Genomic DNA, 138656 nt, shown 5'->3' on the forward strand with positions numbered 1-138656 from the left:
ACAGGTGAAAATTTTCAACCAAAGCGTTGGCCTGGTAAATGCAGGTTTGGAGATGCCAAAATATTTTGCAAATTTGTGTCCTCTTGTTTCAGATGCTCCACCTGTAGTGGGGCAACAGCACCACTCCTGCAGGGAATTAGTTAAACACAGTCCCAGCCCTGGGCAGGAGGTGAGGCAATTAGCTGCCAGTTTGGGCCCAGATGGGGCTGCATAATTGAGGGCTCCTTGTGCGGGGAGGAGAGAAGACTCTGGCTCCAGCAGGGGAGCAGCAGGGACCTAGCTGCTAGGGAAGCTGCAGGGGCTTCCTGGCACAAAGCAGGGCTGGGGGAAAGGCAGGCAGACCTTTGATGTGATGAAGAAGAGGCCCTTCGCTCTCCAGTAATCCCTCTTCCAGATGTGCTCCTCACAGCCCTTTGCTGGAAGAGAGGTGGTAGCTACTGTTGCCGGGTGGACACAGGATTGACCCAACCCCGGGCCCAGAGGAGCCAGGAAGAGAGCACAGATAGTCCCAGGAACACCTCCTTGCCCCTCTCCCCTCCCAGCTGCCAACTGCTTCCTCAACGAACAATGGAAATTCATTGCCCAAAAGCTTGGTTAATGCAGAGTTAAGTGCAAATGGCAGAGCCTTGTGCGCTTCCAGAATGGCGAGTGCACCTTAACGTCTTGGTTTAATACGTAGCTGGGGCAAGTTTAATGGCCTGTGATGTGCAGCAGCTCAGACTAGATCAGTGGTTCCCAAACTTTTTGGCATCAGGCCCCCCCCTTTTGATTCCTGAGAAACCCTCATACCTCCCCCCACCTCTTCTCTACTGTCACCCATCCCCCTTTCAACAAAAAGTTCAATTTGTAATTTACAATAAACACAAAAACTTGATATAAAAATTTTATTTGACATTAAAAATAAGTACAAATAGTTTTTCTTGGCTCCTGGTGCAGCCCAAACCAGCCGCCTGCCTGAGCCCTGTGCCAGCTGCCAGAGCTGGCTGTGCCAGCAGCCCACTTGCCTGAGCCCTGTGCTGCCAGAGCAGCTCGTCCAAGCTGACTGAGCCTCACGCTGCCAGGGCCAGCCACCCGCTCAAGCTCCAGGAGCCCTGCAAGCCATCCGCCCGAGTCCCAGGAGCCCCCCTGCTAAAGCCCCTCCCCTCTCCCAAAGCCAGGTACCCCCATCCACTCCATCCCCCTCCCCCAAGCTAGGCACCCACCAGCCCCCATCTAACCCCATCCTTCTCCTCCTCCCCCTCCCCTCCCCAACCCACACTCACTCCCCTTTGCAAGAGGCCGATAGCTCCATGTGGGTCTTTGCCGACTGCCTGCTTTTTGTAGTGGCTGCACCGGGTCGCCCATGTAAAATGTCAGGGCTAAGAGCTGGATGCAAAGGCTGTTTTTTTCTTCAGGTGGGAGGAATGATGGGGAGGGGCTGGGTCACCTTGTGTCGCCCTCCCCCAGAACTTCTCTGCTCCCCCCAGTTTGGGAAACCATGGACTAGACGATCACAGTTGGTTTCTTCTGGCCTTAAATCCCATGCTCCAGATCCTCAGAAGCTGAAATCAATGACGCACCTAAATACCTTTCAGGATCTGGGCCTGTGAGGTCATGGAGCCCAGGACAGGAAGAGCCACCATACCACGCGCTGAAGCCCAGGAAGTGCCCAGCAAAGAGGTCAGCTGCCCTGGCCCACAGCCTGGACACTGCCCTCTTTGATACCCCAGCCTGCCCCCAGTAGACACCCTCTACCTTTCCAAGTGACACAGGGAGCAGAGGGAGACACACAGGACATGGGGTGAACACTAGGTGGTCCCCTGAGAGGCCCTTCCATCCTCAGTAGCTGATCACACCCACTCCATTTCCTGCTTTAGCAGACCTATATTTATAATCCATAGCCAGCTTCCCAGACCTGCCGCAGCCTCCCCCCAGCACTTCCTTCCTTTCTGCTTAGACATTCCTAGCTGCTGGGATTATCCCTCCCGTGTATCTCCTCAGTCAGCTGACTGTCAGCCGATGGCCGGGTAATGAGTGGTCTGTGAGCCTATTTTACATCCGAGTCTTTAGTTGCTAGGACAGCCCATCCCTTCGCAGCGGGCAGCCAAGATGGCGGACGGATGCCCCCGCGCTTCACCCGAGACTTTGACTGCTAGGACAGACTGTCCCTTCGCAGTGGGCAGCCAGAGGGGCTGACGGGTGCCCCAAGAGTCTGCTCCGTGGAGGCAGCATGACTCAGTGCCCAGCTTTTACTGCACTTTACCACTGACCAGGCTGAATATAGCCAGACCGGCTAAGGTTCTTTGTTTGTGTTTGGCCGAGTTACAGCAACTACAAGGAGTCAGGCTGAAGCTTAAACATGGTTACTATTTATTACAAAGCAGAAATGAAAATCTTAATGGTTACATAATTATATAAAGCCTTAATGGTTACAGTTGCAGGAAAAGTTAGATAAAATCTTAATGGTTACACTGTTATTGCTCTATTTGCTTAGCTACTATAGTAGGATGATACAAATGACATGTCAATTAGAGAAAGTTACCCATTTGAGGACCAGACGCCTCAGACTAAAGAGCTCTTACTATTAAATGTGCCCAAAAAAAAAAACATTGCAGGTATAATTCTCACCCCGCATCCTTTGACTCCGGCGTAGCCAACGTCATTCACTGAATCCCCCGGGAAGAACAAACAAGGAGAGCGTCCCCTGGATCATTGGGATGCAATAGCCCTACCTGACCAGCAGGTGTAAGTAATTGGAGCTCGGTTAGAGTAGGCTGCTGGGCCCTCTTTATACCCCCTTGGGGCACGTATAGTCTTCCTTATCTATAAGGTACCAATTGTACTGGTTCGTCTTTGTGATGCCAGCGCTTACAAGGCAGTCACACTTGTAAAACAGAGATAACTAGATTTATAGAAACGGGGCAAACTTTCACACGAGCAGTAAAATTCCCCTTCCTGGGACAAAAGTGTGGGCGGATCAATTATCAATACCAGCCAAGGGCAGCTTGAAGCCCCGAGGCCATCGGCTAGACCGTTAGCCCTCTTATCTGTATTCTTCAGTCCAGGGTCATGCTGACATAGCACATCTGTGTTCATGAGGCACCGGACAGTGTTTGAGATTAGTGCATCTGTGCTCTCAAAACATTCCAAGACTGTGCTGTTTCTTTGTGCTGTCTGCTCTGAGGCACCGAAGTGGGGCAAGATGGAGCGAAGCAGGGGGAGTCTGTCTGGCTACACTGACCTCCTTTGTAAACAGTTGGACCAATTCGGTCTCGGTGAATAGATACTGGTGGAGAGGGCGCTGAGTTAGCCCGACTCAGCCCTGCTGTTGCTGGCTACCGCTACGCTACTACATAAAGCCCATTTTAAGGCACTTAGCTCGATTTTACAACGTGACTGGCTTCACTGCAAAAAATATTAGGTCAATTTTAAGGGGTGCTACAGGTGACTTTCGTGCCCTGCCCCTCTGATGCAGTGTAATGCCAGGTTCGAATTTAAAAGGTAGAGTTAAGGTTAGCGTGGAAAAAGCGTTACTTTAAATCAATTTTATTAGCCTCCAGAGGTATCCCACAATGCCCCACGATGTCTGTTCTGGCTGCTTTCACCTCTGCTGCTCTCCGGGTGCACAGGAAATAGGTAATAGGAATGTCAGGTATTTGAATTAATTTTCTTTCTAACCAGTGTGAATAGCAGTGTGAATAGCACACCTCAGGCGCCTTCCATCGCTTTAGTGCAGGGGACAACAAATCACAAAGTTCCATGAAAGTGGCCTTGTGCACACACAAGTTCCGCAGCCATTACTGGTTGTCCCAGACCTTCAGAATGATGCAGTCCCACCAGTGCGTGCTGGTTTCACGTCTCCAGAACCGGTGCTCCACAGGCCAGCTGGCAGCTCTGCATTCCTGTTTTGTGGTTCTTCAGTATCATCATCAGACTCAGACTCATCCATCTCATCCTCCCACCAGCTTTATCTCATAAAATGCTGCAGGACACTTCAGGAAGTGGCCATAACACACACTGCAACAGCTATAAGCTGTTCAGGATCCATGCTAGTGCCATGCAACAGGATGAGCCAGGGCTGGCTTTGAGAAAATGGCACAAAACACCTCCAGCCGGCTATTTGTTTTCCAACAGCAGGGGTGGATGAGTGCATTGTGTTCTGTGATGATGATAGCAGGCGCCCACAAGCACTTGCAACGCATTTTTTCCCATAATTTTTGCATTTTTTCCACTGGCACAAAACCCCAGAATGCAAGAGGAGAACAGGACTATGCAATAGGTACCCCTAATGCATTGCTGATGCAGCTGAACATGGGTAAGGCCATGGAGACACACTATGTCGACTTTCTGGGACATTTGCAGATGCTCATCTTCGACTTTATAAAATCTAACGGTAAAAAGTTGACTTCAATAAATTCAACTTTATTTGATAGTGTAGACATAGCCATAGATTAGGGAACCTCAGTTGGCTACAATTGGCCCACTCTTGACTCGCTGCATCAACAAGTTGACTGATGTTCCACCCTTATCTTAACGTTTCCCATCATGCATCCTGATGCTCTGGCATGGCTGCCACCCGAGGGCTGCAAATCCATACAGTGAGACTGGAGCACTGAGGAGAACTGTGCTGCCTAGTGGACAGAGGACCTGACTCAAGAAGCTGAGGTTGTCATTCTAGGTCTGCTGCTTTGTCACTTTGGGCAAATCCCATGCCTTTTCCATGCCTCAGTTTCTCCAGATGTGCAGTGGAGATCATAGACTGAGCATCCTTGAGAAGTGCTTTGAAACCTATAGATGATGAAAGCTCTGAATTATTATTCATGGTGTGGTTCTATAGTCATGTCAGTCCCAAGGCATTAGAGAGGCAGGCAGGTGACATAATATCTTTCATTGGATGTGCTTTTGTGGGCGGGAGAGACAAGCTTTTCAGCCTATACGGCACTTGTCTTCAGGTCCATCGTTTCTTACACCTGCAGAAACTGGTCCAACAGAAGGGATTATTGCACTGATTTAATTTCACTTTCAGGTTATGCTGAAAAAAATCTTTCCCATGTGGGTCAGGCCTGAAGGAGAGCTGAGCTGAGTGATATTCTCTCTAATCTTTCCCCGCCAAGTGCAGAATGATTTTATGCGCACCAAGGCATGTGTGAATGTGCACCACCAATAGAAACAAAACAAAACAAAACAAAACAAAAAACTAACTGTGGGTGCTCTGCTAATCAGCTGGGTGGCATTTGAATCTCTCCTGAGTGGCCACACAAAAGCACAGTTTATAGAGAGCTGAGCCATTTGGAAAATGAGACCCACGGCTACTTATGCGAGTGTAACCGCAGCACCTTTGAGACCACATATGAGGAAGAGTGAAGTCTCTGCTCTACGGCCTTAGCTTAAAGCCAGCTGGCCTTTAGCTCATGTGGTAGAAAACAGGGGTTTAGCCCCTCTGGTTGTAGGTTCAATCCCTCCTGCTGGCAACCTGGGTCTGCTGTCAAAAGGTTTCTGATTGTTCTCCCATCCTTGGTGCTCCAGAGTAGATAAGTTTCCACAGGGAAGGGAAGAAAGCCAAACAGGGAGGAGTGCAGAGAGCTGCTTGTCTGGCCTGGGGCCGTAGCAAGATGGAGAGGGAAGTGGGTTGGGGTGGAGAGAAATGAGTGCCTTTGTCTGGAATTGCTCCACTTAACTGTTATCATCATCCAAAACAGGTTGTGTCCTTAGTGCTGGATGGGGCCTATTGTTCTCCACAGGGCTGGGATGGCCCAACCCCACCCTAGTAGCCCATTGGAGTCTGGGAATCAATGGGAAAACTCCTATTGACTTTAATGAGCTTTGGGTGTGCTGCACCTTGGCAAGGCCAATGGCTAGAAAGCCAGGGCAGCTGGAACCCTACATCCAGGGTCTGTTGCTTTCACATATACCAGGAGTCGCATGCCTCATAGCTTATGTAAGTGGAGCTCTTTGCATATCTCTATCCCCCCCATTAGCTTCAGGGGTGCCACCCCTCCATTTCAGGGAGTCTGCATACTGTGTGCTCCTTGCCAGAAGCTCTGTGTGCCTCCTTTCCCATCTCTCACACCCAGACCCCCCATTCTTCCCCCACAGCAGGGGCTGCATGTGCATCTCATTCCCTGACTACCAGGGTCCCCTATTTCCACCCTACATGCCAGAACATTACAAACAAAGCACAAGAGAAACTTCCTGGAGAAATGTGTTTAATTTTATGACTTTTGGTGGATATGTGAGAGAAAGATGAAGTTAAGCATGTGTATAAATGGCCAACTGTCGCGCCCCTGGATGTTTTTCTGAAAGCTCCAGTTCCCAGAGACTCAGGATTAAGTCAGATGCTCAAACTGAATTGTTTATAAAGCAATTTCTTTACCTTTCTGCCTCAGAGTTCCTGAGAAAAGCTTAGAACCCAAAAGAGGTGGTGATAGCCGGGATACTGGGGCTAAAAAACCTGCTGCACTAACCAGAACAATGTGCGGTGGGCAGATGGGGGTCAGTTCTCATGGCTATGCAAGTGCAATGTACAGGTTCAGAGTGAGGAACCTGAGCCCCAGCCAAACCCTCAATGTCTATATTGTAATTTTATAGCCCCACAGACCAAGTCAGTTGACCGGAGGCTGCCCCAAGTCTTTAATTACAGCATAGAAATACACTGGGAGTTTAAACAGAGCTTATACTGACTGTTTTTTAGCATTGTATGGAAATGGAAAGGGCAAAAATTAGGTGGGGTGGGGGGATATCACTGGGGCTTTAAAAAGCCCCATTAGCTATAATAATTGGAGGGGCTGTTGGGAACCCAGGGCCAGAGTTTCGTTTTGAACAACATGCTTGTTTCTGGATTGCAAGGCCACAGGGTATGGTTTTGATCACCTAGTTCGGGGCCAGCCACCCCCAGCATGGGTGCAAAGAGTGGCATGTGAGCTGATTTTCATTGGCACGCAAGGTGGGAGCTCAGCTCTGCTTCCCCTCTTCCATGCAGCTGAGAGCTTGCTCAAAGCTGGTGGATGAGCAAAAGACCACCTAACCAGCCACCATCTAAATGGTAATGCTCTGCATCTTAATTTATTTATTAATGATGCTGTTATAAATAGGACCATTAGTGGCTTTAAAATGTATTGCCAGCACTCCGGCCATGCATAGAGGTCAAAAGGTCAAATTTCAGCACTCTGCCTCGGAAAGTTTGCTCATCCCAATCGAGTCTGATCTCCAGTACAGCCCAGGTGTGTGACATCTGCATCCACCACATTTGCTGACTGAGCTAGGGCAGATCTTTTACAAAGAGACACCTCCTTTGGGTTTATACACACAATGTGAAATAGACTTTTTCTCTCAAGTAATATGGGACACTCATCCCCAATGAGACATTTCTGTGGTTAATGTTTGCTGTTAGAAACCCTAACCTTATTTCTTGTCTGTTTATCTAGCTTCCTCTTCCAGCCGTTGGAACTTTGTGGACAAGACTGAACAGCTAGAAGTACTCCAAGGGTAGGGAGTGTTGTGAACTCCCAATGTTAAAAAATCATGCAGTGGACTGTAAAAATAATGAGATTATGTCAAAATAACAAATATTGGTGTTCTTCTTATTTGCCTCTTGCTTTCGAGTCTTGCTGGGGTCACATTTTCAAGCTCTCAAGACACCCATGAGGGCTAGAAATGTCATTCTTCTTTAAGAGCAGAGGCTGAAATCAGCACATACCCACTTGGCGTGGGCTTAAAGGAAAGCAACCGCTATCCTGAGACTCATGACAAAATCAGGAGAGTTGGCCACACTGACTAGGTCTGCAACCTCCATCTCCAGAGCCACATGCAGGTCTTTAAGGACTTCTTTGTGTCTCCTGACACTATAACTGCAAAGAAAAAAACAACAAAAAACCACCTGATTATTTTTGATAATTGGTGAACGTCTAAAAGCCCAACAGTGAACAACTCATATCTATATAGCAAATGATCTGCGGTCTTGAAAAGATGGATAACTTCCCCCAGCGTTCTCCAGTGAGAGAGAAGGTCTGGGAGTGAAAAGTCAGGGAGAGTGGTACAACAAGTCCTCTGGCACTTTAGAGACTAACATATTTTGGAGCATCAGCTTTTGTGGGACACTGGCAGGGAAGCTGATGCTCCAAAATATGTTAGTCTATAAGGTGCCCCAGGACTTCTTGTTTTTGCAAATACAGGCTAACACTGATAGTTGGGTGTGGGTGAATCTGGAGCGACTCTGCTCTGGATCAGACCAGAGGGTATCTGGAGTGAGTCCACTGAGGTGGGCGGGGCTAGAGCCTGGGCTGAGTCACACCAGAGTGAATCTGGAGTGAGTCCCCTAACTCAGTGGGGTGGGACCCTGCATGGGTCAGCCTGGAGTGACTCCAGAGCGACTCCAAATGAGCCCACTGGGGCTGACCCCCACCCCGGCCAGTCCAGAGTGAATCCAGAGTCACTCCACATTGGCTCATTATTGGACCCCACCTCACCATGAGGGAAGTGGGTTTTGGTTTCTGCCACTGGAGACCTCAGGGTTTTAATTGGGTGGGGGAAGGGAGATGCCCGTGCCCGTGCCCCTGCCCCTGCCCCGAGGTCTCAGCCCTACCCCATACCCTCCCCCGCACCCAGTAGGAGCCGGGTAGCGGGAATTTAGAAGAAGGTAATTGGCTTCATCTCCTGTCAGTCATTGGGTAGCTCATGCAGTAAGGAATGAACTGATTGGTTCTCGTGTTGTCCATCACAGCCTTTCTCCCGCCTCTCCCTCGGACTTCGGAAATTTACAGGGCCCGCACGATGCTAATCATATAAATTCCCGCCCTCCTGCACTGCTAGGGTGGGTGATTGGCCTTGAGACCCATCAATCACTGTTAGAGTTGACCGGCGGGAGGGTGGAGCCTTATTAACTGATCATTCTCAAGAGCCTTCCACGCTCTTCCCAGACGGGCCGTCCTCGCCGAAAGCGGATTCGCTCGCACTCCTGTCAGTCTCTACCTATCCAGCCTCAATCCGACAAAAGAGGGAACAGATAGGTCCGTTATTCTGTCAGTCTCCACTCCTCCCTTATCCCGTCCACCGGCGGTCCGACACTCGCGATTGGCGCATCCCTCCATTGATCTTTCTTTCTCCCGCCCTACGCCGTGACGTCTTTGCGGCGGATTGGGCTGCTGGAGTGACCCTCAGCGTCCCGAGCCCGCCCCGGGGGATTATGTGAGCGCTGATTGGTCGCTAATTCCCGCCAGTAGGAGGGCGCGACGACGAAGCTGAGGGGTGGGCTTCCTCCTTCTCCCTCCCTCTCTCTGTCCGTAGAAGCGTGCGTGTGCGCGCGCAGCTCCCCTTGTCTCGCAGGCTTTGTGCAGCGGGGCCTTGAACGTTCCATCGCCGTTAGCGGCCCTCGCGGCGAACGTTCCGTCCCCTCAGCGGCGCGTGCGCGCCGGTAACCTCCCCCCCCCCACCGAGGCGACCGTTGCACCAGGGGCGCGCGGGCCTCCGCGTGCAGCCGCCGCCGGCAGAAGCGGGAGGAGGAGGAGGAGGCGGCCGCCATGTCGGGCTCGGCAGCCTCGGCCGAGGCGGGCGGCCCCGGCGGGGAGAAGCGGCCGGAGGCGCTGGAGCTGCTGGAGAAATGCGGCGTGTGCCGCGAGCGGCTGCGGGCCGAGCGGGAGCCGCGCCTGCTGCCCTGCCTGCACTCCATCTGCCGGGAGTGCCTGCGCGTCGAGCCGCCCGCCGACGGGGAGGCCGCCAACAACAAAGAGGGACAAGGTGAGCGCGCGGGAGGCCGGGGGCGGTGTGCAGGGAGGGGGGCGGGGGTGCCGAGGTCTGTGTGCGCTGGGGGGGGGGCGGGATTTGTGTCGGGCAAGGAGGGCGGCCGAAGGTGCTCGTGTGCGTGTGCAAGGAGGTGGTAGTGTGTGCGCGCGTGTGTGCAAGGAGCCAGGGTGGGGCTTGGGGTATCTGTGCGAGGAGGGGGGTGCTGAGGTACGGGGGGAGTAGGATGCCCAGCAGGGCATGTTGTGTGCGCGAGCGGGGAGTGCAAGGCCGGGGGGAGGTCTGTGCGCCAGGAGCGGGGCTGGGTGCCCAGCAGGGTGTGCGGGGGGTGTGTGGAAGGAGGGAAGGCGGAGGCAGGGTGTTCTCCAGAGCAGGGGGGTGTGCAAGGAAGGGGGTGCCGAGGTACGTATGTGCCGGGAAGAGGGGAGCTGGATGCACGACGTGTGCACAAGGAGGGCTGCCCGGCCATGGAAGCAGACACGGGAGTGTAGCGTAAAGCAAAACCTTTGTGTACGGGGGAGCCTAGGTGCCTGTGCGGGGGTGGTGGGGAGGGCGCTGCTCATTCAATGGGAGGCCCTTTGTGGGCATTTTGTAGGGAAAGCGGTGACTGCTGCAAGTGGGGAGGGAGCTGTGTGTGGGGAGAAGTCCTAGGGGGTGTGGGGTCCGGGCTGGCAGTGGGGCAACAGAAGAGAGTGGGGGAGGGGGAAGGAGATGTGCAGTGAGGGTGTGGCACTCCTCTCTAGCCTAGGAAGGCCCCTGGAGTGAGATAAGGGGAGGAAAGGGCCTTTTAGAGTGCCCTTCCCATGGCAGCACTGTCCAGTCACCCTCTCGCTTCCCTCCCTAGAATAGGTCCTGCACGAACCCTCAACCACTGCGTGACCAGACACCCAGCAAGGCCCTCACTCTTTAGGGTGTCTCGCTCAGACTGCCCCCATAGGGCTCTGGAGCAGTGTGGCAGAGGCGTGCTTCCAAGCTCTTTCCTCAGTGACTGTCGCTGGATGTCAGCCTGCACTTCATGCCCCAGATAGGCCCTGAGTTCTGCCTCTCTTGCCTGATATTTGGGCTGATTACACCAGTCTTCTTAGTCCTACCACCCACCACTTGCCCACTCATACGTGTCCCTTGGCCCGTACCCCCATACTTAACAGGATTTGGACTAAGTAGGCAGAGTGTGTGGCAAGGATATGGGGGAGGTGCCTAGGGGTCAATGACTGCCATGGCATTTGAGTATAGGGAACCTCAGGTAAGTGTTGTGTGAAGAGAAGATCTTCAGAGGGGTTCATGCTTTCCCCTGCAGGTGGTGGTGGGATGGGGGTGGGGAGAGACGCAGGATTTCCATGAAGAAGGAAGATGTTTTGTAAAATGCCTAAACAACTTAAAAGCTCAAATGCTGTAGGTTTTTTAGGCCTAGTCTACACTAGTAAGAGTTGGCAGTACTACCTATACGGTAGAGCCTCAGTTATGAATGCCTGGAAAATAGAGAATGTTCCTAATTCTGAACATTATGGTGGTTTTTTTTTCAAAAGCTTGTGAGATGAACATTAACTTAAATACAGCTTTGAAGCTTGAGTTTGCAGAAGATGCCTCTTTTTTAACAAAGTTTGTTTAAATGAAATGAGAACAGTTTTCATTCATGTATCCCAAGACAGTAGGTTGTTTTGTTTTTGTCTCCAATACTTGAGTGTACATTCCAGTTCCAAAATATCTTGAATACTGCATGCAGAATGTGATCGCCTCTCAAAAAAAAAATAAAAAGAGATCCTGATATTGGAAACAGTTCAGAAAACGATTGGGGTTATGGAATGACTTCCATCTGAGGAGAGAGTAATAAAACTGGGGTTTTTCAGTTTAGAAGACTAATGGGGCGGGGGGGAGAATATGTTAGACTGGGGTGTGGCTCCTGGGGGGGCAGCATGATCAGTTGCTGGGTCTCAGGCTCATCCATCTCATTACAAATCCGTCTCATTGAAATGTTTTATAAATGTGTGTTCGCATTTATATACCAATTTAAAAAGTTTTTACACTGTACATACTACTACTCTTGCACGTGCCGGAAGGGTTTTTTCATAATGAAAATTTCCTTTGGTTTGGCTTGCATTAGCCAGATTGATGGAGCCCGGCTAACTGCAGGGCTGAAAGGTGGAGCTGGATGTAAAAGGTTTGTTCACCTCTGTGATAGAGGTCTATGAAGTCCATTTACTTGTTCTCACAGCACAAGCACTAGGGGGTCACCAAATGAAATTAATAGGTAGCAAGATTAAAACAAAAGGAAATTAAAATTATTCCTGGTTAGGGTCTCTGTGCAAAAAACCATAATGGTTTTTCTGTGGCAAAAGTGGGGGAATATAGAAAGCTGTGTCTCTCCTTTTTCTTTCTGCTCCACTCCACTGTTCCTTTCTGTGCTGCCTCTGTCCTTCCCTGCATATTGTCTCTGTCTTTAATATGATGTCTTGAATTCATCCTGTGCTGTGTGTGGTTAAGGTCCACCATCACGTTTACAAAACAAAAACAATCCTGTCTAGCTTGTTTTTCTTTGCACGTGTTACTTTTCAGTCTGCTGAAAACCAGAAATTGAAAGTCCAGAACTTTGAATAAATACTAATAACTAGTACTTAGGCTGGGTAGACTAGAGCTATTATTTTTTATGAGACTGTGTACCTGTAGCCAATTTGATTTATTTGTAACTGTTACTTTTAAATGATAAATTTAATATTTTATTGATTTTTACCAAATCAAATCCATTTTATTTTTAATCTTTTTATCCACTTTGCTTATTTCTGTTTTATAACATTTCATCCAGCCTACCCAAGGTTACAGTTCTTACCAGTTTTTTTTATGTAACATGGTAACCAGGAGTCAGCAAAGCTGAGAGAGTGGATCTTTTCAATGCCAGTTTTGTAGGATAGCTGGAGGCAAAATCCTCAAAGCTAATGGTTCTGGTATTGTGCTTTAAACAACTCTTAATTCACCTCTCAGCAAATGCTTCTCTTGAGCATTTTCCCCCCCCCTCCCCCCCCCCCCGCCGCTTTCACAACAAAAAGCAGTCAAGTAGCACTTTAAAAACTTTACAAAATAATTTATTAGGTGAGCTTTCCTGGGACAGACTCACTATGTAAGGTATAGTAACAGAGAGTAAGCCGTGCTAGTCTATACACTATCAAAACAAAAAGCAGTCAAGTAGCACTTTAAAGACTAGCAAAATAGTTTGTTAGGTGAGCTTTTGTGGGACAGACCCACTTCTTCAGACCATAGGCAGACCAGAGCAGACTCAATATTTAAGACATAGAGAACCAAAAACAGTAAGCAAGGAGGACAAATCAGAAAAAGATAATCAAGGTGAGCAAATCAGAGAGTGGAGGGGTGGGGGGGAAGATCAAGAATTAGATTGAGCCAAGTATGCAGACGAGCCCCTATAGCGACTCAGAAAGTTCCCATCATGTTTTAAACCATGTGTTAATGTGCCGAATTTGAATATAAATGTCAGCTCGTCCACTTCTCTTTCTAAAACAGAGCGATAATCTCTCTCCAGTAACACACATACCTTGAGGTCGTCGACAGAATGCCCCATCCCATTAAAATGTTGACTAACTGGTTTGTGGATCTGGAGTGTTTTGATGTCTGTTTTGTGCCCGTTGACCCTTTGAGGGAGTTAGAAGTCTGTCCAATATACAAAGCATCTGGGCGTTGTTGGCACATGATGGCATATATGATGTTAGTAGAGGAGTATGAGAAAGTGCCCCTGATTCTGTGAGTAACCTGGTTAGGTCCAGTGATGGTATTTCCAGAGAAGATATGTGGACAAAGCTGGCAGTGGGCTTTGTTGCAGGGAAAGGTTCCAGGACTGGTGTTCCTGGGGTACAGACTGTGGCTGTTAGTGAAGATCCTCATGAGGTTGGGAGGTTGTCTGTAGGAGAGAACAGGCATGTCACCCAGGGCCTTCTGGAGTGTAGCATCCTGATTAAGAATAGGTTGTAGGTCTTTAATAATTCGTTGCAGTGGTCTGAGTTGCGGGCTGTAGGTGATGACCAGTGGTGTTCTGTTCTTCTTCACGGGCACTTTCTCATGCTCCTCTACTAACATCATATATGCCATCATGTGCCAACAATGCCCAGATGCTTTGTATATTGGACAGACTTCTAACTCCCTCAGACAAAGGGTCAACGGGCACAAAACAGACATCAAAACACTCCAGATCCACAAACAAGTTAGTCAACATTTTAATGGAATGGGGCATTCTGTCAATGACCGCAAGGTATGTGTGTTACTGAAGAGAAATTATCGCTCCATTTTAGAAAGAGAAGTGGAGGAGCTGACATTTATATTCAAATTCAACACATTATTTAAATCGTGATGGGAACTTTCTGAGTTGCTATAGGGGCTTCTCTGCATACTTGGCTCAATTTAATTCTTGATCTTCCCCCCACCCCCACCCCTCCACTCTCTGATTTGCTCACCTTGATTATTTTTTTCTGATTTGTCCTCCTTGCTTTCTCTTTTTGGTTCTCTGTGTCTTAAATATTGAGTCTGTTCTGGTCTGGCTATGGTCTGAAGAAGTGGGTCTGTCCCACGAAAACTCACCTAATAAACTATTTTGCTAGTCTTTAAAGTGCTACTTGACTGCTTTATGTAAGGCATAGAAAGCCAAAAACAGTAATCAAAGTTCACAAATCAGAAAAAAATTATCAAGGTGAGCAAATCGGGGGGAGTCAAGAGTTAGATTAAGCAAGTATGCCAGAGAGCCCCTATAATGTCCCAGAAAATTTGCATCCCAGTTGAAACCATGTGTTCATGTGTCGAATTTGAATATGAAAGAGTTCCGCTGTTTCTCTTTCCAAAGCAGACTGAAAATTCTTCTTCAATAAGACTCAAACTCTTAAGTCATTAACAGAATGGCCCACTCCATTAAAATGCAGACTAACTGGTTTGTGGATCAGGAATGTTTTGATGTCTGTTTTGTGCCCATTAACTCTTTGTCTGAGAGAGTTTGAAGTCTGTCCAAGTTCTTCAGAACTTCTGAAGAAGTGGGTCTGTCCCATGAAAGCTCATCACCTAATAAATTATTTTTAGTCTTTAAAGTGCTACTGGACTGCTTCTATGTGTTGATGGTATATAGACTAGCACGGCTATCTCTCTTATTAGGTAATTCAAAGTGTTCCGGTAACCCCAGTAAAGCATACATGTTATATAAATAATTACAGAGCAGCTCCATGTCAACCATTTAGTTATAGTACCACTCCTGTATATAGGTGAAGCCTGGATCTTAGATATTCAATATTTTTGATTTTTAGATGAGCGTCCAAAATCTGTATTAGAGTGCCTATGCCCTAGGCTGTCTGAAGCTGAATAGTGATTTGGATGTTTTAAAATCTTGGCCACCTAACTTGATCACAGATTTCTGAAGGGTGCCTAGTTTCTAGAGGGAAGGATAATGTGGCTGAGTGAGCTCTTTCTGAAAAGTAGTCCTTTAAGGGTCAAAAGGAGTCTTACAAGTATCATGAAACAGGTTTGAAAATGTAGTAACTGGCATTGCTGAAGTGCATGGTGCTCTGCTTCTGTAAGTTAGATTTTTCTGCAGAATCATTTTGGGGTCACTTGTGCATCTTATCCATTTCCTCCCTAGATTTAACTTAAGTGAGCAAGGCAGGTCCACATTCCAGTACTCTGGTATGTCTGAGTGCTGTAAGTGAAGTACTTGAAAATAGTCTATAAAAACAACAAGAAGTCCTGTGGCACTTTACAGACTAACAGATATTTTGGAGGATAACTTTCATGGGCAAAGACCCACTTTGTCTCATGCATCTGACTAAGTGGGTCTTTGCCCGCGAAAGCTTATGATCACAACTGTCTGTAAGGTGCCACAGGACTTCATTTTGTTTTTGCAGATACAGACTAACACTGCTACCCCCTGAGGCTCTTCTGTGGCTCTCTGGCTGGGGTGTTCTTTTGTGAGCTTCAAATCTTAAAGGTTTGCAGGAATTGGTATTTATTTATTTTATGTAACAGATTCTAGGTGGAGTCCTATGAAAGTGAATTGGTTTGTGGGCCTTGTTGCAAACCCCTCGAACTGTTAGGTCAAAACTAACAATATTAGTGCTTCTTTCTTAGTGGTATTCTTTATACACTAAACCCTCAAAGTACCCATCTTCAGCTCGCTTTAACGCAAGTTAAACACAACTTGAAGCTGCTCTGTGGCTGTCGGCCTGCGTACCTGCCCAGGGCTGTGGGTGGCTAGGCAGGCTAAGAGCCCCTTCTCCCTGCCTTACTCTCAGCTACACAGCTGCAGGGCTGGGGGGAAGGCAGGGAGAAGCAGCCAGGAGACTGACTAGCCCTGGTGGGCTGTTAAGTTTCCCTAGTCCGCAAGTGATGGGAGCTGGGAACCATGTGGCAGCCTGATTCCCGGCTCCCTGCAACTCTGGTGGGCTGGTCATTTTCCTTGCTCCTGGAAGCCCAGGGGAGCAGGGAACCAGGCTGCAGCATGATTACTGGCTCTCCACCTGACTTGTGCAAAAATTTGAGTTATGTGGGGGTTGCAGAAATGCATCCCCTTAACTTGAGGGTTTAATGCATAATTCAATCTTAAGTCTTCCTTAGATCCGATGGTATGCACAATTCCTGATAGGCACTTGAGTAGTGAATGGGTGTTGTCAGAGGATATATGCCAAATAGCAAGTGGAACTTCCAGCTGTGCAGTCATTCAACTTGAGGTCCTCCTAGGCATTTGTGCAAAATGCAGTGTGCTTATTGAGGTGTGAGCGGTTCTGAAAAATATCTGGTGTGCCTCCTGACTAATATTGACTGATTTGTACCTAAATGTCCCATTCACTTGTGCAGCTTTTTTGTGTAGAGGAAATTTCATTACTATAAATCTCTCATTTTGCTTGTATTACTCGTGCTGCTGTACAGACCAAGTCAGTCACTGGTAAGTAACATCCCACTATAAGGTTTGAAGCACTGTTTGTATACTGGCCTGGCAAGATCCACGCACATTAAATGTTGACTGAGGCAAATGCCAAATGGTGACATGGTACTTGTGCTTTATATACAAGTTACAAGGCTTCATAATGGGATCTTCTGCACAAATGCAAACTCTACCTTAAAGCACCTGTAACAAAATGAGTGGCATGAAGAAGGAGCTGTGCAAGGGGGAACAATGAGTCTTCTGTTCTCTATTGAGAGGCCAGTGGTGGTGATGGGTCATTCTTTTACACTGCACAGCAGTTGTATTTAACCCTGGGACTTTTCCCCCTTGTAACAGTGGGAGAGGTGGTAAATGGCTGGAGGTGATAGTTGCCTCTGGCCTTGTCAGTGTTGCACCAGTTCAGCTTTAAATTAGCTTAAAAATAGCCCTCGTATAAGTTGTACTGCTTTAACTGTGTGTCCAGGCTGATCCCTGCTCTGACTCTCAGTGTAGAAGATGGGGGCCTGCAAGAGACCATAAAATACCTTGCCTCTATAGGCTTCTGATTAAATGCTTCCCAAAGTCATAAATTCGTTGAATCTGGGAGGTAGCTGCCACCACCCAAGTGAGAACCTCCCCTAAACCCAGGAATACTAGATGTCTCCAGTTGGGGTAACCCCAACTCTTAACCCTCCTTTTGGAGAGAGCTTGAAAACAGAGGAAGTAATTAAACTGCAATTTGATAGCTAACCTTTGAGTCTTAAGCATGCATATACACAGACCCTTCTCTAGGACACAGGAATCGAAAAGGTGATTTATTAACAAAAAAGCCAAAGTATACAAATAAAGTGATAAAACATTCTTGGTCACTTCCCTGGGAGTCAGTTTAGAAGTTAGTGTACCTGTGTGTGTGTACACTTCAGCCAGCTGAAGAAGCCCTGCACCAACCCCCCCCCACCCCAATAATTTGACCACATCTGACTAAACATTTCCTTCCTGCCTACATATCTGTACATATATGCCCAGATCTCCTTGTGGCCTGGATATTTACTGGATTCCTTAAGCCTGAGAAGGGATTAAAATATCTTTCAAATATTTTTCTTGCCTCTGGGCCACACAAGAAAGACCTGCCCCCCCAGCAGATAACTACTTCAGTTCAAGAGATTGCTCTCTTCCCATTGGCTGTTTGCCGACAGAGACCCCACTCTCTCTGGGTTTAATCCTTTACAGGCATTCATTCGTGTGTGTGCATACAGCTCAAGCACACTGTCACAGTTCAGGGCTTCTGTTTCTGTATTCTCCCATTGTGGTCCAGCCAGGTTGCCTGTTCTCGGGCAGCCACTTAATGTTGGCCAGAAAATTGTCTACCTTCTGACCTGTGTAGTGGTGCAACCTGCATACGCTGAATTCCTAGAAAAGTCAGACTGCTTAAGCAAGTCTGTTCTATTTTTCTACTCCCTCATTGAGTTGTATCAAAGCTTTGAATCAAGTATATTAAGACATTTCTGCTGATGCTTTTGCATTAAAACAATACAAGAATCAACATGCATGCTTATAAATTTACCTGAGATCACTTGATGACTTGAGCAAGGACTCTGACTGGTGAGCTGTCCCTTCCAGTAGTTTTACGAGTCCTTAAAGTAAACTCTTTTTTGCTTACCACAAATCCCTTCCAGGAATCTGAAAGTTCATCTTTATGCTGTTTGTGCCTTTTGCTCTTGAAGCTTCAGAAGACCATACCTGGCAGTGGTCATAAGGATTGCCATCCAGATATTTCTTGGGAAACCTACTCCAGTCGTTTCAAGGAGTGCTATGAAGGTCATCACATTCTTGTCATTTACATGAGTTACATCTCCTAGATGAGTTATTTACAGTCCCAGATACATGAACATTTGTTTTTAATACAAGGTCCTATATTTCTTAGCCCTAGTGTACAGACTGACTTCAGCAAACTTACCTTTGAATGGTGTAGTTATACTGACTGAAGTGTTTCCCCCACAAATAGAGGTGCTGGCTTTGGTGAAGATGTATCAATGAATCTGACAGCAGAATCCTCTCCTATTGTCTTGAGTATGACTCCTTCAAGCCTGTGTCTTGAAAGCTGCAAGGACCTCTTTAATGCGTCTCCTGCAGGTTTTTGCGACACATTAAAGTGCCACTGGACTGCTTTTTTGTTTTGACAGTATTTTAAAGACTAACAGTGTATTAGGTGATCAGCTTTCATGGGACAGACCCACTTCTTCAGATCATAGCCGTACCAGAGCAGACTCATTATTATTATTTTATTATTGTCTGTTCTGGTATCGCTATGATCTGAAGAAGTAGGTCTGTCCCATGAAAGCTCATCACCTAATAAATTATTTTGTTAGTCTTTAAAGTGCTACTGGACTGCTTTTTGTTTTGATAGTATATAGACTATCACACCTATCTCTGTTACTATTAAAATACTGATTTAATTGACCTATCTGTTAATCAGTTGTTACTTGCTTATTTGCTCTGAAAATATATGTAAAAACTAAGCATTTCCCCATCATACTAATTAAATAATGAATAATACTATAGTAAATGAAACTGAATTGGTGCTGTTTGAGCTCTTTTGGGTAATGTCACTAATTTGGCTCCTGTACCATTGATGTTCGAATATCCCTGGCACCTTCGTTAATTGTTTGAACATTGTAATTTTGCTCTTAAATTTAATTTATTAAAGCATATTCAGAAAATGTTTTGTACCTGTCACTGACCATCCCAATGTGGATTGAATTATATCTGCTTAAAGGCACAGTATTCTGTTACAGCATTCTGTTACAGCTGCACCTATAAGGAGAGGGACTGATCTCTCCAGGGTGTAAGGCACCTTTATACATATGCCTTTGGGTCCAGATTAAGAGCTATACAGATTCAATTGTTAGGATAATTACACCTAAACAGTTAAATTGAGGTGGAAATTGTGTAGATGAGGCCGTACTTAAACAAATGCAAATCATAATTTGATTTAAACCTTACAGGAGTTGAGAGAAAACAATGAAAACAAGGTTTAAATTGATTTAGGAGGTATTCTGGTCCTTAACTTGGTTTAAAAATCACATGTCTGATAAGGTTGGTTTAACTTTGAATATTAAATAGCCCTCAGATGACTTTTTGAGGCTTTGGAATCACACGCTTTCTTGTTAATGTTTCTTGTTCCCTTTGCTGTAGTTTGGAAGTCCGACAAACGGAAAACTGGAAGTTGCTATACACACTGATGTCAAATGTACAAAGTCTACACACTGGGGAAAATGGGGAAGCATTGCATTTTCCAACTATCCAATCCCGGTAAATAGAAACAATTCTTGTAACAACAGTAGATGAAAACTGTTCACAATGTCACTAGTGATCCAGGTGCTGAGGAAATCACCTTGTTTTTTTCTTTTTATGGTGGGTAAAGGAGGAGGGAAGGGCAAAGGCTTCCCAAGTAGGAAGTGGAGCATGGAAAGGACTATGCATTTATAAAAATCTTGATGGAAGTTTTCTGACATGTTATTCTCTACCTTAATTCTGTAGTAGTTGTGGAATAAGTTCTGCACATCTCATATGTTGGCATTTAATTGCTTCTCTGCCTGTAAGCATAAATGCACATTTTTGTCATTAACAGATCCAGAATTAGGTTTGACTCATCTTGTAACTGTAGATTAGTTAGCTGTTCCACAGCTACCATGGAGCAATGCTTCTCAGCCTTCCGGCTCGTAAGGGTACACTGGCAGTTATATGCCATAGTTGTAGGGTAAGAAAATGCAGATGCAGAGACAAACTGCTCCTTTCCCAGCTGAGCAAGTCCCAGATGCCTGCAGCGCTTAGGGGGACTGTGTCCTCACGCACTTCTGCCACATAGCCAACATTGATATGTGACTAAAGGGTAGGTTTTCAGAATAGAGTTAACTGTTGGTGTCCAGCGCGGATCTGTACATGAGCTGTAGAATGGGCTAAACAGTGAGATCACAATTTGCAGATGATCGTTAAGTCCAAAGTAGTGCAGTAGCAGTCAAAACAATGTTCAGAATAATATAAAAAGGGATTGAGAATAAGATTTACTGATACTCTGATATTTTGAATACTGGATGAAGATGTGGTTGTCAAATCTCAAAAAAGATACCTGGGCATTGGAAAAACTTCAGAAAAAGGCAGAAGAAATTTAAGGTTTGGAATGGCTGACTTATCAGGAGAGATTAAAAAGACTGGGACTTCTCTTAGAAAAGAGACTGGGATAGGGCGGCGGCGGGGGGGAGCATGATTGAGGTCTGTAAAATTGACGGGTGTGGAGAAAGTAAATAAAGAAAAGTTACTTGTTCCCATAACACCAGAACTAGGGGTCACCAAATAAAATTAATAAGCAGCAGGTTCAAAACCATCAAAATATTCAACAGACAATTAACATGTGGAACTTCTTCCCAGAGGATGTTGTGAAGACAGGACTTTACCGGGGTTCAAAAAAACTAGATGAATACATGGAGGCTAGGTCCATCAATGGCTATTAGCCAGGTTGGGCTGGGATAGCCTCTGGCTGTCAGAAGCTGGGAAGAGACAGCAGGGGATCACCCGATAATTATTTGTTGTCTTCATTCCCTCTGTGGCTGCTGGAATTGGCCAGTGTCGGAAAGACCAGTCTTTGGTGTGGGCCAGTGGGGCAGTTATGAGCTACCTCCTGTACAGGCAGAGTTGAATTTAGAAGACAGACATCTTGCATAGTCAAAATCGCCTGGAATGCCCTCCTTTGACAACAGACCTTCATGCCTTGGAAGTATTGTGAGGTTAGGGGGAATTGCCATGAGAAAACAAGAGTATTTGTAGTTCCTGGCTGGGGAAAATTTTAGGCACTGATCTAAATTTTTTTTTCTTAAACTCATATTCTCTACATGATGTCATCTTGTGTGTAAAGCCATCCTGTGTGCTCAAATGTCTCATTTGAGGCATGGGGAGCACATGTAGATCAGACTGACCTGCTCTTAAATTGTCAGAGCATGAAAAGGCAAAGGATTTTGTGTTTTTAAAAAATTTCCAGTATCTCTCCACAGTTCCTTCCACTCACCTTGACAGGCCTTTATAAATTTCATAGAGAAAAAAATTGTGGGATATGTATCACCTTTAATGAAGAATGTGTACTTTGTTGAGTTCGGAAGAAAAATCTAGGCAGGTCCAGGAGAACACTTGGCTGCTTGTGTCTCTGCAGAGTCAGCTGGCTGGCCATTCGTGTCCTTCCCAAGGACAGTTGCCCTGGAAGGAAGCTTCTGCATTGGGCACGTGGGTGGTGGTTTTGTAAATCCCTGGGACAGAGAAGAAGGATGGTACCCCTTGGGTTCAAAGACAAATGTCAGCTTGCTTTGTAAGAAGTGAAAGGTGCAAGTCTCTATCTCAGCCATGGTTTGATCCTGTTAACTGTTGTGCTCTGCCTTCCAAGTTATATGTCCACATATACGTCTCAAAGAACTGGGAGGGACCTTGAGAGGTCAGAGTCCAGTCCCCTTCACCCACAGCAGGAGCTATCACCATCCCTCACAGAATTTTTTAATATAACCTGCCCAAGAACCTTGAAAGGCCCCCTCAAGGCCTTTAAACTGTCCCCCTTGCAGTACCCTTTCCGATCATCACTCCACCTCTGCTGCTTTCCGGGTGAGCCACAAGTAGGTGACAGGAAACGGTGGTCATCAGCCTGCGAATCCCCTGACTGCAAAACAATGCAATCCCACCAGTTTCTACCTTTTTTTTTTTTTTGGTGGCTCTAGAACCTCTGCTCTATGCTATGCTGTGCAGTGAGTGACTCCAGAGCTGCCAGAAACTTTATGGTGGTTCTCTCAAGAGATTCATGTCAGTCAGTGCCTGCGGAAACAATAAGCTGCATGGGCATTACGTTCAGAGTATACTGCATCACACTGTGGGAACTGAGCACAAAATACTTCAGCAAACTTTGAAGCATATTGGGATCCATGTTAGTGTCTGTAATGGTGGCTGGAAGTCAAGGTGAAAAGTACATTAAAATGCCATTTTTTCCAAATGGAAAGGGAAGGTGAGGAAAATGCATTCTGGGATTATATATAAGCAAAATTGAGCTCACATCTTAGAAAAGTGAGGATGTAACAGCTGCAAGACTGTTTTCCAGGCTGATAATAGTCACTTTCTGTGCATTGCTGATTAACCTTGTGTAAACTGAACTTGGTTGTCTGACACCAACTTGATACCAGAGCTACTTATTTCATAGAGAAGCACCTTGATGGTTCACCATTAGCCCAAACTCCAGGCTGAACCAAAAACTTCTTCTGGTTTCTCACAAGTACCCTATAACCCTCCATGTTGATGAGAACTTCTCCTTGTGGAAATGGAGACTCATGTGGAGCCTCTGCTTCCTGGGGAGCAAATTCTGCAGAGTTCTGAGCACTTAAAAGATGGTGGCCTGCTCCTGCCCATTGTCTGGTGCTCCCCATATCATTTTCTGCTAAGGTGCTGTGACATGACATTGGGGGGGTGAGGTGCTGATTTTGCCAGAGGAAAATGGCTCCATCTCCGCATACTTTTGGTGTAAGATGGAATAGAGTCCCTATGGCTGCTGTTGGAGTATGGGGACCCTTAATGTTAAAGTACTTTTATGCTGGAGTAACTAAATGATGGGGGAAGGAGGAGAGAGTCTGACCATGTTCTGATCATGCAGTATGCAAGTGCAGATTTTTAGTGCCTGATGCATAGATCCTACAGGACACTTCTTACATCCCACACCCATGCCTTCAGCAGCCTGCAGACAGACACAAATACTAGGGGTCATCAAATAAAGTTAGTAAGCAGCAGTTTAAAGCAAAGTAGTTCTTCATAACACGTCAACCAGTGGAGCTCGTTGCCAGAGGATGTTGTCAAGGCTAAGACTATAACAGGTTTCAAAAAAAGAACTGGCTAAGTTTACGGTCTATCAGTTATTAGCCAGGATGATGTCCCTTATCTGTTTCTTAGTGGGTGGTACAGGGTGAGAGGGGATGGATCATTTAATTACCTGTTCTGTTCATTCCTTCTGGGGCACCTGGCTCTGGCCACTTTGGGAAGACAGAATACTAGGCTAGCTAGATATATGTGTGTATGATTCTTTGAACCCGTTTTGGGTGTTCTTATTTGCTAAGTTTCTATACCTTCACTCTGGTATACCATATAAATGTATGTTGGAATAACTAGGTCAATTGGGGGTAGATTTTAAGGGGTGTTTGATGCAGTTACACCAACCAAACTCCCAGTGTAGACATTGCGATGTCGGTAGGAGGGCTTCTCTCCCATCAATATAGCCATTGCCTCTTTGGAGAGAGGATTAACATCTTCTACCCTATCCTCTCCCTCCCCCCTCCCCCCCAGCATTAGCTACAGTCAGCTGCAGCTGTGTGTGACATTCTTTTCTGCTCCCCTTCTAGTGGTGGACTGCCCTGTGTGCAAACACCAGTGTTACCTCAAGGACATTGTGGAGAACTACTTCCTGAGAGACAGTGGGGCAGAGTCAGCGACAGATAGCAAGGATGCCAACCAGGTAGGCATGCAACCTTCTTGCCATTTTTTTCCACTGCTTTGACCCCTTCCACAGTACACTTCTGCTTCCCCCTCTGCCATTCCCAGCTTGCCATGCAACCCATCTGGTGGTGGGGAGTGGCTGGCAATCCCTCTGGCCATAGGTCAGTTTGGCTTTCCTGGTAAAGGGAAGCTGTGCAGAGCACTTGGCCATTTGTCTCCTGGCACCATACTGCTCCTGGGTCACTCAGGTCACCCTCAGTGACTAGTTATAAAGAGACTGGAAAAGGATGTGTTTGGGCAGCACTGTAGCATTGGGAGGACTGATGAGTAACAGCTATCAGCAGAGCCCTTAGTCCAGGTCTCTGTTTCTTTGACACTGCTTCTGAGATGACCTGTGTGTCATATTAATCACCGTTACATAGCTAGTTGCTGTGGATTCCCTCTCTGAGTGCACCCCCTCAGGCGTCCGGGCTGGAGACTTTACCTCTCTGACTTCCCTACTTCTAGATTCATGTCCCTATGTACCAGACAGGATTATACAGCAGGTTGAAACACACAGGTACCTGCAGTTCTACGACAAATAGTGAACTGCAGCTAATAGCTGCCTCAGTGCACGGTGCAGTAGTTTGAACGTGGCAAAGAGTAAAAGACAGCTGTGAGTGCATGACTCTTAAATAAAGGTTTGGTCCAGGCCTGGCTTACCTTGACCTGTGGGCTGGAAGGCCTGCGTGTCCTACCGTTGAAGGCCCCCTTTTTACCCAGTCAAAGGCTGTTCTTTCATTTTGGTCAATCCCTCGGGTGGCCAGAATCAGAACTTCAAAGTATATAGGTTAGGCCTCGTCTTCATGATCTGTGGGGCTTTGTCTGAAATGGTTGTCAGTGTTTTTAGAGCTTAAAATTGTGGTAACTGAAACCTGTTTTGTCTAGGCAGCATCAGGAATAAATGAGTGGGGACACAACTCCTCCATCTGCTCAATGAGTGTTGCAAACAAGTTCTTCCTTCCAAGACTCTTGTTTTGTGTCTCAAGCACTTATGTATGCCATGGCAATAGTTTCCTAGCATCCGAGGTAGTTGAACCAAAGTCTGAGATGACTTTAGGTGATTGGAAGCTGAGGTTTTTTTGGGGTGGGGTGGAGGGGCCTGGGCTTCCATCCAGCTGGTGAGGAGAAGATACTCAGGAACATGTCCAGAGTGTTTTACTTAATCTTCACATTTCGAACTGAACACACAACCCACAGACTGCTGGGTCAGTCACCGTAGCAACTCCTAGTGGGTCATCAGTTCTAGGTTCAGTAAATTGTCCATTATCCTTTATTAGCAAAGCATTTCTAGCCATAACAATAACTCTTGTATGTCAGAGGCGCTCAGAACCAAGGTCAGCCAGTCACACATGTCCTTTGATTCTCATGGTCCATTAATTCTGCCATATCCTCCCCTTCACTGGCAACATTGCAAATATGCACTGTTGGCTCTCGCCCTTCAGAATCCTATTAGTTATGTGGTATTTGGTTTGCCACTAAAGGTGGGTGGGCATACAGTAGTTGCACTAAGGTTCATTTCTGTCATAACCAGGACCTGCCTGCTTTTGAATGAAGCCCTTGGGTTCATACACTCACTCTATTCAGCTATGTCTGTGCTACAGATGCCTGCATCCCTGAGTGATGTAAGTTATACAGACCTAAACGGAGGTGTAAACCAGTGGTTTTCAGTCAATGGCACACTGGTGTGCTACGACAACTGTCAGTGTGCCCTGAAATTTTGTCAGTTTCCACTTGCTGTAGCTCTTTCCAGAGCCACCCTGGGGGGCAAAATTGACAACCCCATGCCAACTGGGTATTGAACAGCAAGGCTGCCTGAGTCCCAGCTGGCATGGGGTTTGTCACCCCTACCCCCACAGTGGCTCTTTGAAGAGCCACTATGCAGGGAAATGCAGACCCCACAGGACTCCATTTGGGCTGGGAGGCAGTTGAAACTCTGCTACCCAGCCTGAACGAGCTGATGGGGAGCCAGCTCCCACTCCGTGCTGTGGGAAGAGGGTGAGCAAGAGCCTGTTGGAGCTGGGAAGTGGTTTAAGTGTCACATTCTGGTTCCAGCAGGCTGGTGGGGAGGGGGAACCTGCTTTTAGTGGTTGCTCATTTACTACTAACATCCCTAGCATGGTGTTGAGCGGATTTTGAAAATGTCTGCTTGCTGTCTTAAGACTGGTGAATTTGAAATATGAATGCATTTGATCCTTGTATGTATGACTATTGCAAATCTCTGTAGTCAGACTATAATTTATATTAAATGTAAGTAAATATGATGTTCATGAGCAATCAATTCAACTAAAAAGGGGTTTGCTGTGGAACTGTTTGCCTCATTGAAGTGTGCCATATTACTGAAAAGCTTGGAAATCACTGGTGTAGACAACACCATCTCAGCCTCTTGCATAAGGGAGAGGGCTCTCATGTCAGCTTATAGCAGCTTCACCTCTATAAATAATGTAGCATAGTTATAGGTTTGGAGCTAACTGATACTAACTTGTCTGCTCTGAAGCTGTGTCTATGCTTTTAAGTCACTAAGCTCAATTTAACAACGTGACTGCCTTCACTGCAAATACAAAGGCTGTTTTAAGGGGCGCTAAGGTCAACTTTTTCACACTGCCCCTCTTATGTGGTGTGATGCTACATTGGAATTTAAAAGGTTGAATTAGTGTTCATATAGAAATAGTGTTACTTTAAATGGATTTTACTGACTTCCAGAGGTAACCCACAGTCTGCATTCACCTCTGCTGCTCTCCAGGTGTGCAGGAGGTAGGTAGCAGGAAGCCTAGGAATTTGAATTGGTTTTCTTTCTGACCAGCATGGATAGTGCACATCAGGAGCTATTCATCGTATCTAGCCAGCATGACTTCTCAGGGCTCTTCTGATCTGAGTTCTCAGGGTGGCAAAAGAGCTCCATCACGAAGCCACAAGGAGATCTCATTTCTGTCTGAGGTGAACAATGTGTGCTGAGCAGCCTGTGAACCGGCAAAAAGAATGCAGACATTTATGTGAAGGTTTGACAAGACATGATTGAGAGAGGGCGTGTCAGGGATGCTTAGCAATGCTGGGTCAACATAAAGAAGCTTAGGCAGAGTTATCACAAAGTGAGAGAAGCCAATGGGCAATTTGGGACAATCTCTCAAGATGTTGCTACTAAAAGCAGTTCCATGCCATTCTTGGGAGGGACCCAACCATGCTCCCTGAGGGTAGCATGGACTCTTCAGGAGACTGTCCTCAGGTCTCCAGTGAGAGCCAGATGAGGAGCAGGAGGCAGAGTCTGATGAATCATAGAACACTAGGACTGGAAGGGACCTCAAGAGGCCATCGAGTCCAGCCCCCTGCCCCAATGGCAGGACCAAGTACTATCTAAACCATCCCTGATAGACGTCTGTCTAACCTGTTCTTAAATATCTCCAGCGATGGAGATTCCACAACCTCCCTTGGCAATTTATTCCACTGAAGAGGAGGACATCTCCAGTCAGGAAGCATCGAGGAAGCTGATCATGCCGACCTTAGTCACCCTGGACTGCTACAAGTGGGTTGCGGCTGGGTTGGGGTTATAAGTTTACTTCTGTTGAGCATACTTTTTTAAACTGCCACAAGCAGGTTGCCGGTCAGGTGCAGTGGATCTATGCCCCTTAGAAAAGCTTGTTAATGTTTCTGAGGGTGGAACGCTTATCTTTTTTGGCAGTCTCCATAAAGGTCTCGGTCAGGTGCTTCTAGTTTGTGCATGAGGTTTTTGGGGAGGCCTGATTTATTCCAGCTTCCACAATGGTATACCTTGCCATGCCAGGCAACCAGCAAGTAGTCTGGTGGTATGACACTACACAGCATTCCGGCAAATTTTCCAGCTCTGCTCATACAGTGTGGCTATGTCTACACTAGAGTTTTTTAGCCAAAACTTGCACAGCATCTACGTGCAACAGGTCTCTTGTGGGTCAAAAGATAATCCGCTTTTATGTGTGGATGTGATCGCCAACAAAAATTGTCGGAACATCTCTTCTGACAGTAACTTCTGTAGACAGATGCTTCTAGTGTAGACATAGCCTATAAGCATATTTTCTTGCTCTGAGGCTGATGTCTTAGCAATTTAGAAGTGCGGGAACTTTCATTAAAGTTTATACCCTTAATGTTATTGCACTGCTCTCTGACCATTTAAATTTCTCAGGACTGCCCTGCCGCACCACATGGCTGGCAGGATCTCCTGGTCTCTTCCCCTCCCACCAAACTGCTGGCGGGCTTCTAGCTCCTTTTGACCGTCCCACCTGTGCACTCTCCCGCCCCATGGATGTGAAGGATTTGAAGCAGAGCTGAGAGGTTTTTTCCTGCACTTCAAGGGTTACAGGGCTGTCACCCACTGCCCTGCCCATCACGCGACTGCCGGGCTGTGTGGACCCTGCTCCCAAGCATTGGCCTGTCCAGTACTGGCTTCCCTGCTTTAAATGGCTTTTTGCCTGCCCAGGATTAATGAGGAGCTGCTGAGAAGGGTTTTTTCCTCACTTCACAATTTACAGTGCTTTGTTTCAACTCCCCTCGAACAACCCATCCCAAAAATTCTTAAGCCACCAAGATTTTACCATGTCTGCAATGAAATGGTCTAGATAATTAATAGCTTCTGTTCTGCAGTTTGATTCATTGTCATCTTTAAGAAGCCAAAAGTGGCCTTGGAAAACAAAACTTGCAGTGATTGACAAGCAGAGACCCATTCTTTCTATGGGTAAGCACTTTGTGTCACATTTAAAAATTGTATCTAAATTTTGACAACTCAACTGTCTTCAAGCGGGTGAGTGGGGGAGACAAAGCTGTTACGATATGGCGAAGGAAAAGATCCAAACAGGACCTCATCCTGCAGCAGCTTGAAAAGACAGACTGAGCAAGCCAAAGCCACTGCTGACTGAAAGTGGACATGACAGTAGTGACACAGCATGCTCCAGCGCAGGAACAAGGATTCAGCAGAACTGATGGCTGTCAGAGAGGAAACAGACATCCTGCATTTCATGCTGGAGCTGCAGAGGGACACCACCAGAGGACTCATAACACGGTCTCTTTACCCTGTTGTATGGCCTCCCCTCTATGTCTTAATCCCCCTCTTGCCAGGGAGTAGAGGCAGCCTCATGCTCCACCACTAGGATGTCTCCACACTGCAAAAGGCTCGAATTCCGCCACACGTGACATCAGGATTCCCTTTTTTCTTGCCCCTTAACTCTCCCCCTCTAAATAATAAAAATTGTGTTGTGAAAACCATGTCATTTATTGATTCACATATGGTGGAGTGCACCTGAAGGTGCTTTCATAAAGGTCAGGCACATGGCGGGGGGGTGGTATCACAGTTAAATACAGCAGGTTCATGTGGCTGTCAGCTCATTCATACAGCTATTTTTCAAAGTCTCCCTGATTGCAGTTGCTTCTGCATGTGCATTGTTGAATGCCCTTGTGCCCGGCAGTACATAAGCACTGCCCAGGGCATCTACCTCTCCAGCCCAGCCCGGCATGAAGTTTCCCCCCTTTCATTTGCAGATGTTACAGAGAATACAGTGTGCTGCAAGCACCGGGGGTGAGGTGTGGATGTTGGTTTGGCAAAGATACAAAAGAGTCAAAAGGCACTTGAATCTGGCACATTCTGCTGCTATTCTGCACTTGTTCAGCCTATAGTTGAAGCACTCCTTGCTGCAGTCCAGGGTGCGTGTGTATGGCTTCATGAGCTTGAGGAGCCAGAGGGTAAGCAGGGTCACCTGTTATCACTACGAGTATTTCCACATCACCAATCTTGGATTTTCTGGTCTGGGAAGAGTCCCACTTCGGAGTTTTCTGTGTAGACCTGGATTTCTAAAGATGTGCATGTTGTGCACTTTTCCTGAACATCCCACACAGATGCAGTGGAACAACCTTTGTGATCCACCAATGCCTGCAACACTGTGGAGAAATACCCCTTGTGGTTTATGTACTCTGAGGCCAGGTGGTCCAGCGCAAGGATGGGGCTGTGTGTTCCATTTATCAGTCCAGTGCAGTTAGGAATCTCCATGGCAGCAAAGCTGTCCACTATATTCTGCATGTTTCCCGGAGTCAGTCTTCCACATCAGATGAGCACAGATTGCCTTGACTACCTTGATCACTGCGGCCCCCACTGTAGATCTGTCCACCCCCCCAAATTGGTTTCCCACTGACTGGTAGCTGTCATGCATTGCATGCTTCCATAGAGCAATTGCCACGTGCTTGTGAATTGTCAAATCAGGTCTCCTGGTATTGCTGCACTTCACAGTGGGGGGGATAGCAAATCACTAAGTTCCACGAAAGTGGCATGTGGCATGCGGAAGTTTTGCAGCCACTGCTGTTTGTCCCAGACCTTCAAAATGAGGTGGTTCCACCAGTGTGTACTAATTTCACAGCTGCAGAACTGGTGCTTCACTGCTAGTGCTTCCTGTTCTCCAGTTCTTCAATATCATTCTCATCCTTCCACTGGCTTTACCTGATGATAAACTACACGACACTTCAGGAGGTGGCCATAATGCACGGCAGCAGCTATAAGCTGTTCAGGATCCATGCTAATATTGAGCTAGTGATGTGAGGCAAGGGCAGGCTTTGGGAAAGTGTGTTGTGTGGCACTGCACTGTGGGATGATATCGGATACCCACAGCCATCTGTGGTGCTTTTTTCCCCAAGCTACTAGCACCAAAACCCAGAAGGCAATGGGGTACAGGCAGTATGGGATAGGTACCCACAATGCACTGCTGGCAATCAAACGTAGGTAAGGCAGTGGTGACGCTATGTCAACTTTTTGGATATTTGTGGACACCCATCTTCGACTTTATCAAATCTAATGGTAAAACGTTGGCATCAATAAACTCAGCTGTATTTCATAGTGTAGACGTAGCTTAAGACTATTGCATGTCTGCAGTCCATCTCCTTCCAGGTTTAGTCTACCAGTGTGGGCTGCCCATCTGATTTTTACAACTTTGTGAATAATATAGCTGAAGTCAATGTATTTAGATCTTATCAGTATCTTTGTGGGGTAAGTCAACTGTTGACTTCTGACTTCCTCTACACTTGTTCTGATGGAGTGAGAACTGGAATTGACAGATTCTACCCCGGATCGCTTAGTGGTTGATGTATCATGATAAATTTATCCTGCTTGATCAATAGCTGCTTGTCAGTCTGGCAGGTGATGAAGACATGCCCTGTCTGAGTTGGTGAACCCCATAGTTTTGCTTCCATGGTCATCTGTTCCATGCAGTATCATAGATGCCCGTAACTGCAGTGGGAGCCATGGGCACAGAACATCCTTGAAAATAAGCCCTTGTGTATGTTCTTGTTCTGCGCCCCAGGCTTGCCCAGGCCTTGGTAAAACATCATTGGAGGCACTGGGCTGGGGCTGCTGTGGAGCTGATGTGTTCTAGCACTCGCCCTTTCCTCTCCCTCAGTGCTGCACCAGCTGTGATGACAATGCCCCAGCTACCAGCTATTGTGTGGAATGCTCAGAGCCACTATGTGAGACGTGCGTGGAGGCCCATCAGAGGGTGAAATACACCAAGGACCACACGGTCAGATCTACAGGTAAGTGCCACGCTTCGGGCAGGGAAAGTCTGAGCTAGCTTGATACTGTTGCCTGCCCCTTAGAGAGGTATGGGATTGGGGGTGGGTTACACTGTGGTACCACCTTGCCCATCCAGAGTGCCATGCTCTGGCATCTGCACGAGAATGAATTTAAACCAGTTTGAAACTGATCTGGTTAAATCAGTGGTGTGTTCATACTATCTTATGTTCTGTTCCACTTGACCTGCTCTCTGGCAATGCTGTCCTGTCGTTAGATGCAATGAGAGTATCCACCTGAAGTTGTACTGCTTTAATTGAATTAGTTTGATTGTCCCCTGTGGACAGCATGCAACCTTCTCATGCAGACAAGGATCCAATGACAGAAAGTTTGGTCTCCTTTTGTTCCCATTGTGCCACCAACAAGGGTGTGGGCATTGCATAGATCCTGGTAGCATGGGCTCTGCCCTCCATGGCCACGACTGGAGCCCTTGAAGAGAGAATCTGGGACATCTGGATATAGGCTGTATTTGGGCATGTTGCCCGGCTTGCCTTTAGCTCTGCCGGTGCCACCTTTATTTCCCCCTGCCAATGTACAACTGACAAGCTTCCCCTTCAGCTCTGCAGCCCTCCCCTTTAGCCTCCCCAGTGCACAGCTCTGTCATTATCCCTCACCTTCCCCACAGCTTTGCTGGTGCCCCTCATTCTGACCTGTAGGCCACTCTAGGCTGGTGACCTGTTTGATGTTTAGCCCGAGCTAAGGGTGGAGGGTCATAGTTGCACTCTGTTCTAGGTCCAGCAACGTCAAAGGAGGGTGAGCGCACCGTCTACTGCTCTGTGCACAAGCATGAACCCTTGGTGCTCTTCTGTGATACCTGTGACACTCTGACCTGCCGGGACTGCCAGCTCAATGCCCACAAGGATCACCAGTAAGCATGCACCCCTGCTGGCTGTACTTTGCCATGGTGACTAGGCTGCTTTGTAGCAGGGCTGTGTTGTCCTATCTTCTGTCTGGGCTCCTAAAGGCATGGCTTCCCTCAAGGCCAGGCCCTCTGCCTGGGCTTGAGACATGGAAGAAAGATAGGCACAGGCGGTCCAAGTAGTGAGGTCAAAGTAGACTGCTTTGAGACTGTGCATCCTTTCTCCTGCGTGGTGTGGCTGGGATGTCTGTGGCAGACATCTCTGCTGGGCACTGCTGTCCTCTGTCGTGTTTCCCAGCTGCTGGTGAGCTTGACCTATTCTTGCTTCAGTGACTGTTCTCAGGACAGCCAGGACTGAGTCATCTCACACACTTGCTTTCATCTCTCTTACCAGCAGCCTGTCAGTCACCCAAGCAATCTGCTCTGGCCTGTAATAGCCTTCACTAGCCTGCACTTAACATGTTGAATAGTGACAGAGAGGAAGCCGTGCTAGTCTATACACTATCAAAACAAAAAGCAGTCAACTTTTTGCACTTAACAGTGAGACTCACCTCAGGATCTGCACTTCTATGTAATTCTGTCACCCTGAGATGTTTCTAAGGAAAACAAACTTACTATCAGTCAGAGTAGTGAGTGAGGAAATGGAGCAAAAAGTTGCACACCCAAGGAGGCTAACTTGCTGTCTGAAGTTTATCCTGCCCTGGGCATTGGTCTGCCATCTTCCAGCAGAGATGGTCTGGGCACCTGTTCTGTGGAAGTGCTTGTTTATTTCCTGGTTGTGGGACGATGGAGTGTTGGAATTTGGGGAACAGAAGACAGTCAAGCAAACCTTTGATGTTTAACTCAAAATAAAGTTCTCTTCCTCTCTTCTTCCATTATTCCCTTTTTAACTGCCTAGGTAGGCATGCCGCTTTTTACAGTGCTTAATTTACTTAGCTGGCCAAGAGACAGGCTAACAAAGGTCCCTTGTCTGGCAGGAAACCTGCTTTTCTACCTCTCCTGCTGTGATACAGAATGTAAGAATGTATTTTACGCATCCCCATGCATTTTGTAACATTAATATCCAGTGTGACCCTAGCTTTCACTTTTGATCTCCTGTGACACGAGGGGTTCGTGGGTCGCAGCCCTACACCTGTTTCTCTGGCTGGCCGATTCCAAGTGCACGCTCACTTCCATCATTGCAGGTACCAGTTCTTGGAGGATGCTGTGCGGAACCAGCGCAAGATGTTGGCTGCCTTGGTGAAACGCCTGGGGGACAAGCATGCCAACCTGCAGAAATCCACCAAGGAAGTGCGCACCTCGTATGTAGCACTGTATAGCATCCTCACCATGTGGAGGATCCCTGCCCATGCTGCTTCTGAGCCCTAAAGATGCCTGGGGAGGCCCATCCTAGTGCTATGGGGAGGAAGGGATTGAGAGACTTCAAGTGCAGGTCCCTATGTGCATTCCACTAGGTGGCCACATGTGACTTAAGACTAGAGTCATGACATCCACCACTCTAACGACATGTGCTTAGTTGGTTTGAACAGTGAATATCTCTTCAGAGTAATGTGGCTAGGTCACTCCAACAGTAGCACCATGGTGTCCAACCAATAGAGGCTAAAGTATGTTTGCAAGCATGATCCATGCTTGTGCTCCAGCTAGCCTCATGCTTTGTGCCAAGGGCATGAAGGCTCAGGGCAAGACTGCCTCTCCTGGTCATTTGTGATGCTGTATGGCCTGCATTAGAAACTTTGGCATTGCCAAACAAATTCCTATTAGCTTCTTGCATTCCTCATTAGCCAAAGAAGGGGCCTGGCTTGTCTGGCAGTTGGGGTAGAGACCTTGTGGGGTTACTGTTAGCTGGCGAGGAAGCAATTGGGGTAGGCAGAAGAGTGCCCCCCTGCCAGAAAGCTGTTTGGGGCTTGATCACTGTCTGTCATTCTGTGCAGCTGTTGCTAAAGCAGGGAGCTCCTCTACTCCTAACTAGTTTACAGGATGGGACAGGGAAGCTTGATATATTCCAGAACCTCTCTCAGCTTTGCCTTGGCTGGCAGAGATGTATCAAAACCCGGGGAGCGTGCAGGGGTATATGGTGTACTCAACATGTGGCTGTCACTGGCTCTGCAGGATCCGGCAGGTGACCGACGTGCAGAAGCGGGTGCAGGTGGATGTGAAGATGGCCATCCTGCAGATTATGAAGGAGCTGAACAAGCGGGGCAAAGTTCTGGTCAGCGATGCACAGGTGCGTGTATCTCCTGGGGCCCTTCCATCCCACTTGTGAATCGGACCCTCTGACTCACCCTTCTGCTGCCTTTGTTGGGGGTTTGAATGCAGATGTGTGGGAACTTTCTCTGAACACATGGATATTCGTACTGAAACCTGCCCTCTCTCTGCTTCCAGAGAAGAAGGGGGTTCTGCTGTGGCACCCCCCATTCTCATGGCTCCACAGGGTCTATGCTACATTTCAGTCCTTAAACAGTCTCCTGGAGGAACCCTTCCAGTGTGCAAGCCCCCAAGGGGGTAGGAGTAGGCCTCTTGGCCTCTGACTAGTCCTTGGGATGTTCATGTCCTCCTCCTCTACCCCAAGAGCTGCGCTGAGCATGTCCAGCTGAGAATTTCTGAGCAGGAGTCTGTCCTATCCCTCGTCAGCATGAAGCCCTCTTCTCATCCATTCATATTATTGAAATATTAGGCAGTTCCTGCTTGTCCATGCAGTCTGCACTTCAGCCCAGAGTTTGTGGCAGGGTCCTGCTGGGGTGGGGTGGAGTGGGCAGGTCTCTCTTCTGTCACTGATAGAGCGTTGGCACCTGGCTGTGTTGCAGAAAGTGACAGAGGGGCAGCAGGAGAAGCTGGAGCGTCAGCACTGGGCCATGACCAAGCTTCAGCGCCATCAGGAGCACATCTTGCGTTTTGCCTCCTGGGCCCTGGAGAGTGACAATAATACCGCCCTGCTGCTTTCCAAGAAACTGGTGAGTGACTGGAAGGGCTATGGGGGCGGGGAGGGGGAGCACAGAACAGTGAGGCCCCATCTGATGCCAGGTTGCTGACCTAAGTTGCTGGTGGGCTCAGGTGTATTTGCTGCAGGCTGCTCACCAGGCCTGGTTCTAGTGGAGATCCTCTCTCCACTTCGGTTTCTGAAAGGGATGAGGCTGTCACTTTGCTCAGCTCTGGTGGTATAGTGTGACCTGTCACAGTGCTGTGGTCCTACGTTTGCACTTCATCCTCAGCATTGTCATCCCTTGTTCCCAATCAGTTCTGAGAAAGCACATTTGTTCTGAAGATGAAAGCACTATAGAAAACATACTACAGTACTACACAAACCTGCATGTGTGCAATCACCTCTGTGCCAAGGAGAGCTCACTAGTGATCAGTTCTTGAAAACAGCAAAGATTTTCCCCCCCTCAGGCTACAAGTTTTTAACAATGTTTCCTTTAATCTTTTTTGTATGTGTGTGGAATAATTTTAGGTGAACCGAGGCATGTGCAAATGTGTACCACAAGTAGAAACAAAAACGGTGGTGTGCGCTGTACTGATCAGCTGGGCTGCATTTGAATCTCTCCAAGCTTAGGGAACGCTGAGGGCACTGCGTGACAGCTCTTGCTGAGAACAGCCTCTCACACGAATAACTCAGCCAATCCTTCTGTTTAAATACACCCTAGTCAGTGTGTCTTATCTGTCAGTTATTGGATTGAGTGGGTGACCCTCTCCCAAGCTCAGAGTTGATAACTGGTATGTGTACCCTGCCCGTGCTGCTGCGGTAGTGCCATGACATGAGCAGTGTATTCACTCAGTTGATTGAAAAACAAAAAGACATTGAAAGTTGTCAGTACAGCCCTTTTCTGTGCGTCTCACTCGGGTGCGTTTTTTCACACCTCTGTAGGACTAATGTTTTAGCACTGAAAGGTGGTAGTGTAGATGTAGTCTTCTCTTTCAAGCCAGGTAACGAGCATAGCATGGCTTGGTCTGATTTACCGCCCCCCTGCACCCCCTGGAATATTGATCCTTCTGGAGGAATCATCCCTATATGATACATTAGCCCAGAACAGGGTCACTGGCAATACACATAAGAACCAAGCCAATGCCGTATTCACCAAATCTTCCCTGTTTCCATAGCATTGCATTAATCCTGTCTTATTGGTGCACCCAGCGTGGACCCCTGCACCCTGCTCCTACATGGAGATCCAGAGTCAGGGGTTACATGGGAAGAGAGGGTAGGATGTGACCCCTGCCTTCTGGGCTTCAGGGCATCATTACCTTGAGTGAGACCATCTGTTCCTCTTGCCTCCGTTTCCCCTTGCTCCAGATCTACTTCCAGCTGCACCGTGCCCTCAAGATGATTGTAGACCCTGTAGAGCCCCAAGGTGACATGAAGTTTCAGTGGGATCTTAATGCCTGGACCAAGAGTGTGGAGACCTTCGGTAAGTCGTGGTCCCAACACCTCAGGGACTCTGAAGATGCGGGAGGGGTGGGGGGTGGAAACTTCTGGCTTTGAGACTGGCATGTGTGTCCCAGAGGGAAGGGGATTGCAGAGATTCCAGAAACTAGACCCCACCCTGGCTTCAGGGGGTGTGCGCTGCTGCTTCTGGGAGCCGAGCGCCCCAGCTGTCCCTCCTCCCTGGGGCGGGGTTGGATCTTGGCAGGTAAGATGCCTGTTGCAGAACAGCAGGGAGTGCTTTTTATGTGGATCTTGAGGCTGGCTCCTGTTCCTTGAGAGCTCAGTGGGTCTCCTCTGGAGGGGAGCTGAGACACATTCTGGACTGTACCTCTTGTGTCTGGACTGGGTCTGCAGTCTCTGGGGTTATGGGGTCTAGTCCCACTGCTGCATTGGGATCCATCTGAAATTCACTCCCTGCAGCAGGACCACCCAGATATATGTAGTGCTGCAGTGGGATGCGAGGGTTCAGCCAGCACATGGAACACCCTGCTTGGCCATGGGAGCAGATCCAAAATGGCCAGCCTGCTTCAGCAGCTCCATGTCCAGGCATGTGACACATCCTGTTTTTTGTAGCTTGGGCTGGGAGAGTCGGGGCTTGCACAGTAAGGTCACAAAGGCCTGTGGAATTCAAGGGGGAACCCAATTCCGTTTGGGTGCTTCCATTTAAATGCCTCCTAACATGCCTGTCCTCTCCCCACCCCAGGAACAATAGTCTCAGAGCGGAGCGGTGTCCCGCAGGCCGCGGCCCCCAACGCGCAGATCCAGCGTGCCAATGCCACCGGCCCGGCAGCGGGAGGAGGGGTGAAACAGGTCTCCAGCACTCCCCAGGTACTGGCTCCTCTTACGAATGTCCCTCCCATGGTCCCGAACCGGCCTGGGACTGCTGTCTCCCAGAGCCAGCCTCCACCTCTGCAGCCGCCAATACAGCCCGCCCGGATCCTCACGGCCCCTGTGGTTAAGAGTGGTGCCGGAAGCACCTACGTACAGCCCATGCAGCTCCAGCTGGTGCAGCCCCGCGGCCTCCTACAGATGAACGGCCAGCAGCAAGTCATGGGCCAGCTGGTGCTTCTGCCCCAGGTCAATGGGACTCAGGTGGGTGCCACACTCTAGCGGCGACCTGGCAGGTGGTGGGGGAGCCTCTTCCCAGTGGTAGCAGCAGTGGGGTGGCCCATGCGCCAAGCTCTGCCCTTCCTGCGGGATGATAGGTCCTTTTCCCTCTCCCTGCAGGGTGTGCAGCAAGCCTCAGTACAGTCCACCATTGTCAGCAAGGGGCATCTGGCCCCAGGGGCCCTGCTGCAGCCTACCAACAGCCAGGCAGACTGCTTCATCAGCGATGGTAGCATCCCGGCATCCTCTGTCGTGCAGGTGAGCCGAGGCAAATATGAGTTTACATAACACAAGGCTAGCCAGCAGAGCTACTCGAGACAGAGGTTACATATTAAATACATTCACAACACGCGTCCTAAACCTAACTAACGAGAGAATTTGAGACTGGAAAATCTCCTCCTGTATAAGTTCTCCCATCATTTATCAGCCATTCTGTGACCTCTGCTCTCCTTGGATTTGCAGTGGATTTGATAAATTCCTTGGTGAAGGCTCCAAAGTGAGTCTTGTAGTATAAAAATCAGTTCCTCCCTTGCAAACAGGATATCTCCATCTGCATGTGTCTTCCTATCTAAAAATCTGCCCCACAGTTTGCAGTCACTGGTTTAACATGTTGAATAAGTGTTCATTGTGAAGTGTGCAAAAGTTACCTTTTACATGTGGGTATATGGAGAGACATTTTGTGGTCTGAAGGAAGCTTGTTGATCAGTTTCCAGTAACTGGCCCCCACCAGCATACAGATGACTCAAATCATCTAGCTCAGGACAATTAAGATGAGACATGGTAAAGCTGTCTTTGACTTGTCCAACTTCTGTTGCTCCAGTAAAGCAAACTTCTCATAAGTTTCTCTCTCTCCAGAAGATGGTTGTCCAGTCATGGATATAACCTCACTTAGCTCGTTGTCTGATACCCTGGGAAACCAACTTGGTTGCACAATCACTGCCCTTGACAAGACAAGCAGCCTGAGACAGGCTTCCAGAAGAATCCTGACATGACACTCTGGCAAGCTAGTGTGTAAACACGTGGAATTTGCCCATTCCTGTGGAGGATGGGTGTTCGCTAGTACCCAGGTTGTGAGGCCCCTCAGCACTAGCTTCTGAGTGCTGGGGAGTTTTATCTGTGCTTTGTTTAGATCAGCCCAGTCAGCACAGAGCTGCAGCCCGTGTGGCATCCGAAGGGCCGTATAGATAGTATTGGACGTGGGCTGCATATGTGGCCCACAATGATATAGTTGAGAAACACAGCTATAGAATATCCATGAGAAGCTCCATATTGGCTTAGACCAGAGGCCCATCTAGTTCGTATCTGGTCTTCTGACAGTGGGCAGTGCCAGATTCCCTGTTTCACTTGTTCTCTCCAGGGAATCAAATCCACCTGGTGTCGCCCATTTCCAGCTCCCCCTGAACCACTAGCCCCTGGCATCCTACTGCTGTCCAGACAGAGCTACAGGCTCACACCAGCTCTAACATGTGCAAAGCATGTCCAGCCCCACATCCATTGAACACTCACCGAATCACCAGGCCTGCTAGTACCTTCCACCAGCTGGTAGGATGTAGTTTTCCAGGCCAGTACTATGCTTAACACCAATGCACTTAGCTCAGGCCTACACTATGGTGTATATCTGTGTAAACAAATGCCTTGCTCACAGGTGTGAAAGGTACAAACAGCAATGCTCTATTGACTCTACCCCTCCACGTAGACAGTGTCATGTGAGAGGGCTTCTCCTGCTGACAGATACTGCCTCTGTGCTTCCTGCTAACATGCTTGTATACCTGCAGATGAGCTTGTCCATTGCCACTGCCTCCTTCCTTCCTGTTCAGTTTCTCTTTGAAATCTCACACGTCTTAATGTGTGTTCCGTCCAGACTGGTGGGTGGGGTGGCACAATACAGAAGTTACATTTTAAACAAACACCTAGCTGTGGTATTAGCCTGTCACAACCTCTTCACCTTTGGCAGCTGACTGATACCTTGGCCTGGGTGTTAGGAACTTATTTTCAGCAGCTAGTCATACTGTTGTGCATCCATTCACTGTGATACCGAGCACCAGAGCTGGCACTGGTTTCCATTTGAGACTTCCAGTGCCTATAGCAGAATCACACTACCCCTCTAAATCACTGTCACTTGGCCTTAAGACTCTTTTGGGTGGCAGGAAAGAGGTGTGGTGGCAGCTGGGAATTGGGGGGAATTAGTGGCCTAGTGTGGCAGGGTCTGAGTTCTCCTTGACGTGTCCCCTTTTCATTCCTTTGTAGCCGATGGACACCCAGGAGGAAGGTTTTGGAGACCAGGGTAAGAGGCTGCGGGGAGGCCTTTGGGGATGGGGAGGGTTGATGTTTTCAGGGTGGGGCAGAGTTATCGCCTTGTCCATGTCTCCCACCAGGCCCCAGAATGGAAGTGCTGGGGGTAGTGTCCGTGTGTGGCCTGGCACCATGGGGGAGCAGCGCCTCTTCCTGCTGCCTCCACTCCGTGTGGGCAGCCTCCTATCTCATTGCTCTTCCAGTTGCCTGTGAAGGTCACGGAATTTTAGATCTGGGACGGAGCTCGAGGGGTCGTATGGCAAAGCACCATCTAGACCTTAAGTCTCTTCAGAGTTGAACATTGGTGCTTCATTGAAATTAGTTGGATGGACCCACTAGTCCCCATTCCCTGCAGGCTCAAGCAGACTGCTGGAATGCTGCCTTCCTGCCCATGCCCAGACTAGAAAAAGGCTGCTGCTTCTGGCTGCTTTGGGGTTTCTGCTGGTAGCATGGCTGGAGCACCTGCTGCCCCAGGGGGATGGGCAGGGGCACTGGGCTGCAGGGACAAAGGCTTTCTGACTTCTTCTTGACTTCTCTCTCAGCAGATAGCACCGAGGCCCACGTATCAGGAATGAAGAGGTAAGTCAGCAGCGCCCTTGCCATGGTACCTGGGGAGGGAGTGAGGCCCTTAAGGGGTATGTGTGGGGACTGTATTATTTACCAGCCTGTTGCATGCTGGCTGTCCCCTTTCCTCCCATGGGTCACCCACTGCTGTGACCACCTGCTCCCACCTTCCAATGCTGCATTTCAGGCCCAGGCCCTCTGATGGCAATGTCATGCGCAAGGTGCCACGGGTGAGCTTGGAGCGGCTGGACCTGGACCTGACAGCCGACAGCCAGCCACCTGTGTTCAAAGTCTTCCCTGGCAACAGCAACGAGGACTACAACCTGATTGTCATCGAGCGTGGGGCCCAGCAGGGCGCTGCCCTGCCCCCTGGCGCCACCCAGCCAGGAGCCATTGTCAAGGTCAGTGGTGCTGTGGAGTACCTGCCCAGCTTGCTGTAGGGCACCAGTGGGGGATGTGCCCAGTGGGTGGCACTGGGTTCCTGGCCATAGGGAAGCCAGCTTTGATGCGTCCACATCCTGCTGGGGGTGCATTGCTTGGCTGTGGGGGGAGAGTGCTGACTCTGTGCTGTCCGCCCCCCAGGAGGAGCAGATGGAGACGGCTATTGAATATCCAGCGGAGGAGCCCAGAGACACCAAGCCCATTGTTCTGCCTCAGGATGTACTAGCTGCAGAGGGCTCCATGTCCCGTCTCATCTCCCCCAGTGGCAGCCTGGGCTCCAATCTGGACATGACAACAGGCCTGAGTCAGGACGGGGGCATGGACTCGACTGATGCTGCCCACTGCAGAGTATGTCGCAAGGCTGGCGCTGTCGTGATGTGTAACCAGTGTGAGCACTGCTACCACCTGGACTGCCACCTGCCAGTGTTGCAGGAGATCCCCAGGTACTCATCCCCTTTCCCAGATGCCCCCTCCCCTGCTTCAGCTTTGCCCCTGTCTTCCCTGTCTGCTCCCTGCCTTGCTTTCCAGAGTCCTGGCCTGCTCCGCCCACCTGAAAGGGGTGGCGTGGATTCCAGCCTTTCGAAGTGGGTTCAGTCAGAGGGTAGCTGGGTGGTTGTCCAGGTACAATAGTTGGTTCTTGAGAATACTGTGGGGAAGAACGTATGGTGGAGGTGTCTGGCAGGCAGGCTTCCATGGTCTGAGAGGGAGGGTGGAGCTGGGAGCCAGGACTCCAGGGTTCATTCCCCCCAGCGCTACTACTGGTACGCTGCAGGAACAAATGTGCGCGGGTCCCCTGCTGTCTAGCTGTGGGTGCAGGAGGCAGTGCTGCTCACACCGTGTTCCCCCCCTCCCTTAGTCAGGAGTGGAAGTGCCTGTTGTGCCAGGAACTGCTGGAACCCAGCGATGAAGATGTCGCCCGTTTCTCCGCCTTGGAAGATGGTGGGGGGGCCAATAAACTCTCCCCCTTGGAGCAGACGGTTAGTGTGTGGGGCTGGGGGGGCCTAGTGACTGGGATTTGTTGAGTGTGTGCGTTCTCTGCCTGCCTGTGAGCACCATGTGGGGGAATATGGGCAGAGTGTTCTGCTCTGTGGGCTGAGCCAGGAACCAGGGCCGGCCTGGTGTCCCAGAGCCTGGCTTTGTGCCTGCATGATTCCATAGTTGGAGCTGGGGTGCTGAAGAGGGTGTATCTAGATTGGCCAGGAGTTGGCAGGTTCTTTTCTCGCTGCTCCTCACCCTGCTCTCTCTCTGCTTGGCAGAAGTGTGAACGTGTCCTGCTGGAGCTGCTGTGCCATGAGCCGTGCCGGCCTCTTCATCGGCTCTCAAATGCCACAGTGAGTTGGTGGGGCTGGGGGCTACTCAATGTACTTGGGGCACCTGGTTGCAGGGTTGCTGGAGGGGGCTGTGCGTGGCGAGCTGTCCTTGATTAATGGGTTTTGGGGAGCACATGGGGGGTGTTTGTGGGTGGGTCTCACTAGAACTTAAGTGTTCTGGGCAGAGGGTTTCTGGTATATGGGTTAGCAGGGACTGGAGCTCAGGGACCCATGGCAGGTGGGGCCGGACCTGACCCCTGTTATCTTCCCCAGGAGGGCCAGAACACCATCGACCTGACCCTGATCCGAGCCAAGCTGCAGGAGAAGCTTTCTCCACCCTACAGGTCCTCCGAGGAGTTTGCCCAGGATATCTGGAGGATGATTAAGCAGTTCAATAAGCTGACAGAGGTGAGTGAGGGGTGATCTGGGCCCCTTAATCCCCTGCTGGGCATGGGGGGAGCCATGCCCCTTCTTGAGCTGGGCCAGAGGGCAGGCAGGGGCGCATGCAGGTTGCAGGGCACCAGGCAGTGGCATGTTGCACACACCTCAGCTCCATGGGTCGCTCAACCCCCTAAACCAACACGGGCCCTGCTGGCTCTCTCCAGGCTAAGGCTGGGGTCACTCCAGCCCTTGAGCACCCTGCTGGATACCCACAGTATTCTTTGGTCTGCTGCCTGTGTCCTCGCCCCAGATCTCCCTCTGGTGTGCTGCTTAGCATGAGGGTGCAAGTAGCCTGAAAACAAGTGTGGTGGGGTTCAAAGGCCAGCAAATGGACGTGTTGGAGACTTGGCTAGTGTGTCTTTGAGGCTTTGCACTCAGCTTGTTACTCTCCTGTCTTAAGAGCAGTTCTCACCTCAGAAGGCCTTGTGGTGTGTCACAGCCTTTCTTTGGCTGTTTGAGCCACACGTCTCCAGGGGAACCATCATCCATTGCCACCTTCCCCAGCGAGCCCCCTTCCTGCTGTGTGCTGGTTATTCCTGTAAATGTCCCCATCTGTTAAATGGCCCAGGCTGTCCCTTGGCATCCACGGGGAAGCAGATGGTAGACACGTGGTTAGCCAGGGGGTGAGGGAGAGGAGCAACATCTCCTCTTCTCCTGGAGCATGTTCACCCCAACCTTGAGTGCAGCTTCCATTGCAGGAGACTTTAAACGCCAGCCATGCAGCCGCCTTGCTGTGACCAGTGGGCTGCTGGGCTGTTGTCCTCCTGTGAATTCCTGGTTCTGGGGTACATGGCGTAGTGGGGAGACTCTGGGAGCAGGCCATGGGCCCCTTTGGGTGATGGGAGCGTCTCTGTTTGCAGCTTCTGATCCCTGGTCCCTCTGTGCTCCCTTCCACCAGGACAAGGAGGACGTCCAGTCCATCATCGGGCTGCAGCGCTTCTTCGAGGCCAAGTGGAGCGCCTGCTTCGGCGACCGGAAGTTTTCCTCCATGTTGGTAGAGCCCATCCCACTGGATGAGCAGCGGAGTGAGAGCAGCAGTAGCTTTACCCACCGCAGCTCCCCTGCTGGCTCCCTGGGCGATGCCCCCGCCATCTCCACTGGGGCTGGGGAGGAGGAGTGAGGCTCTGGCCTGCATTGACCGGAGCGGCTGCCTGGCATCCCATGGGCAATGACCAAAAGCGACTCGGACTCGCCCCTTGCCCTCGGTCGCATGGCAGCGATGGGCCATCCTATCCCCTGCTCCAGTTGAAATGGTTTTGTAGTTGGGGAACTCTCCCTCCCCCATGCCTGTTCCTCTTTGCCATAAAGTCTCTCACACGGTTTGCATTGAGGATCACACCTCCCCGCCCTCCCCTCCCGTGGTGCCCTCTGCTGTGACTGCAGGTGGGCAACGCGTGCTCCAGGGCTCCCCCTGTTCTCCTCTGGGACTTCGGTGCAGGGTGGGGGAGAGCTTTACTGTAGGCAGGGTCAGTCTGGGGAGGTTAGGGCAGCATTAGGCATCAGCCCTCATCTTTTCCTGCACTGGGGACCTAGCCTGGTGCATGGGCTCAGCTGCCTTAGTTGTGGGGTCATGGGCAGAGGCACTGCTCTCTGCAGCCATCCATATGGGATCGGGGTGGCGCTCTGGGGCAGGCGGTTCAGCAAGAAAAATAAAGCTAGCAGTGGAGGTTCCCAACAGCTTGTCCTGCTGCAAAGCTCCCCTGGGTTTGCTCCTGTACTGTCTGCCTCAGTATTCCTGGCACAGAATCTTCTTGTCAAAGCTATTCCAAGCCACGGCTGGCTCTCTAGCCGCATCCCCTCTCCCCCAATTTGCAGTGCTCCCTCCCTTCCCCTCACCCAGGCCAGGGGAACTTACGGCTCAGTGGTTTTGTAACTGACATTTGAGGCAGGGCCATTCCGACTCCTGTACCCGTCCCAGCGGGGCAGTGGCTTTCTGGCCCAGTTCTGTCTCTCTCCAGCGTGCAACGAAATCCCAGGCAGGGCTTCGCTTGTATATTTTAGATGGCTTCTTTCATGTCCCCAATAACTGTTTGCAACCTGTGCGATGGAAATGTGTTTCTCTGAGAACGGAATAAATCTTGGGTTTTATGTATTGCTCTGCCTGGTGCCTTATGCTTCCTGGGACTGGGCCATGGCTCTTGGGTGCTTCCTGCCAAGACCAGCTTTCCAGTTGTCGTGGCACTACGAACAACGCTGCATCTCAGAAGTGGCCAGCAGCAGGTCTGGCTCATAGGGTTTGCTGCCCTGAGCCCCTTCCTGCAGCCTAAACCCCTCATTCTCATTCCCATTCCCACCCCAGGTCCTGCATTCTGGTCAAGAGACACATCTGTCACAGGTATCAATTGTCGGTTAGATTGCAAGAAAAAAGTTTGAAAACGCCTGATTTAGTGTGCTGGCTTCCTGGGGTGGGGTGTAGAAGGGGCTGGGCCAGCACCCACTGGGGTTGGGGGAGGATACCGCACTCACCCTGCTGTCACCACATGTGCTCCTTACCCCAAACCTTTGCCCAGGGTCCTGGCCCCAACCTTGGTCTATGGGGGGTATGGACACAGTGTAAAAAGTCTGAGGACCACTGGTCTAGTGGACAGAAAGCTGGGATCTGCTGGCTGTCCAGCCCCTTTCTCAGTCCCCCCAGCTATGTAGTGAGGCCTGCGAGGCTGACTAGATGAAAAGACCAGGCTAGTTGCTGGGAGCTCTGGTGTCTTCTCTGCAGCTGGCTTTGAGCACCCAAATCCTGTTTGGAAACCCAGTCTTCTGATCTCTCCCTTCACCACTGGCTGGTGGATGAAACCAGACCACAATGCTGTGCTGAAAGTCGATGCTGGTGCTGATTTGCATTTCCGTCCTGGTTTAAATGTTTCATCCCCTCCCAGCTTTTGCAGGACTAGCATCTCCCCCCAAATGAGTAATTCAGCTGAAGGCATCAGCCAATAGACCATATTCTCCCACACAGTATTAAAGCGGTAGGGAAGAAATGGGAGACTCAGGAATGGATGTGCAGTAAATGGGCCTTTTGCGGATACTTGTTCCATTTCACCCCCTCAAAACACTGGGCCAGTTTTGTCTGTAAATTCGCACATCTATCACTGCTGCTTTAAAGCCCTTGTTTTGTAATGTTAACTCCTGTACCATGAATATTAACAGGCAGGTGGGGAATATTACTAGACCTGGCCCTGTTCACTATTGCAACTTTCTACACTGCATACTTCCCCGCTCAGGGTTCTGTAGGTGCAAACGATGTGACCCTGAAAGTATTTCAGAGAGAAATAGCAAGAGGAACAAAAACTGCACAGCTAAGAAAAGATACATTCACTTCTCAAAGCTGCTGTGTGCTTATCTGTCTTTACAGGCTGCAATAAGGGAGTTGAAAAACTCCATGTCTATAAATCAGCAAGCACAAAAGCCTTTGGCCAAATCCCTATCCCTGTTCTATGGCCTTCCCCCATTCCTGTTAACTCCTCCGTATCCCAGCACTAGCCTCCTAAAATCAACTACTCATCCTTCTGAACCTCGAGCCCCCTGCTACCTCCTGGGCTCTGACGATGCTGGGCCAGGAGCTGAACCAGAAATCTCAGGGCTGCTGGAATGGCAAGACCTACTTCTGCTGTGGGTGTGGCTCATCCACACAGCTGCTGCTTCAGCTGCACCACCTCTACCTGTGAGCTGGGACCCTGTACCTCCTGCGGGAAGAACCTGTGCACAGAATAAGATGGTCCCGTGCTAGTCTTGCCTGTAATCACTAGTTGGGGGTATTCTGGCAGTGGTAGGAGCCCCTGGAGCTACTTGTGCAGGGCACTGCTCAGACCCAAACCACCCACCCGCCCCTTGCCCCAGCAGCTTCTGATGGAAGTGTGACTCTCAACAGCCAGTGCCTCAGTCAGATGAACAGCTGGGGGAAGACAAAGAGGCCAGTGTCTGGCAGCACGAGGGGCAGGGAGCTCAGCACACAGCTATTCTCAGGTCTGTATTGGGCTGTTCCCCACAACACCCCTCCCAGCCTGTGGAGTGTAGGATGCACTCACTCCCCTGCCCCCCACAAAGGTCTCTTCTGCTGTCAGTCTATGAACCTGTGTCACTGGGCTGACTGTCATAGGCCCCACCCCTTCCACACTTGGCCTCACCCATTCTGGAGACAGGGACCTGGGCCCCTTGCCCCTGCTCCTTTGCTACCCCAGTCCTCCCTCTTGAGGGGTTGAACTGAGCAGCTAAACAGCCTGGGAGCAGGCACCCAACACCCCTTGCAGGCAGCACCTGTGAAGGGCCCGGGAGAGCAGATCTATGATACTGCAGGGTGACAGAGGGGCTGGCCATATGGGCACAGCTAGAGCAGCAGCCTCTATTGCTGCTACCCCACTGCCCCGTGAGGTCTTGCTGCTCTCATGCTTTTGGTGCTACCCTCACTGCCCTGAGGCTGGCTGCAGGATCGAGCTCTGGGCCCCCAGGTCTAAAAGCACCACTGGCTAGCGCGTAACTGGAGCAGACTTCTGCTGTGTAGCATCTGCAGCCTCGGGAGCGGGTCAGAAACCCACAGTTGCACCTGGTGTCAATAGACTTTCTCCTGTTGTATCCCATGGGGATCAGGTGTCAAGAGCTCAAAGCAAAACCCAACTCCCACCACAGGTGGTCACAGGCTAGCTGGCCCTTCAAGAGGACCTGGGCCCTGTCTCACCTTGGACAGAGCTGCCACCCTCCCCGCTGGGAACCAGACGGTCTTGTTTATCTGGTAGGGCTGGAGAAGGGTAACTCCCAAGCCGATGGCCCAGAGGACTGAGTAGGGAGTCCAGGCCACTTTGACTGGCATGTGATGAAAAGCTCCCAGAGGGCAAAACCCCTGAGAGACAGATAGGAAAGCAGGAAAGAATGCCTCAAGGAGCCCAGAAAGGGCAGAAGACCTTGTGCCTATTAACTAAGTTTGCTGCCAGTGTAACCTGTCTGTTCTGGTCTGGCTATGGTCTGAAGAAGTGGGTCTGTCCCAAGGAAGCTCATTACCTAATAAACTATTTTGCTAGTCTTTAAAGTGCTACTTGACTGCTTGTTGTTTTGATCTAAGGATGTAGTTCACTGTCCCATGTTGTGGCACCTAGACCCCCATTGGACAGACTTCATACTCTCTCAGACAGAGTTAATGGGCACAAAACAGACATCAAAACATTCCTGGTCCACAAACCAGTTTGTCTACATTTCAGTGGAGTGGGCCATTCTGTAAATGACTTAAAAGTCTGTGTTTTATTGAAGAATTTCTAGTCTGCTTTACAAAGAGAAGGGGCTGAACTCTCTTTCATATGCAAATTCGACACATGAACACGTGGTTTGAACTGGGATGCAAACTTTCTGGGACATTATAGGGGCTCGTTTACACACTTGGCTTAATCTAATTCTTGACCCCCCCCCCGCCCCCGCTCTCTGATTTGCTCACCTTGATAATTTTTTTTTTCTGATTTGTCAACTTTGATTACTGTTTTGGTTCTCTGTGCTTTATATATAGAGTCTGTTCTGGTCCGGCTCTGGGCTGCAGAAGTGGGTCTGTCCCATGAAATCTCATCACCTAATAAATCATTTTGTTAGTCTTTAAAGTGCTACTGGGCTGCTTTTGTGTTTAGACACAGAGAGAAAGGATGAGTCTCCTCTACAGCTGTAGCTGAACGCAGGGGCTTTTAGCACATACTCGTGCACTGAGCTTTGGAGGTCCCAGGTTCGAGTCCCTTTGTGAGTGGTTATACTAGCCCTCCAGCGAATGGTACCCAGAAATACTACTTACTGCCTGGGGCATGGCTAGGGAACCAGCTGTGTGGGAACTTTGGGACTGGAGCACCCATGGGAAAAAAAACAGTGGGTGCTCAGCACCTGCTGGCAGTCCTGTGGTTCATCTTCTACCCAGGGCCTGCTGCACCCCCCCGTTCAGTGACATGCAGCAGTGCCCAGAGGGCAGGCGATGAAGTGGGGCTGGGTGTGCTCCAGGAAGGGTAGAAAAGGGGTGTGAAAAGGTGGATTGAGGTGGGAAGAGGTGGACACTTGGGGGGCAGGAGTGGAGGAAGTGGGACGTGGGGTGGAGCAGGGGCCAAGTTATGGGGCACGGGGTCACTCGCAGGGTGGAACTAGTGTAAATGGTGAAATCTCTGTAAAGGGGAGTCTTTAACACATCATCTGAGAGCAACAGTAACTCAGGCAGCAGTTAGGGCTGTGACAAGAACGTTTGGGTGAGGTTCCGTGGCCAGGAACATGCACGAGGTCATACGAGACGCCTGTGCTGGTGCATTCTGGCCTTAACAGCCATGAGGCTGTGACAAGTCTGGAGATAGGCTGGTGCTCTTCCCAACTCTCCCTTTGTCCATGGGGAGCCACTGCATCGGGGGGACCTGAACCTACCCCATCCTGGCCTATAGCCCTTGAGGGGCCCCACCTCCAGGAATTTATCTAGCTCTTCTGTGACCCCTGTTAAAGTCCTGGTCGTTACAGCCTCCTCTGGCGAGTAGTTCCACTAGTTGTGCCATGTGTGACGAAAAACTTCATGCTGTTTGTTTTAAACCTGCTGCCCATTAATTTCATTTGGTGACCCCTAGTTCTCGTACTTTGGCCAGCTAAGTCTAAGGCACTAAGAGAACTTGCTGCAAATCATAATTTCTCAGCCTAGTTCTTATTTCAAGTAAAGTCCTTCTCAGGCCAGTGCTTTCCTTTCTGACCTGGGTCTGGCACCTCGCCTCCACCCGTTACTGTCTCTGTTTCCATCTGTTTTCATGGGGTGGGGACGCAGGCTGTAAAGCCAGCGGAAGACCTTCATTGTTTATTTCCCTTGCCTTGCATGGGCTTTCTCGAGGGCAGAAAGCCCCCACATCTCTGTGGAAAAGTACAAATTCTAGGTGGAGTCCAGCACAGGAGACATGGACACGTCTCTCTTGGGACTCAGGGTAGGTCTTTGCTACGTGGAAGATCAACCTGGTCAGGGTCTATCTTCTGGAGTTCACTTTCACACGCCTAGTAAGGACGTGTGAAATGGAACTAGCTGAGTTTGACAGTTGACCCTTGTACTCCTCATTCTCACGAGGAGGAAGGGCAATCAACGGGAGAGTTTCTCCTGTCGACCTCCCTCCGCAAGGATGGCCGAGTAAGTTGATTGTAAGTTGATTCCAGCTATGCAGTTGCCGTAGCTAGAATCGCATATCTACAGGTGACCTTAATGTCTAGTATCATGCATGTCTCATGCATAATGAAGTGGGTCTTCACCCACGAAAGCTGATGCTCCAAAATATCTGTCAGTCTATAAGGTGCCCCAGGACTTCTTGTTCTTCATGTCTAGTGTAGACCTGGCCTCTGAGCCCTGCTACGGGCTGGTCCATAGGAAAAACAAACCCATTTAGAGGTCATTGTCCTTATCCTTGAACCATCAAGTTTCTGAAGTACCCTTAATGGCCCTCACCTAGCACGTCTAGGTTAGTAACACAGGTTTATACTTCATATTTCTAACTTCACATACAGGCCCACAAATAGAATACACACATCCAGAAGATTAGAAGCCTTCCAATGATCCAGCACAAGAATTATTTTGCGGAAAGCATTTTCTGGTTATGTATTTTCATAGGCATATTTTCAAAAAACATAGGAAGCGTCCCATCACAGTCCCTTCTACAGAGCTCCGAGACAAGGGTAGGAAAATGGAACTCCTGGTGTACATGTGGAAGGGGCTAGCCCCCAGACACTGAGCATTAAAGAATTTACAGATCTCCTGAAGTCTTGGATGATGCTTCCAAGTCCTGTGCTGTCCCCGACCTCCGCTACAGGAAGGATGATGCTCAGTGAAGCCCACTGCTCTTCAGGAAAAGAAAGAAAAACCCAGCTAGACCTGAAGTTGAATCTCCATGAACAAAGATCAAACTTTGTGTGTTCTTGTGCCTAGAGCAATGCTCACAGAATGATTGTTGGACTCTCTGCCTTGTGGGAGGGTGCAGGACCCTTTCACAGCTTGGTTTTGTTTTAGAGCTATCAGGCTTATGGGGGAGGTGTCTTTCCTTCCCTGCTTTCCAGCCTCCTTTGGAAGACCTATGGAAACAGATATTCTCTTAGATCTTCAGCCAAGGAGCTAGGAGCTGGGGACCTGCAGGTTAGAGTGTTTCAAAGAACATTAACTGAGACATCTTTTCTCCCTAATGTGTCTGCAGCATTTGAGTTAAATGAGTGTTTAAAGGAAAACAACCTGAGGGTTCAAACAGCCTAAAACCAAATCAGATCCTGTCTCAGTTAATCAGATGTCATTTCCCTGATCACAACCCAGACAGCCCTTCAGGAAAAACAGGGCAGGGGAGAGGCACCTCTCTGGGGTGTGTCCATGGGAGTGACTCAGCCAGTGCTCTAGAACAACAAGGGACAGACCCAGATATAAGCCAGACCCAGATATAAGCCAGATATAAGCCAGGATATAAGCCAGGCACCTCACCAGCCAGACACTGAAACCTGGCAGGAGGATTGCCATGACTGGCATGGTAAAATCAGTGGTTACAACCAGAGGTGGGAAAAGTACCCCAAAATTTACTTGAGTTTAAGTGCAGCTGCTTTTGCTTCTGGGTACTTGAGTACAATAAAGGTGTGACATACAAATGGGCGTACTTTTACTCAAGTAGTTTTCCAGGGGGGTGCCAGTGATTTGTTCTTAAGTACACCCCCCAGAGTAGCTGTACTTTTACTCAAGTAACTTTCCAGGTACTTTTCCACCTCTGATTACAACATAGCAAAGAAGGATTTATAAGGGTGAAGGAATCTCAGAAAGGGCATAACTTGTTTCTGAGTCACTAATAACTGGGGAGCAAATGGTCTTACATGCATATGGATCAGTGGCCACAGAAGTAACAGGTAAGCCGGATGTTGGCTCCAGCCCATTTGATTATTGTTTGTTACAGTTTCGACAGACAGGCATGGTTATTTCAAACTAGTTTTAGATTGTATTTGTTTCAGAGTGGCAGGAAACAATTTGAGCAGTTGGGGAGAAGTCAGCCAACGACTGTATTTAACATCTGTAGCATCTGAAATTCAAAAAAGTTAAGTCTGGACAAACCTTTCAACACATGTTGTCAACAGCAACTTATCAAAAGACAAAAAAGCCATTATCCTTAAATCAACAACTTGTACCTGGTATTACTAATCATTCACTCGTCTGCTTATAAGGAAGGCCAGAGGCTATGTCTATGCATTAGCGTTACTTCAAAATAATCCATTCCGGAATAGCTATTCCAAAATAGTTTATTTTGAAATAACACAGCTACACACAAGAATGGCCAGACAGAGAGCGTCTATTTTGAAATAGCGCCACTGGACGCCATTATGGCTTATTTAGAAATACAAGTTATTCCTCCTGCAACAAAGTTAACAGACTTTGAAATAACGTGCCTTCTATTTCTAATTTGTTTCAGAATAGCGTCTGCTGTTATCTTGAAATAACTTTGCTGTTTGGGAGTAGCCCTCCTGGGTCTGCCCAGGATAACTGATCTGACCCTCTGCTCTCTGCCCTTCATGTCTGACTGGGTCCCTAGGACAGATCTGACTTTTCTGGCACCCGGAGCTCTGTCTTCCCAAGGCAACACACAGGAGGCATAAAGTGTCATGTGTTCCCCTCCCCCATGTGTGGCAGGGTTCACATCAGAATGTGGCTGGCGGCACATTGGGACGTGCTGCTGAGTGGGAAGAAAAGGACCAAGAGGTGCTTCCAGCTGTAGGAGGTGGTGAGGGGGAAGGGATGACCTGGCTTCTGTCTGTGCAGAGCTCATCTTTCCTGTCCTGCTTGAAAGTGAACCCAGCTTGTCTCTTTCCTTCCCAAAGGCAGCTGATACCTCCAGGCTGCTGCTGGCCACCAACATAAGCCAGTGACCTTTTGCCCGCCCCGCTTTAGCGTGTGGGCAGGAAGGGGTTAAACCCTAAAAATGCATTATGCGCCAGAGCACAGGGAACCTGACTGCAGGTTTAACCCACACACCTGTGAGTGGTTCGCTGTCACATCTGTTGGCACCTAGACCACATCACAGGGAAAGAACGAGTGTTCTCCATGGCCTAAGCTGAGAGCCAACTGGCCTTTAGCTCAAACTGTAGAGGCACCTGCACTAAGCTCCAGAGGTCCCAGGCTTGAGTCTGCCTGTGGGTCAGTAGGGGAGGGTGCCTGAGGCATGAAACAGCCCAGTACTATGTGGGGCCAGATGTTATATATACCAAGGCCAGGCCTGCAGGACCTGGGGCTGGTTCACTGCACAGTACTGGGAAAGGATGGACCCTGCAGGTAGGGAATACGGAGGAGCATCAGGGTGTGAGGAGGGGATGACGGGGCATACCAGGGAGAGGACAGCAAGATGGGAAGCGTACAAAGGACTGAGGTGACAAGTGATCAGTTGCTGCCTGGCACCTCCCTGCACTCGCTGGCCCCCTCTGCTCACAGCACACAGTCAATACCATCCAGGGATGGGACATGGGGGCCCTGCTGGCCAAGAGCTGGCACGTAGTAGGGGCTGTGCTGATGGACCATTTGAGGGAGCAGCCAGCTCCATACACTGCAGGTTTGCTCCACGACCACCTTTCCCCATCTACGGCCACCATTGGTCACTGGATGTCACCCCCTACCTCACTGCTGTGTGGGGGCAGTGGGCAAGCAGGGAGCTGGCCAGCGACTGGCCCCACACCCTCCATAAAAGTGTTCCCTGTGCAAGATTCAGGTGCTGCCCAGCTGACGCGTAGAACGCCCACGGCCAGGATCACGCGTTCTGACTGGCGGTGCAGATCCACACATGCCTCAGTCCACAAAGCATTTATTCTGCCCATGGACGGAAGGAAATTGGCGGGAACCTTGGCCACCACTGATGGGGAGGAGACAGAAAATAGGGGATAATTTGCCCGTTTTTAAGAAAAAGTCAGGATACCTGCACTGGGGTTAAATGGGCGACTGCCCCTTTAAAAGGGGGGTGGGGTCTGGTCCCCCCAGAGACCCCATCCTGCTTTAGGATCCCACCAGAAAATGAGAACAGGCTTTCACACGGGGCTTTTGCGCCTGGTACTGGCTACTTGGCGTGAGTTGGGTGACCTCTGACCCCAGCCTTGGTGAGATGGTGGCCAGAGGACTGTCCCCGCCCCTTAGAACAGAGGTTATGGGGGAGGGTCCAGCAGCCTTGGGCTGAGTCATGGCTGGCGGTGGGGCCCTTGCAAATTTCCCTCTCCCAGGCGCCAACCTGCCCAGCGAAACCACAGACCGGAAGTGATTCTGCCCTCACTAAAGATGGCGCCACGTGGATTTCCGCCTTAACTTAGCCCTGCCCCGAGGTCTTTCCCGCACCGGGAAGGTTGAGCGCCCGGCGAAAAGTGCCGAGCGTGCGGCGGAAAGGACCGAGCGCTGGGTAGGCAGGGCCGAGTGGCATTACGTCATGGGCCGAGCGCGCGGCGGAAAGGGCCGAACGCCTGACGTCAGCGGCCGGGCGTCTGGCGGAAAGTGCCGATTCTGTAGCGGAAAGCCCCGAAACTGGAAGGGGGCGGGGCCGAGCCCCGGGACGGAAAGCGGCGAGGTCCAATCTGCCCGCAATAGGAGCAGCCGAAGCGCTTCCGGAAAGTGCCGAAGCCCTTCCGGAAGGAGCCGAGCGGGCCGGCCGTTGCCGACGCGCACCCGCAGCGGTAGCAGCCTGGGCGGCCCCGCTCCGCTCCGCTCCCCCCGGGCCCGGCAGCAGCCAGCGACTGACCCGACCCGACCCGGCCCCGCCCGTCCCGGCGCCGGGACCCCGCACAGGCCGCGCCGAGCCCCGCCCCCCGGGCCCGGCCCGGTTCGGTTCGGTCCGGCCCGGCCCGCCCGGCAGGATGATCAAACTGTTCTCGCTGAAGCAGCAGAAGAAGGAGGAGGAATCGGCCGGCGGCACCAAGGGCAGCAGCAAGAAGGCGTCGGCCGCGCAGCTCCGCATCCAGAAAGGTACCGCCCGGCCCGGCCCGGCCCGGTCCCGCCGCCTCTTCTCCCCCACCCCGGCTCGGTTCCGCCCCTTCCCCCCCCGGCTGTTACCGCTCCGTCCGTCCCCTGCACCCCCCCCCCGGCCAGGTACCGCCCCTTGGTCCCACCAGCCCGGGTACCGGTCCCCATTTCCCCTAGTATTGTTGTGCTCCCCTGGATCCCCTCCTCCCAGTGTGGTATTGGCTGGCCTGGGCCGAACCCTGCCTGGTACCACCCGGCCTGGATCTCCTCCTCTCCCCCGCCACTGGCACTGCCTGGTCTAGAACCACCCCTCCCCCCACCGCCATCCCCGTGGGGTATGTCCCGGCTCAAACCCTCGTTGGTGGCAGCTGGGCGGCACCAGTGGGGGTCTGGTCTGGGCAGTGCCCTGGCACTGCCTGGTGTGGCCCAAATCTTTGTTGGTGCCACAGGATGCAGATTTCTGCCCACCCCCAGCTACCTCTGTCCACCCAATGTGGTGCCACCCGGTGCCGGTATTGTCTGTGCCCCCGTCCACTGGTACTACCTGGCCTGGTTCAAACCCAGTGCTGGGCTGAGCACCCCAGGGCCAGAACTCCTGAAGCCTGATGGGTATCGCCTACGTGGGGTGCGAGGAGTGAGACCCCTCCCCCCACTCAAAGTGCCAGCTGGTCCAGATCTGGGGGTGATCCACTGATTCCCCATCTTTGTGGAAAGGCACCACTTGGCTCACGTGGGCATTAGGGGTGGGAAGCCAACCTCCTCCTTCCCCTCTGCGCCCCTGTCCGCAGTCTGCCTGGGTGAGGAGCAGGGTTCCCTCTGTATTTTTACCATCTGCGAGTAGAATAAATTTTTATGTGCACCACCAATAGAAACACACGCTGCCCCCTGTGAGAGCTCTGCTAATCAGCTGGTGGCATCTGAATCTTTGCTGGGCGGCTGCCCCAGCGTTCAGCTTCCAGGGAACGCTGCTGGGGAGAGACCCCCGGCCAGTCGTTGGGGGATCCCCACACTCAGACCCCACAGGCACCTCCCAATGGGGAGGGTCCCTCTTGCTCACCCCGATGGGTAGAAGCCCTCCTGTGCTGGGGAGGCCCAGCATCTCCTGCTCACATATTGGGGCAGACCACTATGTCTACCTGCCCCCATCGACTTATCTAAGGACCGCTACGAGAGTGCTGCCATATTGACTCCCACACCAGTGCCCAGTCCCTGCTTTTGTTCCTATTCCTCCAAGGAATATTCTCTCCCGTGTTGCATTGTGGAGCCCCGGTGCCTTGCAGTGGGATCCCATGCTTACGGGACTGGAGGTAGTGGGCACCCTATTGGGGCCTGGGTGCAGACCCCACCAGGCAACAAATCAGACATCCCCACAGGCAGAGCCAGCTGTGCTGTGAAACCTGGGTTCTCCCCAGTTTGAGCTGTGCCCAGAAAAGTAGCAGGGTCCATTCCCAGCCCCCCCTGCAGAGGGCAGGGCATTGGGGGTACCCGCTCTGTTCCAGGGTACCTGCACCTTCTCTCCTTGTGCTCGGGGGTGTGCCAGGTCCTTGCATGTGGGCGCAACAAGGAGGACCCTAGCGATCAGCTCTTTGTAGTACCCATCATCTGCTGTGCCAGGCCCGAAGGCCCAGCTGATTATCTCCTGCTGCTGGTCCAGGAGCAGCAACGACTTGCTAGCAGCAGATGTGCCCGGGCCTTGGGTTGAGTCTGTTCTCTGGGCTTGACAATGAGCCTGTCCCAGCAGGGCCCAGTGAAAGGGACAGACAGGAGTCTGTCAGTTTAATTCCTCTGCACGGCCCTGAAAGGGGTCTCCTAGGCTTCCTCCAGCTGCTGATCTGCCTGGGAGCCAGGGCCTGAGTGATGACTAGTGGGAAAAGCAGTGGTTCAGGGCAGCCTGGGAGTCTGGTCGGTGTCATGCACTGATCCTTCTGTTCCTGCCAGTTTGAGTCAGGGATCTTCTCTGCTGGAGCTGGGAGCCCTTCCCCCACCTGAGTCTGACTGCACTCCCTGCCACCTGCTCTTCCGCTCCTGGGATTCTCTCACCTCATGCCCTCCTGCACCACTGTGAGCTGATGGGGGCTCCTAGCTACCAGCTGGGGACGTACCCGGTGCGTCTGGGCCTGTGTCCTGTTGGAAATGTGTGCCCCCCGCTCCCTGGCATGCTTTCACACAGTGCACTTTGCCATGGGCCTTGCCCCTCGAGTAGGGCCCTGCCAGATTCAGAGCTGTGCAAAACACAGCATGGGCCATGAAAATGTGGCCTTTTGTGTGGTTTTACCCTGTACTGTGCAGCTTCCCTGGGTGACATCAGCGTTTCTCAGTGTGGGGGGCCTGACCCAAAGTGAGGTTCAGGGGAATTGTAAGGGTATTTTAGGAGGGTCACAGGATGGCCACTCTTCTGTGCTGTCTTCACAGCTGGGCAACTGTAGAGTGGTGGTGAAAATGTTGGCTGGATGCCCAGCTCTGAAGGCAGCACCCTGCCAGCAGCAGAAGTAAAGGTGGAAGTATCATACCCATGTTCCCCTTATTTCTGTACTGCTGCTTTCAGTGCTGGGCACCCAGAGTGTGGCAGCTGGCTGCTGAGTAAGGTCCTGGCTCAGCAGGCAGCAGTGCAGAAATAAGGGTGTCAATACCATCCTATCCTTCTCTCTGTGTTGCTGCTGGCAGTGGCTCTGTCTTCAGAGCTGGGCTCCCAGCCAGCAGCCACTGCTCTGAAGGCAGCACCGCCACCACCAGCAGCACAGAAGTAAGGGGGCAGTGTCGCAACCTCCTCTACCATAACCTTGCAGCCCCACCTCCCACTCGTTTGGGGGCCAGGATCCCCACAACTACCACAGTGCAGAATTGCAGATTTGAATACCTGAAATTTACCGTTTTAAAAATCCCATGATTGTGAAATTGACCAACATGGCTGTGAATTTGGTGGGGCCCTACCTGTGAGACAGGACAGTCAGAGACTCGACACCAGGCTGAGCTGCCTTGCCTCGTCCTGGCATGTAAATGGGGTATGTACTTTCTGGGGGCTGCCCTAAATAAGGCATTCCCCTCCCCCACCTGCCCTTTTAGAGCCATTGCCCTGACCCCAGGTAGGGGATGGTGGACTTTCCAGTGGCAGGGACCTAGTAGGGGGCCCGCAGGTCTGTGTCCTTCCAGTTGGGGAGGTGCAAGTTCTCCCCAAGATTATCCCCCTGCACACACACCCACACTGGTGAGGTGCCCCTTTCTGATCCAGAGATCTGCCCCCAAAGGAGAGTGCAGTGGACGTGGAACAACTCTGCTGGGGGAGGGAACTGGGGTTACCCTCCCATCTGACTACCCCCCTCCCTGCCTCCCAGATATTAACGAACTGAATTTGCCGAAAACATGCGAAATAGATTTCTCCGACCAGGACGACCTCCTCAACTTCAAGCTAGTTATCTGCCCTGATGAGGTGAGGGGGGCAGGCGGGGAGGGGGTCCGGCCTGTGACTGGGTGGCAGAGACTCTGGGACTTGCCTTTCTATTCCTACCCCTGGGGAAGCCCCAGCTGACGGGCCCAGCCTGTGTCTGGGCTCTCATTGCTGCTCCCTGCTGGGCGGGCCCAGGGCTCCGGTGCCAGGCTGCAGGGGGACCAGCAGGTGCTGCAGCAGGCTGGTGGGGGGGAGGGGGGTTGCATCTGGAAGGCATCTCCATGCGTAGGGGGTGCTGGAGCCCGAGTCGGTACACGGGGAATGAGACGGGGACAGAGGCTGCGCAAGCCTCATGGTTCTGTCTGTGCTGCTGGGGCTCTAGTCCGTCCCATGACCCACAGCCCCCTGCTGTCCCAGTTCTCCCCCATGCTCTGCGGGTGGCCCTAGGCCGCCCAGAACTAGCTGAGCCAGCGCCACCACAGCCTGAAGCTGCTGCGTCTGTGGGCCCCTGTGGTTGCATGTCTGGCCCCTTGGGGTGCTGGCCCTTCCCCGGGAGGCTCCCTCCCTCACTGAAAGTCTTTCCTCTTCCAGGGTTTCTATAAAGGGGGGAAGTTTGTCTTCAGTTTTAAGGTAAGTCTCTTCCTTGCTCGGGTTTAGGGCTCAGCCTGACCAGGGATGGGGGAGCCTGGTGAGGCGGGGTGGGCGCTCGCCTCGTGCTGTGGCTGAGCTGAGGAGGGTGCGCCGGCTGACCCTCAGTATGGTGTCGTCTCTCTTGGGAGGGTGGCAGGTGCTGTGTGTACAAGGAGCTGGGGGCACCAGGTGTCCGGACTGCTTGTGCCCTCCTGCTGTGGGTGGGGGAGGAGTGCTGGAGGGGGGAATCCAGCAGCTGTTCCGCCTTGCGGGGGACCTTGGGACTAACTCTCATGTCTGTCTGTAGGTAGGCCAAGGCTACCCTCATGACCCTCCCAAGGTGAAGTGTGAGACCATGGTGTATCACCCCAACATAGACCTCGAGGGCAACGTCTGCCTAAATATCCTCAGGTAGGGAATGCGCCCAGCCGCCCCGCTCTGGTACTGCCCCCCTCAGCCTGGTCCAGGGCATTTCCCCACTTGCACGGATCTGGGGGCAGCCCCTTCCCAGTACCAGGATCCTTCCCCTGCCTCTCCCACAGAGATCGGGGAGGGATACAGGGGATCCCTGTGGTCGAGGAAGGATTTATGGGAGTGTGACTCCCAAATGGACCACACTGAGACTGCCACACTTGGGGCCGACTGCAAGAAACGGGGCAGGTACACCCCAAAGCCGGTGGGATTTATCACCACGCTGGTTAATAAGAAACCAGCCAGTTCCCCCTTACGCACTCCATCCCCTGGTTCTCACTCTACTGGGCCGGTCTGTGGGGACTAGAAGTTACTCAAAACCCAATTCACCCCATACGAGTGTCTGCCAGTCCCAAAGGATCAGACACTTCTCTCTCGCTCAAGGTGCCTCTCCATTCTTAGCCAGGTACCATGTTGTCAGCCAGGCCTTAGCAATAAGCTTCTTTTTGTTAAAAAATCCTTAGTAGTCAACAGTAAAAGACCATTTCCAAACAAAGGGTTGCAAAGTCCTTATCAGTTGGTGGCAGTGATGGACTGCTGGCTTGTGAAGCGTCTCTGGTCCCTTCCGAAAGAATGGAAGGTCCTTGGTCCATGGTTCAAAATGTTCTTAAAAATTCACAGCCCAGAGACCTGGAGCAGGAAGGAGGCAAACTGGCGCGATCTGAGGTGTCTTTTATATCTTCTGCCAAAAATCACCGTTCTGCACAGAGCCCACAGTCCCTGCGTATGGCAAGATACAGACAAAGACTGAGCCTGGCTCACATGTCCACATCATGTGCCCTGGCCGTTAGCTCCTGGCTCTCTGGGGCGGCCACCAAAATAGAGTTGATTATTCTTAATGGGTTGTCACTTGACTAGTCCGTTTGCAGTGGGCTGGTGAGACTGAATGTGAATTACTGGGTGTGTGTCACCCCAGGGACGAACACCTCGTCATTCTTTCCTCCTTCAAATGCAGATATGATCCATGGCTTTAACCAGGATAGTTCTCCATGTTTTACCTCCCAAATCTGGAACTCTCTGGTCTGGCAACTTCCCCAGGGAGCTTGGTGACAGTGGGGCCAGGAGCTCAGCTGGGCCAGCAGTAGGGGGACCGGCTAAGGTGGAATTAGCGCTGTCAGTGGGCTGGCTGACTTGAGGCAGGGAACCTCCCCTGGTCTAGCAAATTTCCTTGTTTGGGACTGGTGGGGTCTGGAGGGTGCCAGCCCAGGGAGGTCCAACCCGTATTTGACTTTTTCGTTGACGCCTCACATGTTATACAATTGCAACAACAAAGTCTGAGTGGTAGCAACTGCGATACAAACAATCATCTTCAATCATGCATCGCCAGGGCATCCCTCGTTACCCACCCACAGGGAGAACGGTGGAGGACTATGGGGGATCCTCCTCCAGCAGGCTTGTGGCATCTCCATGTTCCCCATCCACCTAATCAGTTCTGATGTGACTCCCACCCTGAAAGGCCTTCCTTGGATTCCCCCACGCCCCTTTCCATTGCCCCCTTCCCTCCCCACACCAATGCCACCTATTTGGCTCTCTCCCCAGTTGGATCCTGGGATGATCCCCCACCACCCCAGTGGAGTGTGGTTCATTTTGTGGGCTTGGTCGTGGGGTCCTCACTCACAGCTCTTTTCTGCCCCGCAGAGAGGACTGGAAGCCTGTACTAACAATAAACTCTATAATTTATGGCCTGCAGTATCTCTTCTTGGTGAGTACTGAGGGGTGTGCAGGTCTCACCTGTGCTGTTGTGGGGTGGGGGCTTTGAGGCAGGTGGGGAGGAGCGTGGACATGGGGAAGCCATGAGGCAAGAGGTGTGAGGGACCTGATGTCCTTTGTGCTGTTCGTGCTCAGCAGGGTCGGGAGTGGGGCTGCGGCTGCTTCCTCCTGTGTGTTAGGGGGCTGGTGGTGGGGTGCTGATTTCCTGCTCCTCTTGCAGTTTGTGGAAGGAGTGGGGGAGGGGATGTGCCCAATGGTGTCTGGGGAGGCAGCGGCACACTGTGGCGGGGGAGCGGTGCCCTTAAAGCCCAAGGAGGTGTTAGCAGGGTTATTCTGTGCAAGGCCCGGGCGGGGTGGGGGTGGGGGTGGCATGGCTGAGTGCTGAGCCATGTGCTGATAAAAGCTGTGATCTCTCCAAGCTGTCAGATTCCACCCTCTCGCTGCCGCGCTGAGCCCAATAACTTGACTTTGGCTCAGGTGTCACCCAGGGAAGGGACTGGGGCTGGATTTGAAGTCTGCAGGAGACTGTGAATCTGTCATTTCCCTTGGTAGTTGGTTCCAGTGGCGAATGACCCTCGCTCTTAAAGCCCGGTTCAGAATGAAGCAGAGATCTTTGTCTGGCCTCAGCTTGCTGCGTTTGGTTCTTGTTCTGCTTTTCCCGCTCAGTTGGAACCTTTCAGTGCCAGGGGTTTTCACCCTGGAAGATCCATGTGTGCTGAGTCTGCTCTTTCCATAGCATGATGATTATGGGGAGAGGGCCCTGGAAACAGTCTCCAGTCTGCTCTCCTCTCAGCTTTGCTCCTCAGTCTGCACCCTTCCCCCATCGCTCCTACTTCAGAAGGTGTTATGGAGTCTGTGCGAGAGCTGGGTTAGGAGCGTCTTCTGCTTTGAGTGACCTGTAAAGGGGTTTAAAAATCAGAAATGGGGCTACTTGCTGCCCCCAGATTGGAGTGAGTTTTTGTGACCCCCTCCGTAAAATCTGGGGAGTGTCTGATCTGGTCTTTCTTGTACAGCTGGAGGGTCAATGGGAAGATCTTGGGATGTTTCTTCTGTGGGAGTGCTAAAGTTTTAACCGTGCTGTCCTTTCTCCGAAAAGATTGCCAGTCTGTGGAGTTAAATGGAGCTTAAATATAATTGACGTTTGCCATGCGGTGGTAGCCGGGTTGGCTTTAGGACTTGAGTGAGACAAGGTGGGTGAGGGTGTTGTCTGTTATTGGGCCCAGCTCTTTGGGTGAAAGACAGACAGGCTTCAGAGGTTGCACGGAATTGTTATTCAGGTCTGGGAATGGTACAGTAGAGCCCCAACATCCACGGAGGTTGTGTTCCTTTGCAACCCCACGTAAGTCAAATTTCACATTACTCGGGGAGCCAGGAAATTGACCAGCACAGGAGAGCTGAGAACCAGGTTGTGGGCTGCCCACCACCCACAGGAGGCAGGAAACTGACCAGCTGTACTGGTCAGTTTCCCTGCTTCTGAGAGAGCTGGAGCCTAGCTCCCACCTGCCTGCTGCTCAGGGGAGACAGGAAACTGTTTCCCCACTCCTGTGAGTGGCAGAGACCTGGAGCCTGGCTCCCAGCTGCCTGCGCTCCCAGCAGCAGGGAAACTGGCTCCTCTGAGTGGGGGAGCAGCCCTGGAGCTAGGAACCAGCTCCCCACTACCCTGAGTCGCCTTAAATCAAGTGCATATCTCTCGGTTCTACTGTACGCTGAAAATGACAGCTACATACCAGGTGGAATAGTTTGTTTAGCATAAAGAATTAACACATTCGAGGGAACCGTACCCAGGGAAGTAGTCGGTTAACTCCTTTGCAGTCTTAGGACACCAAAGAAGGATTAGTGAGTAACAGATCGTTGTAATGAGCCATTAATTCTGTGTCTTTCAAGTTAATGATTTTTAGTATCTAGCGGAGTTACAAATATATAATCCCAGGTTCATCTTGTGAGTGTTACAAGAAGTTTCCCTTGAGGATGAGGGCAGATAGTGATTGCTCGGTGAGAAGTATTTGTCCATGTGTGATAGGGCGTTCTCGTCTCGTTTTTCTGTGTGAGCTCATTAAAGAGCACAGTGGGTGACTCATTGTGCCGACGTAGTTATTGGGGCACCTAACAGATGGGCGTATGCAGGGTATTGATCATTCTACCTGTGAAGATGCAGCTGCAGGCAATACAACCATCCGCTGTTCTGGGAGGGTTTTTCTTCTCATGAGTGCATCAGCTGTTGGAAGGTCAGGGGGTTTGGGAGAGAGTTCTCTGAGTATGGTCCCTATCCAGTAAGGGTTGTAACTGTTTTCTGTTTTCCGGGCTCCAGCATGAATGGCAGATCACAACCTAAGGTGTGCTGAAGGACTGTCTCTCTTAGATACTGAAAATCCAGTAAAGACACTGGGTTTGTGGCTTATTACAGTAACCGGTGATGTGCTAACTGTCCTTTGTCCTGCGCCTGCAGAGGTGTGTTAATTGCTCACTTCAGTTTGGTAGTTACGATGTAATTAGAGGTAATGCTGCAGAGATTTCCAACAAGCTAACTGGGCTACCTGCAGAGATTGTACCGTTGTCACTGTGTTGGATAGAGGGTGATGTGTTACCCATGCGCTTACACTGATATGACCTGAGCCAGGACACCAGTATAAAGTTGCTTTATAGGAAGGGGAAGCAAACTTTCTCCATTGGGCCCCACTTTTCATCCCTGCAGTTAGCAGGGCCCCCCAACCTGTCTCATGTCATCGGAACTGATGGAAATTTTGGTTATGCCCATATGGGGGGGAAAAAGTCCCTTTTGGTGCGGGTAAGAAAATACATCTGTAGAATGTAAAATCATTACCAAGCGGTACAGAAATGTGCATCCACAGCCATACAAACAGGAACAGATTGCAACATTTGTGCTCATCAATCACACCAATTGTGCTGTGGCCCCCCTCCAAAGGGGCCTGCCCCCCACTTTGTGCACCCCTGCCTTATAGTGCTGTAACTGCATCTGCTGGATGTGGTTTATTGTGTTCACTGTAGCAGGGTACTTGGTCATGCAATTTCCTGTTGCTACGTTGGCTCCAGTCTAGAGCTTGACGAAGGAGGTCAATATCCAGACTGCTTTTACCGGTGGGGAAACTGAGGCACGACTGCAGTTATGGTCACCTAGCGGTGGTGAAGCCAGAGTAGAACCCTGGTGTCCCGATGCCTGGCTCAGTGCTCTGGCCATTAGGCCGCAGAGTTTCCTGGGGTTAAAACGACTGGAGGTGGTGGATGCAGCGATGGGCCCTTGGGAGCGGGGGCCCAGGCCTGTTTTGCAGCTGGTGTTCTCCTGGAAGGATGGTGGGAAGGGTGGTGCGTGGAGGGAAAGTGCAGCCCTGAATTGCGTGGGGGCCTGAATTGTGTGAAGTGCAGCCCTGAAGTGCGTGGCCAGCCTCTAACCCCGCCTTCTCCCCGTCCGCAGGAGCCAAACCCCGAAGACCCCCTGAACAAAGAGGCCGCCGAGGTCCTTCAGAACAACAGACGCCTGTTCGAGCAGAACGTGCAGCGCTCCATGCGGGGCGGCTACATTGGCTCCACCTACTTCGAGCGTTGCCTCAAATAGAACTGACCAGCCGCCCCTACCCCCGCCCCACGAGGGACTCTGCCAACACCTCTGCCTTCAGCCACCGAGGGGCATGGGAGCCTGGCCCTGGCAGGGCTCCCCTCGCTGCTCACGGCCTCTGCCCCACTGCAGCCTCCCTCCTCACTCCTGCCCCCTGGCTGGAGGGGAAGTGGCTGCTGAGAGCAGGGGCGGGGCTTACATGTGTATCCCCTGCCCTACCCACGCAGCCCCCTCTTCCTTATTGGCCGCACGGCTGCTGGATTCCCAGCATGCTCAGCCCCCCCGAGCAGAGCACCCCCTAGCCGTGGCCCAGCGTGAGCACACTGGTTCCTCCCCCTGGCTTTGCGGAGCACATCTATTTATTAGGCAGGGGGGCTGTGGTGGGGTGTAGGGCAGGCGGGGGGGTGCATGCAGTTCTGCTGGGGGGGGCCAGGCCTGTCCTCCCCCTTTTACGTCCCTCTTGTGTCTGGTTTTTAAAAACAAAGTGCCCCGTTTGCAGCAAAGCAAAGGCTGATTATTAAATGTGTCCAGGCTGGAGGCGGGGCCTGTTCTGATTGGGTCCCCCTCCCTCTGGCCCAAGTCTCACCCTCCAATGAACTGGTTCTTTGCCGCGCTGGGGCTTCCTGCCAGCCCTGGGGCCATGAAGCCACTGTACTCTAGCGTGTCGGGTTATTAAAGGGGAATGTTAGCGCACCTCGTTGCTCTGCTGCCCTCCTCCTTTTCAGATGGGCTGGAGGACTCTCTCCTCCAGGGGATGCCGACCCAGCTGCCCAGCAGGGGAGACGCATCCCCCCCCCCGCCTCCTCTCACTGCTTAGCTCCAGCAGCGAGGTGGGTCCCAGCCCATCGCCCAGGCCTCTGGCTTGCTGTGCTTTTGTACCAATGTGGCTGCCGATCCTCCTACTTCCCAGCACAGGGGCTAGCTGCTCCCTCTCTGCCCCTTTCTCCAGCTGGCTTAGAAACCTCCAAGCCACATTATTGGGCCCTGGCTGCCCGGGGGTTGCTGAAGCAGGCCTGGGGAAGATGAGCAATGGAAGTGATGGGGGGAGGGGTAAAATCCCTAATATGGGCAAATATGAGACAGGGGCATCCCCCTAGCTAGGAAGGGAAGGGTTGACTAAGGCTGCTGCAGTAGGTCCCTGAAAATTTGCAAATGTCTGTTTTATCTCTGGGAATTCAGATGTGGCTGAAGATACAACTTTTTGTACCTAAACCCCTGCAGATTTGCAGAGGCCTCCTTTGTGTCCAGAGCTGTGGATGCAGATCACTGCTGACCCGGATCAGAGTTTTGTTTCTGTGCAGGGCTCCATGCTGTACTGAGAGGGTCTTGGGGCAAAGAGGGGCCCAGCTGTCTCGAAGTGGGAAGGGTTGCAAGTGCTTTGGACGATATAATTCAAAATGATCGAGACAACCTGGAGAAATGGCCAGAGGTAAACAGGATGAAATTCAATAAGGACAAATGCATTGTAGTCTACACGGGGCAGTTAAAAAAAATCACTTTCACACATACAAAATGAGAAGTGACCATCTAGGAAGGATGAGTCAACAGGGTTGCAAAGAAACAGGAAACGTTCTGGGATGTATCAGCCAGAGTGGTGTAAGCAAGGCACCAGAAGACGTTTTTCCCCTCTGCTCTGTGCTGATTAGTCTTCAGCTGGGGTATTGCATCCACTTACAAGGCACCACAGTTGAAAGATGCGGAAGAAAGGGAGAAAGTCTGGAGCAGAGCAGCAAGATTAAAGAGCTAGAACACAAGCTGAAAGAATTGGGTTTGGCTAATGTGGGAAAAAAGACTGAGAGGGGATGTAACAGCTTTCAAGTACCCACAAGGCTATTAGAGGGATGAGGAAGAAAAATTACTCTCCTTAACCTCTGATGGTAAGACAAGAAGCAATGGGGTTAAACTGCAGCAAGGGAGGTTTAGGGTGGACATTAGCTAAAACTTGCTGTCAGGGTGCTTACACACTGGAATAAATTGCGTAGTGTGGTTGTGGAGTCTCCATCACTGGAGATTGACATCTGTCGGGTGGTTTAGAGAAACTAGAGGGTGGTTGGTCCTGCCTTGAGGGCAGGGGACTGGATTTGATGACTCCTCGAGGTCCCGTTCAGTTATAGAACAAGAAGTCCTGTGGCGTCTTACAGACTAACATATTTAGGAGCATCAGCTTTTGTGGGCAAAGACCCTCTTTGTCAGATGTATGAGTCTCCTGCATCCGACGAAGCAGGTCTTTGCCCACAAAAGCTGATGCTTCTAAGTATGTTAGTCTGTAAGATGCCACAGGGCTGCTTCTTCTTCTTGAAGATGCCTTTCAGTTCTAGTGTTCTGTATATTCTAAACGTGGTGGTGGGGTGTCAAATCTGTGGCTGACTCAGCAGCCGCCTCTTGCCCTGTTCTGGAGCTGGTTGGGGGCTCAGCGTGGAGGGAGAGTTCCCCAAGAAAAGGTGTGTGTGTGTGTGCGCCCTTCTATGGGGGTCTCCCCACACCTCAGGGGCAGCTGGTTCTATTTCAATGTAACCCCCAGCCTAGGTGCTGCAACAGCTTCTGAGATCCTCTGCCCCTGCATGTGCCCTTGGAGGGGAAGGCAGGGAGCCAGCTGTGCTAAGGGGTGGAGGATGTTTGCAGTGGAAGCTCCTTCACCTGTCCCTTGTAGGCTCTGAGCCCACCCCCTGCAACCCCAATCTTTGAAGCACCTTTGTGCCTTGCTATCAGGGTGTGGAGTCACGAGTGCTGCTGTGGTGCCTTGCCAAGCCAGCACCACGAGGACACTTTGGCAGTGGGGGAAGCACAAAGGAGGAGGCGGTCCCTGGGAATAAGGGGCTGCTGAGAAGCTGGGGTTGGGGGCAGGTGGTGGCAGCCTGAGACAGTGTGAAATATCCTCGGTTGTGTCTCAGAGCGGCTGAGACTTAGGGAGGGGGGCTGGGCACCCCTGGAGCTGGGCAGGTCAATGGGACTGAGCTAGTGGCTGTGATAATTTCCTGCTCTGGAGCTAGGGATGGGCTGTGGTTGCAGCAAAGTGCTTCTTTGGTCTCTTGTTAGTCCAGTATGGGCCTGTGGAGCTCACAGGTGGGGTGATCATCACTCGCAGGCTGGCCATGTGCTTTACTCAGGGACACCCCAGCTGGCCTGTGCCTCACTGTGCCAAGGCTCGAAGGGATGGCCGTGAGCATGTAGTCCCATCACCAGCTGTCCCTGGCTGTCTCCCAGTCATTCCTGCTGGTCCTCCCTGCAGCTGGCAAGGGCAGGGTGACCTCAGGAGCTGTGGGGTCAGCCCTTGTGTGGCTAGGGGTGTGGCTCTGCTAGGGTGTGTGGCCCTGAAGCTAGAAAGGCCTCATCCCTTTACAGAGGGGCTGCCAGTCCTATGGATCGACCCCCAGGGTCTGCTGCTGGAAGGGGGCTCTACAATGGGGCTGCACAGCAGCTGGCAGCCAGGTTGGGTGAGTGGGCGGAACATAATCACCCCAGAGGGACACCAGGACCTGGCAGAGAGCGGGGGGAAGAGCCCTGCCGGGGGCTGGCCCACGTGGCAGCACCTGGGACAGGAAACAAAGTATATAAAAACCAGGCCTGCTGCCCCTCCCCCCCCCCCGCAGGCAGCTCCCCTAGCGCCGCCTCCGCAGCGCCCATTGGCCAGGAACCGTGGGGGCAGCATCCCTGGGATGGGGCAGCATGTGGAGCCCCTAGTGGCTGCCCCACCAAGGGCCACACCTCTGCTTCCTGGGGGTGGTGCCCCAGCCCAGTGTCCCCTCCCCCACCCAACCTCCCTCCTGCAGCCCCTCCCCCGTTCCCACCCAGTCACCCTGCGGCAGCCCCGCCCCGCCCCTGGGTCGCTCCAGCTGCTCGGGGGGCGCCGCTCTATCCGTTCCTCTCGGTGGTCCGCCCGGGCTCCTCCACGGGGAGGGGAGGGACGAACGCTCTCTATGGTCCCCCCGGGGGCGGGGCTCCGCCCACTGTCGTCACCAGACGCCCCACCTCTCATGTGCTCTGTGACGTCAGGGGCGCGAAGGCGGAAGTGAGAGAAGGAAACAAGGCGCAGAGCAGGTGAGGGGGGGCAGCGTTAATTCCCCCCCGGTAGGGGGCCTGTCTGGGGCGGCACGTGCTGCGAGGTGGGGGGGAGGCGGGAGAGGGTCAGGGTGGAGGGCTCGGGGTCGGGGGGGTTGGGAGGAAGGGGGCACGGTGGGGGGGAGAGGGTCAGGGTGGAGGGCTGGGGGTCGGGGGGGTTGGGAGGAAGGGGGCACGGTGAGGGGGAGAGGGTCAGGGTGGAGGGCTCGGGGTTGGGAGGAAGGGGGCACGGTGGTGGGGAGAGGGTCAGGGTGGAGGGCTGGGGGTCTGGGGGGTTGGGAGGAAGGGGGCACGGTGAGGGGGAGAGGGTCAGGGTTGAGGGCTGGGAGTCGGGGGGTTGGGAGGAAGGGGGCACGGTGGGGGGGAGAGGGTCAGGGTGGAGGGCTCGGGGTTGGGAGGAAGGGGGCTCGGGGTTGGGAGGAAGGGGGCACGGTGAGGGGGAGAGGGTCAGGGTGGAGGGCTCGGGGTTGGGAGGAAGGGGGCACGGTGAGGGGGAGAGGGTCAGGGTGGAGGGCTCGGGGTCGGGGGGGTTGGGAGGAAGGGGGCACGGTGGGGGGGAGAGGGTCAGGGTGGAGGGCTCGGGGTCGGGGGGGTTGGGAGGAAGGGGGCACGGTGGGGGGGAGAGGGTCAGGGTTGAGGGCTGGGAGTCAGGGGGGGTTGGGAGGAAGGGGGCACGGTGAGGGGGAGAGGGTCAGGGTAGAGGGCTGGGAGTCGGGGGGGGTTGGGAGGAAGGGGGCACGGTGAGGGGGAGAGGGTCAGGGTAGAGGGCTGGGAGTCGGGGGGGTTGGGAGGAAGGGGGCACAGGGGGCCAAGGGCTGGGAGAAGGGTCGGAGAATTGGGGGTGGAAGTCTGGGAGCAGGGGCAGGGTTAAGCGGCAGGGGGCGAGTAGGAGAGGAACACAGGGGGAGGGTTGGGAAGAGTGGGGCCACAGTGGGCAGAGAGGGGTGAGAGCTTGGAGGAGGAGGAGGAAGGCACTGGCTTTGGGAGGAAGGGGGCAGAGTGGGCTGAGGGCTGGGAGCAGCAGGGCCCAGAGGACTGGGAGGAGGGGCACATGAGCAGGGTGGGGAGCCAGGGGCAGAGCATGGGGGGGCTGAAGGCTGGGAGGAGAGGGTGCAGGAGACTGGGAAGAGCTGGGGGCAGGGTTGAGGAGCAGGGGGCTGGCAGGAGTGGGTCATGGGGGCCTGGTGGGTAAGGTTGGGGAGCTGGGAAGAGGGGGTTGGTCAAAGGGCTGGGAGAAGGGCTCTAGGGGACCCAGCTGAGAAGGAGACTAAGTGGATTAATTGAAATCATCACATGTGAAGCCTCCATTGAAATAATTAAATTGACTTTTCCCTTTGGGCTCCAGTTATTTCGCAAAGAAAGGGGCATCACCCCAGCCCATCATTAGACCCTTTAATGCCTGTCTGTTTACTGCTAATAACAGGGTGGATGTGAGGCTTGGGACATAGGGGGGTGGGGGAGGTACTCCGTATATCTTAAGTAACTGTATCTTAACATTGTTTCCTTATAAATTAATTGGTCTTTTTTTTACTTTTAGCATGTGATAATTATCAAATTCCTTATCTCCTAGAGAGCTAACCTTTGGCTCATGATTTGCTAAGTTGCATTCAGATGGTAACCGGAGTTTAACTCAATGCATAAAATAACATCTAAAATGTACTTTTGTTAACCAAAACAACCATAAGTGTGTCAGGACCACAAACTTCTCAGACCAGAGTTGTTTCCATGTTTACAGAAAAATGATTCATTATTAACCGGAGGGTTTAACTGTACCCAGTCAATTAAATTGATTATTTTGGGTCAGTCTGGGGAAAAATTTTGTGTGTCCACATGAAAATGACTGGAGCTTAAATTCCTGCTTACCTCTCTTGAAAATGAGATTCTGCTAAATAGCTAGCAGCAGGTGTCTCCAGTGACTGCTGATGCGACAGTGCACAGGAGGGCTGAGTTACTACCATGAATCCTTGTCCAAGTTTCGTGGGTCTCATCCACATGCTCCCCTTATTTAGGGTCAGGAAGGAATTTTCCCAGGGGGCTGCATTGGCAGAGGGTTGTTTTTGTTTTGTTTTGTTTGTTTTTTTTAAATCTTCCTGTCCAGTGTGGGCAACTGGCAGGTTTAAATTAGTGTAAATGTAAATGGTAAAGTTGTAAATGCAACTTGAAGTCTCAAAATTGTGATTTGAGGATGTCAGTGACTCAGCCAGAGATTAGGGTTCTGGTACAGGAGTGGGCGGATGAGGGTCTGTGGCCTGCAGTGTGCAGGAGATCAGACTGGACGGTTCCTTCTGGCTTTACAGTTTCTGATGCTGTAATTACTCCAGCTGAGCTGTTTCTTTAGGCCTCAGGAGTTAGACCAGGAGGGAAAATGTCAATCTTGTTGTCAGTGCAGATTCCTGGATTTAGCATGTTTACTTCCTGTTCAGTTGGCGATTAGCGCAGATTTGGGCCTTAACACAGTTCAGATTTTGTTTTTTAAGAGACACCTGGATTCTAATATCACTAACAAAATAAAACAAATGCTGGTTTAAATAAATTAAAAAACCAAAACCAAAACCAAAACAAACCCCAACTGATTTCAGCAAGAATTCTTGTTTTTTAAATAAAGTCCAGCTGAGTGGGTTTGGGGGCTGGAGCAGTGTGGTGGGAGCAGAGGGTGTTAGGGACATGGCCTTCCTAGGCTGCCAGGGTTGTCCCCTACCCTGCTGTGTGTCCAGCCAGAGCAGTGCCCCCAAACCCAGATAGCAGAGAGACTCTCTCACCTTCCCCTCCTGTCCCTGCAGATCACTCTGCCTGTGCACACCTCAGTCCGGCATTTCCTGCTTCCTCTAGCCGCCGCCTGTTGTGAGGAGCCTGCCCTGTCCCTTGGGTGAGCGCTGTGCTGGCTGGCTGGCTGAGCTTGCATGCCCCCGGGTTTGGGGGTGGTGTTCCCACTGCGCTCTCCAGGGCAGCGCTGTTGGCAGGTGTGGTCTCAAATCAGTGGGGAGGGGTCTGCGCTTGGCTCTTGCAGAGCAGCTCCTCCTGTCTGTGGAGAAGGGGGAGTGGCGGGGGAGGGTTTCCCTGAAGTGGGGTTCAGGGGGTTCCCTCTCTTTGAAGGAGCCAGCTCCCCCATCAGGCCAGTCCCCATTGTTTGTGCAGCCTGGAGTTGTCTGATTCTTCGCCCAGAAGCTGCTGGGCTGGAAAAGGTGTAGCTGGGCTGGGACACCAGTGCCCAGTGTTTCTAGGACAGGCTGGGCTGCTGGTGGGAAGGGTACGGAGGGGCTCCCAGAGAAATGCTGTGGAGCAGGTGAGAACCACAGACCAGGACATCCATGGATGGTAGAGCCAGCCTCCAGATGCTCCTTTCATTGCCTAGGCGGGTGGGAGGCAGCCTGGCCCAGCCCCTGTGGGGGATCGTGCTGCCCTGTGCCCCGGAGTGGAGTCTAATCTTGACCACTCCCCTGCCCCCCTCACTGTCAGATCCCAGAGTGTTCGCTCCCCATCTCCCAGTCCGGACTGAGCCACACAGGGGCCTCCTTAGCTGTCTCCCTCCTTCCAGTTCCTGAGCTGCTCTTCCCTGCAGACCGCCCCTCCTCCCGCCCAGGATGGACCTGCTGTTCGGGCGTCGGAAGACGCCGGAGGAGATGCTGCGGCAGAACCAGCGGGCTCTGAACCGGGCCATGCGGGATCTGGACCGCGAGCGGCAGAAGCTGGAGACCCAGGAGAAGAAGATCATTGCTGACATCAAGAAGATGGCAAAGCAGGGGCAGATGGTGAGCCTGGGTGGGGGCCGGTTGTGTCCCCTGCAGAGCACAGTGACAGTCATGGGGGAGAAGGGTACATGGTGGGGAGTGTCTGCACTCTAATGCCCCCCCCATCCATTCCGGAGGGGTGCAGTGAGGGGGTGGGGGAGCATTTGTGTTATCGCTCCTCCCCCTTGGCCCCTGCAGGACGCGGTGAAGATCATGGCCAAGGACCTGGTGCGAACCCGGCGTTACGTCAAGAAGTTCATCATGATGCGAGCCAACATCCAGGCCGTGTCTCTCAAGATCCAGACCCTCAAGTCCAACAACTCCATGGCCCAGGCCATGAAGGGCGTCACCAAAGCCATGGCCACCATGAACAGACAGGTAGGGGAGCGCCTGCAAGCTGGGTGAGGGCAGGGTGCTGGCCGAGAGGGGAGCTGCCAGGATGCTGTGGGGAGCAGGCAGGGTACAGGCTGTGGGGGATGCTGTGGGAAGCGGGGTATGGTGCTGGCCAAGGGGGAAAGCTGCCAGCTCCTGCAACCTGGCCTCTCCCAGTAGGGGCCACTGTGGGGAGTGCTGGGGTGGGGGTTATTCCCAGCTCCTGCAGCCTGGCCTCTCCCAGTAGGAGGCACTGTGGGGCCAAGACACCTGCTTTGCCCAGGGCAGTGACTCTGCATGTCCCCCCGCCCCCAGCTGAAGCTGCCCCAGATCCAGAAGATCATGATGGAGTTCGAGAAGCAGTCGGAGATCATGGACATGAAGGAGGAGATGATGAATGATGCCATCGATGATGCCATGGGAGACGAGGACGACGAGGAGGAGAGGTGAGTGGGGACAGGGCTGGGGGGACCGGCTGGCTTGGGGGGAGCTGAGCAATGGGGCTGTGGGGCCTTCACCCTCTAGGACTCTCACCCAGCTCCAGGGCCCATCGGCCAGATAGGGGATGGCTGGAGAACCTCCCGGCAGGGGGCCTGCACGGTGCTGGTGAACTCACCCAGCTGGTGCCTGTCCTGGGAGTATCGTCAGCACCTTGTCCTGGCCCCAGTGCTTGGCTGTGTGAGGTCTGGGCTGCTGGCTCCCCCTCCAGCCTGGCTACCTGGGGGCGTGGCCCTTTCCACTCTGGGCTGTGTCCCTGCTCTCACCCCGCCCCTCTCTGTCCCCAGCGATGCCGTGGTGTCCCAAGTGCTGGACGAGCTGGGCCTGACGCTGACGGACGAGCTCTCTAGTGAGTATCCCAGCAGCAGGGCAGGACTGGCCAGGCCCAGGGCTCAGGCAGGGGATGCCCCAGGCACGGGGTCCCCTTGGGGCCAGGCTAAAGGGCAGCACAGCTGCTGGAGTAGGGGGGTAGTGCAGGGGAGGTCTCTGCTGCCTGTCTTTGCCAGCGCCCCAGAGGTGGGGGGCTGTGGGGTGCGTTGAGTGGGTCGGCCCCCATCTCCTAACAGCCCTGCCCTCACTCAGCTGTAGGGCTGATCTCCACCCCCCCACAGATCTGCCCTCAATGGGGGGGCTGTGCTGAGGCGGGGGCTGTGGCGTACCCAAGGGGGTCTGAGCCCTCTTTCCCCACAGACCTACCCTTGGTGGGCGTGGGGAATGTGGGCGGGCTGACCCCCCTCTCCTCGCAGACCTGCCCTCGACGGGGGCCTCGCTCAGCGTGGCAGCTGGGAAGAAGGCCGAGCCCTCGGCGGCACTGGCGGATGCTGACGCTGACCTGGAGGAGCGGCTGAAGAACCTGCGCCGGGACTGAGGGGCTGGGGCTGCCCCCTCGCCCCCCATCACTTCCTGCTGTGCTGTCCCAGGCCCCCTCCCACTGCTGGCCTGTGCTCTCAACAGCCCAAGGGCTTCTCTGGACGCCTGCCCCCTGCCTGCCTGGGGGCACTAGGGGGTGGGGCGGGTCCCTACCAGGTTTGGGACCACATCTCCCCACCCCAGGGCATGGGGAGCCAGGGGGATTGGCTGTGGGGCCGCTGGGGAGGGATTGTTGCTGGGGGCTGTTAACCCTTTAGCTTCTGGCTCAAATACACTACAGGTCGGGGGGTCTCTTCTGCCACGGCCATCAGCCCCAGGAGCTGTCGGCTGGGGCTGGGTCCCTGGGGTGGGAACTGGCCCTGGTGAGAAGCACACCTGCAGCTGCTGCCCCAGCTGGGGTTGTGTGGGGGTAGGGGTGGGGGGCAGTCTGGTGTTCCCACTAGAGCCTGGAGTTGGGGCGCATGGACAGGAGCTGCCCCCGGGGCTGGGGGAGCTCCCCGCCCCCACCACAGGCATCGTGCTCCATCCCATGCAGATGGGGGTGGGGTGCTGTGTTGCGGTCCCCCTGCCTCCGTCTGGCTGGCTGGCTGGGGGAGGGGCTGTAATAAAAGCTTGTAGATTTGTATCCAAGGCGCCTGCTGCCTGGTTCTTGCCCCATAGATTGTGGGAGGAGGGGAAATAGGGGCAGATGCCTCTCCTAAGTTGCGGGGGGGTGTAGTGGGGGAAAGGGCCAGGGAGAGTCCTCCCCCCCCTGCTGTGTGGGCTCTGCCTCCTTTTCCTTGAGGCTGCTCTCCCCATGGCTCCCTCCAGGGGGTCCTCGGCTGCACCCCCCCACTGCCTCTTTCGGGGGGGAGGGAGGTTGGTGCAGGTGGCCCAGCACTGTCCCCTCTTTCCCTCCCTGCTTTGGAGTGTGTGCATACAAATGTACTTAAGTACAAGTCACCTGTGTCCCTCTGGAAAACTACTTGAGTAAAAGTACACACATGCACAGCAGGCCTTTATTGTACTCAAGTACCCAGAAATGACAGCGGTGGCACTTTTACTCAAGTAACTTTTGGCACCTCTGCTGTGTCATCTCATTTTGTGGGGGAGGAGTGCGGGGGCCTAGCAGGGGCAGGAAGGGGGATATAAGGATGAGGAGCAGGAGCAGTGAGTGTTGGGGGGAAGGGGGGCCGGCTGGGGGTTGGGGCTGGCTGGAGAGGATGTAGGTGGGGGTGTGGCTTTCACTGATCACACGCAGCCAGACCAGCTACAAGGCTGCCGGTTTATTGCCCTGCCCCCCTCCACAGCTGCGAGTGCCACTCAGCTGCACGTCACCCTCACGGCCGTGCTCCCCCAGGCGCTGCGGTGCCCTCTGTCACACCAGCTCCTGCAAGAGACAAGGAATGGCTGAACTCCGGCACCGTTGGCCTCCCATCTCCCAGGTGAGAAGCCCTGGCCAGCTCAGGGTGACTGCGTGAGTCCCTGGGGCTTACTTGGGGCATATTGGCCTTTTCTCCCGCGGCCCCCCCCCCGGGCCTCACCCCTGAAATCTCCCCCAGCGCTGGCTCTGGGGAGCAGACTGCTGCCAGGATTGTGGCCAGCAAGGGCTGTGGCCCTTTGCTGGTCCCATCTGGCTCTTTGCAGCCCAGGCTGGAGCTCTTTGTGTTCCTTATCTCTGACTGTCACTTGGCTGGGAAGGGCCATCAGGGCAGGGTAGCATCCTCCCCGTGGCTGCCCCACTGAGTGAGGTACTGAAAGCAGCCTCATGCTCCCCTGCCAAACTTCCTTCACCTGCCCCTGGGCTGGCAGTGCAGACGCTCAGCTTCAGACGGATGGCAAACGAGGGAACAGAAACATCGAACGTTTGAGGCTTGTTTAAAAAAACCCCTTTCTGCCCCAAAAGGAGTGTGTGTAAATGGATGGGAACCCGCTGCCTCAAGCTGGAGAGGGGCTGGGCTGGGCTGGGCTGACTGCACTGACAGCTTTTTCTGGGTGCAGGAGGGTCTCCACGGCCTGGTCCTCATTGGCATGTCCGTGCTGTGGGAGGGTGGAGCAGGGGAGGTTGCAGGGGTGTCAGTGTGAGCAAGGAGGTGGCACTGTGGCTGCCTCTCAGAATTAAAGAAGTGAGTTCTCCCTGTGACACACAGATGTTCTGGCACATCTGGGGCTTGCTCTGTGCCCGGCGGGCAGGGCATTTCTCCTGCCATAGGCCCAGCAGCCACCTGTGGACCAGTTTGGATGGTTCTGATGCTGTTGCCATGGTGATGCTCCTGGCAACTGTTGCTGAGGGCCTGAAGCTGTTGGGATGTGAGAGCTGCCCTGCACCTCTGGGTGGGGGGTTGCTGTGGGGAGGCTGAGCCAAATGTGAGCACAGGCTGCCCTAGGACCCAGAGGGGACCCAGCTGTGGGCATGTGGCTCCGGGCTGGAGCACATGGGGCTCTGGCTGTGCTCCTCTGGGGCTGCCCAAAGAGGCGGCTGGCCCAAAGCAGCAGCTGGGGGAATGGTGTGGGGCAGGGGGCATAGCCCTGGGATTCCCTTGTCCCTCCCTGCAGCTGGGGGAGGGGAGCTCACCGTGGTGGGGCTGCTACACCTTGATGCCCAGGGCACGCAGACACTCGTGGTACGATTCCATCAGCTCCTTGCATGACGTCTCCCCTTTCTCTTTAACACTGCAGAGACATTTGGAGGGTGGCATTAATTGTGGGGAGGGGCTGCCTGGCTCACACCCAAGGGCCCTTCTAGGATGGTATCTCTCCCCCTCCCCCCAACCCATGGACCTACCTGCCCTGATATTTGGCCCCCTCCTTGACACTGGGCTCAGAGCCATGGGCCCATCTAGCCACGTATCCTTTGCACGCTCCTCCCAAAAAGCTGAGCCAGGGGGCTGAGTAACAAATGACCCCCCGCCCCGCACCTAACTCATCCCAACCCATCCTGCCCCACCTCCAGCTGGCGCCTTGATTGTTAGGGGTGTCTATGGGGGGCACTGCAGGGCTGTGTATGGGGTTAGTGGGGTCTCTATGGGGGGCACTGCAGGGCTGTGTATGGGGTTAGTGGGGTGTCTATGGGGGTACTGCAGCGCTGTGTATGGGGGGGTAGTGGGTTGTCCATGGGGGGGCACTGCAGGGCTGTGTAAGGTGGGGTTAGTGGGGTGTCTGGGGCTGTTGGGGCACCTGGGGGGCACTGCAGGGCTATGTATGGGGGGGTTAGTGGGGAGTCTGGGGAGCTGTTGGGGTGTCTGGGGGGCACTGCAGGGCTGGCAGGTGCGTTAGATCAGCCAGACACACCCCTCCCCCTGCAGCCTGCTTGGGGATCCAGCCTGTTGCCCATGTGGGTCTGGGGGAGCCATGGCACAGGGAGGGTGACAGATGGGGGTGGGGGGGGTGCTGTGCTGTGCTGGGACCGTGTCTGGGCCACATGAGGGCAGCAGAGGACTGGTGCTGAGTGTGGCTGGAGAGGCCCAATTGTTGGGCTGCTAGGAATGGGGAGCCCAGCAGTGCAGGGGGCACCCACAGGGGGGGTCTTAATGCCCCTGAGCAGTGGGGTCCGCTCCCCTGTGCTTCTGTTCCCTGGTTGCAGGGTCCTAGGCTGTGACCAGGGATGTGGGCTGGGGGAAATCCTACCATAATACACCTAATGATGTGCAGCGCCTAATACTTGGGGCCCTGGGCTATCACTGGGGCTCTAGGTGCTACCATAATACAGCTAATAGATAACCCTAGTTTATTGGGAGGTGGTGTGGCCTAATGGAGAGAGCACAAGCTGGGCATTAACCTTTTGGGTGATGATGGGTGGGCCACAGCCCCCCGTGACTCAGCTTCCCCACCTGTAAAATGGGGAACAGCCAACCTCCGTAGAGCGCACTGAGATCTGCTGGGGGGCAGTGCTGGGGGAGCTCTAGAGGCGGTGCCCGGCAGGTTGGGTGTCCTGGCTGGGTGAAGTGGGGCAGGCCGAGGTCCCCCCCATCCCTATCCCAGGCTGCTTTGGAGGTGGCGGAGGGGAAGCTGCCTGGGAGGGGAGGGTGCCCTGCCAGGGTGTTAGGGCTGCAGGTTGCAGATAAGGGGAAGCTGCAGAGCCACTGGGAGGGGGAAGGAAGGTCACAAGGCAAGGGTGGGGTGCTAATGAAACACGACTGGGAGGGGCTGGAGTCTGGTGCCCTTGGGGGCCAATGCAAACATCCCCCCTCCCCTCACAGATACCTCCGCCCTCTAGCCTTGAGCCTAGTAGTGGGGTTAAGGCCGTGCACCGGGGCTCAGGACACCTGGGATGGAGTCTCAGCTGCACCACGGTGGTTGCCTGGAGGCCCAGAAGACCCCGTGGCTGCTGGTTTGGGGGCATGGATCCGTGTGTGGGGTGCTGGGGGGGGCGGGGATCGGGAGCCATCTAGCTGGCACCCCACCTGGGGTGGTGCTGGGCAGGGGCTGGGCCTGAGTTCCCGGTGTCCTGGGGCGCCGTGATCGCAGGCTTGGAGCAGGACGTGGGTGTAAAACGCCGCCTCAAGCCCTGGTGGGATGGGACGAACAGCCGGGGAAAATGTGCCTTGGAGGTAATCATCCCAGTGATGCTGCCTGAGTCTGCAGAGAGCCTGAGCCTGTCGCTGGGAGAAGGGGGTCGCCCCTGTTCATCTTCACTGCTGCCCTGCAGGGTTGGGGGGTTTGCTGTGGGCCAGGAGCCCCATGCGGACTTTTCCAAGGGCTCCACATTGCCTTAATGTGTCCCGGGGGAGGGGTGAGTAGCTGGACACCGGGGTCCCCCGGCCAGGTCAGAGGGAAGGCCTGGCACTGCCTGGGCAGGGGAGCCCATCAGTGCAGCAGGCACGGAGGTAGGGGCTGCGGTGTCACCTGGTGGGGAGATGGGCAGCCTCTGTGCATGGGGGGGCTAGAGGCAGGACTCCTGGATCCACTCCCCAGCTCTGGGGCGGGGAATGGGGGCTGGTGGGATAGAGTGTGGGGGAGGGGCACAGGAAGGTTATTGGTGGGGGGGATGGGCAGGGAGGGGATGAAGGCACAGGCATGGAGCAGGGAGGGGCCCATAAATGGAGTTGGGGGGGGTGACATGCGGGGGGAGGGGCTCATGAATGGGGGAGGGGCAGTGAGAGATTAGGGGAGGGAGAGGGCCCTTGTTTCCATGCCAGGCCCTGAAGGGTTAATGCCCCCTCCCTGCCCTTCCCAGCCTCGTGTTACTCCCGCCTGGCTGCCCCAGCACGGCTTTCTCTGGAGCTAATGAGGCTGGGGCTGAGTCAGCACCGCGCCCCACGGCAGCCCAGCCTGCACAGCTCGGCATGGCCCCCCCAGCCTCTGATGTGGCCACGGTGGGGCTGGCGAGGGCTCCAGTCACTCCAGGGGGTGGGACAAAGGAGGGGTCTGGAGGGGGGTGAGTCCCTAGGGGGTCACTGTGGGGCAAGAAGGGTGGAGGTGGCGTCCCCCTAGGTGCCAGGTGGGTCCCTGTGGGGCAGGAGAAGGGGGGGTCTCAGGGACACTGAGGCAGGAAGGGCTGGGATGAGCCATCGGTGCCCTGCGGGGCTACTGGGGGGGGGGAGGCATTTCTCAGGGCCACCGTGGGGCAAACCACCATCCCCTCCCCCTCCTCTGGCACCCTCCACTCCCCGCTGCCATGGGAACGGGGTGGGAGAGCCGAATGTAGGACACCGGGCTGCTGGCGTGTGTCCCGTGTGACGCAGCGGCTGCCAGCCATGGGGGCGGGATCGGCCTGTCCCCCAGCACAGCCACCCTGCCAGGTGGGGGCCACTGGCACACGGGAGCAGGAGCAACAAGGGGGCCAGGACGCCTGGGTTCCCTCCCTGGCGCAGGGAGTGGGGTCTAGTGGTTAGAGCGGGAGGGGGCTGGGCGCCAGGACTCCTGGGTTCTCTCTCTGGCGCAGGGAGTGGGGTCTAGTGGTTAGCGCGGGAGGGGGCTGGGCGCCAGGACTCCTGGGTTCTCTCTCTGGCGCAGGGAGTGGGGTCTAGTGGTTAGCGCGGGAGGGGGCTGGGCGCCAGGACTCCTGGGTTCTCTCCTTGGCTCTGGCAATGGAGGGGTCTCTCAGGCAGTGTGGGCAAGGGGAGAGCCAAACTCCTGGTGTCCCTCTCCCCCCTGTGATCTTGGGCCTGACCCCCCCCCCCATGTACTAATTAACCAGCCACCTCAGCCCTGGCCTGTCACTTCCCCAGCCGGGCAGAGCAGATGGTGCTGGGCGCAGGTTGGGGCACGCCCTGTCACGTTCCATTAGCCAGGCCGGGGAGATGGAAGGTGGTACCGGAGTGGCGTTGCTCTGCAGCCTGCGTGCCAGGGTGGGGTGGGGCTGGGACAGCACTGGGGGCACCCCAGGGGGAGGGGGACAGGATGAGGCCTGGGCGCTGCTGGGGGGTGGGTGCCTGGGGTGATGCTCAGCCCGCCAGTGGGATCAGCCCGGCCGCAGGAGACATGAGCGGAGGATTGATAAATCATAGTAATAACTCCTGGCAGCGCCGTGAGCAAAGCGCCTTACCCCGCGGGGGGTGCCGGCCCCAGCTCCAGCCCAAGCGGGTGGGGGGCACACAGGTGCCCAAGGTCATGTGGGGACAGAGGTGGGGAGGGAACCAGGAGTCCTGGCTGCCGACCCCCCCCCCACTCTTCCCACCAGACCTCACTCGTCTCCTGGTACCAGAGAGAAGCCAGGAGTCCTGGGGGTCTCCAGCCTTGCTCGGGGGTGTGGAGTGGGGGAATCTCTTGGTGGTTGCTCCCCGCCCCCCAGAGGCCAGGGTCTCTGTTACCCTCCCCAACACCCATAGGGTAAGTGAGTCCCTGCCTTAACACCCACTTTCCCCCCCCGGCAGCGTTAGCTGTGGAGATAACTGGGCAGTGGGGGCTCTGGCAGTGGGGTCAGCTCCCTTGTGGGGAGTGGGGAACAGTCACGCTGGGGCCAGAGCTGGGCATGGCAGCCCCAAGCCAGCTGAGGGGATGGTGGTACCTTGTGGGGAAAGGGGGCGAAAGGGGAAAGGGCATGTCTGGGGGGAGGGCAACCCTGGGTGACAGAGCCCCAGCCCCCAGGCCTGTGACCCCCCAGAGGACTGACGTAGGGGACGGAACATCCCTGGTAACTGCCTGGGCCCCCGTCCAACCCCTACTGAGCTCCCTGCCACTCTGAGCCACCAGCCCCCTTGGCCCCTGGCCAATCCCTGCCCCACTGAGCCTCTTCCCCAGGTCTAGCTGACAGTGGGGTGGGAACCTGCAGGGCCTGATGAAGGACGGAGAGCGCTGGGGAGAGGGAGAAGCCATCCATCCATCACTACGCACCCCGCCCTCCAGCCCCAACAACACCCCACTCTCCCCACACAGACCCTCCCATCCCACACACCCCCTCCAGCAATCTGCCCCCCAGCTCACTGGCTCTCCCATTGCCCGCACCCCCCTGCACTCACTTCTTGTAACCAGCCACAGCTCCCAGTGCAAAGCCCAGGCACCAGCCCCTTCCCCAGGTTCACACCCTCAGCCACCTCATTCACACCCTCAGCCATCCCAGTCACACCCCTGTGGTTGCCTGCCCCAGCCATCCCATTCACACCCCTCTGGCCACCCGCCCCCAGCCACCCTATTCACACCCCTCTGGCCACCCGCCCCAGCCACCCCATTCACACCCTCAGTCATCCCATTCACACCCCTCTGGCCACAACATTCACCTCTCTCTAGCAGCCCTGTTTCTATTTACGACCCCTCCCATCCCACTGCTTGAAGACAATACAATTCTCTCTCATCACCCCCCAACCAGTTTGTGGGGCTGGGGGGCTGGCAGGGCAGTGCTTGGGGCTCATCCTGCCCACAGAATGGGCTTTGCTCCTCGAAGCCCCCCATGTTCCCCATGGGGCTGGTTGTGCTGGCTGTGCTGCTGGCTGCCTCATGGGGCACTGGTGCCCTGGGGCCACAGAGCCCCACCAGGCCAGCGCTGCTCCCATGAGCCAGCCCAGCCAGACCCTGCATTCCCTTCCCAGCCCCTGCACCAGCGCCTCTGCCTGGCCTGGCCCCTGGAACTGCGGCACCAGGGCCCTGCTGGCCCCCACCCTCCTGCCTCACCTGGGCTGGGCCTCCCACCCTCCTGCCTTACTGGGGCACTCAGTGCATAGGACAGCTCCAGGCACCTGCCCCAGGGAGACCCCCAGTGCCTGAGCCACTGAGATAGCCCATCCCCTGTGTTCCCCTTGAGCTCCTCCACCTCCACCCCACTGAGCCCTCCTCCGCTGAGCTCTCCGCCCTGCCTGCCTGGGCTCCCTGCCCCACTGAGCCCCAAACCCCCCCACTGAGCTTCCCCCATCACTGGGCCCTCCCTCCCTGGAGTTCCCCTGCCCCACCGCCTGAGCTGCCGCCCTCTGAGCCCCCCACCCCCAGGAACCTCCCCACCCCCACCCACTGACTCCTCCTCTGAAGAGTTCCCCTGTCCCACTGAGACCCTAGTCCCCACCCCACTGAGCTCCTGCTGTCCTGTTTGCTCTGCTAAGGCCCCCACCCTGCCCCACTGACCACAGGCCCACTGCCACCCCTACCTCTCTGACTCCCACCTGGCCTCGCTGCACACAACAGCCCCTGCCCCCCCAGTCCCTACAGCAGCTCCCCATGGACAGCCCCCTAAGCACGGCCCCCCCAGCCCTGCACTGCAGCAGTTCCACAGGGACTCACCATTTCTCCATGGCTGCTTTGAGCTCGGCACAGGGGGGCTGCCCCTCGGGTTCACCGGGGGTCCCCTCCTTGGCACCCCCCCCGGGGCTGGGGCTGTCGGACATGCTGGGCTGTGTGTCTGTCCGGACGTGGGGCGGCTGGCGGCGGGGCGGGAGCAGTGTCCGGGCGGTGCAGGGGGTGGTGGATAGCGCTTGGGTATTCGAGATATGTCATAACTGCTCCGGGGCTGCTGCACAGCAGCTTAGCTGGGCCAGACGCCTCCCCTCTGCCCTGCCCTCCCCGCTCACCACCAGCTGAACCCAGCCCGGGCTCAGGGCGGGCGGGGGGATTCCTCCCTGTTATTTCAGTAATAAGTCAAGTTTAATCCCTGGAGGCTCCAGGGCAATCCTGGAGGGTGTCAGCCCTAATGGGGCTCTGGAGATCTGCTTCCCACAGATGTGCCCTCCCCCTCCAAGGCCCCCCCCATGCTGGAAACGGGGAGCCACATGGAGCCCAGCCAGACACTCACTGGACTGAAGCAGGGGGGAGGCTGCAGCGTCGGCCTCATGTGCACAGGGAGCTGACCAGGGCACCCTCCCCGTGAAAGGGTGAGGCTGTGTGTTGGGGTGAGTGTCAGCGTGCGTGTGTGTGTGTGGAGGGGTGTAGGATGCACATGTGCAGGTGCAAGGCCTGGGGTGAGTGTGTACAGAGGGCACTGTGGTGTGTGTGCACAGAGGGGATTTTGGGTGAGGGTGTGTAGAAGGCAGTGGGGTGTCTGTGTGTGTATTGAGGGTGTTGTGGGGCGTGTGCAGGGGTAGTGTGTGTGTGTTCACACAGGATGTTGTGTGTGTACAGAAGGGATGTTGGGGATGTGTGTGTGCATACAGGATGCAGTGTGTGTGTACTGGGGAGGTTGTGGGAGTGTGTGGGGTATGTTGAGGTGCGCATAGGCATAGGGGGTCATGGTGTGAGTGCAAACCAGGTGTTGTATAGAGGGGGTTGTGGGGTGTGTGCAGGCAATGGTGTGTGTGTGTGTGTGTGTGTGTGTGTGTGTATAGAGGGGGTTGTGGGGTGTGTGCAGGCAGTGTTGTGTGTGTGTATAGGGGGGCTGTGGGGTGTGTGCAGGCAGAGTTGTGTGTGTGTATAGAAGTTGTTGTGGGCTGTGAGCAGGGGATGGTGTGTGTGTTTTACAGCAGATTGTGTGCTGTGTGGAGAAGGGGGCTAGGCCCCCTTGGAGAATGACAGAGGCCCGAGCCGCAGGCCCCGGAGGTATGTCACGTCTCACCCACAGGGTCGAAGGAAAACCAGAAAATGAGCCCGAGAGACATTTATGTGTCACCAACTCCCCGCTGTACCTGGCGCTGTTTGGGTCCTTTACTGATGGGGTTTTCCTGCTCCTGGCCCCTCACCCCCACCTGGATCCCACCCCCCCACCTGTCCTTAGAGGATGGGGGGCTGGTTTGGGCCACAGCTGCCAGGCCCCCTGCCTGTCCTGGCTCTGTTCTGCCTGAGATCCGGAGAGGTGGGGGGGCTGGGCTGCAGTGGCCCTGGCCTGAGCTCTGGGGGTGGTGAGCAGGGGGGGCTGTGGGGGGCAGGGCCATGGTGCAGTGCTGGGCCCAGCCATAGCCTGAGCTCTGGGGTGAGCTGAGGGGCTGGCTGCGGCACCAGGCCTGGCTGCGGGCAGGGCGGGAGGACTGTGGGACCCAGGCTGGGTCCCGCCCCGGGGTGAGCCAGCCCCAGTCCCCAGCTCCACAGGGAGGAGGCATGGGCTGGGGGGATGCACGGAAGGTGGGCCATGGCTCTTCTCTCTGGCCAGAGCAGCTGGGGGGGTGTGGGGGTGGGGAAAGGCTTTTGTGCTCGGACCTGGCAGGGGTGGGACTGGGGCTGGGCTGCTTTCCCCAGCCCCAGTGTGAGTTTGGGGAGCAGGCAAGAGGGAGCAGGGCATGTTGGGGTGGGCAGCATAATTGTGGGGGGAGGGTTGCGGAGAAGCAGCAGGACTTCCCCCTGTGGGGTGCTGCGGGGCATCTGAAGGCAGGCAGGGTCAAAGACCCCATCTGCACGTGGCCACCGTCTTCCTGCAGCGGCTGCCCCCAGTGGTCGCTCTGCAGTATGGCCATTCCCTGCACCCGCTGCTCCCAGCCGTGAGTTTGAAGTATGTCGTCCCTCCCGTCGGTGCCCCTCCCTTTCCACGTGCTGGGAAATCCTGGAATTTCAGGCATTTCCCACTTTCCAGACGCAGCCCAACCCTGACCTTGCTTCAAGTTAGGATAAGAGGAAGCTGCGCACCAGATTTTGTGGTGGTAACTCTCATGGTTTAGGAGGGGTTCTTGAACAAACAGCACCGACAGACAGATGCACTCTGAGAGATACAGCAGATTAAGTCATTACACCAATCGCAAGTGTATTAAAAAGGTAATTTTAAGTGTGAGTTTCCACTGAAACCAAAACTCTTCATTTTAGGACAGCTTTTCTGGCTCTGTTGTGTGCAAACTCCTTTATAATTGAAGAAAAATCTAATTTCCGTTCAAATCACTGTTAATGTTAAGCATCGTGAGCCCATTCGAACGCTCTCGTCTCTTTGTAGAACGATGACAGTTCTTTACTTGCTTTAACACGCTGAATGTGCATTCACCTGAAGCCACTGATGCAGGGAGACAGACCAACATCCGTAAAGCAATTGTGGTATTAAGGATTAGGAGCAACAGGCCGAGATCGAATATTTCTTGCAGCAGTTGTTCTGGCTTGGAGGCAGGTTTAAAGTTGGTGGAATGTGTCCATTTCAGGAAGACAATCTCATCCCAGAGATCTCTGGAAATTTCGTTGTAGCTTTGTTGAAACTCTTCAGCCGCCGAACGTAGATCTTCATCCCTTAGTTCTCTGGGCTCCCAAAGGAACCCGAAAAGGGCACAGATTTGTTGCAGTGGCTCAGATCGACGTTTAAGACCAGATTTGATGGAGTAAATAACCACCAAAAAAACCGCATTGACTCAATGGCCACTTTCTGCATCAGCTTGAGATGTTAGGCTGTGATTGGCGGCCACCCCTGCTGGTGCAGCACCAGGCCCTGTAATCCACCAGCAGGGTTGCTCACAGCAGGGAGTGAGTGGGGCTGGGGAGGGGGCAGGGCCTGTTGGGGGTTAGCCCAACCCCCGCCTCCCCTTGGGACCACCCCGGCTGTTATTAAGTGGGAGGAGAAGGAGCCTCCTTTCAGGGCAGACGACACTCAGAAACTTGGCCTCACCCCAACCCTCTTTTTGCCAGACACGGGTGTCTCAGTCCACCGGGGCGACTCTTAACCCCCGCCCCGCCCCACCATCCCTGCCTGTGTCGGAGGTCTGCCCTCTGTCACCTCTGGCAGTGCCTCATCCCAGGCTTAATTCCAGCTTTAGCTCCCCTCTCCCTGATTTTGCCTCCAGTCCCTACTCCTCTGCCTCCAGCTGCTCCAACCCTCGCCCCCAGCCTGGACACCCCTCGTCTCCAATTTGCCCCAGTTGCTGTTTTTTAACCCTTATAAAAAGCAGCCTGCAGGACCTTATGGCAAGTAAGGGCAGAGTGAAGGGCGGTGGCTTCAGCAGATGTTACTGAGCGTGCTCAGCGCACCATGCGTAGCACATTCTTACAGGGAGGTGCTTCCTGTACTACACCGGCCCCTGGAGCCTCCTTCTCCCCCAGGGACAAGCTGCAAGATGGGGGGCGGGGGCAGCTGCAGGCCAGGCCTCCCCCTTCCCTTCCCCACAGACAGGCTGCAGGCTGTGGGCAACCAGCTTCCCCCCGCCTTGCTCTCTTAAGCCAGCTGCAGGCTGGGTAGGGGAGCAGCTGCAGGCCAGGACCAGCCCCCGGTGGACTGGCAGCAGGGAAGAAAATATTGATGTCAATCTACTACATATTTGAGAATAATGAGCAGTCCTGTGGCACCTTAGAGACTAACAAATGAATGAGGGCATCAGCTTTTGTGGGTAAGACCCACTTTTTCAGATGAAAAACGGTGTAGAAAAATAGAATCCAGGGTTGATATAGCAGGAAGGCCATGGGAGCGTTAACTGTTGCTAGCAGGACCGGTTGATGAAGCAAAGTAAGTTAGAAGTGTCCCATTTGAAACGCTGGCATGTCAGTCTGTCTGCCTGTCTGTGCGTCTGTTTGTTCAACAACTCCTCCTAAACAGGAGTAGCTAGGACACCAAAGGTGGGCCACAGCTTCCTCTTATCCTAACTTAAAGCAAGGTCCAGGTTAGGTTGTGTCCGGACAATGGGATGTGCCTGGAGCAGGGACTCCCAGCCTATGGGTAGTGACCCAAACTTGGTAAGGATTGCTGGCTGGGCGGCTCCGAGCTGCATGTGACTCTTAACGGAGCCATTTGCGGCTTCTGAGGCTGCTGCCACTCGCTTCTCTGGCTCCCAGTCCTGTGTTGCCCTGCCGCGCTGAAATGAAACTCGATTTAATTGGTTTAATGGCCAGCAGAAGGGATTCAGCCATTAAATCAATTAAATTGAGCCCCGTTTCAGTGCGGCAGGGAAGGGAATGGCTTGTGCAGTAGGTGGGGGAAGAGAATAGGAGGGCTGGGGGGAACTGCGCAGAGGGATTCCATGTGGCTGGGAGGGGTTCACACCTGGGGGCAGAGGGGCAGTTTGGGGCTGTGAGGAGTTTAAGTCTGGGGACAAGGGAGGAGAATCAAGATTTATTAAAAAAAAAAATTTCCTGGTGCGCCTTCCCTCCCTCCCCACCACTGCCCTATCCCCTCCTGGTTTTGAATTGCCTTGGGTCAGGATGTCTTACTGAATTGTCAAACTGGGCCCCGTCTGGAAAAGGTTAGGAACTGCTGGGCCTGGATTCTGCCAGCAGGGATGGTCATACTGTGGAACGACCACAGGGGGGAAGCAAGGAGCCAGAGATGGAGACCAGGACAGCTATAACCCCACTGAGGCAGCAGAGGCAGAGAAAGGGAGGGGTTTCTACTATATTTCAGAGAGTTTGTCTGTGTGACTGTCATCCCTCCTCCAGCGGTTTCCTCTGCAGCTGCAACAGCTATGGAAAGGCACTTCTCATCTGGCCCCAAGCTGATGCAGTGACAGAGGGATGTGGTTGTCCTCTGCGCCCCAGGCAGGCTGCACAGTGAACCCCGCTTCCCCAGCCCCACCCCAGAGCAGTGATTTAAATCAAATAAAACAAACATTGTTTCAGTGAAGGACCTGTGCAACACTGGGCAAATCCTGTAGTCTTGTAATATACCGTATCTATTTTATTTTTATGCTGAAACATTTTTGCTTTATTACAATAATTACTGTTACTAGTCATCATATGAATAGTGACAGCGAGGTCGCCGTGTTCGTCTGCATTCTAGCCAAATAAAAAACCAATGTGGTAGCACTTTGAAGACTAACAAAATAATTTGTTGTAGCCAAGAAGGCTAATGGCATATTAGGTTGCATCAAGAGGAGCGTTGCCAGTAGATCCAGAGAAGTGATTATTCCTCTTTATTCGGCTTTGGTGAGGCTGCATCTGGAGTACTGTGTCCAGTTCTGGGCCCCCAGTTATAGGAAGGATGTGGATATACTGGAGAGGGCCCAGCGGAGGGCGACCAAAATAATTAGGGGGCTGGAGCATACGACCTCTGAACAAAGGTTGAGGGAAATGGGTCTGTTTAGTCTGCAGAAGAGAAGACTGAGGGGGGGACTTGATAACAGCCTTCAGCTTACTGAGGGGAGGTTGCAAAGAGGCTGGAGAGAGGCTGTTTGCAGTGGTCACAGATGGAAGAACACAGAACAATGGTCTCAAGTTGCAGTTGGGAAGGTCCAGGTTGAACGTTAGGAAAAACTTTTTCACTAGGAGGGTGGTGAAGCGTTGGAATGGTCTCCCCAGGGGAGTAGTGGAGTCTCCCTCCCCAGAGGTGTTTAAGTTTTACCTTGCCAAAGCTCTGGCTGGGCTGATCTGATGGGTTTGGTCCTGCTTAGAGCAGGGGGCTGGACTTGATGGCTTTTTTAGGTCTCTTCCAGCTCTACTGTTCTATGATTCTATGAATTTATTAGGTGATGAGCTCTTGTGGGATAGACCCACTTCTTCAGATCAAAAGAAGTGGGTCTGTCCCATGAAAGCTCATCACCTAATAAATTATTTTGTTAGTCTTTAAAGTGCCACCGGACTGCTTTTTTGTATGGATATTCATCATATGGACATTCATATTACTAAATGAGGGTTAGCGGGACTTGTGATAGATATGTGTATTTACTTACGAACTTGGACAACAGTGTGTACCTGTGGCCCCTTTGTTGCTCACTCGCACGGGGGGTGTGTTGGAGGTGGCACAAGTAAGGGAAATAAAGAAGCCCATGTGTTTAATCTGCCTCTAGTTCCCCTACTCTTTTCTTTTACACAATGCCCTGTTGGGTTGAGGGGGAAACTGAGGCCAGCAAGGTTGCAGGACAGGTGGTGACACAACACCCATGTTGATTTGCAATGTATGCTGGGGTGTGGCCCTCTGTTGGGTGGTTCCCTGCCAAGGGGTTCTCTGGATTGCCTGAGTGGGAATTGGGGTGCTCAGTCACAGGGGAGTGGCACCACAGCGCCAACCTTTGCAAATACAGGTTGAGGTCACCTGCGAGACAGGCCATCTGAAGTTAGGAGGACTTGCACCTGGTCAGTCAGTGATCCTATGGTGAAAGATGGCAGTAAGGGCAGCTATTGTCTAAGGTGGGCACGAGAGGGCAAGGAGGTCTCCATAAACTCGTTATTAGATCCTTCTCCTTCCCTCGATAGAACCCAGGAGTCTTGAGTCCCATCCCCTCCCTCCCCACCCCTGCCCCTGCCCTGACCCACTAGACCATACCTCTATCCCAGACACAGGGAGAGAACCCAGGAGTCCTGCCTCGCAGCCCCTTCTAACTACCAGCTCCCACTTCTCTCACAGAGCCAGGGAGTGAACCGAGAGCCCAGTTCTCTGTTTCTGGGGGACAGCCTAGGAGGGTGAGCAACAGGGCTTGTGGCAATGGAGGAGGAAGTGGGGAAGCAGGACAGGCATGGGGCTGTGGAGCGCACTCACCCCCTCCCCACATACATGCTGAGGGTTGCTGAGGTGTGGGCTGTGAGGAATAGGGGTTTGGAGCGACCCCTGGGGCAGGCATAGGGGTTGAATTCTGGGGTGCGGGGGGTGATGCTGCCTGCAGAGGGGTGATCCCAGGGGAGCCACACCTCTGGGGAAGAAGGAAACAGACACACAGGCAGAGATGGGAGGCCAAGGGAGGCTTGGAAGATTTATTGGTGTCTATTACACAGCAGCGAAGGAGCAAAGCTCCATTTGTGACACAGTGTTGGCCAAAGTAGGTATCCAGCAGGGACCGTGGGGTCTGCCCTGGCACAACCTCCCTCACCCCTCCTGCCTGCACGCCATGATTTGCACCAGACTCCCACCCCTACTCCCTGACTAGTGCACCTGCAGGACTGGAAATGTGTGTGTGTTAGTTACAGGGAGAACTCAGGGCCCAGAGACTAGGGTGGGGGCACCCTGTAAATGAGATACCCAGAGAGAGGGAGGGGAGATGACAGGGCAAAACCAATGCCCAGATACCTGGGAGATGGGCACCTTAAAATGAGATACAGCACTAGAAGGACTGCTATGTGAGCAGCATGGAGAGGTGGGCTGATGAATGGAGACTAGATAGATGGACAGATGGGATGATGGATGGAAGGGTCGATGGACAGAGGTCTGTCTGTCTGGGTTGACAGATGGGTTCGTGGAAAGATGCATGACTGGATGGCTTGAAGGCGGATGGATGGATAGGTTGACAGATGGAGGTGTTGATGGACGAGTGCATTGGCAGGTGGTTGGCGGGGATGACGAACAGACGGATGGGTGGGTTGATGGGTGGAAGGACTGGCTGTTGATTAGTTGCACTGCATCTTACACGGTCCTCTTTCCTTCGCCCTTTCCCACGTAAGCTGTTGTGGCTGAGTTTTGCCAGGCTGTTAGGCAGAGGTTCTTGTTGACGTCCTCCTCTGCACAACTGTGACAGTCCCGGTCATCGCACTGGTACATGGGCACTTTACAGAGTGTTTGCCACGAGTTCCAGACAAACTGCTTCAACATGTTGTTGTCCTTGTAGTAAAGCTCCTTGAAGGCCAAGGCGCGGTAGTTTTCATCGATGGCACCGAAGATCCCGTCCATGAGTTCTGGGATGCGGTGGTCATCTTTCAAGCTGAGGCAGACACCCACGCAGGGGGAATAATAGGTGAAGAAGATGAAGCAGCCATTCCAGCCACAGGGCTTGTTTGGAAACGAAACGGGGTAGCGGTTCCTCCCATGCTCTTCACCCAAAGCTGTAGTGTCTGGACATTGGCTCTCTCTCCGGGCCTTGTCCAGGAGACGGGAGACAGGGCTCACCCCGTTTTGGTCCAGCCTGAGCATTAGCCACTCGGCGTGCAGAGGAGGAACGACAATTTGGTCAGGCTTGGCGGCCACAATATGACTCCCCTCGTACAGAGTGCCCTTCTCCAGCTGGGTTTTCATGGCCTGGAGCTCAGCTATGGGCAGGTGCGCCTGCAGCTCGCTTGGGCTGGCTCCGTTACACACGGACTGTGGCAAGACGATGGCCACGGCATACTGAGTACTTGGGGGGTTGGTGGTGACAGGGTGATACCTGGGGAGAGGGCCAGGGGGAGTCTGAGCACAGTGGCAATGCACATGCCAAGCTCAGGATTTAGGAGCACAAACATCATGGACCCCACGGCCCGCACCCCTGTACCCTCCAAATCACCCCTCCCAGCTCAGGCGCCGTCTCCACCGACCTATGGCAGAATTACCGCTCCCAGCTCTCAGCTGCGTCTGCACCTCCAGAATCCCTCCTCCCGGATCTGGGGGCCAGCTGTCCTCAAACCAGAGAAATCACCCTGTCCAGCTTGGGCTCCAGCTGCCCATGACCCTCTGCAACAGCTCCCTTAGCTCTGGCCTCCACCTCCTCCTGCACCCGTAGTTCTATAGCCCATTTTCTACTGAGCACCCCCAAATCACCCCTCTCTGCTGGAGGCTCCATCTTCCCTGCAGCTCCAGAATTACCCATCCCTGGCCTGTGCCTCATCTCTCTCTTTCATCCCCACCCCCACCCCAGTGTCACCTCCCAGCTCAGGCTGCATCTCCCCGTGAAGCCCCAGATCACTGTTTCTGAGGCAGCAGATCAGGGTAACTCTGTGCTACCAGCAGACACAAGGGGTCCCTGCTGCTCATTTTACAGCCAGGGGAGCAGGGCAGGAACAAGACCCAACCTCCCCAGGCCGGTCACCTACTGGTGGATGTGATCCACGATGGCTTTGAGCGCCGCTGGGTCGATGCTCCCGGCAGTCTCTGGCCCGAAGCAGAGGAGAAGGGGCAGCAGCAGGAGTCCAGCCCTGGGCATCCATCCTGGCACCTGCACAGGAACCCGCAACATCAGTGCCCCAGAGCCCAGAGCTCCCAGCCCACATTCCCCAGTCTCTGCTGTGCTACAGACAGGAGAAGGGGCAGGTGGAGCCCCTGGGGCAGGAGCCAGTCACCAGTGTTATTGCCAAGGGGCAGGGGGAGCTGGAGTGGGAGGGGGCTCCCTAGGATTTATATGGGGCATGATGAGAGGGAGCAGGGGGACTCACCTGGGTTTCCATGGGGCAGGAGCAGGAGGTGCCGTCACTCACTGACAAAGGCTCACACCAGATCCCCACTGATGGGCTGTCAGCTCCCAACCCCTCTCTTTATAGCCTCTTTCTCCACCCCCGTGGCAGGCTCCCCACTCCGTTATCCACACCCGCTTGGCCATGTCTCTGGCTGCCAGCTGCCTGGGGTGGGGAGCCAGGCAGAGACGTATGGGCAGACCAGGAACAATTATTCAGAAAAGCCCTTGGAGTTCTCCCCGTCATTTACTGGCCACCCAGCCTGCAGAGAACAATTTCTGCTTGTGGGATCTGAGCAGAGACAACAGAATTCAATAATGTCACACTTGACCCTTCCTCAAGCAGCCACAGGAGAGGGACACGGGTAGTGCTGTTTCAGTGGGTTACACACGTATTCACTGGTCAGAAGTAGCATTTCACTGTCCAGGACACCTGGATTCCCCTCGAGCTCTGGAAGAGGAGTGTTGCTTAGTGGGTAGATATCTGAGATGCCAGTCTTGGGTAGTGATTCTGAGGGTATGTCTACACAACAAAGTTATTTTGAAATAATTTCAAAATAGTAGGTGGCTTATTTCAAATTCTGTAGACCTTATTTCCCATGGAGCCGCCCGGCCTCAGGAAAATTCTCACTAGCAACCACAGGCAACACCACAGAAATACTAATCCTGGAACTTTGCCTTGCAACAAACCCTGTTGCCAACTCTGTCCACTTATTTACACTGGAGACACCATCACTGGATCTAACCACGTCAGCTACACGATCAGGGGCTCACAGTCCTGCACTTCCACCAACATGATATATCCCATCATGTGCCAGCAATGCCCCCCTGCCACGTATATTGGACAGACTGGGCAATCACTTTGCCAAAGAATGAACGGACACAAGGCAGCCATCAGGAATCTGAATACACATAAATGGGTAAGTGAGCATTGCAGTTTCCCAGGACACGGCATTCAACACTGAATGGTGCGCATTCTAAAACAAAGGGATTTTAACACCAGATTCTAAAGGGAGACATCTGAATTGGAATTTGTTTTCAAGTTTGACACCTGTCACCATGGCCTCAGCAAAGACTGTCTCATGCATTACGAGGACAATTTCCCCACCTTTGGTATTTGCAGTGGCCACAGCCATTCCACTTAACTTAATAGACACATGAAGAGGGTTTTTTCTCCTTCTCCTCCCCACCTCCTACTGCCCTATCTAGCTGATTTGTCATTTTTTTCTATTTTCTTCTCCTTTTCCCACCTTTTCTTTAAATTCTCTCCCTTTCTGTTACCAGTTATCAGGATTCTCCAGAATCTGAAGGCGTGGGTCTGTCCCACGAAAGCTCATCAGCTAACAAATAATGGTATTAGTCTCTAAAGTGCTACAGGGCTGCTTTTTTGTTTTGTAGGGTAAATTCAGGTCACCCAGATTCCGGAGAACATTATCTGCTTGTGGGATCAGAGCAGAGACAACAGACAGTTGGCTAGTGCCCAGTAAATGACGGGGAGAACTCCAAGGGCTTTTCTGAATAATTGTTCCTGGTCTGCCCATACGTCTCTGCCTGGCTCCCCACCCCAGGCAGCTGGCAGCCAGAGACATGGCCAAGCGGGTGTGGATAACGGAGTGGGGAGCCTGCCACGGGGGTGGAGAAAGAGGCTATAAAGAGAGGGGTTGGGAGCTGACAGCCCATCAGTGGGGATCTGGTGTGAGCCTTTGTCAGTGAGTGACGGCACCTCCTGCTCCTGCCCCATGGAAACCCAGGTGAGTCCCCCTGCTCCCTCTCATCATGCCCCATATAAATCCTAGGGAGCCCCCTCCCACTCCAGCTCCCCCTGCCCCTTGGCAATAACACTGGTGACTGGCTCCTGCCCCAGGGGCTCCACCTGCCCCTTCTCCTGTCTGTAGCACAGCAGAGACTGGGGAATGTGGGCTGGGAGCTCTGGGCTCTGGGGCACTGATGTTGCGGGTTCCTGTGCAGGTGCCAGGATGGATGCCCAGGGCTGGACTCCTGCTGCTGCCCCTTCTCCTCTGCTTCGGGCCAGAGACTGCCGGGAGCATCGACCCAGCGGCACTCAAAGCCATCGTGGATCACATCCACCAGTAGGTGACCGGCCTGGGGAGGTTGGGTCTTGTTCCTGCCCTGCTCCCCTGGCTGTAAAATGAGCAGCAGGGACCCCTTGTGTCTGCTGGTAGCACAGAGTTACCCTGATCTGCTGCCTTATGGGGAGATGCAGCCTGAGCCAGGAAGGCTACTGTAGAAAGTGCAGCCCCAAGCTGAAGAGGGACGATTTTGAGGTTCAGGGTCAAGCAGGAATGTAGAACTGGGAGTGGTGAATCTCCAGGTGCAGGAGGAGATAGAGGCCAGAGCTCAGAGTGTGATTCTGAAGGTTCATGGGCACCTAGATCCCCAGGGAGGAGGAGTGATTCCTCTGTTGCAGGGGGAGGTGGCCCTCACAGCTAGGAGGGGAGATTTGGAGGATTCAGGATTAGCCCAGATCTGGGAGGGGTGATTCTGGGGGCATAGGGGGAGGAGGAATGTTTGGGGTCCCCGGATGTGTTTGTACAGTTTGTTCTCATTAATCTTGTCCTGAGCGTGTGATTCCCTCGCAGGGGTCTGCAGCTTCTGACTCCGGAGCCACACGTGTCTCTTTAAAGACGTCTTTGTAGCTCCGGACGCTATAACTGCAAAGTTAAAAAAAAACCTCCTGACGATTTGATAAACAGTGAACGTCTAAAAAGCCCGACAATGAACAACTCATAAATAGCAAACGTTACGTGACCTTGAAACACTGGATGACTCCCCCTTTGAGATGTGCAGTGCATCATGAGATATGATTCCAGTTCTGTGTTTTGATCGTGTTGCTAATAAAGTATTGATGTCAGAAAGGACAAGGAAGCTTGAGGCATTCCTGCTGCGAAGGGCAGCACGTGTTGTAAGAAAGGGAACTGACTTTAAGCGCTTACAAAAGTAGCATTTGACTGTATTGATTAAGCTCCTGCTTGTATTCACATGCATCGCGGTTCTTGAATTATTATTTTTTTTTTACCAAATTCAGAAAAATGGCACTTCTCGCTATGTTGGTTGCTGACCCCCTACCCCAGGCTCATGGTCTGCTTGTCTTGCTCCGCCCAGGTATCAACCCCAGTATGTTGTTAATTATGCCGTGGCCATGTCCTTGCCATGGTCCATGTGCAAAGAAGCCAGCTCAAGTGAGCTGCAGAGGCACCTGCCTGTGACTGAGCTCAAGGACATGAAATCCCAGCTGGAGAAGGGCACTCTGTTCGAGGGGGACCATATTGTGGCTGCCAAGCCCGACAAAAGTGCCAGCCCTCCTGAGCACCCTGAGTGGCAGATGTTCAAGCTGGATCAGAATGGGGTAAGCCCCATCTCCCGCCTCCTGGACAAGACCCGGAGACAGAGCCAGTGTCCGGAGACCACAGCCTTGGGTGAAGAGCATGGAAGCAACCGCTACACCAATTGGTACCAGAGCAACCCGTGCCGTTGGGACAGGTGCTTCATTTACTTCACAAATTTCTCCCCATGCCTGGGGACCTGCCTCAGCTTGAAGAAGGACCACTGCATCCAGCAACTCATGGATGGGATCTTCGGTGGCATAGACAAAGACCTCCGGGCCTTGGCCTTCAAGAAGCTTTACAAAGAGGCCATACCTGATGGGAAGCAGTTTATCTGGAACTCGTGGCAAACACTCTGTAAAGTGCCCTTCTACAAATGCAATGATCAGGACTGTCACAGCTGTGCAGAGAAGGACGTCAACACGAACCTCTGCCTAAAAGAAGAGAAAACTCAACCCAGGCCAGACCATGCAGGATAGCGCTAAGGAGGAACAAGAATGTAAACCAACCAAGCCATCCGTCCACCCATCCACCTGTCCATCCAACCACCAAGCCATCCATCTGTTCTTCAACCCAGCCAGCCAGACATCTGCCAGCCCACTAGTCCATCAACACAAACATCTCTCAACCTATCCATCCTTCATCCTGTCCAGCCATGTGTCTTTCCAAGAATCCATCTATCTATCTATCTATCTATCCCCACCCACCATCTGTCTGTCTATCTATCTCTGTCCATTGCATCTATCTATCTATCTACCTATCCCATCAGCCCACCTGTCCACGCCTATCACATATCACTCCTCCTATTTCTCTATCTCATTTCAAGGTGCCCATCCCCCAGGTATCTGGGCACTGCGTTTGCCCTGTGATCGCCCCTCCCTCTCTCTGGGTATCTCCTACACCCTATGCCCTAGTCTCTGGGCACTGAGTTCTCCCTGTAACTTCTCCCCCCGCCAATATTTCCAGTCCACCAGATGCACTAGTCAGGGAGTAGGGGTGGGATGCTGGTGCACAGCATGGCATGCAGGCAGGGTGGTGGGGTCGGGGATGGGTTGTGCCAGAGGGTTGTGCCAGGGTCTACACTGGGGGTCAGGTTTGGCTAACTCTGTGTGTGACAAACGGAGCTTTGCTCCTCCTCTGCTGCATAACAGACACCAATAAAGCTTCTAAACCTCCTTTGGTCTCCCGTCTCTGCCGGTGCACGTGTCCCTTTCCTCCCCAGAGGGGTTGCTCCCTTGTGGCAGTGTCAGGCCCTCATCCCAGACTTCAGCACCTCAGGCCTCACAAACTTGCACCACACAGTCCCCAGGGGGAGCGCCTGAACCCCCGCCTCACAGCCTGCACCCAGGGAACCCACAGCGTGTGTGTGTGTTGGGGGTGAGTGCTCTCCACAGCCCCATGCCTGTTCTGCTTCCTGACTCCCTGCTCCACTGCCACAAGCTCTGTTCCTCACCCCACTACACCATCCCCCAGAGACAGAGGACCTGGAGTTCTATTCCCAGCACTGGAAGGGTCCAGGGGCTGGTAGTTAGAGGGGAGCTGGGAGCTAGGACTCCTGGGTTCTCTCCCTGGCTCTATGAGGGGAGTGGGGGCTAGTGGTTAGAGGCAGAGCTGGGAGCCAGGACTCCTGGTTTCTCTCCCTGGCTCTGGGGCAGGAGTGGGGTCTAGTGGGTGAGAAGAAGGGCAAGTGGGACTCTGATCTCCTGGGTTCTGCCCAGGAAAGGAGCAGGATCTAATGGCGAACTTGCAGAGACCTCCTCCCCCAAACCTACACCCACATGCTCATCGTAGACAATAGCTGCCCCTACTGCTATCTTGCACTGCAGCACCACTGACCTGCTAACTTCGGACAACCTGCCTAACAGGTGACCTCAATATGTACGTGCAAAGGTTGGGCCTGTGGTGCCACTCCCCTGGGACTGAGCACCCTCTGCTCAGCACCCCTGATTCTCATCTGGGCATGCCAGAGGGTCTCTGTGACTCCAGACCCCTGGGAGAGACAAGACCCCTTGGGCGTGATCCACCCAGCAGGTTGGCGCATCCCAAGGTGCAATTGGCCAGCGCTCAGCCTGGCTGGGGGCAAGCAGAGGGCTGCAAGCTGTGGGGCGGGAGGTTGCCCAGGCCAGGTGCCTGGATTTCTTTGGGAAAGCCCAGCTGAAAAGGGGACCCAGCCCTGTCCACTCAGGTGAATTGACTGGACACTGAATAGCCAGTTCCCAAGACAGAGGGTGAGGCACTAGGTCCTCAGCCCACGCCAGGCCCTGCTGACTCTGGGCTGCCTCCTTCCTGCAGCCCAGCAGGGAAGGGGCAGAGATGCTCCAGGGTCAGGGGGAGCTCAGAGGCTGATGGGGGAGGTGGGAGAGGAGCAAACAAGGGGGAGGCCTGTGGAGAAGTGGAGAAGGGGCAGGGACCTGGGGGAAGAGGGGAGCAGGGCTGAGGCCTTGGTGGGCTGGTTTTCAGCCAATAGAAAGTTGGTGGCACCAATCAGTGACGGACGGCGTCCTGGATGGGGGAAGGGAGGAGGGACTGAAGGAGGTTGCTGGAACTACCTTGGGCAGAGACCTTTACCATAGGGGCCTAGTGTGCTGCACTGACCAATGGCGTCTCCCCAACTCCTGCTCAGAGCTGGGCACTGGTGTCTCCCCAGATCCCATCTCACCCTCCCTCCTGTTCACAGCCAGTCAAAGGGGTTCCCCCATTGCCTCCTCCCCAAAAAACGTTGACACTCCCACTGCGAGTCTCCTCCAGTCCCACAGGCTCAGGCAGGCCCCGTTTCTCCAGCAGGAAGGTGATGACGGGCGCAGACACCAGGAGCAGCAGGACCAGGGCGCAGTGGGCGGCCCAGACAGCTGGGAATGTGGCCGGCCCTGCAACATGCAAAGGGAGATGGTGACAGCCCTGTGCAAAGTAGCATGTGGCACTGCAGTGCCAGCACTAGATACAGAGCAGCTGCTGTGTAACTGGGACCCCTGTGAGCTCCTGGAAGCCTTGGGCTAAGGGGGAATCGTGCTGCAGGGGATGTTCCACAGACGGGTGGCCCGAGTGGTGGAGACGGTTAGAGAAGCAGCTCTCTTTGCCCAGCACAGCCCTGCTGGAGAAGGTTTGCTCAGGCTATACCTGGGTTCTGTGCAAAGGCCTCACAAGAGCAGGTGACAGACCCAGCAGCCCAGGCCCTCTGCTGTGCTGCTGGTATTTCACTGTGGGGGTGAACTGGTCAGAGGGCAGCACGAGGCCTTGGCTGCCACAAGGGACACTGAGGTCAGATACTGGGAAAAACAGCGGAGACTAAACCCTGAGCAGAGCCCTTAAGGCGGGAATTCTGGGATACTGGTGGAGGCCAGTTCTGCGGACAAATCGAAGAACAGTGTCCACGCTGGCTCTTGGTCGCCAGTAAAGGGCGAGGAGAAGAAGAACACGGTAGGGATGGAAAGTTTTGATGACAGAAACTTGGTGTTTTTCCTGGGAAAAGTGGCACCGCGATGTGTGAGTGCTCACTGTTTTGTCACCAAAAAGCAGTGTTTGGGGTCAACTCTCGTCAGCGTAGAAGTGCTGTCAGGGCTGGTCTCGGTTTATGTGATCCTGCCTCAGCACCAGGGGGACAGAGCTAAAGCACTTCTTGAGCTCCCTTCCCGTGAGTCCTTTCTATGGGGTCCCCATCGCCCACCTGCCTGTTCTGGGCCAGCTGGGCTGAGCTGGGTGAAAAATGGGAGCTGGGGGGTTTTCCCGGGACAGACACTGATCAAAGATGGTTTGTTAGAAATTCTCATTTTCATTTCAGATGTTAAAAGCCGGATGAATTTCAGCGTTTGGATTGCCAGGGGTTCGTTATGGAATTGTCCCTTCAGCCCCCCTTTTCCCAGGAGGCTGAGTGGCTCAGGAGGCCTGAGCTGGGAGACAGACAGACACCTTCACTGGTGATGCTGAGGTGCTGGGCAGGGCTGAGCTGGGATCTGGTCACCCCGTTGTTGCTGTCCTTGATCTCGTACCCACAGGAGCAATTCCCAGAGCTGCCCCCGGACGCCACATGGCCATAGTCGTAGGTGAGTTTACCCAATAAACTCTCCTGGGATCAAACCTGCTCCCCATCCTTATAGAGGATGATGCAAGTGGCCCAGGCCCAGGAGAACACAGAGCACTAGAGCTGCAGGGAGTCCCCCAGCTGAGCTGATGTCAGGCTCAGGCTGAAGGTGGGGGCAGAGAGAGCACCTGGGAAGGGAAATGGGTCAGTGCTGTCACCGGGATGTTGGCGGTGCCCAGCTCTGTTGCTGGGTTGCGGGGGGGCTGTGCCATGTCTTAGATGGAGACTCTGATTCTAGCCCTATGGGGCAGATGCGGGAGGGAGAAACAAGCACTCTCTGGTGCCCAAGAGCTTTGTTCCCTGGGATCTCTGAGGTTGCAGAAGAGCTTAAGGACTCAGCGGGCTGGGGTCCCATTGCCTGGGGCTGTGCATTGTCCTAGAAGAAGGGGCCCTGCCATGGGTACCAACTGACCCAGCAGGGGCTGTGTGGCTGGGAGGAAGGTGTCTGTCTGTACAGCTGTTGGGGGCTGTCTGGGGTCTGACCAACACCTCGGCCGGCCCATGCAGTGATGGCCAGTTGCTGCCCAGGGAGCCCATCAGCCACCAGCCAAGTCCCTCACTCCTCCAGCGTCTGCTCTACGATCTCTGCTCTTGCGCCTCTCCCTCCAGCCAGCTGGCACAGGACCTGCAGGGTTATTCCAGGCCCAGGCTAAGGGAAGGTCCCAGAGCAGCAGCAGGGAGCAGATCCCCTAGGACCCAGCTCTGACCTCACAGGGAAATTGCTGCTGCTGTGGGATAGATCAGTATCTGCCCAGCACCTGCCCCACCCCAGCAACGACCCCAGTTGCTGCCTGGGCTGGCAGCATCCCCAGCAGACAACCAAGAACCATGGCCAGGACCAAGAGCCACATCCTGGCTCCCCCGGCCCTTGCCGCAACGGTGGCAGGGTCACTGGGAGGGACTCCCTGGTCATCCAGGAGCTCAGCCTGGGACTCCAATGAGCTCTTTGGGTTGTACCTTCTTGAAAGCCCTTGTCTGCATTTGGCTCTTCACCCCAATCACTTTCCTGGGATGCTGATGTGCAGGGCAGGGGTGAGCTGGGATATGGGCATGTGTGCGTGTGCGCGCGCACACACACACACACACACACACACACACACACACACACACACACACACACACACACAGAGCCCCTTACCTCTGACACTGAGGTGCTGGACAGGGCTGAGCTGGGATCTTCTCACCCAGTTGTCGCTGTCCTTGGTCTTGTACCCGCAGGAGTAATTCCTAGAGTTGGCCCTGGATACTGTATAGTCAGAGTAGTAAATAAGTTTCCCCAATAAGCCCTTCTGAGATGAAATCTCCTGCCCATCCTCACTGAAGACAATGCACGTGGCTGGAGTGTGGGAGCTCACAGAGCACTGGAGCTGCAGGGAGTCCCCTGGCAGGGCAGACGTCTGGCTCAGGTGGAGAGTGGGGGCAGGGAGAGCACCTGGGAAGGAGAATGGGTCAGAGCTGTCAACAGGACAGGAAGAAAACAGCCGGTGTTAATGAGTCCCCTCTCGGTACCTCCTTGTGGGGGACGGTGGGGTGAGCTTGAGGGACAGCCCCATGCGGGTGTGAGGGCTGGTATCATGGGAAGGTAAATCCCTCTGCGTCAGAGACGCGGCATTCTCCCCTTCCCTGGCCTGCGCCCCGGGGTGAGATGGGCTGAGGCTGCGACTCGATCTCTGCATTTCACAGCGTGCCTGGGTCACAGCAGAGAGGCATGGGAGCTGGGGGAGAGTCAGCCAGGAGACCTGCTTGCCCTGCTGTCTGCCTTCCTGTGCTGCGGCTGCGGGCACCACACTGCTCCGGGCTCGGCCCAAGGGTTTGAGGCTGGAGTGCTGGAGAGGAAGGAGTAAAGGCCCTGGACAGACAGACAGATGGACTCACTGGGAGCTGAGCAGATGTCCTCGCTGCTGGGGCTCAGTGCTGGGAACAGAAAGGTGCCGTGTGATCAGTGCTGGGCTGGGACCTCCCCAGCTGTGACATGCCCTGAACAGGTGATGGGGTCTTTGTGTAACCCACACACCTGGGTATGGGTCGCTGTCCCATGTTGTGGCAGTTTCATCTGCTCCCCCAGGGCTTGCATCTGTCACAGATGCATGTGGCCCTGCAGCCGGGACTTGGGGCAGGAGCTGGTCCATGGGATGTATTTTGCCTGCCCTTGTTATAACCCCAGCCTGGGCCGACTCCTGTCCCATCCCAGCTCCAGCCCCTGTGCTGGGTTGGGACCATCCCAGCTCCTCCAACAGTGCCGCAGTGCAGCCCTCTCTGCCGCTAGCGGGGATCTGCTAGCTCCTTGGGCCAGGGGCTGCTCTCCACCTGTTTCCTCTCAACTTGCTCCAGATGATCACAAGGTTCCCGCACACTCACCAGGAAGCAGGAGGCACAGAAACAGGAGCATTGGAGTGGTGAGCGGAACCAGCTGGGATGATAACAGCTCCACAGTGTCTCTCTTAAAGGGGTCACAACAGTCATACCCGCAACTTCTCCCTCTGCCCTTCCCAGCTTCAGGAGCAGAGCTCCAGTGTCTCCCTCTTTGCACTAATCCTGTCTGGTCCGCAGGGGTGAATGGGCCAACCAGGTGTTCTGCCTGCTCCCAGGTCCCTGAGGTCTGCAAGGCTCAGGCAGCAGAGGTACCGGGGACTCTCTCTGACCTGCTCTGTCTCCGCTTCAGGTCTGATCTTTGTCACCGTGCCCATTTCCTGCCCCGTGACACTGCTGGAGGCAGCGTTTCCATTTAGGGCTGGAGGATTGAGACCCAAAGGGACCAGATTTACTTGCTTGAGTCTAAACATATCACTAAGGAAACACCCCCTCCCATCTCACTGCCTGGGCACCGAGATCCTGCCTGGGGACCCCTGGCTAAAGTCCAGTTGGACCACCATGGAAGGACACTAGGTGATTGAGGGGATGTGGGATGAGCCTGAACCTTTTGCTTCCAACCTGGTCTCCAGTCCCTGGTGGGAAGGGTCCCTGGAGAAATTCACCCTCTAGACCAGGGGTCTGTAACCTGCAGCTCCAGAGCCACATGAAGCACTTTGAGGACTTCTTTGTGGCTCCTGATGCAATAATTGTAAAGTAAAAAACCCCTCCTGATTATTTTCGATAAAAGGTGAACATCTAAAAGCCCAACAATGAATAACTCTCATCTAAATAGCAAACAATATATGATAATAGGAACATTGGATAACTCCCCCTTTTGTATGTGTAGTGCATTGTGGGATAGGATCCTGTATCTGTTTTGATCGTGTTGCCAATAAAGTCTTGATCTCGAAAAGGAAGCCTGCGACATTCCTGCTGGGAAGGGCAATACACATTTTAAGAAAGAAAACTGAAATTGAAGTAAAATTGGCAAAATTAAAGTAGGTTCGGGAGTGAAAGGCAGGAAGACAGTGGGACAAACATGCATGTAAAGTGTGAGGAAATAAAATATGTAAAAAGTTTGTGAACTTGTAAACATGTAGTGCATTACGAATCATTGTATGTATGCTGTTCTTAAGACGGGGTCACAGAAAGTACGGTTTGATGTTATTTATTAAGGGCTGCCTCGTATTCACAGGCATCGCAGCCTTGGAATGATTGAGCTTTTTACCGAATTTGAAAAAAATGGATATTCTTGCTATTTTGGTTGCTGACCCCTGACCTAGACAGTGCTTGGTCCAGCTGTGGGGGCAGGGGGACTGGAGTTGATGATCTCTGGAGGTCTCCTCCAGTTCTGGTGTTTTCTGATTCTATCTCCCTGCCTCGGGCCCGAGACAGCCCCTGGCAAACACACTGCTGGGCCACCACAAAAAGACAGTGGGGGATTGAGGGACCTGTGATGTGGGATGAGCCTGAAGCTATTGCTTCCAAACTGGTCTCCAGTCCCTGGTGAGAAGGACCCCTGGAGAAATTCACCCTCTAGACATAAATGGGGACTGGGCCTTTTGTGGGAATTTCACCCCTGGAGAATATAGACCATGGGACTTAAATGGCCTCCTTACTGGCTTAGTTTCCACCCCAGCCTCGAAACCCAGCTCTAGCCACTCCTGCCCTGACTGCTGCCACTCCCCACCCTAAGCTCCTAAGGAGTCTGTTGGCAGGACTTAGAGACAGGCACCAGCTCCCGGCCAGGCAGGGAAGAACACACCGCAGCTGAGAAAGAGCATCCAGGAGAGACCTCTGAGCAGTGGGGAGCTGGAATCAGTGTGACTAAGCCAGTGGGGGACCAGGGCACAAGGCCAAAGAAATGCAAGTCTTGTGAAGAGAGGTTACCGCCTCTGCAGGGAGCCAAACAGCAGCAGTCCTCAAGGCAAATATGTCAGGAGCCCAGGGGAGAGCAGCTTTACAGAGCAGCTGATGCCGAAGTGGATTCTCATGGGAAGGTGGCCCAGCCCATTTCACAGCTGGGATGGGATCGGCTTTGCAGAGCAGGGGATGTGTGGAGGAGCTCAGCTGCTCAGGTGAGGCTCAGTGGAGCACAGTGTGATGGTCCGTGTTATAAGCAGTGCCCAGAAGACAATGGGGGAGGGGAAAAGGGTGAATCATTTTTGCCATGTTTCAGATCAATCTTTCAAAGACTTTGGTGAAAAAAATGTTTCCCCCCCATATTTGCCCCCAGCTCTTGGACGGGGAGTGATAAAAAAGGACCGAGGAGAAATCTAACACCCGCATTACAAGTCCATCTCTGAAAGGCTGCTTGTGCAAATGGAAACGCTCATTTGCTTAACTGTCCTATTTTGTTTCTACAAAACCCCACAAACTTCTAATCTTTCTTGGACAACAGTGAAAACGTTGTGAAAATGAAAACGTTTGACGTAAACATTCACCTTTTAAAGGCAAGTTTTCTTTTAGCTCCCAGCATTGTGGTGGCTTGAGCTCAGAGCGACCTGGAGGCTGTGGCTCAAGCTGAGCTGCTGCACCCTGGAGTGGCCACCAAGCACTGCTTGCAGCTCGGACAATGCTACCCAGACAGGGCCTGGTTCAAAGCCCATTGGTAGCAATGGACAGACTCCACTGGCCTTGGGGTCGGGCCCCACGTAAGAGGGTTGGTTCTCTTGTGAGGAAGAAATAGCTCCGGAGCTTTCACTGGGAGTGACCCCAGCTCAAACCAGAGCCCCAAGGACAGGGGAAAGCTCCTCTGCGGCAAGCAAAGGGGAGGTTACTTTGAAGTACAACTTTAAAGTAAAGCAACTTCGAAGCTGAGCATCTACATGCACCCTGCTTCAAAGTTAAGCTTCAAAGCAGGGCACTACTCCCGTCCTGGGAATGGAGTAAGGACTTCAAAGTTGGGCTCCCTACTTCCCTGCTTCGAAGTAAGGGGGAAAAAAAATGTGTGTAGATTCTCTGCTAGCTACTTTGATGTAGCGCCTAACTTCAAAGTTAGTTCCAAGTGTAGACACGCTCAGTGTGTTCCAGTAACTTCCCAGCTATGGAAGTGAGACTGTAACTCCCTGTGGCCTGTTTCCCCCTTTGAAAGAAAGGTGCTGTTTGCCCCCCCCCAGTGCTTTGGATGTGCAGGAAATAAACAAGCCCATCTGCCAGCTGTTCTTGGTACCTTTTGAACCCGGGTGCACAGAGGACAGTTGATTAACAATCCAGCCCGTTACCCACTCAGTCAGCCACAAAGGGCCCCTCTGCCACCAGATGTCCCTTAGGAGTGAAGCAGGGGCTGCCCAGCTGATTTTCAGAGTGCCCACAGCTGGCCACAGATGCAGTGTGTGTTTCTATTGGTGGTGCACTTCCACACATGCCTGGGTGCACATTATAGAATTTATTCTGCCCATGGATGGAAAATAATTAGAGGGAACACTGGCTGTCTACTAGTGTGCTGATCATGCCACTGAGCCCACCTACTTGCCCTTTGGGGTGCCCCACCACCCTGTCCCATTGAGCCAGAAGCTTTGGTCTCCCCCAGCCATGGCACAGAGTCAGGGTAACAGTGCCCCCCAGCATGGAAACATGGACACTGAAACAGGATCTGCTCTGGGAGGACTCAGCTATAGGGCCTTGATAACAACCAGGAACACAACCCTCCAAAGGGAGAAAACCCAAAATAAATCCATCTTATGCTCGATAAAAGGTTTACACAGACGAAGCCTGCAAATTCACTCTCTTTATCAATGAACGAGACATAGGCGCAGCTTTGCTACCCCACCCCTCAGAAAATAATTATTTACACTGGGTTTGATAACAAACAAAAGTGTTTTTATTAAGTATAAAAAGTAGTATTTAAGTGATTGCAAGTGGAAACAGACAGATCAAAGCAAGTTACTAAGTCAAAATAAACAAAATGTGCCAGCTGATCCTAATACACTATAAGAAACTGTTACAGACCACACTCTCCACTCTAATTCTTACTCATATGCAATTTTTCACAAGCCAGAGTTGATCTTTCTCTGAATTGGGTCTAACAAACAGCCACTTCTGTATCATCTTGGCATGAGGGGGCAGTTTCAAAGGCCAACTGAAAATAAAAAACTAATTGCTTTCCATTCCTTAAACAGATTTTCCCCAGCGTGGCAGTTCTTTGCTTAACACTCCCTACCCGCATGAGATAATACCAGATACGAGATGGATTCTAGCACCAGGGAGCACGGTCACATGTCTGTGTGGGACCAACCACAGTTTGGGTTTACAGGAAAACCAAAGCCATTGACAGATTGTTGCCTTGAGCACCAGGCTATTATATTTCTGGGGTAGCACTAATGGCCCCTCAGTAGCACTTTTAGAATGATAACAGAGTCATACATTGTATTTCTAACTTCACAGACAAGGATGATACAAGCACAGAAACAGAACCTGCATGTTCAGCAGATTGTAACTTGAAAAATGATATATCACATGATGCATTATGCCTAACAAGTATTCATCTTATGCATATTCATGAACCCATTTTAATAAAGCAAGGGGTAGGGTATGACAGGACTAAGCCAAATGACTAAGAGAATATTTTATGGTGGTAGAACTTAGAGACCAGCTGGGTTAGAACCCCACTGTGCTGGACACCATACGAACAGCACATACAACCCAACTAGTTCACAGGCTCCTGCACATTGCTGCCTCCTGCTACACTGACAGGCCCTCTGTAGGAGGGGTTATTTGTGCAGAAGGAAGGAGCTGGGCTGGCTGTCTGCTTGGGGCAGTTCATGGCAGGGCTAAGATTTGGCAGAGCTCGGTGTGACCCTGGCCTGGCTGGGAATGAGCAGAGGGCTGCAAGGCAGGGGGGCTGATAATACCCAGTGCGGGATCTAGTTAGCTGTCCTGGGGGGTCTGTGACTATTAGACTGTGTGGGGCACCCTGGGCTCTGAGATGGGGACAAAAAGGCGGAGTTCGGAGTGCAGGAGTGGCTGTGGGTTGTGGCAGGGGGTTAATGTGGGAGGGTGAGGGCTCTGGGGCGGGGCTGAGGTGTGTGGGGTGCAGATGGGGGCTCACAGCCCGGGCAGAGGGTCGGGGTGCAGGGTGCTTACCTGGTGCGTCTCCCTTTTGGCGGTGCAGGCCCTGCGGAGGGGAGGAGGTAGGTGGCACCATGTGCCGCCCTGCGCGCACCTGTAGGCCCCGCCCCCTGCAGCTCCCTGGGGCCGCGATTGCTGGTCAATGGGAGCAGTGGGGGCAGCACCTGCAGGCGGGGCAAGCGCATGGATGGAACCTCCCAGTGCTTGGCGCTCCAGTCTGCAGGGTGGGGAGTTTTGACCATGGGCAGCCCCACATCCCTCCCTCCCTGCCTGGCGGGGCTGGAGTGCAGGGGCTTCTGGGGTTGCAGCTCCGGGCCCTGAGCTAAGGGGGCTTCACAAACAGATCCGCTAGTGGGGCTGTCTGGAGCTCTGGGTGTGGGATCCCTCCTGGACCTCCACCTCTTCCCTCGCAAAGCGGTGATGCTCTGACTGCGAGTCTCCTCCAGCCCCGCGGACGCAGGTGGGCAGCATCTCTCCAGCAGGCAGGTGATGATGGGTGCTGATGCCAGGAGCAGCAGGACCAGGGCGCAGCGGGCGGCCCAGATGGCTGGAGACATGGTTGGACCTGCAGCATGGAAAGGGAGATGGTGCCAGCCCTGTGCAAAGCAGCGTGCGGCACCGCAGTGCCAGCACTAGACACAGAGCAGCTGCGGTGCAACGAGGACCCCATGTGAGCTCCCGGAGGCCTCAGTCTAAGGGGGGAACACGCTGCAGGGGGCACGTTCCCCCTCCTGGAGCTCGAGTGATGGGAGCTGTCGGGAAGGCTACTTCCTTTGCCCAGCCCAGAGTCACTCTTACCCCAGGTTGCTCAGGCTGCACGGGGACACCGAAGGTCCCACAAGAGCCAGCGACAGAGGCAGCTGCCCAGGCCTTATTGCTCCTCTGCAGTGCAGCTGGAAATTCACCGTGGGAGACAACCCCTCCTTCCCTCCCTCCCCCGGCAGAGGGCAGCAGGAGCCTTTGGCATAACAGGTGAGCTGATGGGTGCTTTGCTCAGCCCCCAGGAGCAATGGGGCTCAGGCAGCAGAGATGCTGCACCTCTGGCTGACCTGCTCTGTCTCCTCTGCTGTTTGTCTCTCTTCCCCATTTCCTGCCCCTCACCGCTGTGCTGCCCTACGCCAGCCACAGCGTCTCTATTCAGGGCTTGGGGGATGAGAACCGACAGTGCCTGTTTACTTGCTTAAGTCTAAACATATCACTGAGGGCCCCTTACCCCCACCCCCATGGTCCCATCTCCCTGCCTGGGGACCAACACAGCTGGGCCAGTTTGGAAGGTCACTGGGGGTATGTCCACACTACAGAGTTACTCCGGAATAACTAATTCCAGAGTTATTCCAAAGCAAGCTATTCCGGAGTGCCATGTCCGCACTGCAGAGAAGCCCCAGAATAAGCAAAACTTATTCCAAAATAGCGCGTCCACACATGATGCAGCTTGTTTTGGATCAGAGCCCGGAATATCTTATTTGGAAATAGCCGCTCATCTCTATTGCGGAAGAGGTGCTATTCCTCATGGAACGAGCTTTACCAAATTCAGAATAAACCATCTGCTGTCGCTCAGTCATCCTTCTTCCTCTCAGCTGCCAGCCCTCCCAAAAGACTCAGTGAAAATGACCAACCTGGTACCCACCTGGGTGACCCTGGACAGTTTCACCCAAAGAGGGGAAGAGCCTGTATGGGACGGGACGGGACAGGGAAGCAGGGAAACCCTCTGAGACACGCGGTGGGATCTGATGGATCTCAGAGCATCCCACTCCCTTTTCATACTGGCCTTGATGCTTCTTTGATTCCCCGGCCCAAGCCCGAGAGCAGTTAGGGCAGCGCTAGACCTGTCTCCCCAGCCCTGAGTGGATATTGATGGACCCGGGTGCTGCAGGCCTAGAGAAACAACAAGAAGTCCTGGGGCACCTGATAGGCTAACAGATATTTTGGAGCATCAGCTTTCGTGGGCAAAGACCTGCTTTGTCAGGCCTCGAAAGTGACCGGCTGCCGCTCAACAACTCTGCGCGCACAGTGCCGGGCTGCTCTCTGCAGCCGCGCAGGGAGGGAACTTCAGGACAAGCCAATAGCTCCCTGAGCATCTGCAGAGTCGCCGGTGCAAACACATCTCCCTGCACCCCGCAGGGAGCTCTCCCCAGCCTGACCAGAACCAGCAGCCCTGCAGGGCGCAGATGTGACGCATGCTGTGATGTGGGTTTGACTAACCGGGTCACACAAGGTTATTTTTGTCCTTCTGCATTAACTTGCCTCCTTCTCGCTCCCCATTTACTCTGTTCTCATGAGGTTCCCAGGGCAGTTTATTTTCACAGTTGTGCATTCAAAGGCGAGAAGGGACCATCTAGTCAGAACATCTGCATGGCCCAGACCAGAGAGCCTCCCCCAGGGATCCCTGCACTGAGCCGCTCACTTGTGCACGAGCTGGAGTCTGTCTGGCAGAAAGAGCCGTCCCCTCTTAGATTAACAACTCCAAGCCGGCTCATGTTTCTAAACACTACCGTGGCTGTGGCTGATCAGTGCAAGATGGAACCGGGGGAAGGGAGATGCTGGACTGGGACAGGGCAATTGGAGATGGGGCTTGAAGTTTAGCTCCAGTGGTGGGTCCCAAATGGATCTTCTGTAGAGTTGGTGGTGTGAACTTGGGGTTCTGGTTTGGGCCTGTGAAAGAGACAACCCCAAAGGCCAGGTGTCAGGACTCTTCCTCTGAGCAAAAGTTCAATAGGTACCAGATCAGATGATCCTGAGCCTGGCAAGGGGGAGGAAGAAGCTACACAATCTGGGGTGGTTGAGATGTCTAACAGTGAATGGAGAAGAGCTTTCTTAAATGCTGAATTCAAAACTCTGCCCGAAAGTGGGGTCCAACCGTGGTCGCCCCATCCCAGGCAAACGCTGAAACCTGGCCAGGCAATGGCACCGGAGCTTTCCTGAGCCAGGGCCATGGATCTCTGCAGCCGCAGAGACGTGTGCAGAGCTTGTCAAAAAAAAAAAAGCCCCAAACCCCCAAACAAACCTACGCGGTGACAGACTTTTGCATTGGAAAATGCTGTTTCTTCAAACCCAAGCCCTTTCGAAGAGGCTTGGCAGTCTCTCACAATTGACATGTTGCTGATTTTTCTGTTCCTTGACCATCGGAAATCTTTTCTTTTTCTCCTGGCTCAGGATGGGAAGGGTCAGAATTTCATTCAGGACAGAAAAGCTGAGTTCCAACCCTTGGAGCTGAGTGGAGTGGAAAACGGAGGGTGGAGGGTTCCCTGGGGCAGGTTCTGAACAAAGATGTTTTATTAGAAATTTTTCATTTCAGATTTTGAAAACTGATGAATTTCAGGGCTTGGCTTTCCAGGGTTGTTACTGAATTGTCCTTTCCCAGCGTACCCCCTTTCCCATGACGCTGAGTGGCTGGGAAGAGCTGAGCTGGGTGACTGACACTCACCTGTAAACAAAGACACACCTTACCGGAGATGCTGAGGTGCTGGGCAGGGCTGAGCTGGGATCTGGTCACCCGGTTGTTGCTGTCCTTGATCTCGTACCCACAGGAGTAATTCCCGGAGCTGTTCCAGGACACCACATGGTCATCATCAAAGGTGAGTTTCCCTGATGAGCAGTTCTGGGATGAAACCTCTTCTCCGTCCTTATAGACGATGACACGAGAGGCCAGGGGAACACGGAGCACTGGACCCGCATTGAGTCCCCCGGCTGGGCTGACGTCTGGTTCAGCTGGAGGATGGGGGCACGGAAAGCACCTGCGGAGGGGAATGAGCCAGAGCTGTCAGTGGGGCATTGGTGGAGTCTGGGGCTGTCAGTGGGGTAGGAGGTAAATGGTGGGTGGGTCTGTGCCGTGTCTCAGAAGGAGGCTCTGATCCCAGCCCAGCTAGGCAGACAGGGTGATGAGCTCTCTGCAGTGCTCAGAAGCTTTATTGTCTGGGACCACTGGGGCTGCATAAGAGCCTAAGGGCTGAGCAGGCTGCGCTCCCATTGTCTGGCGCTGTGCATTGTCCCTGAACGAGGGGCCCTGGCTCAGGCACCTGCTGATTCAGCTGGGGCAGTAGAGCCAGGAAAGAGGTGACCCCCCCTGCGAGGGCAGCTGCTGCCTGTGGGGGGCTGTCTAGGGCCTGGCCCACACCTCAGCCTGCCCGTGCAGCTCATGCCATTAAAGTTAGTCGCTGCCCCAGTGAGCTCACCAGTCACCAGCCCAGGAGCTGTGCCCAGTCCCTCATCCCTCCAGCATCTGCTCTAACATCATCCCGGTCCTTGGGTGTCTCCTGCCCTGCCAGCTGGTACGGGGCACCATGAGCAACTCCAGGCCCAGGCTAAGGAAAGACCCTGCAGTGGCGGCCGGGAATGGATCCCCCTTTCCTGGGACTCACCAGGGTGATGGGACCCAGCTCTGTTCTCGCAGAGGAATTGCTGCTGTTGCTGGGTGGATCAGTACCTGCCTGTCACCTTCCCTGTCCCAGCAGCCACATCCAGCGCCAGCAGCCCCTGTAGGGCTGGCCACAGGGTCACTCACTGGGCACGGCTCAGTGGGGCCGTGGGCAGAGGTTCACTTTGAAGCGCTGGCTTTTTAAGTGTAGACACAACCCAAGACTTTCACAAACGATGAGTGATTTTGGCGGGCCCAATTTAAGCAACTGTATAGGGGCTGATTTTCAGACGGTGGAGGCTCAGGGCAGTCTGGGCACCCCTTAAGCAGGCTCATGCTGGGCCATTGGGGAAGCTTTGGCCAGACATGCATGTGCCAAATCTGTGTGTGAGACCAGCTGTCGGAGCACAAGGGACTGTGTCCCCACAGCCCAGTCTGTCCCGGGCCCTTGGGTAATGCAGGGTGATCAGAGCCAGCAGTGATGGGGACTTTGTCATTAAGCTCCGCGGGCGCAACCATACTGTGCAGACGCTGAGTGGCCAGTCGAGTTCTCAGCTGCCCCAGCATTCCCAGCGGGGGAACACTGATCATTTCCTGCTGAGGGCAGCTGTGTGAGAGCTGTGGGTACCACTCATGTGCTCCCAAAGCAGAGGGACTCAGCTCAGCACCTGCCTCCTTGTGCCACACAATCCCGGTCACTACAGCATTTCGCCGCAATTCTCTGGTGTGAGCTGAGGGGTGGAATTACAGCACCCCAGGTGCCCAGACCCTTTTTGTGCTTTATCTTATGTCGTTTAAGTAGCAGCATAAACTATGCAGCTTACGTTTTTAACAGTGAGAGTAATTAACCAGGGGCCAAATTACCTGGGGCTATGGTGGAGCCTCTGATAGTCAATTTTTAAACCAAAGGTGACTGTTTTTCTTAAAGAACAACAAGAAGTCCCGTCCAGTATCAGAGGGGGAGCCGTGTTAGCCTGGATCTGCAAAAGCAATGAGGGGTCCTGTGGCACCTTGTAGACTAACAGAAATATACGAGCATAAGCTTTCGTGGGCAAAGACCCCTTTCATCAGATGCATGAGTCGGGCGGGGGGATTTCAGAGGGGTATTTAAAGAGGGGAATTAAACACCCCTCTGAAACCATCCCCCCACTCTTGCATCTGGCGAAGCGGGTCTTTGCTCACAAAAGCTGAGGCTCCAAAATATCTGTTAGTCTATAAGGTGCCACAGGACTTCTGACCGGACGTTCCTGTGACTGTCCAATTACCGACAGCTGTTTGCATTGTGCCCCTCTTCTCCGGTGTCGGCTGCGCTGGCGGAGGGGGCAGCGTGAGATGGTGCTTGTGACAGGGAGCAGAGCAGAGGTGCCCCTCAGTGGTGCAGGCGCTGGGCTAACATGGGCCAGTCCCAGTGTCCCCGCCAGGAGGCAGAGCCCTGCGACTTTGCCGCTTTACACCTGTGGGCACCTGCGTGCGCAGGCTGGGCAGCAGATCCCTTAACATGGAGATACACCTACCTGCTAGAGCGGGAAAGAACCTCCAGAGGTCAGCCAGCCCTGTCCCCCGCACTCACAGCAGGACCTGTCATCATCCCTGGCAGACTTGTTTGGGTTTTTTTTTAATGTGTTTGCCCCAGATCCCCAAATGGCCACCGCAAGGACTGAGCTGCCCACGCTGGGTTTAGCAGGCCGCTGCTCAAACCATGGAGTTATCCCTCCCCTTCGGGAGGAAGGTACAAATTTAGCCTCTGCACAGGACTCTGCTCACAAGAGCTTCAGCTCCACTAGCCCATGTACGGCTCTTGCAAAGTGCCTGATGCATCGGCAGCCCCTGCGCTGTGTCTGGACTAGGACAAAGATGCCTCTCCTACGACTTCCCCCTTTATACACAGACGTAAAGAAGTCATGTATTCCACCCCAGATGGTATCAGCTACTGCCCGATCACCACCTTGTCGCCTTGTCCCTCCTGCTTCAAACAACCCTCTGTAGCTGCTGTCTTGTCTTCCCCCCTTTATCCTCAGCAGATGGTCCTTGTTATGCAGCAGCTGCTGTGAGGCGAGTGCTGGCCCTGTGCTTGGCAGACATCACCATGTGCCTTTCCATGTTGCAGGGCTGGCCATGTCCCCAGCCGTCTGGGCCGCCCACTGTGCCCTGGTCCTGCTGCTCCTGGCGTCTGCGCCCGTCGTCACCTTCCTGCTGGAGAAACGGGGCCTCTCCCGGCCTGCAGGGCTGGAGGAGTCTCGTGGGGGGATCCCCAGAGCCCAGCTGTGAGCAGGATGCAGGGTGAGGAGGGGCTGGGGGAGAAACCAGTGCTGAGCTCTGAGCAGGTGCTGGGGAGTCAGTGCAGTACAATAGGTCCTTCCCCCATGAGGGACACGGTCACTTACTGCCCAGTGCTGCCAAGTTTCTACCAGCTGGAAACCAGCCCCTCCCGCCCCTGCCCCTTCTCCACTTCTTCCCAGACCCTGGCCCTGACTGTCTCCTCTCCTGCTTCCCCTCTGCCTCCATCACTCCCTGGTTCTCCACCTGCCTTTGTCTCTGGATTGTCTCCTGCCCCATCCCTGCTGGGCTCCCTGTGCTCCGGGGTAGGGACAGGAGCTGCTGCAGCCTGATGCAGAGCTGGCCTGTGGGTCGGAAGCAGGCCCGGCTAAGCAGGGACTGTTGTATGTTGCGGACGTGGCATCTCCCCCTCTCTCTGTATCTGGACTTCCAGGGTGCAGCCTGTGCAGCTGACCGGACACTGCTTGGTCCCCTTTCTGGCTGGAGCTTCTGGACAAACACCAGGCACCTGGCCTGGGCAACCCCCTGCCCTGCAGCCTGCAGCCCTCTGCTCGCTCCCAGCCAGGCCAGGGCCCCACCGAGCTCTGTCACAGATTAGCCCTGCCCCAGACAGACCGACCAGCCCAGCTCCTTCCTTCTGTACAAATCATCCCATCTCCTGAGGGGCTGTAAGTGTAGAGCAGGAGAAAGCTCCGGGTTAAGGCCCCACTTCGAGGAGACTGGGGTTCAACTCCCAGCTCTGCTTGAGTCCTTGGGCCTGTCACCCCTCCCCCTGGGCCCCAGCTCCCATCTGTGAAATGGGGCCAGTCGTTCTGCCTTGGCTCAAGGGAGAATTCCCAAAGCTCTTAACGGACTGAGGAGCACAAGGGTGTGACTCTGCTCATTGCCCCCTGCCTGTGCTCCTAAGCCCCTCACGTGCTTTGGAAAGTTCTCTCTTCCACTGTGCGCTCTTTCGGCCGGGGGCCTCTCTCCCTAAGGGTTTGTCTGCACGAGGAACGTGACCAACAGAACAACATCACAATTAATCACTGCTGTTATCTCGGGATAACTCATTGTGAGGACACCCTTATTCTGGAATTACAGAGCCTTGGTCAGAGTTAACTTGTCTCATGGTGAAAATGGTGTAAACCAGACAAAGTCATCTACACACTGGACCAGAGGGAGTTATTCCAGAATTGCTGTAGTGGTTTAGCTAGTAGGGTAGAATTTCTCGTGCAGACCAGACTTTAATGTTGGTCCAGCAAGGGGCACCCTGGCTGGTGTCTCCAGCGACTGCTGTAATATATATAATATCAGTGATTTGCAGAAGGGGCTTGGTGCACAGGCGCTAAGGAAAGAGATCTCAGTTTCTGATTTGATATTCTGTGCTGTGAATAAATTGCGAAGTTGGTGGCCTGACCGCTCTCTGGTTCGGTATGAGGTGTCTTCAAGAGCCCAAATAACCAATTTCAGGCAGGTTAAATGCTCTCATCCAACAACAATATGCCACAGGGAAAATGTTCCGTACAATACCCATCTCTGGGACCCTCTCCTGCTGTGTGGTTACATTCCCCTTATACAAGAGGTGTGTTCAGAGGAGGATTAAGAACAGGTCCTAGGACAATACAGTCACTAGAGGCCCCCCAATATACTGACCATTACTGCTGCTTTAAAATCTATTTGTGCTTCTCATTACTCATGATGCTGAATAAAATTACACATCCATTTACTTTAAAATAAGAATGACGCGGCACATTTCTTTTGTTCCATGGAAGCAAATTGTTTTAACAAAGAGGAGTGATGGAGCCTTGGGGCCCCTCATGCCTGTGGGCCCTGGGGCATTTGCCCCTTTTGTGAGTCCACCATTGGGTGTGTTCCCAAGTTACATCCCCATCTCCATCTTTTTACAACCCTCCTGCTCATAGGTTGAAGGGACTTACCGTGTATGTCCTTGGAGACCAGATTTAACCAATCAGCTGTCTACCTTGTTCTTCTGGTGCCATGGTACCATGGTGTACCCCCTATTTCTTTGTTTTGAACATATGGTGCCAAAAGGCACAACGGCACCTCCTAGGTCTTACTAGGTCATGAGCTTTCATGGGTAAAACCCACTTTTTCATCTGGGCTAAAACTCACGGGGGGGCGTGTCCTGAGATACTTTCTGCTCCCTTCAATGATGATAACGGTTCAGCTGGGTGTGTTTGCTATCCTGGTATGTTGCACAGGCTCTGCACAGGTAACCAGCACAGCTGCCTCCAAGAAAGCCCCCAAAGACCACAAAACAGGTAAGGATCAAAGACATCAGGCCAGCTCTGTTGTCAATGGAGAACGGTTTTAGCATGCAGCAGACTCTGCCCGACCACTCACACGTGTATCCCGTTGCAATGACCAGATCGGTCAGCGCATGGGGTTTGTCACTGCCCCTTAGCTGCACAAAGACAGCCCAGCCAAGACCCATCTTTATACACAGGTACAAACAAGTTACACATCACTCCTGACCTAACAGGTTGCCGCCCTCTGATGTTACCTAGATACCAGCCATCACCTTGCACCTGGTGGTTTGATCAAAACCATCACTCTCCATTCTGGTGTCATTTTAAACCTCTGTCCTGATCCTGGGTCAGTATATCCCTGTTATTGGCGCAGACTGAGTTGACACCAAGATGTTTCTTAATGAGGTGTTGTTGCCTTTCCTCTCAAATGTGCCTCCAGCCTGTGCTTTGTACTAGAGCTGAGCAAAATTGTTATGTGGGGTCCCACTTTTCCTAAGGGGGGACGCAGCATGATCGGCTGCTGGGTCTCAGGCTTGTCCGGCTCATGACAAATGTTGAAATGTGTTCCTGTTTTTATGTCTGTGGATCCACATTTCTGTACCGATTGATAACGTTTTCACGTTCTACAGACCCATTTTCTTACATGTGCTGAGAGAGTTATTATTTGATATGAACATAGCCAAAATTTCCGGTGCTTTAGATTACACTAGAGAGGTTGGGGGAGTTAGGCACTACATCGAAGTAGCCAGCAGAGAGTCATCACACATTTTCCCTTACTTGAAGTTAACTTCAAAGTAGGGAGCCTAACTTCGAAGTCCTTGCTCCATTCCCAGGAACGGAGTAGTGCCCTACTTTGTTGTTTAACTTCGAAGCAGGGTGTGTGTAGACGCTCAGCTTGGAAGCTGCTTACTTCGAAGTAAGCAACTCTGAAGTTATTTTTGTAGTGTAAACACAGCTCTCCTCACCCCTGCTTTAGGACCACCACCCTAACCCAATTCCTACGGCTCAGGGTGTAATTTTTTGTGGGTTTGCAGGAATTTTGCCAGTGGAAGAACCTGACACAGAAATACCCTTATTCTGTATTTATTAACAACCACCAAAACCAGAATGCATAGGCCGAGCACACAGCAATGGTCACCACTCCCAATGAGACAGATGAACTTTTCCGGATGGCTAGTCATCATCTGCTCCACAAGGGGGGATTCCAGTTTCTGTGCCGTGTCTCTGGAAGAGCGTTGAGGTGCAGCAGCTCTGATCTTGGGGCTGTGTCTTGGAGCTGCTGCCTAACGAGCTGCCTTTTGAACCCCAGTTTATAGAGTGAAACTTCAGTCTTGCTTAGCTGCACCGTAACCAATTATTTCACTAACATTTTACTAACCAACCCTAGCAAAATTCTCTTACCAATCTTACCCCAGCACCTTAATTAATTTACACCGAGCAAAATTAATGCTGCAACAGAGACTAATAAGTAAAGAGCCAGACAGCACTCTGACAGGCAAGCAATAAGGACTGTAGTGGCAGAACAATAAAGAGGCGAGGAGCTCACAACCACAGCAAGTGAGAAATGATTTCTCAGCAGACAGAATGCAATAAAAAACTGATTTTTTTTTCAACCAGGAGCTCGTCCCCCAGGGAACGCCCCTTCTCCTCAGGGCTGGATCCAGGCTCCTGGGGGCACAGAGGGAGGGCAGGTTAGAGGGGCCCGTGTTGTGCTGGGCGGAGCAAGGGGCACAGAAGATGGGGGTCACCTCACCTAGCGTATCCTCGTTGGGCGGCTGTAATAAGTCTTGGCCAGGATCAGTGCCAGGATGAGCAGGACCAGGGCGCTTAGTACCAGGCGGGTGACATTGGCGAGGGTGTAATCTGGGACAGCTGCTGTAGGGGGAAGGGGAGAGTCATGTGGCAGCTGGGACAGGGAGACCTGCCCTGGGAGCAAACTTAACCACCCCATCCGGCAGGTCCACCCCACCTGCCTTCTGGGGGCCTCCCAAGTGCTGCAGCTCTGGGACCTCCCTGGAGCCAGACCCCTTGGTGAGGCTGCGTCCTGCTGCCCTGGGTTGTTCGTTGCTGTGCATGGGATGGAAGACGTGACTTCTTTAGATCCGTGTAAACAGGGGAAGTCATAGGGGAGGCGCCTTTGTCCCAGCATGGACTCAGCACTGGCGGGTGCTGATGGAACTGGTACCTTGTCGCCAGCCCACCTGGGATAGTGGGTCTGTAGCCCTTGTGGGGCAGAGGACTCCAGTTTGTGGACACTTAAGCTGGCTGAGGACCTGGGCCACGGAACGACGCCTGTGCTCATTTCACAAGGAATATGGAGGTCGGCTGAGGGCCCCTCCTGCACTGCCATGAACACAGCAGCCCTTGGAGCTCGGAGAACAGCGGCGCCACCGGTGCTTGGCAGCATGGACAACTGGTGGTAATTGGACAGTCACAGAAATGTCCGGCCGTCAGGAACCCCTGGGAATGCTTAACTCCAGTCCTGGCATTGAGGTGCAGAGGGGGGGTGGCTCAAGGTTCAGGCAGGGGGCAGCTTGGGATGCAGGTGGGGTAGCTTGGGGTACAGGCAGAGGGTATCTCAGGGTGCAGGCAGGGCGTATCTTGAGGTGCAGGCAGGGGAAGCTTGGGTGCAAGCATGTGGTGGATCAGGGTGTGGGCAGGGGGCCTGGGGTGCAGGCAGGGGGTAGCTCTGGGTGCAGGGAGGGGGTAGCTCTAGGTTGAGGGGTTAGCTCTAGGGGCAGGTGGGGGGAGCTCGGGGTGCTGGCAGGGGGTAGATCTGGGTGCAGGGAGGGGTTAGCTAGGGGTGCAGGCAGGGGGTAGTTTGGGGTGGTGGCAGGAGGTATCTTGGGGTGCAGGCAGCTGGTAGCTCTGGCTGCAGATGGGGGAGCTCTTGTTGCAGGCAGGGGGGAGCTGAGGGTGCAGGAAGGGGGGAGCTCTGGGTGCAGGCAAGGTGAGCTGTGGGTGCAGGGAAGGGGTATCTTGGGGTGCAAGCAGGGGGGTAGCTCTGGGTGCAGGCGGGGGTAGCTCGGGGTGAAGGCAGGGGGGAGCTCTGGGTGCAGGTAGGAGGAGCTCGGGGTGGAGGCAGGGGGGATCTGGGGGTGCAGGCAGGAGGTAGCTCTGGGTGTAGGGAGAGGGGAGCTCTGGGTGCAGGGATGGGGGAGCTCTAGCTGCAGGCAGGGGGGAGCTCTGGGTGCAGGCAGGGGGGAGCTGGGGGTGCAGGCAGGATGTAGCTCTGGGTGCAGGCAGGGGGGAGCTCTGGGTGCAGGGATGGGGGAGCTCTAGCTGCAGGCGGGGGGAGCTCTGGGTACAGGTAGGGGGAGCTCGGGGTGGAGGCAGGGGGGAGCTGGGGTGCAGGCAGAGGTATCTTGGGGTGCAAGCAGAGGGGTAGCTCTGGGTGCAGGCGGGGGTAGCTCGGGGTGGAGGCAGGGGGGAGCTCTGGGTGCAGGTAGGAGGAGCTCGGGGTGGAGGCAGGGGGGATCTGGGGGTGCAGGCAGGAGGTAGCTCTGGGTGTAGGGAGAGGGGAGCTCTGGGTGCAGGGATGGGGGAGCTCTAGCTGCAGGCAGGGGGGAGCTCTGGGTACAGGGAGGGGGTAGCTTGGGGTGCAGGCGGGGTGAGCTCTGGGTGCAGGCGGGGTGAGCTCTGGGTACAGGCAGGGGCAGCTCTGGGTGCAGGCGGGGGGAGCTCTGGGTGCAGGCGGGGGGTGAGCTCTGGGTACAGGCAGGGGGGGAGCTCTGGGTGCAGGCGGGGGGAGCTCTGGGTGCAGGCAGGGGGTAACTCTGGGTGCAGGCAGGGGGGAGCTGGGGGTGCAGGCAGGATGTAGCTCTGGGTGCAGGTGGGGGGGAGCTCTGGGTGCAGGGATGGGGGAGCTCTAGCTGCAGGCGGGGGGGAGCTCTGGGTACAGGTAGGGGGAGCTCGGGGTGGAGGCAGGGGGGAGCTGGGGTGCAGGCAGAGGTATCTTGGGGTGCAAGCAGAGGGGTAGCTCTGGGTGCAGGCGGGGGTAGCTCGGGGTGGAGGCAGGGGGGAGCTCTGGGTGCAGGTAGGAGGAGCTCGGGGTGGAGGCAGGGGGGATCTGGGGGTGCAGGCAGGAGGTAGCTCTGGGTGTAGGGATGGGGGAGCTCTAGCTGCAGGCAGGGGGGAGCTCTGGGTGCAGGCAGGGGGGAGCTGGGGGTGCAGGCAGGATGTAGCTCTGGGTGCAGGCAGGGGGGAGCTCTGGGTGCAGGGATGGGGGAGCTCTAGCTGCAGGCGGGGGGAGCTCTGGGTACAGGTAGGGGGAGCTCGGGGTGGAGGCAGGGGGGAGCTGGGGTGCAGGCAGAGGTATCTTGGGGTGCAAGCAGAGGGGTAGCTCTGGGTGCAGGCAGGGGGTAGCTCAGGGTGGAGGCAGGGGTGAGCTGGGGGTGCAGGCAGGGGGGAGCTCTGGGTACAGGCAGGGGGGAGCGCAGGGTGCAGGCGGGGTGAGCTCTGGGTACAGGCAGGGGGGGAGCTCTGGGTGCAGGCCGGGGGGAGCTCTGGGTGCAGGCAGGGACAGCTCTGGGTGCAGGCAGGGGGTAACTCTGGGTGCAGGCAGGGGGTAACTCTGGGTGCAGGCAGGGGGGAGCTCTGGGTACAGGCGGGGGGAGCTCTGGGTGCAGGCGGGGTGAGCTCTGGGTACAGGCAGGGGCAGCTCTGGGTGCAGGTGGGGGGACCTCTGGGTGCAGGCGGGGTGAGCTCTGGGTGCAGGTGGGGTGAGCTCTGGGTGCAGGCGGGGGGTAGCTCTGGGTGCAGGTGGGGTGAGCTCTGGGTGCAGGCGGGGGGAGCTGTGGGTTGCGAGCCAGGTGGGCTCCCTGTGGTCCCTTTCCCCCATTGGCTCTGCTGACCACAGAGCTGGCCCCCTGCCTGGGCATCTCTTACCGGCTGTGTGAGCTGAGGAGCAGCCGCACACCCAGGCACCAGCTGCAGACAGAGGCTGCTGGAGCCGACTGCACTGCCTGACTGTGCTCTCCCAGCTCAGACCTAGCTGGGGGCGGGGCGGGAGGCGGGGGGCGGGGGGGGTGGAGCTCTCCCTGGCACTGCCCCACGGAGGGGATGGGGGGAGACTGGTGCTCAGGCTGTGAGCCCCGTGATGTGCGGCGCTGGGGCTCAGGATTTCAGCCTGTGGGGGTGGAGGATGCTGGGGCTCAGGCTCTGGGTTCTAAGCAAGGGGCTCCGGGACCCCACTGAAAGGGCTCACAGACCCCCAGGATTTTCACCACTCACCTGGACCATCCCTGACGGGGCTTTGCCCAACGTGTGTGTAAAAACCTCCCGCAACAGGGGTTCTGCAGCCAGCCCAGGACGCCAGTTCCAGAGCTTTGGCCCCCTTATTGTTCACAAGCGTTTCCTGCCATCCAGCCGCAACCAACCGTACTGCTTGTCCGACCTGACAGCGCAGGAGAGACCATGGGCACTGCAGAGGGGCCATAGGGCCCGGGCTGCTGGGTCTGTCGCTGGCTCCTGTGAGGCCTGTACAGAGGCCCGGTGCAGCCTGAGCAAACTGGAGCGAGAGGGACCCTGTGCTGGGCAAAGGGAGCCGCTTCTCAAACAGCCTCCGTCCCTCCGGCCTCCCGACAGGGGAACGTGCCCCCTGCAGTGGGAGCCCCCCTCGGACCAAGGCCGCCGGGACCCACAGATGGTCCTTGTTACGCAGCAGCTGCTGTGAGGCGAGTGCTGGCCCTGTGCTTGGCAGACATCACCATGTGCCTTTCCATGTTGCAGGGCCGGCCATGTCCCCAGCCGTCTGGGCCGCCCGCTGTGCCCTGGTCCTGCTGCTCCTGGCATCTGCGCCCGTCGTCACCTTCCTGCTGGAGAAACGGGGCCTCTCCCGGCCTGCAGGGCTGGAGGAGTCTCGTGGGGGGATCCCCAGAGCCCAGCTGTGAGCAGGATGCAGGGTGAGGAGGGGCTGGGGGAGAAACCAGTGCTGAGCTCTGAGCAGGTGCTGGGGAGTCAGTGCAGTACAATAGGTCCTTCCCGCATGAGGGACACGGTCACTTACTGCCCAGTGCTGCCAAGTTTCTACCGGCTGGAAACCAGCCCCTCCCGCCCCTGCCCCTTCTCCACTTCTTCCCAGACCCTGGCCCTGACTGTCTCCTCTCCTGCTTCCCCTCTGCCTCCATCACTCCCTGGTTCTCCACCTGCCTTTGTCTCTGGATTGTCTCCTGCCCCATCCCTGCTGGGCTCCCTCTGCTCCGGGGTAGGGACAGGAGCTGCTGCAGCCTGATGCAGAGCTGGCCTGTGGGTCAGAAGCAGGCCCGGCTAAGCAGGGACTGTTGTATGTTGCGGACGTGGCATCTCCCCCTCTCTCTGTATCTGGACTTCCAGGGTGCAGCCTGTGCAGCTGACCGGACACTGTTCGGTCCCCTTTCTGGCTGGAGCTTCTGGACAAACACCAGGCACCTGGCCTGGGCAACCCCCTGCCCTGCAGCCTGCAGCCCTCTGCTCGCTCCCAGCCAGGCCAGGGCCCCACCGAGCTCTGTCACAGATTAGCCCTGCCCCAGACAGACCGACCAGCCCAGCTCCTTCCTTCTGTACAAATCATCCCATCTCCTGAGGGGCTGTAAGTGTAGAGCAGGAGAAAGCTCCGGGTTAAGGCCCCACTTCGAGGAGACTGGGGTTCAACTCCCAGCTCTGCTTGAGTCCTTGGGCCTGTCACCCCTCCCCCTGGGCCCCAGCTCCCATCTGTGAAATGGGGCCAGTCGTTCTGCCTTGGCTCAAGGGAGAATTCCCAAAGCTCTTAACGGACTGAGGAGCACAAGGGTGTGACTCTGCTCATTGCCCCCTGCCTGTGCTCCTAAGCCCCTCACGTGCTTTGGAAAGTTCTCTCTTCCACTGTGCGCTCTTTCGGCCGGGGGCCTCTCTCCCTAAGGGTTTGTCTGCACGAGGAACGTGACCAACAGAACAACATCACAATTAATCACTGCTGTTATCTCGGGATAACTCATTGTGAGGACACCCTTATTCTGGAATTACAGAGCCTTGGTCAGAGTTAACTTGCCTCATGGTGAAAATGGTGTAAACCAGACAAAGTCATCTACACACTGGACCAGAGGGAGTTATTCCAGAATTGCTGTAGTGGTTTAGCTAGTAGGGTAGAATTTCTCGTGCAGACCAGACTTTAATGTTGGTCCAGCAAGGGGCACCCTGGCTGGTGTCTCCAGCGACTGCTGTAATATATATAATATCAGTGATTTGCAGAAGGGGCTTGGTGCACAGGCGCTAAGGAAAGAGATCTCGGTTTCTGATTTGATATTCTGTGCTGTGAATAAATTGCGAAGTTGGTGGCCTGACCGCTCTCTGGTTCGGTATGAGGTGTCTTCAAGAGCCCAAATAACCAATTTCAGGCAGGTTAAATGCTCTCATCCAACAACAATATGCCACAGGGAAAATGTTCCGTACAATACCCATCTCTGGGACCCTCTCCTGCTGTGTGGTTACATTCCCCTTATACAGGAGGTGTGTTCAGAGGAGGATTAAGAACAGGTCCTAGGACAATACAGTCACTAGAGGCCCCCCAATATACTGACCATTACTGCTGCTTTAAAATCTATTTGTGCTTCTCATTACTCATGATGCTGAATAAAATTACACATCCATTTACTTTAAAATAAGAATGACGCGGCACATTTCTTTTGTTCCATGGAAGCAAATTGTTTTAACAAAGAGGAGTGATGGAGCCTTGGGGCCCCTCATGCCTGTGGGCCCTGGGGCATTTGCCCCTTTTGTGAGTCCACCATTGGGTGTGTTCCCAAGTTACATCCCCATCTCCATCTTTTTACAACCCTCCTGCTCATAGGTTGAAGGGACTTACCGTGTATGTCCTTGGAGACCAGATTTAACCAATCAGCTGTCTACCTTGTTCTTCTGGTGCCATGGTACCATGGTGTACCCCCTATTTCTTTGTTTTGAACATATGGTGCCAAAAGGCACAACGGCACCTCCTAGGTCTTACTAGGTCATGAGCTTTCATGGGTAAAACCCACTTTTTCATCTGGGCTAAAACTCACGGGGGGGCGTGTCCTGAGATACTTTCTGCTCCCTTCAATGATGATAACGGTTCAGCTGGGTGTGTTTGCTATCCTGGTATGTTGCACAGGCTCTGCACAGGTAACCAGCACAGCTGCCTCCAAGAAAGCCCCCAAAGACCACAAAACAGGTAAGGATCAAAGACATCAGGCCAGCTCTGTTGTCAATGGAGAACGGTTTTAGCATGCAGCAGACTCTGCCCGACCACTCACACGTGTATCTCGTTGCAATGACCAGATCGGTCAGCGCATGGGGTTTGTCACTGCCCCTTAGCTGCACAAAGACAGCCCAGCCAAGACCCATCTTTATACACAGGTACAAACAAGTTACACATCACTCCTGACCTAACAGGTTGCCGCCCTCTGATGTTACCTAGATACCAGCCATCACCTTGCACCTGGTGGTTTGATCAAAACCATCACTCTCCATTCTGGTGTCATTTTAAACCTCTGTCCTGATCCTGGGTCAGTATATCCCTGTTATTGGCGCAGACTGAGTTGACACCAAGATGTTTCTTAATGAGGTGTTGTTGCCTTTCCTCTCAAATGTGCCTCCAGCCTGTGCTTTGTACTAGAGCTGAGCAAAATTGTTATGTGGGGTCCCACTTTTCCTAAGGGGGGACGCAGCATGATCGGCTGCTGGGTCTCAGGCTTGTCCAGCTCATGACAAATGTTGAAATGTGTTCCTGTTTTTATGTCTGTGGATCCACATTTCTGTACCGATTGATAACGTTTTCACGTTCTACAGACCCATTTTCTTACATGTGCTGAGAGAGTTATTATTTGATATGAACATAGCCAAAATTTCCGGTGCTTTAGATTACACTAGAGAGGTTGGGGGAGTTAGGCACTACATCGAAGTAGCCAGCAGAGAGTCATCACACATTTTCCCTTACTTTGAAGTTAACTTCAAAGTAGGGAGCCTAACTTCGAAGTCCTTGCTCCATTCCCAGGAACGGAGTAGTGCCCTACTTTGTTGTTTAACTTCGAAGCAGGGTGTGTGTAGACGCTCAGCTTGGAAGCTGCTTACTTCGAAGTAAGCAACTCTGAAGTTATTTTTGTAGTGTAAACACAGCTCTCCTCACCCCTGCTTTAGGACCACCACCCTAACCCAATTCCTACGGCTCAGGGTGTAATTTTTTGTGGGTTTGCAGGAATTTTGCCAGTGGAAGAACCTGACACAGAAATACCCTTATTCTGTATTTATTAACAACCACCAAAACCAGAATGCATAGGCCGAGCACACAGCAATGGTCACCACTCCCAATGAGACAGATGAACTTTTCCGGATGGCTAGTCATCATCTGCTCCACAAGGGGGGATTCCAGTTTCTGTGCCGTGTCTCTGGAAGAGCGTTGAGGTGCAGCAGCTCTGATCTTGGGGCTGTGTCTTGGAGCTGCTGCCTAACGAGCTGCCTTTTGAACCCCAGTTTATAGAGTGAAACTTCAGTCTTGCTTAGCTGCACCGTAACCAATTATTTCACTAACATTTTACTAACCAACCCTAGCAAAATTCTCTTACCAATCTTACCCCAGCACCTTAATTAATTTACACCGAGCAAAATTAATGCTGCAACAGAGACTAATAAGTAAAGAGCCAGACAGCACTCTGACAGGCAAGCAATAAGGACTGTAGTGGCAGAACAATAAAGAGGCGAGGAGCTCACAACCACAGCAAGTGAGAAATGATTTCTCAGCAGACAGAATGCAATAAAAAACTGATTTTTTTTTTCAACCAGGAGCTCGTCCCCCAGGGAACGCCCCTTCTTCTCAGGGCTGGATCCAGGCTCCTGGGGGCACAGAGGGAGGGCAGGTTAGAGGGGCCCGTGTTGTGCTGGGCGGAGCAAGGGGCACAGAAGATGGGGGTCACCTCACCTAGCGTATCCTCGTTGGGCGGCTGTAATAAGTCTTGGCCAGGATCAGTGCCAGGATGAGCAGGACCAGGGCGCTTAGTACCAGGCGGGTGACATTGGCGAGGGTGTAATCTGGGACAGCTGCTGTAGGGGGAAGGGGAGAGTCATGTGGCAGCTGGGACAGGGAGACCTGCGCTGGGAGCAAACTTAACCACCCCATCCGGCAGGTCCACCCCACCTGCCTTCTGGGGGCCTCCCAAGTGCTGCAGCTCTGGGACCTCCCTGGAGCCAGACCCCTTGGTGAGGCTGCGTCCTGCTGCCCTGGGTTGTTCGTTGCTGTGCATGGGATGGAAGACGTGACTTCTTTAGATCCGTGTAAACAGGGGAAGTCATAGGGGAGGCGCCTTTGTCCCAGCGTGGACTCAGCACTGGCGGGTGCTGATGGAACTGGTACCTTGTCGCCAGCCCACCTGGGATAGTGGGTCTGTAGCCCTTGTGGGGCAGAGGACTCCAGTTTGTGGACTCTTAAGCTGGCTGAGGACCTGGGCCACGGAACGACGCCTGTGCTCATTTCACAAGGAATATGGAGGTCGGCTGAGGGCCCCTCCTGCACTGCCATGAACACAGCAGCCCTTGGAGCTCGGAGAACAGCGGCGCCACCGGTGCTTGGCAGCATGGACAACTGGTGGTAATTGGACAGTCACAGAAATGTCCGGCCGTCAGGAACCCCTGGGAATGCTTAACTCCAGTCCTGGCATTGAGGTGCAGAGGGGGGGTGGCTCAAGGTTCAGGCAGGGGGCAGCTTGGGATGCAGGTGGGGTAGCTTGGGGTACAGGCAGAGGGTATCTCAGGGTGCAGGCAGGGCGTATCTTGAGGTGCAGGCAGGGGAAGCTTGGGTGCAAGCATGTGGTGGATCAGGGTGTGGGCAGGGGGCCTGGGGTGCAGGCAGGGGGTAGCTCTGGGTGCAGGGAGGGGGTAGCTCTAGGTTGAGGGGTTAGCTCTAGGGGCAGGCGGGGGGAGCTCGGGGTGCTGGCAGGGGGTAGATCTGGGTGCAGGGAGGGGTTAGCTAGGGGTGCAGGCAGGGGGTAGTTTGGGGTGGTGGCAGGAGGTATCTTGGGGTGCAGGCAGCTGGTAGCTCTGGCTGCAGATGGGGGAGCTCTTGTTGCAGGCAGGGGGGAGCTGAGGGTGCAGGAAGGGGGGAGCTCTGGGTGCAGGCAAGGTGAGCTGTGGGTGCAGGGAAGGGGTATCTTGGGGTGCAAGCAGGGGGGTAGCTCTGGGTGCAGGCGGGGGTAGCTCGGGGTGAAGGCAGGGGGGAGCTCTGGGTGCAGGTAGGAGGAGCTCGGGGTGGAGGCAGGGGGGATCTGGGGGTGCAGGCAGGAGGTAGCTCTGGGTGTAGGGAGAGGGGAGCTCTGGGTGCAGGGATGGGGGAGCTCTAGCTGCAGGCAGGGGGGAGCTCTGGGTGCAGGCAGGGGGGAGCTGGGGGTGCAGGCAGGATGTAGCTCTGGGTGCAGGCAGGGGGGAGCTCTGGGTGCAGGGATGGGGGAGCTCTAGCTGCAGGCGGGGGGAGCTCTGGGTACAGGTAGGGGGAGCTCGGGGTGGAGGCAGGGGGGAGCTGGGGTGCAGGCAGAGGTATCTTGGGGTGCAAGCAGAGGGGTAGCTCTGGGTGCAGGCGGGGGTAGCTCGGGGTGGAGGCAGGGGGGAGCTCTGGGTGCAGGTAGGAGGAGCTCGGGGTGGAGGCAGGGGGGATCTGGGGGTGCAGGCAGGAGGTAGCTCTGGGTGTAGGGAGAGGGGAGCTCTGGGTGCAGGGATGGGGGAGCTCTAGCTGCAGGCAGGGGGGAGCTCTGGGTACAGGGAGGGGGTAGCTTGGGGTGCAGGCGGGGTGAGCTCTGGGTGCAGGCGGGGTGAGCTCTGGGTACAGGCAGGGGCAGCTCTGGGTGCAGGCGGGGGGAGCTCTGGGTGCAGGCGGGGGGTGAGCTCTGGGTACAGGCAGGGGGGGAGCTCTGGGTGCAGGCGGGGGGAGCTCTGGGTGCAGGCAGGGGGTAACTCTGGGTGCAGGCAGGGGGGAGCTGGGGGTGCAGGCAGGATGTAGCTCTGGGTGCAGGTGGGGGGGAGCTCTGGGTGCAGGGATGGGGGAGCTCTAGCTGCAGGCGGGGGGGAGCTCTGGGTACAGGTAGGGGGAGCTCGGGGTGGAGGCAGGGGGGAGCTGGGGTGCAGGCAGAGGTATCTTGGGGTGCAAGCAGAGGGGTAGCTCTGGGTGTAGGCGGGGGTAGCTCGGGGTGGAGGCAGGGGGGAGCTCTGGGTGCAGGTAGGAGGAGCTCGGGGTGGAGGCAGGGGGGATCTGGGGGTGCAGGCAGGAGGTAGCTCTGGGTGTAGGGATGGGGGAGCTCTAGCTGCAGGCAGGGGGGAGCTCTGGGTGCAGGCAGGGGGGAGCTGGGGGTGCAGGCAGGATGTAGCTCTGGGTGCAGGCAGGGGGGAGCTCTGGGTGCAGGGATGGGGGAGCTCTAGCTGCAGGCGGGGGGAGCTCTGGGTACAGGTAGGGGGAGCTCGGGGTGGAGGCAGGGGGGAGCTGGGGTGCAGGCAGAGGTATCTTGGGGTGCAAGCAGAGGGGTAGCTCTGGGTGCAGGCAGGGGGTAGCTCAGGGTGGAGGCAGGGGTGAGCTGGGGGTGCAGGCAGGGGGGAGCTCTGGGTACAGGCAGGGGGGAGCGCAGGGTGCAGGCGGGGTGAGCTCTGGGTACAGGCAGGGGGGGAGCTCTGGGTGCAGGCCGGGGGGAGCTCTGGGTGCAGGCAGGGACAGCTCTGGGTGCAGGCAGGGGGTAACTCTGGGTGCAGGCAGGGGGGAGCTCTGGGTACAGGCGGGGGGAGCTCTGGGTGCAGGCGGGGTGAGCTCTGGGTACAGGCAGGGGCAGCTCTGGGTGCAGGCGGGGGGGAGCTCTGGGTACAGGGAGGGGGTAGCTCTGGGTGCAGGCGGGGGGTAGCTCTGGGTGCAGGTGGGGTGAGCTCTGGGTGCAGGCGGGGGGTAGCTCTGGGTGCAGGTGGGGGGTAGCTCTGGGTGCAGGCGGGGTGAGCTCTGGGTGCAGGTGGGGGGTAGCTCTGGGTGCAGGTGGGGTGAGCTCTGGGTGCAGGCGGGGGGGAGCTCTGGGTGCAGGTGGGGTGAGCTCTGGGTGCAGGCAGGGGGTAGCTCTGGGTGCAGGTGGGGTGAGCTCTGGGTGCAGGCGGGGGGTAGCTCTGGGTGCAGGCGGGGGGTAGCTCTGGGTGCAGGTGGGGTGAGCTCTGGGTGCAGGCGGGGGGTAGCTCTGGGTGCAGGTGGGGTGAGCTCTGGGTGAGGCGGGGGGAGCTGTGGGTTGCGAGCCAGGTGGGCTCCCCGTGGTCCCTTTCCCCCATTGGCTCTGCTGACCACAGAGCTGGCCCCCTGCCTGGGCATCTCTTACCGGCTGTGTGAGCTGAGGAGCAGCCGCACACCCAGGCACCAGCTGCAGACAGAGGCTGCTGGAGCCGACTGCACTGCCTGACTGTGCTCTCCCAGCTCAGACCTAGCTGGGGGCGGGGCGGGAGGCGGGGGGTGGGGGGGGGGTGGAGCTCTCCCTGGCACTGCCCCACGGAGGGGATGGGGGGAGACTGGTGCTCAGGCTGTGAGCCCCGTGATGTGCGGCGCTGGGGCTCAGGATTTCAGCCTGTGGGGGTGGAGGATGCTGGGGCTCAGGCTCTGGGTTCTAAGCAAGGGGCTCCGGGACCCCACTGAAAGGGCTCACAGACCCCCAGGATTTTCACCACTCACCTGGACCATCCCTGACGGGGCTTTGCCCAACGTGTGTGTAAAAACCTCCCGCAACAGGGGTTCTGCAGCCAGCCCAGGACGCCAGTTCCAGAGCTTTGGCCCCCTTATTGTTCACAAGCGTTTCCTGCCATCCAGCCACAACCAACCGTACTGCTTGTCCGACCTGACAGCGCAGGAGAGACCATGGGCACTGCAGAGGGGCCATAGGGCCCGGGCTGCTGGGTCTGTCGCTGGCTCCTGTGAGGCCTGTACAGAGGCCCGGTGCAGCCTGAGCAAACTGGAGCGAGAGGGACCCTGTGCTGGGCAAAGGGAGCCGCTTCTCAAACAGCCTCCGTCCCTCCGGCCTCCCGACAGGGGAACGTGCCCCCTGCAGTGGGAGCCCCCCTCGGACCAAGGCCGCCGGGACCCACAGATGGTCCTTGTTACGCAGCAGCTGCTGTGAGGCGAGTGCTGGCCCTGTGCTTGGCAGACATCACCATGTGCCTTTCCATGTTGCAGGGCCGGCCATGTCCCCAGCCGTCTGGGCCGCCCGCTGTGCCCTGGTCCTGCTGCTCCTGGCATCTGCGCCCGTCGTCACCTTCCTGCTGGAGAAACGGGGCCTCTCCCGGCCTGCAGGGCTGGAGGAGTCTCGTGGGGGGATCCCCAGAGCCCAGCTGTGAGCAGGATGCAGGGTGAGGAGGGGCTGGGGGCGAAACCAGTGCTGAGCTCTGAGCAGGTGCTGGGGAGTCAGTGCAGTACAATAGGTCCTTCCCCCATGAGGGACACGGTCACTTACTGCCCAGTGCTGCCAAGTTTCTACCGGCTGGAAACCAGCCCCTCCCACCCCTGCCCCTTCTCCACTTCTTCCCAGACCCTGGCCCTGACTGTCTCCTCTCCTGCTTCCCCTCTGCCTCCATCACTCCCTGGTTCTCCACCTGCCTTTGTCTCTGGATTGTCTCCTGCCCCATCCCTGCTGGGCTCCCTCTGCTCCGGGGTAGGGACAGGAGCTGCTGCAGCCTGATGCAGAGCTGGCCTGTGGGTCAGAAGCAGGCCCGGCTAAGCAGGGACTGTTGTATGTTGCGGACGTGGCATCTCCCCCTCTCTCTGTATCTGGACTTCCAGGGTGCAGCCTGTGCAGCTGACCGGACACTGCTTGGTCCCCTTTCTGGCTGGAGCTTCTGGACAAACACCAGGCACCTGGCCTGGGCAACCCCCTGCCCTGCAGCCTGCAGCCCTCTGCTCGCTCCCAGCCAGGCCAGGGCCCCACCGAGCTCTGTCACAGATTAGCCCTGCCCCAGACAGACCGACCAGCCCAGCTCCTTCCTTCTGTACAAATCATCCCATCTCCTGAGGGGCTGTAAGTGTAGAGCAGGAGAAAGCTCCGGGTTAAGGCCCCACTTCGAGGAGACTGGGGTTCAACTCCCAGCTCTGCTTGAGTCCTTGGGCCTGTCACCCCTCCCCCTGGGCCCCAGCTCCCATCTGTGAAATGGGGCCAGTCGTTCTGCCTTGGCTCAAGGGAGAATTCCCAAAGCTCTTAACGGACTGAGGAGCACAAGGGTGTGACTCTGCTCATTGCCCCCTGCCTGTGCTCCTAAGCCCCTCACGTGCTTTGGAAAGTTCTCTCTTCCACTGTGCGCTCTTTCGGCCGGGGGCCTCTCTCCCTAAGGGTTTGTCTGCACGAGGAACGTGACCAACATCACAATTAATCACTGCTGTTATCTCGGGATAACTCATTGTGAGGACACCCTTATTCTGGAATTACAGAGCCTTGGTGTCCTGCTCTGAAGAAGTGGGTCTGTCCCATTAAAGCTCATCCCCTAATACGTTATTTAGTTGGTCTTTGGGGTCCTACAGCACTGCTGGTTTGGTTGGTGAGACACAGACTCACAGGGCCGCCTCTCTGAGGCACCAGCAGTCTCGCTTTGAGGGGAGTCACAAGGCGGCGTCTGATGCACCTTTTCCTTGCCAAGGCCGAGGTGCACGCAGCCTTTGCAGACACTGGGGAGGGGCTGGGGTGCCGGTGTGGAAGCTTTGCAGGGAGCCGAACAAAAAGCCAGATTTTGGCTCTGCTGAGGTCAGAGGGATGGAGTGGGTGGTGGACGTGTGTGGGCAGCAGGCTGAGCGGCTCACCCAGGCTGGGGCTGACCCCTGCTGTCTGTCACCTGAGATGGCAGGTAACACACCTGTCCCGGAACAGAGGGCGGAGGAGCCCAGCTGGTTTGATTCCCTGGTGGCCATTAGAAGGTGGGGGCGGGAGGAGAGTTAGGAGGCAGTTAGCCTGTGCTGAGGGGAGAGGGGAAAAAGAAGGCGTCTGGTCTCTAGATGGGGGCACCCCTCGGGCTCCTCTCCCCAGGATGGGTTGGAATCTGTCTCTGCCGGCTGTACTGACACCCCTGCACTGTGCTGTGTCTCTGTTGGCTAATAAAATTCCTGTTCTACCTGCTGAGTGAAGGTCACTTCTGGCTGCCTTTGGGGTGCAGTGCTTGGGGACCCCGAACCCCATGACAGTCAGTTCCTGGGGCACTGTTCCCCTGTGGGACAGAGTCCTGGCTGGGATGATTTAGTTGGGGTTGGTTCTGCTTTGGGCAGGGGGCTGGACTCGAAGACCTCCTGAGGTCCCTTCCAGCCCTGGGATTCTATGATTCTATGACCCAGGCACCGGTGCTGGGCTGAGATTCCTGCGAGAGGGGTTTGCCCACACGCTGTGTGTGACACCGCTAGGCCAGACCTGGAGCACAGAGCGTAAATAGCTAATTACAGCAGAGACCGAACCTATGAGCCCAGGTGTGAGGGTGCCTCCTGCTGGCCCAACAACGCACACAGAGTGAGTGCAGTGACAGAGAGATAGCCGTGTGTGTGTGTGTGTGCGCGCGCGCGCAGAGGGAGGAGATAATTCACCGACTGCTGGATTAGTCAGGGGGCTGCAGAGGAAACTGCCCATTGGAAGGGGCTGGGATTCCCCCTTTGAAAGAGCCAGTTTCCTGCCCTGCAAAGATGCTCTGCATTGGATGAGCCTATCACCCTGCTGTGTATTTCTATCACCCCAGCGATCACACTCAGGGCAGGACTCGCCCTTCCCCAAGTGGAGCCCCGTGAATAAAGAAACATGCCTGACTTATTTACCTGGGGGAAGGGGGGGAACCTCTGATACTGCCACTGATGGAGTCACTACTTAGGAAATAAAAGCATAAAGCACCACAGCCAGACCATGCCCCACTCCAGGCCCACAGAGTGGATGGGGATCGATGGTTCTTCCCATCCATTGAAGGCGGGAGAGGAAGCAATGAGCTTAATCTGCAGCACAGAAAAGCTAGATTCCTTGTGGGGAAAACCTTCCTAACCAGAAGGGTTGTTAAGCACTGGAACAGCTGCCAAGGAGGAGGCTGAGGAATCCCTGTCTTCAGAAGTCGCCAAGAGCAAGTTGGACAAAGCCCGGGTGTGTCCCACGAAAGCTCATCACCTAATAAATTATTTTGTTAGTCTTTAAAGTGCTACTGGACTGCTTTTCTGTTCTGTCGGGGCAGTTTAGGTTTACTTGGACCAGCCTGAGGAAGGGTGTTGCACTGACCAATGTCGTTAGGTCTCTTCCAGCCTGTCATTTCTGCAGTGTCCCCATCCCCCACCTGCCTGGGCTGGGCAGTCTGAGCTGGGCTGGGTGGAAAGAAGGTGCTGGTGGAGCATTCCCTGGGACTGAGTCTGAACAAAGACGTCTGGCTAGAAAGTTCATGTCCGATTCTGAGAACTGAAGTACATCTACACTAGGGGGATACATCGACACGGCCATGCTAATAGCCAAACTGGAGAATACTAACGAGGCACTGAAATGAATATTCAGTGCCTCATTAGCAGGCTGCTGGGTGCGGCACTTCGAAAATGTCGCGTTTCGCTTGCACATGGCTCGTCTACACGGGGTCCTTTTCGAAAGGACACTGCCAACGTCGAAATCCCCGTATTCCTATCAGCTTTCCAAGTGCTGCGGCCGGCAGCATGCTAATGAGGCGCTGAATATTCATTTCAGTGCTTCATTAGTATTCTCCGATTGGGCCAGTAGCACGGCCATGTCGAAGTTTCCCCCCCAGTGTAGACGTAGCCTCAGTATTTGGCTTTTCAGGGGTTTGTGATTGACTTGCTGTTCCTGCACCCCCTTAACTGTCGTGTTGAATTGCTGGGCAGGGCTGAGCTGGGACAATGCCAGACACACACACCGGCCTTACCAGGGATGCTGAGGGACAGGGCAGGGCTGAGCTGGGATCTGATTATTTGGTTGTCGCTGTCCTTGATCTCGTACCCGCAGGAGTAGTTCCCAGAGCTGTTGCCGAACACCGTGTGGTCATAGTCGTAGGTGACCTTCTCCTCCAAACCTGCCTGGGACAAAATCTCCCCTCCCTTGTAGAAGATGATGTGAGCGGCCTGGGCCCAGGAGAACATGGAGCACTTGAGCTGCACGAAGTCCCCTGGCTGGACAGACGTCGGGCTCAGGTAGAGGGTGGGGGCAGGGAGAGCGCCTGAGAAGAGGAATGGGTCAGAGCTGTTGGTGGTACCCAGTGCAGTCAGTAGGGCAGGAGGTAAATGGTGGCCATCTCTGCTCTAAACAGAACTAAGAGGACTTGGGGATGAGCCATTGCTACAGAGAGTCAGAGGGTTGGGATGCAGAGCTGGGGTATTTCCCCAATTTTATTCAGTAAAAATGTATTTTCCTCCCCAGATATCCCAGTGTCATATGGCCCTTTGGGCTCTGTGCATTGTCCTTCTGTGGTCCCAGAGAAGGTCCCCCTCTTCCAGCTGCATGGCCCCTCCAGTTGCCTCCGCCATTGCAGGCTCTGTGATGTGGCTTCCGGGGGCTGAGGGCTGCATTTCAGCAACTGGAGCACTAATAATATTTGCTTCGCTGCGTAGCGATGGTCGCGTACGTCGGGGTCTCCTCTCTCAGGGGCCGTGGATGCTTTAAGGGAAACAAATTCCCACTAAACTGTTACTTCTTTGTTCAGCCAGGTTGGAGTCAGAGAAATGAAGCCAGAAAATGCCCCTCTGACAGCACTGGTGTATGTACAGCAGGAGCAGTTCGAATGGGCATCTCGTCTGGGAAATATACTTTCTACATCAACCCCTCTCATGCAGTCAGCTCAGATTCCCTCCTTTCCCAGACTTGGTCTGGCCCTTTTATGCCCCCCAGTTGGGACAGCTGTGAGCCAGCCCTTGAGGTAGTGCTGGCTTCTCCCTGTGACGAGGGGGTATAGATATTTTGAAATAGGTGTGGTTAAGACAGGGAATAGAATCTATTTCGAAAGAAGCCATAGTGCATCCACTGGCTCTGTCTCGAAGGAGGCTGTATTGTGTTGCTACGTCTACATTAGCAGTTTTCTTTTTTGTTAGGAATAATGGTTCCTTCAAAAAAAGGGGTTTTACTTTTGCAAGAGCTGCGTCTACACTGCTTTTCTTCTTCCAAAAGAAGCTATTTCAAGAAAAGAGTATGCAAATAAGGTGCCAGATATGCAAATGTGAACCTCATTTGCATTTTCAATTACCCTCATTTGCATGCCTCTTTCGAAAGCGGAATGCTAGCGTAGACGTAGCCTGTGTAGAAGTTGTTTCGAAATGCATTTTGTGTGTCACAGCATTACTTTGAAACAAGCTCTTCTGGAATAGCTTATTCCGGAATAATACTGCTGTGTAGATATAGCCAGAGAGAGCTTTTGGGCAGATTTCTGGCTGGAAAGGGGCTTGCACTTTGGGGTCAAAGAAAGTGCCTCTCTTGTCTGGTTCCTGTTGTGTTCAGGCCAATGAGACTTTGTAGATGTTACGTCAATAAGTAGGGCTGCTTCAATAAACATACCTGACTCTGTCATCATGTTCTCCTTGCAGTCTAACTATGAACAAGATCCAGAATACTGGCTAACTGCTTGAGTCAAAGAGTGCCTATGTAGTTTGAGTGCCCGCTCCTGGGTGGAGATCCGGGGCAGCAGCTGGGAGAACAGGGTAAGAGACACAACATGAAGCCTGGGAACCCTGAATGTTCCCAAGGCCATGGGTCCCTGAAGAGCTGGATCAGGTAAACCCATTGCGATTTGCTGCAGCTGTACTGTGTCCTTCATAAAAGCTGTGACTCACCCTGGCACTTCCTGGGAAATTCACCGAGGCATCTGGGAGAGAAGGACAGTTACACACGGTCACTTGATGGGCATGAATGTTAACCCCACAGCTCCTATCACCTCCCCAGCCAGAGCAGAGCCCCATTGTGGGCAGCAGGGAGCACCACAGAGCCTGATCCTGAGCAAGTATCAGAGAGGTGGCCGTGTTAGTCTGTATCTTCGAGAACAACAAGAAGTCCTGGGGCACCTTAGAGGCTAACAGACATTTTGGAGCATGAGCTGCTGCGTCAGACGAAGCGAGACTTTGCCCACAAAAGCTTATGCTCCAAAATATCTGTTAGTTTATAAGGTGCCCCAGGACTCCTTGTTGACCCTGAGCAGGGTCGCTAGGTGAGACCGAAGCAGAAGGATTTCGTACATCTGTTGAAGACGTTCGGTGGAAACCATCTGTCTGGGTTTTTGATGGAGCTCTTCTGTCATAGCCAGATTCAGGTTTTAACCGAAAATGTCAAGATTTTGCTCAAAAAATAAATGCCCCAAACCTGAAATATTTGGGCCCAAACCAGGAATGTTCTGATTCAGAACACCAGCAATGGGGACTGGTAGTTCAGTTGCCTCGTGCTCATATTCTCTCCTGCAGCCTTGGCTGACTGGCGCCATGTCATCTACCACGATGCACTGTAATCAGGGACTCCCCTGGTGTACTACTTCCCATCACCAACAGAAGAAAATATGGTGCACCAGGGGAGACACAGAGAGCTCAACGAGGAGACCAGAAGCAAGAGGAACCCGGGCTACAGCTGCCATGAGGCACTCCCTGGCTCCCAATGAAGAGGGTGGGACACATTCCAACCAGACCTTTCCCAGGATGCATCTTTTCCATGAAGGAAAGGAAGAGATAATGCTTTGGCTCAGTCCGCTAAGCCAGGGCAATGCCAGACCGGGTTTGCAAAGGTTGGGACAAAGGAACCTCAGAGACTCAGATGCATGAACCTTGGGGCTCTGAGAACTCCTTCTCCTCCTTCACTTTGGTCACTGGCAGTTTGTTGTCCTAACTCTTGGCCAGACAGTCTGATCTGGGATCGGGCCACCTCCTCCCACCCATTAACACACTCACCCCCCAGCCAATGCATTTCTACATCATATACAGATGACTCCAGTAACCCCAATGGCCTACAAAAGTGCTTACATTGAACATGATCTTCAGGAGTGTGGCTGGTGTCCTGCTGGACTTGTTCCCTGTGGGGAGAAAGAGGGATGGGGGTGTCAGTAATACCACGTCTTCTCTCTCCCTCACGTTGGTGACAGAGTCTGGGTGACATATTTCAATGGGATTTTTTTTTCCACGAACAAATCCCTTTCTTAAAGCCTCTTCTCGCAACCCCCAGATCCCACCCAAGCAGGAAGTTCCTCTTGCCCTGCATAGGTGATGTGTGGGGTGTGGGAGTCATGTGCCCCCCAGATTTCAATGGCCAGAGTCGAGTGATTTCACTCTGCCCCTTCCACCTCGCTTTCCTCAGTGGGCACAGATGGCCTCTCTGCTGTGGCCTTCTCAAAAGCTCAGCCAGGACAAACAGATGGAAGGCCCCCTCAGCAGGACAGCAGAGCTCTGCTCAGATTCCGGAGAGGCCATCAGCCCTCCCTGGAGGGAGAATGATAAGACGTAGAAAGGGAATGAGCTGGGAGAGAGAACAGTCTCCTCCTACCTTTGATCCCTTCGGAGAGATGCCACTGCAAGCAGAGAGACAGCGCGATCAGCGACGTGGCCACAGTTCCTCACGGGCAGAGAGCGGGAGGGAGAAACTGAGTGACATGGCCCCAGTTCATCACCACATTGACACAGTGCACCCTCCCCATGGCCCAGCCCAGCGATCTCTTCCACCAGCCCCATTGACGGCCCCTGGGAGCAGCGTGGCCACGTTGGGCGACTTTAGAGTCAGTCCTGTGGCTTTTTGTGTTCTTCACAAAGCTCCAGGTCTGAGAGCAGGTGGGCCAGTGAGAATCTCGGCTGTCATTTAAAAAAAGAAGTAAGTTTATAACCCTCGTGCTTGGGGAGAGATGCATGACGTGGAGACCCCAAAGCCCCAGAGATCACGTCCCCCAGGCAAACACAAAGATGCCCACACCGGTGAATTGGGAATCCCATGAGTTTTAAGCCAATCTCGAAATGGTTAGAGTGACTCGAGGTGTTGAAAGCCTGGGGCTGAGGATGCTGCGGGAGGAAAGGCTGGCAGGGCAGAGCTGTGCTCAGAGCGCTGGTTTCCAGGTTGTTGGGCCCTGATTCAGGAAGGATCTTACACACAGGCACAGGCATAAGAGCCCTTTCTGAGCAGAACAAGAAGTCCTGTGGCACCTTATAGACTAACAGATATTTTGGAGCATCAGCTTTAGTGGGCATCTGTTGCTGCAGGTCTTTGCCCACGAAAGCTGATGCTCCAAAATAGCTGTTAGTCTATAATGTGCCACAAGACTTCTTGTTGCTCTCGAAGCTACAGACTAACACAGCTCCCCCTCTGATACTTTCTGGCCGGGGTACTGCTTTCCTGACCTGCCACCTTAGTGACCTGAGCTGATATTCTACCTGTACGTATGT

The 138656-nt window shown here is 54.1% G+C and overlaps 4 protein-coding genes and 1 long non-coding RNA gene across 11 annotated transcripts; 4 read left to right on the plus strand and 1 right to left on the minus strand.

Moving 5' to 3' along the window:
• Positions 1–9278: 9278 nt before the first annotated feature.
• On the plus strand, positions 9279–45256 carry TRIM28 (tripartite motif containing 28). 4 transcript variants are annotated; one of them, XM_075017773.1, is made up of 18 exons: positions 9279–9711; positions 24028–24140; positions 31564–31696; positions 32466–32601; positions 33777–33893; positions 34702–34816; positions 35397–35543; positions 36878–36992; positions 37713–38101; positions 38237–38374; positions 40364–40400; positions 40951–40987; positions 41160–41373; positions 41555–41856; positions 42270–42390; positions 42670–42744; positions 42997–43131; positions 44063–45256. In XM_075017773.1, the coding sequence occupies exons 1-18, from the start codon at positions 9495–9497 to the stop codon at positions 44282–44284; spliced, it is 2763 nt and encodes a 920-aa protein (XP_074873874.1). In that variant the 5' UTR covers positions 9279–9494; the 3' UTR covers positions 44285–45256. The 4 variants fall into 4 exon arrangements, with proteins under 4 accessions (XP_074873874.1, XP_074873875.1, XP_074873877.1 ...); XM_075017774.1 differs by having other exon boundaries at positions 40954–40987; XM_075017776.1 differs by having other exon boundaries at positions 37713–37837.
• A 9475-nt stretch (positions 45257–54731) lies between these two features.
• UBE2M (ubiquitin conjugating enzyme E2 M) lies at positions 54732–65541 on the plus strand. Its single transcript, XM_075017866.1, has 6 exons — positions 54732–55084; positions 58414–58508; positions 59058–59096; positions 59404–59507; positions 61206–61269; positions 64708–65541. The coding sequence occupies exons 1-6, from the start codon at positions 54976–54978 to the stop codon at positions 64846–64848; spliced, it is 552 nt and encodes a 183-aa protein (XP_074873967.1). The 5' UTR covers positions 54732–54975; the 3' UTR covers positions 64849–65541.
• Positions 65542–68818: 3277 nt separating this feature from the next.
• On the plus strand, positions 68819–74995 carry CHMP2A (charged multivesicular body protein 2A). Of its 2 annotated transcripts, none has more exons than XM_075017861.1 (7): positions 68819–68886; positions 71688–71773; positions 72467–72656; positions 72834–73013; positions 73323–73453; positions 73793–73854; positions 74252–74995. In XM_075017861.1, the coding sequence occupies exons 3-7, from the start codon at positions 72489–72491 to the stop codon at positions 74371–74373; spliced, it is 663 nt and encodes a 220-aa protein (XP_074873962.1). In that variant the 5' UTR covers positions 68819–68886; positions 71688–71773; positions 72467–72488; the 3' UTR covers positions 74374–74995. The 2 variants fall into 2 exon arrangements, with proteins under 2 accessions (XP_074873962.1, XP_074873963.1); XM_075017862.1 differs by having other exon boundaries at positions 68826–68886; positions 72443–72656.
• Positions 74996–75618: 623 nt separating this feature from the next.
• Positions 75619–83218, minus strand: LOC142025246 (uncharacterized). Its single transcript, XR_012648614.1, has 3 exons — positions 83004–83218; positions 76930–77027; positions 75619–75744 (listed from the first exon to the last, which is right to left on the minus strand). It is a non-coding gene; the product is annotated as an uncharacterized LOC142025246 (long non-coding RNA).
• On the plus strand, positions 75643–103295 carry LOC142025230 (uncharacterized). Of its 3 annotated transcripts, XM_075017845.1 has the most exons (4): positions 75699–75799; positions 91076–91201; positions 94577–94698; positions 95732–97109. In XM_075017845.1, exons 3-4 carry the CDS (start codon positions 94589–94591, stop codon positions 96429–96431), a joined length of 810 nt encoding a protein of 269 aa, XP_074873946.1. In that variant the 5' UTR covers positions 75699–75799; positions 91076–91201; positions 94577–94588; the 3' UTR covers positions 96432–97109. The 3 variants fall into 3 exon arrangements, 2 of the variants coding, with proteins under 2 accessions (XP_074873945.1, XP_074873946.1); XM_075017844.1 differs by lacking the exon at positions 91076–91201 and having other exon boundaries at positions 75643–75799; XR_012648610.1 differs by lacking the exons at positions 91076–91201; positions 94577–94698; positions 95732–97109 and adding exons at positions 99731–99992; positions 101714–103295 and having other exon boundaries at positions 75672–75799.
• The last annotated feature ends 35361 nt before the right edge of the window (positions 103296–138656 follow it).

The sequence above is a fragment of the Carettochelys insculpta genome, chromosome 22 (genome assembly GCF_033958435.1).
Source record: "Carettochelys insculpta isolate YL-2023 chromosome 22, ASM3395843v1, whole genome shotgun sequence".
In the NCBI taxonomy this organism is placed as follows: domain Eukaryota; kingdom Metazoa; phylum Chordata; order Testudines; family Carettochelyidae; genus Carettochelys; species Carettochelys insculpta.

What these genes read in the sequence shown, in the direction of transcription:
- TRIM28 (XM_075017773.1), top strand. Translation starts at nt 9,495, where the DNA reads ATGTCGGGCTCGGCAGCCTCGGCCGAGGCGGGCGGCCCCGGCGGGGAG. An exon ending in CGGCATCCTCTGTCGTGCAG is followed by an intron (nt 38,375 to 40,363) that starts GTGAGCCGAGGC and finishes ATTCCTTTGTAG; the next exon opens with CCGATGGACACCCAGGAGGA. An exon ending in AGTTCAATAAGCTGACAGAG is followed by an intron (nt 43,132 to 44,062) that starts GTGAGTGAGGGG and finishes CCCTTCCACCAG; the next exon opens with GACAAGGAGGACGTCCAGTC.
- CHMP2A (XM_075017861.1), top strand. Translation starts at nt 72,489, where the DNA reads ATGGACCTGCTGTTCGGGCGTCGGAAGACGCCGGAGGAGATGCTGCGG. An exon ending in TGGCAAAGCAGGGGCAGATG is followed by an intron (nt 72,657 to 72,833) that starts GTGAGCCTGGGT and finishes TGGCCCCTGCAG; the next exon opens with GACGCGGTGAAGATCATGGC. An exon ending in GCTGACGGACGAGCTCTCTA is followed by an intron (nt 73,855 to 74,251) that starts GTGAGTATCCCA and finishes CTCTCCTCGCAG; the next exon opens with ACCTGCCCTCGACGGGGGCC.
- LOC142025230 (XM_075017844.1), top strand. Translation starts at nt 75,761, where the DNA reads ATGGCTGAACTCCGGCACCGTTGGCCTCCCATCTCCCAG. An exon ending in GTTGGCCTCCCATCTCCCAG is followed by an intron (nt 75,800 to 94,576) that starts GTGAGAAGCCCT and finishes GTTCCTGTGCAG; the next exon opens with GTGCCAGGATGGATGCCCAG. An exon ending in ATCGTGGATCACATCCACCA is followed by an intron (nt 94,699 to 95,731) that starts GTAGGTGACCGG and finishes TGCTCCGCCCAG; the next exon opens with GTATCAACCCCAGTATGTTG.
- UBE2M (XM_075017866.1), top strand. Translation starts at nt 54,976, where the DNA reads ATGATCAAACTGTTCTCGCTGAAGCAGCAGAAGAAGGAGGAGGAATCG. An exon ending in TAGTTATCTGCCCTGATGAG is followed by an intron (nt 58,509 to 59,057) that starts GTGAGGGGGGCA and finishes TTCCTCTTCCAG; the next exon opens with GGTTTCTATAAAGGGGGGAA. An exon ending in GTCTGCCTAAATATCCTCAG is followed by an intron (nt 59,508 to 61,205) that starts GTAGGGAATGCG and finishes TCTGCCCCGCAG; the next exon opens with AGAGGACTGGAAGCCTGTAC.